Source organism: Rhipicephalus microplus, unplaced genomic scaffold (assembly GCF_043290135.1).
Source record: "Rhipicephalus microplus isolate Deutch F79 unplaced genomic scaffold, USDA_Rmic scaffold_28, whole genome shotgun sequence".
In the NCBI taxonomy this organism is placed as follows: domain Eukaryota; kingdom Metazoa; phylum Arthropoda; class Arachnida; order Ixodida; family Ixodidae; genus Rhipicephalus; species Rhipicephalus microplus.
In genome coordinates, this window is record NW_027464601.1 from 4,370,720 (window position 1) to 4,514,898 (window position 144,179).

A 144,179-nucleotide genomic window follows, 5' to 3' on the forward strand; every position below is an offset into this window, starting at 1 on the left:
ACACTTGTATCTTTTTTGTATCTTTGTCGTCGTTCTGTTCTCGCACAATATAATTATCGCCGAGAGAGAGCACTTTTTTTTTGCTTGAATCACGATTGACGTCGAACACGAACGGCACAGAATGAACAAAAATGAAGTGAAGGAGAACCCTCACACAGCATTGGGTCGGCGACCGGCCCTGTCGCTCCCTTGCACTCTTGAAACCACTACTGGAAATGGCACAGCGCCTTTGGGGAGGGAGCGTAAAGAGAAAAGGTGGACGAAAGAACAAAAAGAAGGTTGTGAGCGGGAGGTCCCTCCGTCGATCTGCTTGCTTAACGTGGAAGCAAAAAAAAATTCTCTAGATGTTGACTTTTCCCTTTACCCCTAACTACAACGAGAATTTCCTAGATCTAGACAAATTTCCCTAGAGCTGGCAGCAGTACCCTTGTGGCACCAAATGACCAAACGATACCTCAAACGGCCAACCCCATCATCAGCACCCACCAGTATTGCTCAAGTTTCAGCATTCATACTTTTTCGATTGTCAATTAAAATCAATTATTGCGCATATCTGAGGCACCATAACAATACCCTGATGTTTTGTATGTGTGCCACTATACTATAGAAGGCACACACAAGTAATTCTAAAGACCGTAGCGTTTATCACGCGGCGGTGACATTGCAACGGGATGCTCAAAAAGGCAAGTGTTTTCAACGCTTTGCTAAGACGACACAATGGTGGCACCTGCCCGTCGCTTTGCGTTCTACTCCTTCTCGCTTCCGAGACAGGCACACACCTTTCTCCGCAGGCACGCATGCCTTTCTTCGTTTTCGAAGATAACTGCCAGAGGGCGCTCTTGTCTAACGTGTCTCGATGCGCTCGTTAGCCTTCGCTGCACGGATCGAGACTTTCTAACGAGGCGCTTCCAGAATACAATTCACCGAATTTCTCGCAGAGAACATCATATAAACGTTTTGTTTACTCTCTGCACGCGCATCATATAAATGTTTTGTTCACTCTCTGCACGTGTTACTTACAGTTCAGTGATACTAACAAAAATCTTTCAACAGTCCTTAGATATATCAACCATTCCTACACAATGGAAAGTCGGGAGGGTGGTCCCAATCGGTAAGTCTGGTAATAAACACTCTCCGGAAAATTATCGCCCTATTTCGTTAACAAACACTTCCTCTAAATTATTAGAACATGTCATTTTCACCAACCTCATTAACTTCCTTGAATCGAATTTGTTTTTTACACCAGCACTACATGGTTTTCGCAAACATTTTTCATGCGAAACACAGCTAATATATTTCACTCATAAACTGCATCAGATTTTAGACCGTTCATCATGTGCTGATTGCATTTTTTAGACTTCAGTAAGGCTTTCGATAAAGTCTGTCACCAACTACTACTCTTCAAACTGAGCCTACTAAATATTGACAATAGTTTACTCAAGTGGATTGAGTGTTTCTTGTTTAACCGTGTTCAATGCGTTACGGCTAACAATCACAATTCGTCATCGGCTGCGGTCCACTCAGGTGTACTGCAAGGGTCTGTTCTTGGTCCACTTTTGTTTCTAATTTAGATTAATGACCTCACGTCTTCACTTTCTTCTAACATTAATCTTTTTGCAGATGACTGCGTCATTTTTTTGTGAAATAACCTGTAATAATGACAGTTTGAGCCTCCAATCTGACCTTAACACAGTAGCAGCTTGGTGCAGCACATGGCGAATGGACTTAAATATCGCTAAATGTAAGGTAATGCGCGTAACTAGATCTGCTAACAACCCACCAAAATACTACTTAAGCAACGTCCCGCTTGATCGAGTCTCCTCGTGTAAATACTTGGGCGTTATTATCACATCTAACTTATCTTGGGCACCCCACATTGCATACATTACTAATAATGCTAATCGCAGGTTAGTCTACATACGTCGTAACTTTTCAAAAACACCTTCTGCACTAAAACTTCTGTTGTACAAAACATTAATACGTTCCAAATTTGAATATGCATCATCAGTGTGAGATCCTTACCACGATAACCTGGTTACTTCACTTGAGCGTGTACAGAATAACTCCACCCGTTTCATACTTTCTAACTACAGTCGCATTGCCAGTATCAGTTCAATGAAATCCAGCCTAGGCCTTCCTTCCCTTGCATCCCATCTTAAAATATCTCGTTTGAGTATATTTCACAAATTATTCCATCATCCCACCCTACATAACCAATTAATCCTCAATCCTCAGTACATATCCCAATGCATCGACCATCGCCATAAGGTGGGAATCGCATTTTTAACTCCCAGTGTTTTTATCGATCATTTATACCTCGTACATCAGTAGATTGGAACCACCTTCTCGAAGACATCGTCACTATTACTAATAACAATATTTTCCGTCAAACATTACTCAGTATTGTATGAGCTAAACGTTACTCAAAATTGTATTATGTTCACCGTCGTTGCACAGCTACTAATGTATAATCAGGAGTTTTTTTTTTTACTTCTTTATTTTCGCTGCATTGTTTATTCTCAGGCTGTATTTTCTCTGCTGTACATTCTGCTGTATAATATGTATTTTCTATGCTGTATATTCTCATGTTGTATTTTCCTTTTCCTTGTAAACTTTATTTACACTTCCCTTTATAATGCCATATGGCCCTGAGGGTAAATAAAATGAATATGCAATGAAAATGAAAGAATATTGTCGTTCGACAACATTTGCAGTGAAACATAAATATACGTGGCCATTTTTTTTTATTAGAGTACTGCTCCGTGGAAAATCGCTTTATGCGTGCTGCTGCTGGTGATCATGGTGGCGGTCCGTCGCATTCGTCGCTACCACTTTCGTCTGTCGAAACAAGCTGCTCTGGCGCTACTTGCTAGGAGCCCAAACTTTACGCTCGCATGCGAGCAAAATTCGCTCCTCTAAATTGCTGAACTTGTCCAGCGATGACGTACCAAAGCTGTCCAACTACGGCCGCACGTGAAATACTATGCGTGGATTGTCGATCACTTGTAATGGCGTTCGATTCATTTTCGAAGACTTGGCTTCGCTCGACTTCACTAAAATTGAAAGGACTACCTGTGCACGACCAAAAGTACTTCCATATGATGCCCCTGGAAAGTGCTGTAGCCCTTGTAAAATAATTTAGCATGCTAGAAAGCAGTGGGGGCGAGACTAGAGGCTTGACAAACACAACATTACGTGTTTGTAGTTAGGTCTTCACTTTTCATCACTACTGGCGTTACACTGGCGTATAATCGCAATGGCGATCACATCTTATATTTACAGCATGTCTCTTTAGGACTGCATAATCCCCACAAATAAAAAAATATTATGAATGTGCTGCGGTGTTTTCCGCGTTACCATTCTGTTGTTGAAAGCTCTTACCGGTAAAGTTTCTATTCCAGACAAGTAAACGGTACCATAAGTATCGGTTGTGAGTCGCTCTACTATATTACTTTAACCAGTGATCCTGGCTATGGGACCATTTCACACATATAACTGTAAGCAGGGAACACGATGAGCTGAAGTTGAGAGTCAGACATTCGGTCGGGAAAACACATGAGGATAATTAAAATGGACACTTCGGGAGGGGGATGCAGACTGTGACGTATGCTTCCTAGGTGAAACAGGTAACTTTTAATAAATACTCAAGCAGCGCATGTATCGTGTGAAAAGAAGGTTCATTCGAACGTGCGGGCCGAAGACGCAACTAGTGGCCGAGAAGTGAATTGGGATAGAGAAAAGACAAGGGAAATAGAAAATAGCCACTGCTCAGCTCTACTTTTGAACATCTGATAATCCAGACAATGAAGCATGTGCTTAAATTTAGTGACGAAATCTTTCTACGCTTGAACGCATATTACTACGTCATATTTTAAAACATAGGCAAAGGGATGGTTCTGATTTCAATTTTCGTTGGGCACAAAGCTATCATACGGGAGGTGAAACGTCTGGCTTTTATGTGAACATGAGTTGTCGATGTTCATTTTAACCCCATGGGATTCAAACATCAACAACAAAAGATTTGCTGTTGACACCAGCATCAAGCACTTGCAAAGCAGGGTAGTGGTAAAAGTGAAATTGAGTAGAGGTAGAGGTAAATGTCTCGTTCCTTCACGTGCGTAGCGCACAATGGCACTGAGAAGAAAAGTGACATGCCACTGATAGCTTTCACTGCACTTTTCAGGATTGTGTAACCTTCAGGGGGCCGTGCCTTTACGGGGCAAAACAACGCTGTTAAAAAGTTAAATGCCAGAAAACCACCGATACGAAAAATGCATTCAACCATCCTCTTTCCTTCACCACAGCGAGCAGAGATCGCGTGTCCAACCCTGCACACCACATCGATTGTTATAACAGGCAGCGGTGGGTCTCGCTCAAAGTGTTGAATTGGAGTAGTACTTGAAACGATGTTTCTAACAAAAAACAATGACGACGACGCGTTAAGCACGAGCCTGTGTCTGTTGGAGACTGTAAACAACTTCTGAGGAAATACATAGTTTGTGGACTCCCGGCATCGACGTATGTCTCCATGTTTCTCTATATATGATTGAAACTTATTATTGCAATTTTTCAGCAACTGACTGGTGAAAAATGCCCTTTTTTATCCTGAAAAAGCTGAAGATAAGAAAAAGAGACATCTTTGAGAGGGTTTTGTAGTACTCAAAAACTATAATTGTTAGAAAATTAGAATGAAAGAACGGATACGAAATTACGGGAGACACTGCACAGCACACCATAGTGGTGCGTTGTTTGATATCATTACCTGATCCATGGGCTTAAAATGAAATGAGCTCTCACGAGATAATTTTTTTTCAAAGATTATCGGAGAGGGTTTTGTGCAGGAGTGGGTGAAATAGTGTCACTTGCTATGGACTGAATAAAAGAACTCTGTCAATGAACGCATATAAAGCTAGTACCTGTGCACCAGGATGCTTTATTTTCAATTCCACATAGAAGGTCTTCTAAATATATCAACTTTAGAAAAGAGACATGCACTTAACTACATTACACACATAAGACCACCAACGTTGTGGCCTTGTTAGAGAGCACTAAAGGGAACGTACGTATGTTTCCTTCCCCTAACTTACATTTTGTGAACGATTGAATGACACCTCGCACTTATTCATCTCTTGCATGTGAGAAAAATCACACAAAAGTTACAAACGGAGTTTCTCGTCGCGCTTTTATTCTGGCGTCTACTGAGAAGGCACAAATTTCTGCAAGAGGCACGGTAATTTTGTGCGCTAAATCGCATGAATACACAGCATGTAGTGGGACTCTTGCGATTTGACGTTTCTTTTGAGAAGATTGAAAACAGACACTAACAAGCCATGTACGAAAATTGAATATAATTGCCTGGCTCCAAACATTTCATCACACCCAATTATCATCCTGTTCCATTCATGCACCAAGTGTGACGCATACTGGACAACTAACCAAGAAGCCTGCATCTAGCCCTTCATTCAGAATAGCCTGCTAGCAACAAAAAGCTTCACTAGCGTCACTGTGGTGTGAACGTCATATGCACTGTCAGTTAGGGGAACATTATTACAGATAAGCGCACTGGCCGACGTAAAAATGTGTTTAGCAAAGACTAGTGCTTCGGTTTTTTCTACGTAACTGTGCTCAAGAAAGAACAAAAAATCAAAATAATTGTTCCTATCTGATGTGCACAGTCTTCCGAAACAGTCGAAAATTAATTTTTGTGTTCTTGGGGATGCAGAAAGCAAAGAAATAAGTCGAAACTGTTTTCAGACTTGCAGCATTTTTCAGGTTAGAGATGCCGTTCTTTCTTGTCGCACACACCGAGCATACGCAACAACCGCGGCAACTGCTCCTTCTTTTTGTGAACCCTTCCGAAGTCAGCAGGCTTGGTCAGAAAAGAGAGATATGTTGTCGGGGAAAGATACATTGTCTTTTGTGACAAGGTGGAGTGCTTGTTTATGTGTGTAAGCAAGTCAACTCCGCATTCTGCACGCCTATATAAAGCCACTGATATCAGATGGCTGTAGTTATGGACGTCACACGGTGGGGTCTGGCTTTGTTCATCATCTCTGGAGGTAAGAAAATATTAAACTAGCTTATGCAGAAATGTATGAAGCCCGGAGTGTGTTTGGCTTCTTTTTGGGTACAACAAGTAACAATATATTGGAATTTTCGCTCGAAGGAAGCCACAGGAAAGCTATATTGTTGCACAATAAGGGCAGAGCAGCATATGTCATGTAGGGTGGCGTGATAAGATCAGTGCATTTCTTGTCAAACTTTTCATAGCAAACGTCATCACCATGAATGTCAGGAGCTAGCTAGCCCGTAGGATGCGATACCTTTACAATAGCGGTCCCTGTCCTGCATAAAAAGACGCCACAGAACCCCCCAGGTCTTTTTGCCACATAACCTCTTAAGCTGTGTAGACCACGAAAAACATTCTCTGGGCCAGTGATCAATGCAAGCAAACTATACCACTCCAGAGACTTTAGTATAAAGCTCGAAAATGTTTTCAGCTTTTATCTGTGTCTCTTCTGTCTTCTTTTCTCTTCTTTGCTCTCACACTGCACCCAAAAAAACTACCCCAAGTGCTAATGTTATTACTTCAAATAGCCCAGGAAAAACCTTCTCCTAATTTAGGGCCCCAGAAAGTAAAAGCAATATGAAGTAGGCTAGCCTTCAAAGATTAGCACCAGCACTTTTTTCACTAGCAGTTAGAAAATTAAAATATTGCCAACGAATGGTTTTAACGATCCAAAAACGCTATGACAGTGCTTCGCTCTTGACACTCTGGAATGTAGTGTTAAAGCATTTTGGTGTTAATAATAAGGCTATATACTTTGTCTGGCTTGCTTTTAAATAGGTACCGTAGTTTATGAATTTAAATACGTGGAGCTTTGCTTAAGGCGTCAAGCTTATTAATGCCCCGACAAAACACAAATGGATAAGGATAGAAAATCTGGCGACCTGAGTTGCGTCCATGCTTAGCAGAGCAAAAGTGTTCGGAGAAATGTAGATGGGACGACAGAATCGCTTTTTTATTCGATGAACATTCATTTGAAGGATGGTAACTGAGTCGTCTGGACTTGTATTGTTGTACTATTCCACTGCAAACCACTCAAAACATAAATTAGCATGATGGGTGGAATGACTACATATTTCCAAAGGTCCCGTCCCTAATATCTATGAAAAGTTGTGGTGATATTCTCAGATTTAAATACATATTGAGCGAGTCCAGCGAAAGACGTTAAGAGCCCAGCTGTTTAAGTCGAGCATCCGTCTGTATTTTCTGAACAAAAGGTATCATTGGTATGGAGCAGCGCGCACTCTTCTCTTTCTATTCCTGTTCTGCCTCTCTCTCTCTCTCTCTCTCTCTCTCTCTCACACACACACACACACACACACACACACACACACACACACACACACACACACACATTTATTTGTCGAGTGCACGACTTTGATTAGTCTGATAAGTGAAAGAACTAATACCGAGAGAAGAAAAAGAAGGGGGGAGAGTTATATTTCCAGCAAAAAAGCACTTCACAGTGTGGGATTCAAACACGTGCTCCCATGATACGAAGGCAAGATTTATAACTACTAGGAAATCCTAATGCACTAAACCATAACATAGCCTTGGACAAACAATAAATCAGTTTTGCGAAACCAGGCAAGGTCGTGGAAGAGTAAAAAAAAAAGAAAAACTGGAAGCCGCCCGGTGTAGTGCGAAACCACGTGGGAACCCATACGAATATCTCAGAGTCAAATCTTTGAAGTCACCAAAAATATATTCCAGGTCCGGGGTGCAAATCCTGGACCAACGGATTTTCAGATCAGTATATCATTTACCTAACGAAGAAGTCGGCAACTGGCCCCGCAAGAATTACCCACTGACAACTCTAAGCGCGTAGACGCAGATCATTCGCAATGGATGGATGGATTGATGGACGTATTGACATAGCTGCACCCCTTAGATCGGGCGGCGGCTAACGCCACCCAGCCGTAATATTTAGTGAACCAAGAACTAGATTTATCTTTTTTTTTCGCTTTGAATAGTGAAGTACAGGACTGGTAGTTTGCAGTAAAGGGTTTAATTTTCACTCGTGCCTTGACTTTAGCCACCAATCAGTAACCTCCATCTAGTTATTTCTACCAGCTAAAAGTCTATTTTGCCCTCCCTGTCCCTAAACCCCAGTGCTTCGAAGAACTCGGCGCCATCAGGCCTCTGAGATTTGGCTTGCACTGCCTGCACTAGTTTTGAAAAGTTTCTCTGCGGTGCCAGTGGTGCTGTGGGCGCGCAGATCCGGTTGAGCAAGTGCAGGTGCAGCCGGGACACTACTTCGTGACGGCAACTGCTAAAACGAAAACGCAAGTGCTGGTAGAGTTCGTCGAATCGACAAGGCGGCGTGTATCGATGGTGTTGTTTACCAAAACAATACCGCGATGGCTGTATTCATTCCGTATGAAGAAAACTGCTTGACAGCGTCCATGATTCTGACAACGGCGATCTGTACAGTAACATAGGTGGTGTTGACGGGGTTTGTGTTGGTCCTTTGCTCGTTGTATGTGAAAATGTCTGTCATGCTCTCAGGTGAAGAAACGCTGTCGGACGGTTCCATCAGTATTATTTTAGGTGACTGTTGATACTGGCTAGAACGACAATTTAGCAGTTTAGAATTCAATCCTGTATTGTCAGCTTTCTATTCAAGTGCGTGCGAGGCCATAGAACAAGAAAAAAAAGAAAGACAAAAAAACGGTGGTTCTTTGACTAACAGAGCCACTTCACACTATATCAATATAAGACAATTCAGCAAGCTCTCTTGAATACATATTTTAAAACAGCCTTTTTGAAGGCTTCCCACCGCATCGGTTTCACGCCTTCGTAAAGACGAAGTGAGCTTGCGTCTCGAGCAGCATCTTTTTAACATTGACCCTTTTTTCCTGCGATTCCTAATTACGGCACTACAACGATGAATTTTTCTGCTCATGAACCGCACATGTAAAAAAAAAATCATTTTGATAGCTGTCGATAAGACAGAGCAAGATTACCTGTCGGTAGCATGAGCTTGACTGAACTGTTTGCACGCTCGAAACGAACAACACGCAGCGTCGTCTGCTCCAAGCTTGGGAAGAGGAAAGGGCGCACGCCATGGTGCACCTCTCTGCACCTCCTTTCGAGAAAATGCAGGCCAGTAGAGAACTCGTGCAGCACTACGCTTGTACCATGACAAAACGAGGAAGCCAGTGCAGAGTGCGTGCGCAGCACTTGTAAATCGAGGACTAAGGTGCTGCACCCATTGAACTGGTGCCGCCGGTGCAGCTAAATCGAAGAGACCTGGCATCCTGAACTATACGGGGATGCCCATTGACAGCCGCGCCATCAAGGGGGTGTTGTGAGAACCCCTTAGAGCTGGCTTAGTAGACGGCGATCTGACAACCGCTCCCTTGTTCTGCTCGGTTAATCTGATCGATAGCTCATTGACTGGACAAGAACACTATAGAACTTCATGATGAGCTTTGAGTGGGTGTAGGCACCACAATAAAACGGCAGCCTTCCTGCATATGTGAAGTGCGATGAAAGCACTGCGCAGTTCTGAGCTACAGTTGCGCTGAACGCTGAGTGGGGCCTAAAAATTCAAAGCATCAAAAAAAAAAAGAAACAGTCGTCGCATATAGCCCTGAAAGAGGCCACACTTTTCTTCCTGCACGAGAAGCACAACGGACGCCTTCAAACTTACACGGATGACTCTGTTTCTTCAGTAACCTCAGCAGGGGCGGTAACCTCAGCAGGGGCAAGATAATCCTGCAGTTGGCTATTTAAGACCCTATAGGATTGTAATTTGGGCCTAGAGGGAAAAACTTGGATGCTGATCTCAAGCTTCGTCTTCCCTCATGAACACCTCGAGCTAAGGTAACTCTGCTTTGCCGCCTGTGGCTTGGCGGGGCATTTATGAACGCATACTCTTTTCTTTTGAAATGGCCAGCACCTCTACACGCAACTACTGCAGCTACGTACAAAGAATCGCCCATCATTAGCACGAGTGCACCCAATTCAATGCGCCAGGACGTAATCTTACCGAAGCTCTCGATAAACTAGATGATCGGCCTTTGTCAAAACAAAGAATTTCGTGTCATTGGCCGAGTCCATCACCATGCCAGAAGGCTGTGAAAGCTTCATTGCGCTTTTTTGCGGACAATTGGCCTTAGAGACAGACTTTGGTGTCGTATTACCTTTCATTTTGCTTTTCCTTTTTCTCTATCTTTGGTGTTTTCACTCTCTCTCCTTGTAACGCCTCATTTCTGTCATCTTTATTCCCCTTTCTTTTTTCTCCAGCACATGATGGCCAGCCGGTCGAAGAACTTGCTAACCTCTCTGTTCTTCCACTCATTTTTCAATTCTCCTCATTCTCCTAGAACTTCATGTGTTTCTCAAACCAGTGGACAAACGGGGCCATATGTAACACCATAAATCTGGTTTGTTCTTGTGAGAGGCGAAGTCACCGTGAAAGTATCTGGTTAAGCACTGTGGGCATGTCAAGCGACCAATAATTGTACTCAACGTAGGAATTTGAGCTCCACGCAGTTTTGTTGTAGCCATGAAGGTTAGTGAAATGTTTGTGTCACTCACACTGTTTCGCTAGTGCGTAACGTTCATCGGTATTTTAGTAGTGCATCAAATCAATGACTTCGACGCGGAGAGTTGCGTGAAATTGCCATGTCCTCTTCTATAACTGCAGAGTATCAGGATTGTCGTAATAAGGTGACGCACTTATATCACAACTAATGTTATGTCAGAGAAGAGCTCCATGAATCATGCAACCATGTGAGCAACTATTTAATAAATTGGCGCTGCGCTCGATTCACAAATATTTTGGACTTCGATGAACTACAGGCCGCGTTGCGGCCTTTTGATTGTGCTTGACAGACGCATTCTATTAGAGAATAAACCTGATTGATTCATCAGATATGGGCACTCGCTCGTATTTATTTTTTTATTTATTCAATACCGTGGGCCTTTTCAGGCCTACACAGGAGAGGGCGTACAGAGCAAATAACACTTCATATCGTAAAGATGAAAAGGAAAGAAAAATAACGATATAACAGTATAAAGCAATAAACGAACAATGCACACGTGTTTCTTTAAAAAACCTACTTAGCATGATAACATCAACGGTAACATTCCGGCTGCGGCGGCTGCATTTCCTATGTAGGCGGAAATGTTGTAGGCCCGTGTACTCAGATTCGGGTGCACGTTAAAGAACCCCAGGTGGTTGAACTTTCCGGAGCCCTCCACTACGGCGTCTCTCATAATCAAATGGTGGTTTTGGGACGTTAAACCCCACATATCAATAAACATCAACGGCAACATTGATATACAGATGCAGGCGGTTAGGCGCATGTAGCAATGTGCGAGCACGTGCGCGATACACTGATTCAACCTTTATTACGGCGAGCATAGCACAGGATTTATTGCAATGCCTCTAAATGAATTTCCAACAGCGATGAAAATGATTCAGGTGATTGTGCACAGACATTTTCGTTCGGCAAGTCATTCCACATCTCTATAGCTGCGCCAAAAAAGAATACTTCAACGTGTTACAACGTGACAGGAATGAGCGCATGGATTTGTCATTGTTAGTTCTACTGGAGTGACGGTGCGGAGCTTTAAGGTAATCATCCTTATTTAAGTTTATTATGTTGTTCGAAAGAAGAAAAAGAAATTTCAGGCTGGCAAGTTGTTGACGGTTAGCAAGAGTTGCGACACGTGCTTGCAAACGCAGCGCGGAAACACTCTCTCGCCTGGCATACTTTGAAAAAATAAACCTAAGAGCCCTTTTTTTAATCTTTTCCAATGCATCAATCATGTTCTTTTGGTGCGGGTTCCAAACTATTGCTGCATATTCCAGGACGGGTCTAATGAGCGTCTTGTACGCTGTTAGTTTAACTTGAAGGGAAGTTCTGGTTAGTTTACGCCTTAAAAACCTAGTTGTTTAAATGAACGTGCAGAAATTTTATTAATGTGGACATCCCACTTTAACGATAATATTATTGTGACCTTCAGGTACTTTACGGTATTTACGTGCTTGATGTCTGCCCCAGATAAGTTGTACTGAAAGTGAAGTGGTGTCTTTCTATGGGAAATTGTAATGCGCATGGTTTTGTCTGTAATATTTTGCATACCATGTTTTTCACACTATTACTCAATATTTTCTAAAGATTTGTCAAGTTTCGCATGGTCTTCTGTTGTGCTAGTGGGAGAGTATACGATGCAGTCATCTGCAAAAAGCCTCATTGTAATACCTGGTTCCATAGCAGTGTAGATGTCATTGATGTATTTGAGAAAGAGTGTTGGTCTTTGTACGGACCTTTGGGGAACACCAGAGAAAACGTCGGCATGGTCGGACTCGCCATTATTAAATGAAACATACTGAGTGCGGTTGGAAAGATATACGGCAATCCAATGGACTATTTTCGTGTTAACCCCAAATGATTCAAGTTTTTGTATGAGCAATGAGTGCAGAACGCGGTCGAATGCCTTAGAAAAATCAATAAATATTGCATCTATTTGCAGTCTAGAATTAATAGCTCAAGCAAAGTCATGAGTAATCTCTAAAAGTTGTGTAGTGGTCGAAAACTTTCTTTAAAACCATGTTGGTTCGGATAAAGCAGATTATTTTCCTTTAAATAGTTCATAAGTTTTTTGTTTATTATACGCTCCATCAGCTTGCAGCATCTACTTGTCAGTAATATTGGCCTGTATAGGTTTATCGATTGTTTGTTTCCACTTTTATGCATAGGAATTACTTTTGCACACAACCAATCATCAGGAAACACAGCTGTTTCTAATGATAAAAAAAATATCTTTTGCAGAAAAGGGGTTGGCTGAGCGGCATAGGGCTTAAGAAAAGCATTAGAAATTTCATCCGGGCCTTATGATTTTTTGACATCGAGTTGAAGAAGCAGGTTAAGTATGCCAGACTCTGTTATTGTTAACTCTGGCAAGTGATTTTCACTGTTAGACGATGGTAAAAATGAAGGCTTCATACGCGGGAAAACTGATTGGAAGTAATTGTTGAAAGCATCTGCAACTGCAATAATCCGTGCATCTTACACAAGACTACCCGATATATCCATTTTAGTTACTGTGCTATTTTGCTTCGATGAGTACTTCCGAAATTTACGTGATTGATTTGTCATAAACTTAGTCAGAGTGCTTGAGAAAAAGTGGTCTCTTGCCATCTTTATTTCCGTTTTAAAGTGGCGTGAAAGCTCAATGAGCTAAGCGGATTTCTTTTTATGTTTGCGGAGTCGTTGTACTTTTCTCTTTAGGTGAATTATGTTTCTCGTAATCCACGGCCTTTTACGCTTAGTTTTCTTTAGCTTAGTAGGTATGAAGGTTGATTCACAATGCTTGATTCCAGATTTTAGTTTGTTCCATAGATTCATGACACCTTATGACGTATTGAAGAAATCGTCTTGTGATGCTTCAAGAAAATCTATAACACTTTCGTCATTTGCTCTGTAGAAATCTTCAACTGATGTGCACGTCGTTGCATGTGATACGCGGCCGCCCATGCCATGAAATGTCAACAGAATCAGCTTGTGATCAGAGATTCCCTCTTCAATAGTTATTTGTGGTGTTAATGAGCCAGACACAAATGCAAGATCAAGCACTGAACATGCCAACCCGTGGATGCGAGTCGGTTCGATCACCAGCGGTGTCAACAAGTGACTAAACATAATGTCAAAAAGTATATCTGAACCTTTAGCAGCAGTATTTCCGATGGCAAAAGTGTCCCAGTTTATTCCCGGTATGTTAAAATCACCTGTATTAGTTTCGTTCGCTCACCTACAAAGCCGTAGAGAAAGTTCTGCAGCTTTACAAGGTATTAATCAGGGGCACCCGCAAACCGGTATACACCCCCAATCAACACAGGGGCGTTATTAATAAGCATTGAACACCACACACTTCCGTGACCAGCAAAGCTACTTTCTTTATGAAAAAGCGTATTCTGTTTAATGGCGATGGCTACGCCCCCGCCACGGTCATCCCGATCTGTACGAAGCAGTGCGTATGCTGGTGGCACTATCTCTGAATCGTGAATATCAGGGTTTAGCCACGTTTCCGTAATGACCACTACATCAGGTCCGTACAAAAGCAACAGTTCTTCCAACTGCTGTGTTTTGTTTACGATACTTCTTGCATTAAATCAAAGCAGCGTAAGTGGCTCTTTTGTTTTCGGTCACGTTTGAGAAGTGCTTGATTTATGTTATTAGATACCAAATGGCTAATTTATATTGGCAGTCCTGCTGTAAACGTCATCCTTCACCTGTGAGTTGCTCTCATAGCCAGCGCTACGCCGGGGTCATTTTCTCCAATATTGGTAGGTGGTAGCACAGTGCAAGCAAAAATCTATTGGGCGAAAAGGTGGAGTAGGCCTTGCAGCTTTCAACACACAACTTTTTTTCATAGTTCTTGATGGTTATACGGAGAACACCTTGACGACTAATATTTTTTGTTGTGCATGAAATGTTGTGGAAGCACTGATACTGACAGTGTCGATAAAGATGGAGGTGATAAATTATTACAAGAACCATCTCCACAATGCTAGCAGACGAGTTGACTCTCCTCTGGGCACCATCTTGACTCTTATATAGTCTGGTACCAAAGGTTAAGGTTATTGCAAATTGCAAATCACTCTGTGGTATCCTGCATTTTAAATCACTCGGAGATGCTACCAGTTGTAGATGAATCAACATCCTTTGTTTTCGTTTGCTACCCTTATTCGTCTTGGCAGAATTGGTTAGTGGCCGCGAAAACACCTACTGCCAGAAGCTTAACGTCTGACATGAAGAGACATTCAACGGCGTTTCCACTTGGATAATAGACGAATGTGACGGAGAATAATCGAAAAGGCGAATGATCTCTCCCGCTGCCACATTCTAGCGTCCTGGTTTTCTCAATCGGCGGAGCTAATGTCCTGCAAAATTATTTTTGCGGTTTCAATCCCCCACAAAACTACAAACTTTTCGGCAGGCGATAAGCTTGGTTTCTCAGAAATCAGCGTAGAAGTCATTGCGGTTTCTTGCTATTAACCGGTGGTTTTAGATAAATTCTGGGGTCTTTTAGAGTAAAAAAAGGGCGGGTGAGTAATTTGAGGCCAAGGAGGAGGAAAAACAAAAAACAGGAAAGTAAAAGATACAGCCGCGCGCACACCTGTGTTGATTTTCCTGAAGTGCACTCGTTCCACGTGTAAACAAAGTCCCACGTGCACCGATGCAAATTGAACCATGCGGATGATTTAAGATTGTTGTCAGAAAGTCTAGCACGCAACACCAACAGTACACTTTATTCTGGCCCAATAAGCAACGACAAGGCTCCAATCCTCGATTCCACATGTACAAATTTCAACTCGCCGTTTTGCAGTTTTCATCCTCAAAATCCGTCAACTGTTCTCGCCGCCATCAGCGTTCTACAATTATTGCTAGTACCTTGGCTTTCCTGTTTCTGAACGCAACTTTGCCAATAAAGTAATCCGTATGGCGCTGCTTTGCTGCAGCCTCCTTCTTCGTCAAAACCACGCAAAAATATTCTTTAATAATAATAATAATAATAATAATAATAATAATAATAATAATAATAATATTGTAAGATGGCGTCGAGTACACTCAAGACTCTCCTTTATTGACTCGAGTATGTGCCCCACAACCTAAACTTGACTGGTGATGATGAGTATGTGAAGATGAAAAGATGGGACGCATAAATAATGCTCACACTTATTTTCCCCGCGCACTTGAGCGGCTGGCCCGGCCGAGACTTAGGCGGGAAAGGTACGGCGCACAAAGGGTTTAAGACGTGAAAGGTGGACTATCTCGGAGGCACGGTAACGACGGTCCGAGGAACCCTCGACGGGAGTGATAAGGTAATTGACAGGAGATGTTTGTTCACAAACAACGTAAGGTCCTAGAAAGTGAGACTGAAACTTTTGACACAATCCGGGTGTTCGAACGAGCGTCCAAAGTAGTACTTCATCTCCAGGACGGAAGGTGACGTCTCGACGAAAGCTGTCATAGCGTTGCTTGCGGTCTTGTTGACTGGCCTCCGTGTTGAGTTGAGCACGTTGCCGTGCCTCAGCAAGCCTGGAGACGAAATGTTCTGGCGTAGTCCTGGACGTTTTTGTCATTTCATTGAAGAAAGAGGCGTCAATGGTGAATGTCGGCGCACGACCATAGACGAGGAAGAAAGGTGAATACCCGGTGGTTCGGTGAACAGTGGTGTTGTGTGCAAATGTTACGAACGGCAAGATTTTGTCCGAATTATTGTGGTTTGCTCCGATGTACATGAATATCATGTCAATTAGAGTCCGGTGGAATCGCTCTGTGAGCCTATTTGTCTGCGGGTGGTAAGCGGATGTGGTCTTATGAACTGTGCCACAAGTTTTTAGGATTTTGTCGAGAATTGTTGACAGGAAGGCCTTGCCTCGGTCACTCAACAACGCGCGAGGTGCACCATGACGCAACACAATGGCTTCTAAAAATAAGGCGGAAACGTCTAAGGCAGAGCTAGTACGTAGAGGAGCGGTCTCCGCGTATCGTGTGAGGTGGTCGACGGCTGTGACGATCCAGCGGTGACCCGCTGGCGTTACGGGAAGTGGCCCGACGAGGTCTATTCCGACAACGACAAGAGGTGTGTCGGGACAGGGAATGGGTTGTAATAAGCCAGCAGGAGCTCAAGTTGATCATTTCCGGCGTTGACAAAGTGCGCAAGAAGCGACATAATTAGCCACAAAGGTAGAAAGACCAGGCAAGAAGAAACGGCTCCTAACGCGGTTGTAGGTCTTTTGAAATCCTAAGTGTCCAGCTGATGGGTCGTCGTGCAGTGCTTCGAGAACTTGTTTTCGCAGCGAACGGGGAAGTACTGGCACCCACCAATGCCCATCCGCATTGTAAGTATAGTGCTGCAGGACATTGCTCTCTAGCTTGAACAGCCGAAGCTGACGACGTAGTCTGGCATTAGGTGGAGAAGGCGAGCCATTCAAGTATCCGATGATGCGGTTACAGTAGGGGTCGTCACGTTGGTACGCGGCAAACTGGGCGCTGCTGTTTAAAGGCAGTGACCCAGCGACCGGCAGGGGTGATAACGTGAGTGAAGAGGAAGCCGCTTGATCACCTGAGGGGCATTGAGGATGCGTGGTTGGAGATGAAAGTGGCAGAGGGCAGCGAGAGAGAGCGTCAGCATCCTGATGCTGTTTGCCGGACCTGTACACAAGGTCAAAAGTGTACTCTTGCAAACGCAGTATCCAGCGACCGAGGCGCCCAGACAAATTCTTCAGTGAGGACAACCAACATAGGGCATGGTGGTCGGTAACCACAGTGAAGTGGCGTCCATACAGATAGGGTCGAAATTTCTGGATGGCCCAAACGACAGCGAGACATTCCTTCCTGTTATCGAGTAGTTCTGCTCCGCAGGTGTTAGTGCGCGGCTGGCGTACGCAACTACTCTCTCACGTGAAGTGTCATCGCGCTGGAGGAGGACAGCACCGATTCCGTGGCCGCTGGCATCTGTGTGCAGGAAAGTGGGTGCACTCTCATCGAAGTGACGGAGGACGGGGTCTGATGTCAAAGCACGCTTAAGGGCTTGGAAAGCACACTCGCACTTGTCAGTCCACGTGAAATCCGTTCCTGACGTCAGAAGCTTGTGTAACGGCCCCGCAATGGCAGCAAAGTGATGGATGAAGCAGCGGAAGTAAGACGCCAGGCCCACGAAACTTCGCAATTGTTTTTGATTGCGCGGACGTAGAAAACTAATTACGGCAGCAACCTTGTCGGGGTCGGGTCGAACGCCGTCTTTGCTGACAAGGTGACCCAATACTTTGATGCTTGTGCTAGCGAAGTGGCACTTTTTCGTATTGAGCTGTAGGCCAGCGTTCGAAATGCACGTTAGAACGTCGTCCAAACGCTTAAGGTGCTGAAGAAAAGTAGAAGAATAAATGACGATGTCGTCTAAATAACATAAACAGGTTTTCCATTTGAGACCACGTAAGACAGTATCTATCATGCGCTCGAATGTTGCTGGAGCGTTGCATAAGCCAAAACGCATGATGTTAAATTCGTAAAGCCCGTCAGGCGTCGCAAACGCTGTTTTCTCCTTGTCTGCTTCGCGCAAAGGTATTTGCTAATACCCGCATCAGAGTTCGAGGCTGGAGAAGTATTCTGCGCCTTGTAGAGAGTCCAGGGCATCATCTATGCGTGGCAACGGATATACGTCTTTTTTCGTGATCTTATTGAGCGCTCTGTAATCAACACAAAAGCAGACAGAGCCATCCTTTTTCCGGACCAACACCACAGGAGACGGCCAGGAGCTGGATGAAGGTGAATAATATCCCGTTTAAGCATGTCGGTGACGTTTTCCTCAATGATTTGCCGTTCCGCCGAAGAGAGACAGTATGGGCGGCGGCGTACAATGGAGCTGCCTTCGGTTTCGATGCTGTGCTCTGCAACGGAGGTGCGGCCCAGAACCTTGCAATGTACATCAAACGAAAGGCTGTGCTTTTGGAGAAGGTCTAAGAGGTCTCTCTTTTGCTCGGCAGTGAGGTGAGGACTTATGGTGTCAATTAGGTAACAGTGGTAGCCTTGATATCAGTAGTAGCAGACAAAGGTGGTGATTCTGCGTGAAGAGGAACCAGCGAAAAGGGCTCACTGTCAGCGAAGCAGCTCACAGCAGTGCCCTGGGGCAGCATCACTGGCGAAGAAGTTGGATTCAAGGCGGTGACCAATGCTTTACCGTCGTTAAACCGCACAAGGTCGGGTGTTATGGTAAGCCCCGCAGATTTGGAGCAAACAGATGGAGCTATGAACACGTCACCGTTAACTATAGTATCCGAAGTGATCGTCAGAAGTTGTTCATCTCCTGGCGAAGTGAAACAATCAGTGGCAGCAACAAAACGGAAGCTGTATGGATCGACATCGGATGAACTCTCAGTAGCTGACATTTGAATGGCTCGCTGACGACACGATATGAAAGCTGATGCCGAAGAAAGGAAGTCCCATCCTAAAATTACTGTGTGAGTGCACAAAAGAAGTACAAGAAACTCCATGTGGTGAAGGATGCCATATATGAAAACGCGGACTGTGCAAACACTTGAAGGCTGAATAGGGACTCCATCTGCGTAACGAAGGGGAGGACCATCGTAGGGCGTCTTAACTTTTTTCAAGCGGGCACAAAAGTCTGCACGAATTACCGAAAGTGATGCGCCTGTGTCCACCAGTGCCTCTGTCTGTATACCTTCAACATACGCCAATAAAACAATCGATGGGTGGTCCGGAGGAGTTTGACGCAGTTCGAAAGATGCAGCTTTCCCTCTAGAAGCTGCACTGTTCAGTTTTCCAGTTGGCGGTCGGGAATTGAAGTAGAAGGTCGGAGAGGAGAAGAGGAACGCCGCATCGGTGAAGGTGAGCGACGACGTGGGAACCGGGAACTGCCAACTGGGTCAAAGTTCTGCGGAGACGGTGACCGACGTGTGCTGTTCAGATACGGCTGACGATAGGGTGGTACAGTGGCGTAGAAGTCGTCCCGTTCAAGGTTATCGTAGCTTCGTCGTTCGTCTTGCTGACGGCGTCGGCAAAGCCTTGAAATATGACCACGGATGCCACAATAGAAGCAAGTCGGCCGTGAACTGCGCCGGGCGTTGTAAGGCTAGGAAGATGGTCGCGGTGCGAGTGAGTTGAGCGAACCATGCACTTCGGGCGCTGGTAGCTGCATTGGGCTTTGCTAGGGTGCAGGTGTCCTAGCATCAACCTGAGCATACGTTGGCATGGCCACAGGGTATGAGCTCGGGACAGGTGTGACAGTCATCGAGGCCAGGTTTTGGTGGGGCGTAGGTGTCGTTGCAGCAACGTGAGCGTAACTGGCCATGGGATGTGAACTCGGAACTGGTGTACCAGTCATCAAGGCCAGTTCCTCTCTCACGACGTCGCGTAAACTAGTAGCGGGTGGCGTCGTTCGGATATCGAGTTGGCGAGGTGAAGCCTGTGCATGAAGTTCCTCGCGGATGATAGAGCGGATCAATGCACGCAGCTGTGTTGTATCATGTCTTCAACTCAGATCAGACATATCAGGTTGTACCCGAGTGGTCTGAAGCTCCTCAAGGCGCTGACAGGTAGGGACAACATCGGCTACGGTTCGGGGATTTTCCACCACAAGCGCATTAAAAGCGACAGTCGCAATTCCTTTTAGCAGGTGGCGCACACGGTCGTTTTCCACCATATGGTTGTCGATGCGGCGGCAAAGGGCGAGAACATCTTCGATGTAAGAAGTGTAAGACTCGTCAGGGCGTTTAACACGTGCACCAAGCCTCTTTTTGGCGATATCCGAGCGAACTGACGGGTTGGCAAAAATCTGGCGGAGCTGACGTGTAAAGGCGGGCCATGTCGGAAAATCTGTGGCATGGTTGGAAAACCATGTATTTGCGACGCCGCTCAAGTAGAATGCAACGTGGGTGAGTTTCGCAGGCTCATCCCAGTTGTTGATAACAGTCACGCGGTCATACTCCTTGAGCCAGTCTTCAACGTCTTCACCCGGAAGCCCTGCGAACAGCGGAGGATCCTTTTGAGGGCACCTCCACCACTTGTAAGATGGCGTCGAGTACACTCAAGACTCTCCTTTATTGAGTATGTACCCCACAACCTAAACTTAACTGGTGATGATGAGTATGTCCAGATGAAAAGATGGGACGCATAAATAATGCTCACAATATTAATAATAATCTCACATTTAACGTCCGAAAACTTCAATATGATTATGAGAGACGCCGTAGTCAAGGAGTCCGGAAATTTCGACCACTTGAGGTTCTTTAGAGTGCACCTAAATCTAGGTTCGTGGTCTTCAGTCATTTTCGCCTCCATCGAGAAGGTACCCGAAGCTGCCACAGTTTGATCACGCGAAATAGCAGTTGGTCAGCAGCTGAGTGCCATAACCCTTAGACTACCGCGGCGAGGCCATATGAATAAATGAAAGAGAAAAATAGGCGGAAAACAAAAGATGAAAAAGAGGCAAAAAAGAGAGAGAGAAATGAACGAAAAATATTTACCGACATTGAGACAGCAAGTAAGGCATAAAGAGTGAAAAAAGAAAGAGAAAACAACAACAAAAAGAAGATATTAGGAGCGAGGAAGAGAGCAAAATAGGCAAAAAACAGGATTAATATGTAAGACGGAATAGAAATAGAAAAAGAGAAAGAAAACCAACGTTGATTTGAGAATCACCGGTTTAGTCTCTGCCCACGGCAAAATATTTTTTCGTCCACTTTTCTTGCTTCATAATTACACTACAATCACATCTATTACCTTAATCTATGCATTCTTTGGTATGATTGTCTGTTATTACAAATATTATTGTGTCGAACAAAAAAAGCGAGCTCCTAATTGTACACTTCTTTCCTTCTGGAGCACAAGAATGAACACAGATAGACATAGAAAGCACACACTAACAATTGATTAACGAGAAATGCATCGTATTCCACTGCCATGTAACCGCGTGTGCATTGGTGAAACCGGTCAAACGATCACTTTCATAAGGATGCTTATAAGGCAAGAAATAAAACTCAGAATCGCTGGCCCTTCACTGCAAGATATTCAATTGCGAAGTTCAATTTCAATGCTGCACTGTAATTGTGAAGAACAAACGTGAAACAACACGCCTAATCACTGAAGCTCAAAATGTCCGATGCTTTTAGGGCAAATTCATCAACATGTCGTGTATACCTTTATCAGACGAAGAAGTGGCATATCTCACTAGTACGACACGTATACCTCTTTGTCTGGCTTCGTAATACGCAATGAGTGTTAGACACTGCTTGGTAGAAATCAGGTTACATTCCTCGCCGATGAACTGTTGTTAGTGGACGTTTTGTCTGTCTACCTGTACGTGGTCTTTCATGTGTCTTTTTTTTCGTGCATCAGTGCTCATCAAGATGAATCACCAACAAGCTATAGCTGGAACTCTCCTAGAGCAAAATACAAAAATAAAAATTGGCACATCCCATTTAGAGTAGGTATAGTTGATATGTGAAGCACGAATGAGAAATGTTGATATGTCACTTTAAGATCAGCACAACTACGAGGTGGAGGTAGATGATGCCGTACATGACTTTCGTGCCATGATTATCACGTTTGGATGTGTTGTTTACCTTCGTCATCTGTTCACGCCACGTCATACCAAATTTAGTACATGTAGAGCTAGCGAAATGGCCGCGAGCACACTGTGAGCATAATATGTTGTCATGTGATTACATGACACGCGTGTCAGGATTATCATGTTTGCACTAGTCATATTTCGTCACCTATTGACTTCACGTAACATCAAATTTGGTGTATGTGGAGCTAGCAAAACGACCGTGAGCGCATCATGAATGGCCCAAAATACCCCAACGTACCATAAACGCACGCACCTGCTGGGCGCTACGTTAGCAAAACGTTAGCAAAACGCGAGCACTCTATAGTCTCATGCCAGGCGTGACCAGCGTCCGTCCGCGCGGCCAGATGGAAACCGGCGCGAAATGCGACATGCTGTTTTTGTCGCGAAGGCGTTACCCAGACAACACTGTGTCTTCCTCTTTACATGATGTAGGGACGCTGGACGCGCTGAAACGCGCATTCGTCAAAGGAATGCAGTGCGGCACGTGGCTGCCAGTATATGGCAGGACCGGCGCCTCGCGTGACCCGACGGAATGAACGCCAGCGAGCACGCGCACCGCGTCACGTCGAAATGTATTGGCGCCTTGACTGTGCCATGTAGTCTTTTCCTCATATGACACGCATCTCATGATTATCATGTTTCCTCCAGTCACATGCCTTCGTCATTCATTGGCGTCACGTAACACCAAATTTGGCATATGAGAACCTAGCGAAACGGCCGCGAGTGCACCATCAGTGTGGCATGTAGTCATGTTATTACATGACACGCATATCTTGCTTATTATGTTTTGATGTGTAATTTGCCTATGTCGTCCGTTCGCGTCATGTAATACCAAGTTTGGTATATGGCAAGCTAGCAAAACGGCGGCGATCATGCATCATCAGTGTGGTATGTATTGGCAGGTTGTTACAGGACACGCATGTCTTGATTATCATGTTTGCATGTGTCATTTGCCTATGTTGGGCGTTCGCGTCGCGTAAAACCGAGTTTGGTACTTGTAAAGTTAGGGAAATGGCCGAGAGCGCATCATGAGCATAGCAAGTAGTCATGTTGTTACATGACATCCATGTCATGTGAAGCGGTATGAGCCTTGGGACAGGAGAAGAAGCAGCACGAGAGCCGGGGCAGGAAAGAAGAGAAGGATGATGTTAGAAAAAAAGCAGATTTAGATGAGCGCCAGTTTAACACTCAGGCTATAATGCTGTTCGGTTCTTTTAAGTAGGAACACTACATTATTTTGGAAAAGCCAGCCATTGAAGCCGACATGTGTGACGTTCTTCATTGACGAGACCTCCGCGGAGAAGATCATCTTTTCGAAGTACCAAATTCAAGATGAAGCAGTGGTCAACCTACCTCGTGAGCTCTGCTCGGAAGAACTCGTGAACCTGGTTGTGGGAAAGGCAGCCGTGGACACTACCGAACTGCGACGGAAAGGTGCTGTTAAGGTGAACGTGCATGTGGCGACCTTCTACAACGTAGTTATTGAACCAGCGCGTCGACGAGACTCCGGATCAAGGTCTTTAACGGAAGAGGTGAGCCTCATTTTGAAAACTGTTCAGCTGACACATGAACAGATTGTGCAACAGAACCAAACTATGACATGCCTTATAAGCTCTCTAAATGCTCAGAAACCGGTGCCTAAATTCGTAGAGCCTCATGCCTTCGGCGGTATGTGTTCAAGTCCAGAAAGTTGGCTTGAGTACTACAAATATGCCGCCGAAAAAACAGGTGGCTCTCTGATGAGGATAAAATAACTAACATGCGTGTTTACTTGAGGTGTGTTGCTCTCAAGTGGTATAAAATATGTATTCAGGAAGACAGTGGTGACTCTTGAAGTCGGTGGAAGAAGAAACTTTTGACCGCATTCAGCAGCAATCCAGTACATAGATGGAGTACAGCACTTAATTACAAGTTCAAGCAAACTTCCCTTGTCGAGTACTTCTTCGAGAAACGCCGTCTTTTGAAGCTAGCTGAGCCTTTGCTTCCATCTACTGCCATAGTAGCCTTAATATTGCATGGTTTACACACTTAAGTCTTGAAGCAATTGCAAATACGGTCACAAAGCACTGGACATGACATCCTGAAGTGTCTTCAGAACATACCAACAACTTCAGACACAAGCATAACAGATTATTCAAGCAGCTGTTTCAATCGGAGTAAAGCGGACTGGCCAAGCCGCGATTAGCGAGAACTGAGCCACCTCGCAAGTAGCACGGATAACTTGACCTGGCACGCTCCAAGAGGTCGAGTGAATGATGTCGATACTGAAGGTGAGGAGCATTCGACAGAAAAAAACTAATAAATGAGGGGGTCAGTCCCACCCGATGATTCCAAATGAGACTGTTTCTTTAGTTGCTCTAGCCTACTTCACATTCTTCTCAAAGTGGGGAACAAGCCGATGATGGCTCTCGTAGACAGCGGAGCATCTGTGTCCATTAAAAATGCCAAGATGGTAGATGCACGTCGCGTGCATAGTGGGAGAGTCCCACGTGTACAAGGCTATGATGGAAATGTAACGTTACATGATAAGTGGGCCTTTGTAAACATCAAGTTCCAGGGTCAAAAATAGAGAGCAAAGTGTTCGTGGTAGAAGGTGTGACGTACGGCTTTTTGCTATCAAGGCCAGATATGAAGAAATCAAAGATCAACGTATACTGGGATGATGTGGTTCTAGTCGAGATCGTAGCAAGGAACGAGACATATGCAGATGCTGTATCAAGGTTGATGACACGAAGCAACCCGAAACAATCATAAGAAATTAATGAAGTGAAGCTGTGGGAAGGCTCCGAACAACTGGTTTTTACTGATGGTCGGTATCAAGTCCCACCAAGACTTGTTTCCAGAGTCCTTTATTTGTACGACAATAGCCCGGAATCTGGAGGACAAGACGGATTTTGGCGCACCTACAACAAATTGGTCAAGATATTTACATAGCCTCACACGAAGAAAGACGTCAGTCAGTACGTTCGGTCCTGCAATGTGTGTCAAGTACACAAAGTCAAGATTGAGCAGCCTACGGATGCTACGATACTTCCTTGCCGCTCGAACGTGCCTTTCAAAGTAGTTCACCTAGATTTCGTCGAGAGAAACGAGAAACGAGAAGGATCGAGTCAAGAAAACGCGACCTTTTCTTCTGGCCATAGATGAATGCTCGAGGATGGTCATGGCACGAGCAGAAAAAGAAGAGACGAATAGGGTCATAACCCTCCTCAAAAGAGACATGTTTAAGACTATGCGGTCAATCGTATGTGATAACAGCCCTGTGTTTAAGAGCGAAAAGCTAGCAAGATGGGCTCGATCAAGTTCTAAGCCCCGTCCCATCCCGCAGTGAACGGGCTATACGGGACTTGACGTACAGAGATAGGGACGTGAAACAGTACATCAAGATGTACGATAATTTTCCTGGTGGATGGAATTGTTCTTTGGAAACTGCCGTGAAACATCATAGTCGATAGTATACAAGTGACTTGGGTGCAGTCCACAGTATGCTTCTTCAGGAGAAACCCCTATTCTGCCGGCAGACCGTGAGTTGGGACTCTTGGAAAACATCGAGGCGAGGCAAGGAAAATCACAGGAGGAGAGATACCGAAAACAAAAGAAAAAGAATTTCGACAAGAGGCATCGAGCAGACATGCAAGACATTCAAGTCACCGACCTCGTACTAGTGAGGAAAGGAATAAGAGATAACAGTGCCAAATATATCCCAGGAGGGCTAATTAAAAGAAACCGAGAAGGGTGAAGTGGTATGAGCCTTGGGACAGGAGAAGCAGCAGCACGAGAGCCGGGCAGGAAAGAAGAGAAGGATGAAGTTAAAAAAAAGCAGATTAAGATGGACGCCAGCTCCGTAGTCAGGCTATAATGCTATTCTGTTCTTTTAAGTAGGAACACTACATCATGATTATTATGTTTGCACAAGTATCATACCTTCTTCGTCCATTCACGTCCTATATTATGAAATTCGGTACAAGTGAAGCTAGCCAAACGGCCATCAGCGCATCATGAGCGTGGCATGTACTCATGTTATTACATGACACGTATCTCATGATTATCATATTTGCACCATTCACATACCTTCGTCATCCATTCACGTAATGTAATTACAAATTTTGTATAGGTGACGCTAGCAAAATGGCCGTGAGCGCATCATGAGCGTCGCATGTAGTCATGTTGTTAGATGACGTGCATGTCTTTATTTTCATGTTATGACTAGTCAAATATGTTCTTCATACAGTAGTGTTATGCCACGCCATGTTTGGTATTGATATCCATATCTAAACGGCCAGGAGAGCTAAATGTCATAGGCGGCTAGATAGAGAAAAAGATACATCGATGCGCTCAAATTCGCTGAAGTTCGCTAAAAAATGCTTCACATTTAAAAAGAAAGTATGGTGAAGACCAAACAGAAAGAAAAAAAAATTATTCAGATTTGTCGTCTCGTTCAGGTACTTTCGGCCGGTTTGACTAGTTTTCGGTGGTGGCAAAAACAGTAATAAAATCACTAAAATCACCGCTCGACTATTCTGTGTGAAGCTAAACCATCGAAAGCCTAAACGTGTGGCCCTGGCGATAAGCAGTGGGTTCAACCACACGTGGCACTGAAGCCTGTCACAATTGATGGTACAAGGTCATGCTTCTTTATCAGGTTTGGCTTGGGTTTTACCACAGTGTTTATTGCACAAGCCGCACATTATCCTTCGCATGATCACGGTCATAGAGGAGTGTAATGAGTGGTAAATGCGTTTCGCAATGGGTTATTCACAGTGGTTGTTCTCGAAGCACCGGCGGCCATAGACGTCGCAGCCGAAGCCAAAGTGCCACTGATGAAACTCCCACCACAAGCAGGCTTTTAACCCCGCGAACGCGCTTCCCAAATCATAAAATTGACGACGCAACTCCCCTTGTTCGGCGTACGCACGGCGATGTGTCGCTTATAGGCAGAAAGAAATTAGGTGCCTTTTTTCCATTTTCAAGAACCATGCATTTATTGTTTGTTGTGGCGTTGTTGGAAGAGTTGTACATCACGAGCTGACTAGGCGGCGTGCTTTGCAGGATGCGCCAGCCACCGGGGCTTGCGTTCCCGTTCGCAAATTAGTGCGGCTTGGAAGGCTGCCGGATTATCCGTACGCAGATGCTGATGACACTCGGTCTCCTTGGCCTGATTTTTCACCAGGACTGCACAATCAACCCGGCGAATGCGAGCTTTGCCACATTTGCACTGTCGGCGCTCTTCTACAGTTGTCCGCAGCATATATATTTATGTAGAAGGTTTCAGGAGAAACACTCATGTGCGTGGCCACGGTGCGCGGCCGCGACGAGATGGATGACACGACTCACGACGTATCGAATAGCACACGGGCTCAGGCACGACGCTCAGAGGAATGTAACTAATAGGACAGTCAATGGAGACCACTCCTGACACCGCTGTCGGACTATTGTTCGTTTCTCCTAGCCATATACAACTTTCGCTGTTAAAAAAGCCTTTTGGTTAGCTATTTACAGTGCTACTTTCTAATTCCGTTCATTGGAACCAAATTGTCACTTGTTCAGGAGTCATCAGCCGCAGGTTGTGTAAAAACATGGTGACCAAGGCATGTTTTGTGCTCGTGAGCTTGCCGCTCGCAATTCACTAACACACACAGAGAGACAAAGATACGTGGCTATGGCTGCGAGAGAAAACTGTGGTTTGCGGCCTAATCTAGGAGGCCACGATAGTTGTTAGGGTGCTTGGCTGCCGACCCGAAGGTCGCGCCTTCAGTCCTGGCCGAGGGAGCCAAATTTCAATGGTGGTGCAACGGTGGAGGCCTGTGTGCTCTGCAATCTCAGTTGGGTTCAAAGGACCTGAATAGTCAAAATTTCAGAAGTCTTCATCACGTCATTCTCATATTGATATCGTGGTATTCGGATGTAAAGCCCAAGATGTCAAAATTATTAGAAGACTATCAACGCCGAAGGTGACATTTACCTTTAACATTAAGTGTACAAGATAATCAAAAGTTCGTTAGTAATGTCGATGAAGGCGGATAGTCTACATTCATCGCCAGAGAAATCAAATATCCGAGGAGCTGTGAGGAGTGCAACTCGCAATATTTCGGTGCTTTGACTTCATCATCATGCAGAAAACCTTTGATAAATTGTACAAATCAAACTTTAATTCCAGCAACTGTGGTGGCTAAGGTACTCGGTATCTGACGGGCAGGTCGCGGGATCGAATCCCGCCAGCAGTGGCTGCATTTCTGACGGAGGCGGGAATGATATAGTCCCGTGTACTCAGATTTGGGCGGACATTAAAAAAACCCAGTTGGTCAAAATTTCTAAAGCTCTCCGATATGGCGTCTTTCATAATCATATAGTGGTTTTGGGATGTTAAACCTGACATATTATGATTAGTACTCTCATGCAGTGCTCACTCTTCGTGTAATGAAAAACAGCGAAAGAAGAAAGATGCGAAAAGGAATACACATGTGAAGTCAAAATGTAACTTATGTGTTTTTCCTTCAGTCCTGGTGTGTGTGCGCTTTTCCGTCGCTGACCACTTGCGCGTTGACACTCAGCTAAAAACTTGGCCGCGATAGTCGAATGCAGCTAATACCCGTTTTGAGAAGATGAATGTTACTATTAAAAGCATCGCAATTTCAGTATAGTGAGACGTCAAACACATGGCCTTGTTTCTTCAAGGCTCTTAAGCTGATGCAAAATGATTAACGTCGCCAAGTTTCTTATTGATTGGATTTCTGATTTTGTCCAACATCTTAAAAAAGCGCATGTTGCATCTCCTTATTGAGCACCCTCTCTTTCAGTGCTGTTTCTAGAGGTCTGGACGTTCTCTTCAAGACCACTTTTCTGCCACCGATTGATGCCAAGGAGCGTAAGTGAAACATTGCTTCAGTCACACTCTAAATAAAACTCAATGCTCCTTGACATACTTTTCACGACATATTTTTCCTGCTAGAAGATTGTGATATTCTCAGATTGAAATAATTCTTGTTTTCATATTTTCCCGTCTAAATTTTGTCGTCAATAATTGGTCCACGTCTAGGACGAAGAGTTCGTATTTCATAGCAAAAGCTCTCATGAGATCACAGTGGCAACTCATGTTGGTAGCGCAATTGTTCACCGTCGTCGTCGTCGCTGCTGTCTGTGTCTGTTCTCGCTAACACAAAAAAAAAAATAGGATAGGGTGATTTTCAATCCAGATCCTCTGCAAGCCGTTCGAGTAATATACATCAGAGCTACGCCAGTGCTTTAAATTCTTTCGTGAAAACAAAACAGAATACAAGGCAACTCGTCGGCAACACGTAGGCTAAAAAACCACGTTAACCTAAGCATATCGTGTGGTACAAGAGGAAAGTAGCAGCCAGGCGTGCCACAATGCGAGGCGATAACTGGTTGATTGTTTAACGAATCGAACCAGTTGAAAAGAGCTCCAGCATCATTCTTCATCGTCACCAGTCGCAGCTTCATTAAAGCTCACATGATGCATCGCAGATGTGTAGTGTGCACCTATATTCTTCGCAGAATAGCGAATATCGGCAGAGTGGTTTTTTTATTACTTCACAAAAGTTATGATTGTTTATGACTTAGCAGTTACCTTGCAAGTGCACTTGTAGTAGTTCACCGAAGACAGTTTACAGTGAGTTCTAAAACGTTTACTCTTTCAGCTTTCGCTAAGTTTGTTTCTGACATTGGATTTGCTATTCCACATTTAGTTATTATTGCGTGAAGTTTTTGTGGTGCTTAAAGTGGTAGATTACAGTCGCTCATATTGTACGTATACTAGTCGTGTATAATACGTGGATTGGCAGCAGCCTTGAGACAGCTAATACATAAGTAATACAACTGACATTTTACCACAAATACAAAATAATACTGTTTTAGTAACCAAAAGCAAATGAAAAGCTTTGACAGTTACTATAGATATAAATGTTCTTTTTTTCGTGTGAAGGTAGGTTTTATTTAGCGAACTTGCCAACTTTTCATCCCTGCAACTCCTTTAATGTAGCAAGAAGACTTGCTAACTTGTTTTCTGTCTGTTTTAAAATTGTTTTTACTGATGCTCTTCTTCCGATTCCCGCATCATGTTTTGCTAGAGTTGGGACATAGCAGATTAGAAAAACCACAACGTTGTGATAGAACACTAGGTGGTATGTGCAAGACAACCGGCACATTTTATTGTAACGGTATTTGTTTTATTTCTGACTCAACGAACACATCAAGAGGTACTCGTAGTCTTTGATAACACGCTACCTTCTCACACGTTCGATGGCAGAACATCATAAATATTTTGCTATAGCGAGCAGTAAGAAGGAAGGCATGCACAAAAAAGAAACGCCGTGATGGTCATTGATTCAAAAAAGGCTTCTGTCATTCTAACTTGGTCAAAAGACACAGGAAAACTTCTCTACATGTCATATTTCTCATACCTGCTGTAAAGCAAGCACAACGTTGACTTGGAGCTTGTAATATTTTAAATCAATAACTTTCACTCATATGATCTTCGATTCGGATTTGCCTAGAAGTAATTGCCTTAGGCTACTCTACCCTATAGAAAACCTTTGTTATATAGATGTTTCATTGTAAATAACCCAATTATGTCGCAAGGACAAAAATATGAATGCAACAGCCGCAAACCAGAATTCCATGCTCTAAAAGCAAGCAGCTTGACTGTTAGAGCTCGATGCTAGAACACAAAGAAGGGCGCACGAAAAGAACACGCAGCTATACAAGAAAAAGTGTCAAGTAACAGTTGTGACAGCCGTTACTTCGTGCTCGCACTGGATGCGCAAACCTGCCATGCAGCCTTTCTAATGTTTGGGTACGGACGATAAATATCAATTATGCAAAACCTACTAGTTACAATAGTGCTTTTATATCCAAAAAACACCAAGCCGCAAAATGGAAGAAAGGAAAAAGCGCTACTCTCAACTGACAATATGTATTGCGTCACTCCACTTTTTTTACCAACTAGATAAGGGAAGGACAGGCGTAGTGTAAACCATGCACAGCAGTCACCGCAACTTGACTAACCAAGAGAACTCATAATAGCGCCCCCCCCCCCCCAAAAAAAAATTATTCTGTGACAAACACGGTTGAGGAAGGAAAACTAGTGTGCTGTGATCCTCATGATCATATGTAAAGTACTTTTGATAATTCTTGGGTAGTGATGTCAACACTCTTCTTCGAGATAGTTGTCAGCTGAAACAAAGCTTACCGCTTACACTTTTGGAAATACTGAGCCTAATGGGAGCTTGCATCAGTCGGCAGCGGTCGCTCATGTTGTAAAAGGAGCCCCGCAACACTTTTTTGAAGTTACCATGCAATTAATACACTGAAAAATCTTATCACCTCCCGAACTCAACGCCGCAAAAATTTTAAGAGTCCGTCCAGTTTCAGCGGAGTAACAAAGAATTGTCGCGCGCAGAAATCGCATTCTCTTTTTTTCGTCCCGACGAAACCGCTGGAAGCTAACCAGAAAGGGATGCCAGAGGCAAAGAAAATATATCACGTGCACAATGATGCGTCTTGACCTTCAGAACGTTTTTTAAATACGCGGCTTTTCAGTATGATCGCGCACGTACTATGTAGGTCGTCCTTGTAAAGACCGAGCGTGCCATGTTCAAATTAGCCAATGGCTGATAGAAGGCCTTCCACAAGTGATTTTTGAGTTTCTTGCGTGTTTTGTTGCGAGATAAGAAAGCAATTTTTGGCTACTTTGATAATTTATTGTGCGTTGCAGGCTGCGTACCGCGCTCTAATACTTAGTTCGCGTGTTTTTCGGAACCTTCAATACCGATCGACAGCGTTTTCTCACCGTGCTCAAAAAGTGTTGCATGGCCCCTTTACGTCGCTCATTGACGCAGGCGCACGATTGACCACATACACTTTGTCACATGTGAGTCGAATTTTGTAGTCCACACGTATACCACAGTTTGCAAACTTCAGGTGGTTTTTCACATTGCGGGGTCCTTATTCTATTTACAAACACTCTTCCATAACATCTGAAAGTTTCTTTGTGGAAGAACACACTACTGGTATTGGGTACATAATGGCCACATTCTTAAGATTGTTGGTCTTTTTTGGTGATAGGGCATAATTACAGGCTTCTTCTTCTGTATATGACTTTTGAATCACTGGCGCATGCATTTCAGCTTGAAAACAAAATAATGAGGGACCAATGTCACCACCACACTTCGGTAACACGCATCTTGCTACTTTTTTGCTGCGCGCTAAAGCTCGCTTCCCCCTGTGATGGTACGACTTGTTTACAGAAGAGTTTAAATCCATCATAATAATGGGGAATTTCACAGTCAAACGAGTTCCATGATTTTGACCTGTTTCACAATTTCACGAGTGCGCAGACTGGTAAGGCAAATGAGCTTTACGTGCACGCGCCTAGTACATCCAGCAGATGTGAGCTGTTTCTGAGGCAAGTTGTAAATAAAAAAGGCTGCAGTTTACCTACATCACTTATTTATCAGTTTCTGTGACAGAGCTTTCGTTGTTGGTTTTTGCTCTAAAAAACTCTATGAATTCCTCGACTAGCCTACCAACGTTTGTTAGACTGGCCATAACTTAAGCTCTTTTAACTAGCAGCTCACTAGTTTTGCAAACACAGCCAACGCAAGTGAACGAGGGGACTTGCCTTGGCGTGTTCTGTGACATCAGCGCGACCTTTGCGAAGGGCGCACAACACCCTGAAACTTCCCCGTAAAGAGATAAGTGCGCGAGTGGAGGCGACCACACCCGGTGGTGAAGAAAGTACAGGATGAAAGCGCGCATCCTAACTCTGGCGAAAGGTGCGTGGGGAGACGAAGCTTAAAACGCGTTGTTAGTGCCATATTTTAGTCTGTGCGTCGACGAAGCACCCCAAAGGGGTTCAACGTGTTCGCTTTGTGGAACAAGGTTTGTTTTGCACGTTCGAATCCACTAGTACCTGATTGAGAACTATGTCGTTTTCCCAACTTTTTTGGACTATATATATATATATATATATATATATATATATATATATATATGTGTGTGTGTGTGTGTGTGTGTGTGTGTTGAAAAATTTTGTGGGTCTGCGGAAAATATAATTAGGAAGAAAAGAGCACACTTACGAAAATTTGATAGTTGTTTACTCAACGTTTCAGCCGTGGCACGGCCTTCGTCAGGATTCTTCACGGAGGCCGTACCACGGCCGAAACGGAGAGTAAACAACTATCAAATTTTCGTAATTGTGCTTCTTTATTCATAATTATATATATATATATATATATATATATATATATATATATATATATATATATATAAATATATATATATATATATATATATATATATTGTCACGGTGTCGTGACGTGGCCGAAGAGAGGAGACTTCGTTTTGGGATTTAACTGTTTATTTGGGCGAACCTGTGCCCGGTAAACGGAAAGTCCATTTACAGCAGTAGTCATGCACAGATAGCAGTCTCGGACTGACAGCGGCGAACGGAGCGTCGGCCTTCGATCAACAACTGACAAGCGGTGAAGCGCGTCGGCATTTACACTCTTGCTGTCGAATGTTCTAGCGTTATCGCAGGTGGTGGCGTAGGTTCCAGAACAATCTGTACCGTTCGCACAGTGGACGTGATCTTATCGAAATGATCTACTACAGTCCGGAACCTTCTCGAAAACTGCAGGCGCGGTTTGCGCTGAGAATCGTGTGGTGTTTTGGGACGATAACATAAACTTGGGAAATGGAACGTGGCACTGCTCCCCTTTGAAAAAAGGCATCGTCCCGATGCATTAACTAAAGATGAAGGTACAATAATAATGCAAGAAAGTACAATGAACAAATTACGATACAACAATAATACAAAAAACACTGTTTCAGTTTGTTAACGTGCATAAAACGGCTTGAGGCGCGCGACATGTACGACTTCAGGTCGCGATCGACGTCGTTGAGAGTTCGTGATGGCGTCGGGGACAACCTCGTAATCAAGAGGGCCAAGACGTCGAACCACCCTGTACGGTCCGAAGTACCGTCGCAGAAGCTTTTCACTTAGTCCACGTCGGCGTATCGGCGTCCACACCCAAACACGTTCACCGGGCTGGTATTCCACGAAGCGTCGTCGAATGTTGTAACGGTGGTTGTCGGTCGTCTGTTGATTCTTGATACGGATACGCGCAAGTTGTTGGGCTTCTTCGGCGCGTTGAAGGTACTCGCTCACATCGAGGTTTTCTTCGTCGGTGACGTTGGGTAACATGGCATCGAGCGTCGTTGCCGGGCTCCTTCCGTAAACCAATTTGTATGGAGATATCTGCGTCGTCTCCTGCACCGCTGTGTTGTATGCGAAGGTCACATACGGCGGAAGAATGGCGTCCCACGTCTTGTGTTCGACATCGACGTACATTGAAAGCATGTCGGCGATCGTCTTGTTGCCGCTCGGTGAGGCCGTTGGTCTGTGGGTGGTACGCTGTCGTCCGGCGGTGGTTTGTTTGGCTGTATGCAAAGATCGCTTGAGTTAAGTCGGCAGTGAATGCCATTCCTCTGTCGGTCATAAGGACCTCCGGGGCGCCGTGACGTAGGACGATATTTTCGACGAAGAACTTAGCTACCTCGGATGCACTGCCTTTTGGCAGGGCTTTTGTCTCGGCGTAGCGGGTGAGGTAGTCGGTAGCTACCACGATCCACTTGTTTCCGAAAGCCGACGTAAGGAACGGCCCCAGTAGGTCCATACCAATCTGCTGGAAAGGTCGGCAAGGTGGATCAATTGGCTGCAGAAGTCCCGCTGGCCTTGTCGGCGGTGTCTTGCGCCGCTGACAGTCCCGGCATGTCCTCACATAACGAGTGACGTCGGCGGTAAGACGTGGCCAGTAGTACTTTTCTTGTATCCTCGCGAGCGTGCGAGAAACACCGAGGTGCCCTGCCGTCGGATCGTCGTGCAGGGCCTGCAGGAGTTCTGGTCGCAGAGCTGAAGGCACCACAAGAAGGTACTTAGCTCGAAGCGGTGAAAAGTTTTTGTTTTGTAGAAGATCGTTTCGTAGAAAGAACGACGCAAGTGTGCGCTTGAATACCTTCGGGACTTCGGCGGTCCTGCCTTCGAGGTATTCTATTAGGGCCTTAAGTTCCGGGTCGGCCCGCTGTCGTTCAGCGAAGTCGTCGGTAGTTATCCTTCCCAAGAAGTACTCGTCATCCGGGTCGTCGGGTAGCGGTTGGTCGACAGGCGCACGAGAGAGACAGTCGGCGTCGGAGTGTTTTTTGCCGGACTTGTAAATGACAGTAATGTCACACTCTTGAAGTCTCAGGCTCCATCGTGCGAGGCGACCTGAAAGGTCCTTCAAGGTGGCTAGCCAACACAAGGCGTGGTGGTCGCTCACAACTTTCAAGGGCCTGCCGTAGAGGTAGGGGCGAAATTTCGACGTAGCCCAGATGATGGCGAGGCACTCCTTTTCTGTTGTGGAATAATTTGCTTCTGCTTTGGATAGCGATCGGCTGGCGTAACTAATAACCCTTTCAAGTCCGTCAGCCCTCTGCACAAGAACGGCGCCAAGACCTACGCTGCTTGCGTCAGTATGTATTTCTGTCTCGGCGAATTCGTCGAAATGGGCAAGTAACGGAGGCGTCTGGAGGCGATGTTTAAGCTCCTGGAAAGCGTGTTTTTGTGACGTTTCCCACTTGAACTCCACGTCGGACTTGGTAAGGTTAGTGAGAGGATCAGCGATGCGGGCGAAGTTTTTCACGAACCGCCTGTAATAGGCGCACAGGCCCAGAAATCGGCGCACAGCCTTCTTGTCAGTGGGCGGCAGTAAGTCGGCGATGGCGGCTGTTTTCCGTGGATCGGGACGAACTCCAGACTTGCTGATAACGTGTCCCAGAAACAAGAGCTCCTCATACGTGAATCTGCACTTTTCTGGCTTCAGTGTGAGTCCGGCCGTCTCGATGGCTTGAAGAACAGCTTCAAGGCGCCGAAGATGCTCGTCGAAACTCGAGGAAAACACGACGACGTCGTCCAAGTACACAAGGCAAGTCTGCCACTTCAATCCTGCCAGTACTGTATCCATAACGCGTTGAAAAGTTGCAGGCGCTGAGCAAAGGCCGAAGCGCATCACCTTAAACTCGAAGAGGCCGTCCGATGTTATAAACGCCGTCTTCCCTCGGTCTCTTTCCTCGACTTCGATTTGCCAATAGCCAGTCTTGAGGTCCATTGACGAAAAGTACTTGGCGTTATGGAGCCGATCAAGTGCGTCGTCTACTCGTGGGAGAGGATACACGTCCTTTCTCGTGATTTTGTTCAGGCGGTGATAATCGACGCAGAAACGTAGGGTACCATCCTTTTTCTTGACTAACACCACGGTGGATGCCCATGGGCTCTTAGACAGCTGAATAATGTCATCCCGCAGCATTTCATCAACTTGTCTCTTCATGGCTTCACGTTCTCGCGTCGAAACCCTGTACGGACTCTGACGGAGTGGTCTGGCATTTTCTTCGGTTATGATGCGATGTTTCATGATTGGGGTCTGCCGAATTTTCGATGACGACGAAAAGCAATCTTCGTATTGCAGGAGCAGGGCCTTGAGCTGTTCTTGCTTAGCGTTCGGAAGTCTGGGATTGACGTCGAAAGCTATGGGAGGGGCTTGGTTCCACTGAGCAGGTTCCGCAGAATCGGCGAGGGCGAAAGCACAGGTGGCTTCGACAATTTCTTCGATGTATGCGACCATTGTTCTTTTGTTCACATGTTTGTACTCATTGCTGAAGTTCATGACCATAATCGTTGCTGTGCCTCCTCGCAGCTCTGCAATTCCTCTTGCGACGCAAATATTTCGGGTGACCAACAGATGCTGACTGCCTTCAACGACGCCTTCCAAGTCAGGTGACTTAAGAGCCCCGAGTGAAATAATGACGCTTGAGCGAGGCGGAATGGTGACTTGTTCTTCCAGCACATTCAAGGCATGGTGTCCTGACGGCGTGCGCGGTGGTAGTGCTTCTTCTGTGGATAACGTTATTGACATTGTTCTTAGGTTGATGACAGCACCATGGAGGCATAAGAAGTCCATGCCAAGGATGACATCTCTCGAGCAACGCTGTAGGACTACGAAGTCTGTAGGATAAATACGACCGTTAATGGTGACTCTCGCTGTGCAGATTCATGCAGGCGTTACGAGATGACCTCCGCCTGTGCGGATTTCAGGGCCTATCCAAGCTGTCCTCACTTTCTTCAACTTCGCGGCGAACGACCCACTGATGACAGAATAGTCGGCTCCAGTATCGACGAGAGCGGCCACACTGTGGCCGTCGATAAGAACGTCGGTGTCGCTAGTTCGCCGTCTCGCATTACAGTTAGGGCGTGGCGTCGGGTAACGGCTGCGTCGGCTTGTTCCGCTGCTTTCATGTTGCGTCGTCAGACCACCTCCGGTAAGTGAGCTTTCGCCGCCAGGGCTTTGCCTGGTTGGCATTGTGTTCGGAAAGCTCCATCGCGGCGTCGTCGTCGTCGGAGGATCTTCGGTAGTTCGTCGCACAGCAGCCGCACGTCCACCGGTTGCTGCCCTTAGTTTCCCGGATACGGGCTAGGAGACCGGCCCCGCGTTGGGCCGGAGTACTGCCGGGGGGGCGGTGACATGCGGCGGCTGGGCGACGGCGAACGGTAAGGACTTCGGGGTGTCCATTGAGTTCCTGTCAGGTAGTCGGCGATGTCACGTGGCCGTTCCCCTGGCTGCGGACGTGGTGCATCGACGGCGAAGCCACGCAGTCCCATCTGTCGGTACTGGCAACGGCGGTAAGTGTGCCCGGCCTCGCCGCAGTGGTAGCACAGTGGGAGGTGGTCAGGGGTGCGCCAAACGTCGGTTTTCCTCGGCGCACTGCGCTGGCCCGCTGGTGAACGGTAGGTCGTCGGTGCGGGTGGTGGCGGCGGTGGTGTCTGGCGACGGAAGTGCGACGTAGCAGCGTTTTGGCGTGGACGGGGAGGAGCGTTGTGGTGCACTGCAGCGGCTTAGCTCAAAGTTTCTGGCTCGGGCAGCGGTGTTTGGGGAATTCGAAGTGATTGCCGAACTTCTTCTCGCACAATGTCGGCGATCAAATCCACTTGAGGTGTGCCGAAAGCAACAGTTTGCGCAGCTCTTCCCGCACGATCGCTCGGATCGTTTCACGCAGGTTTTCGGAGTCAATGGTTTGAGCAGCAGCGCATTCTGGAGTCAGGCGACGATTACACTGTCTGGTGCGCATGTCAAGGGTTTTTTCGATGGTGGTCGCCTCGGATACAAATTCTTGGACGGTGTTCGGTGGATTCCTCATTAGTCCCGCAAAGAGCTCCTGTTTGACCCCTCGCATGAAGAAACGAACTTTCTTCTCCTCAGGCATGTCTGGGTCAGCGTGACGAAATAGGCGGGTCATCTCCTCTGTGAAAATTCCAACCTTCTCATTTGGTAGCTGAACCCGGGTCTCTAGTAGAGCAGCGGCCCTCTCTTTGCGAGTGACGCTCGCGAAGGTTTGCAGAAATGCGCCGCAGAAGACATTCCACGTTCGGAGCGTGGACTCACGATTCTCTAGCCAGGTCCTTGCGGTGTCTTCCAGGTAGAAATACACACGACGGAGCTTTTTTTCGTTGTCCCAGTGGTTGAGGGCGGCCACACAGTCGTATGTTTCTAGCCAGGTTTCCGGGTCTTCAAACGATGACCCATGAAACGTTGGTGGTTCCCTGGGTTGATGAATGACGATCGCGGACTGGGACGCTCCGGTTGTCATTGTCGCTGCAGTAGAGGTCATGGCCTTGGCCTTCCGCGCCTTGTCTTGTAGAAGCCCGTACTCCGCTGGGAGACCTTGCTGTCGGCGGCTTGTTCGCTGCTCTTGGTTGGCGTCGGTGTCTTCTCCGCGACGTGGGCTGGGTTCACGGCTTGACGGGGGCGTCCGGTACATGAATGAAGCAGCAACTCCACCAGATGTCACGGGGTCGTGACGTGGCCGAAGACAGGAGACTTCGTTTTGGGATTTAACTGTTTATTTGGGCGAACCTGTGCCCGGTAAACGGAAAGTCCACTTAGAGCAGTAGTCTTGCACAGATAGCAGTCTCGGACTGATAGCGGCGAATGGAGCGTCGGCCTTCGATCAACAACTGACAACCGGCGAAGCGCGTCGGCTCTTATACTCTTGCTGTCGAATGTTCTAGCGTTATCGCTGGTGGTGGCGTAGGTTCCAGAACAATCTGTACCGTTCGCACAATAGGCGTGATCTTATCGAAATGATCTACTACAGTCTGGAACCTTCTCGAAAACTGCAGGCACGGTTTGCGCTGAGAATCGTGTGGTGTGTTGGGACGATAAAAAAAACTCGGGAAATGGAACGTGGCAATATATTTGAAGGTTGTTGGTTCGATTCCTCCTAACGGCAAGTTTATTTTCACCCACTTTTCTTTCTTATTCACAATATAAATGTCTAATACCTTACCTATGCATTTCTTGGCATTATTGTCTGTTAGATCTCATATATATATATATATATATATATATTGAAACGGGTTGTTGAACAAGCAGGAGTTGACTCGGCGAAGGGGAGCTTTATTTAGCGCAAGGGCTAACTGAACGCAAGCCTGCGATCACAGCAAGTCTTCTTCCTTTTCTATCCTCGAGCTCCATGCCCACTGCCCTCGTTACAATCACCCCCGGCCGATGAGGGAGCCATCCTGGCGACCTAAGGACAGGTGTACACAGAAGGGTCATGGTATGGCTTAAGCCGAGAGATGTGTACGATTTCTTTTCCCCGACGGCGCTTGTCCGGAGATGCATCCAGCGGCTCGACAAGGTAGTTGACAGGGGATGTTTGGCGTACAACTCGATAAAGGCCATGGTACCTGGACGAAAGCTTTAGGGAGAGTCCTGGAGGAGTAGAAGGAATCCATAACCACACCAGTGAGTTCGGAGCAAAGCTCATATGCGTGGTTAACGCGTCATGGCGATGTTTTTGGCGCGTCTGGTCATGTGACGTGAACGCACGAGCAAGCTTCCGACATTCTTCAGCGTGTGCTGCTGCTCGAGAAACGGTAGTAATCTCTGAAGGGTCCGGTCGATAAGGAAGAATGGTATCCATTGTTGATGATGGCTCGCGTCCATAAAGAAGGAAGAAAGGCGAAAATCCAGTGGTGCTTTGCGTTGCAGTGTTGTAAGCATAAGTCACAAAAGGGAGTATGCTATCCCAATTTGACTGGTCGGATGAAGCGTACTTGGCCAGCATATCCCCAAGTGTACGATTAAAACGCTCTGTCGTCCCATTAGTTTGCGGGTGATAGGCTGTGGTAGTGCGGTGTATGATGCGACACTCGTTTAACAACGCTTTGATGGCATCGGAGAGAAAAACGCGGCCGCTGTCGCTTAGTAACTCCCGAGGTGCTCCATGCCTTAAAACCAGGTTTTGCAGTATAAAACACGCAACGTCTTTTGCGGTAGCAGAAGGTAACGCAGCTGATTCAGCGTACCGCGTTAGGTGGTCGATAGCGACAATGACCCAGCGGTTGCTACTTGAAGTATAGGGAAGCGGACCGTAAAGGTCGATTCCGACACGATCGAAAGCTCGTGCTGGACATGGCAACGGCTGCAAGGAACCTGTGGCATGTTGAGTGGGCATTTTGCGTCGCTGGCACGTAAGGCAAGACCTTACGTAACGGCGAACGAAACGGTACATACCGCGCCAGTAGTACCACAGCTGCAAGCGGGTGTATGTTTTCAACACACCAGCGTGGCCACATTGCGGATCATCGTGGAACGTGGCACAGATGTCAGAGCGCAGATGTCGGGGGATGACGAGCAACCACTTACGGCCGATCGAGCTGTAGTTTCGGCGGTAAAGCAGGTTATCCCGAATAGCGAAGTGTCCTGCTTGGCGGCGAAGCGTCCTGGAAACTGGAGCGGGCGTCCGGTTTGAGAGAAAGTCCAAAAGAGAAGAAATCCAAGCATCTTTGCGTTGCTCGGAAGGCATGTCCGAAATGCTGATGGCCAAGGCAGCGCTAGTGGAGATAGGCGAGCCGACAGGCTCTGAAGCCAATGGCGAACGTGACAGCGCATCGGCGTCGGAATGCTTCCGGCCAGAACGGTAGATAACACGGATATCGAACTCCTGTAACCGCAATGCCCAACGAGTGAGCCGACCATTAGGATCTTTTAGTGAAGATAACCAGCAAAGCGCATGGTGGTCTGTTACAATATCAAACGGACGTCCATATAAATAAGGCCGAAATTTTCCGATTGCCCAAATAATGGTCAGGCACTCCTTTTCAGTTACACTGTAATTCTTTTCGGCTTTACTGAGGGTGCGGCTGGCATAGGCAACGACGTACTCGTCAAAGCCCTCCTTGCGTTGGGCCAGTATGGCCCCTAGCCCGACACCACTAGCGTCCGTATGAAGCTCCGTTGGAGCAGACGGATCGAAATGTCGGAGTATGGGAGGCGTGGTGAGGAGCCGTCGGAGTTCCTGAAATTCATCATCACACGCCTGCGACCACGCTGACAAATCAGAACTTCCGGCAAGAAGATTGGTCAAGGGGGCGATAATGGAGGCGAAATTGCGGACGTAGCACCGGAAGTAAGAACATAGGCCGATGAAGCTTCGAAGCTCTTTGATGGTGGTTGGCTTTGGGAACGCCGCGACTGCATTAAGTTTCGTAGGGTCCGGGAGAATGCCGTCCTTAGAAACCACATGGCCGAGAATTACAAGCTTGCGAGCGCCGAAGTGGCATTTCTTCAAGTCAAGTTGAAGTCTCGCCGTGGAAAGGCACGTAAGAACTTGCTCGAGGCGGCTGAAGTGGGTCGCAAAGTCGCTTGAAAATACCACAATGTCATCCAAATAACAGAGGCACGTTTTCCATTTCAGACCTCGCAAGACGGTATCCATCATCCTTTCGAAAGTGGCAGGCGCATTGCAGAGGCCAAAGGGCATAACGGTGAATTCATATAGTCCATCCGGTGTTACAAAGGCTGTCTTCGGGCGGTCACCCTCTGCCATGGGCACCTGCCAGTAGCCGGAGCGTAAATCTAACGAAGAAAAGAACTCTGCTCCTTCTAGGCAGTCCAAGGCATCATCGATGCGCGGCAGAGGGTATATGTCTTTGCGCGTTATCTTGTTGAGTCGGCGGTAGTCAACGCAGAACCGGATGGATCCGTCTTTTTTCTTGACGAGAACAACCGGTGAAGCCCAGGGACTGTTGGAGGGCTCAATGATGCCACGTTTCAACATGTCGTCTACTTGTTCGTCGATGACACGGCGTTCAGCAGATGACACACGGTACGGACGCTGCCTTAGCGGGGCTTGTTGACCGGTGTCAATACGGTGAACGACAGCAGAGGTTCGGCTTAAGCCTGACTGGTCACGATCGAATGAAGAACGAAATCGGAGAAGAAGATTTATGATCTCTTCGCGCTGAGTTGGTGCGAGCTCAGAGTCGATGGCATCCGAGAATACGTCCAGCGCATCAATAGGCGTGTTGGTAGGAGTGACAGCACAAATTGGGAGCGAAACCGTTGAATCGGGTATAGTAGCCGGAAGAATGCACTCGCAAGGTTCGTAGCTTCCCAGGCATTCTCCACGTAGTAAGGATGACGGGCTGTCCGAGGGATTACACACCTAAATGGCAGCGTGACCATTGCGAAAAATGACGACGGCAAACGGAAGCATGATATTTCGACGGCACGCAGATGGGACCGATGGCATAAACAACACAGGCGATTTCGGAGGGGAGGCACACGACACCGAGACAACAACAGCTGAGAAATGCGCAATGTCAACGTCAGAAGCAGCAAACACTCTACACGAAGCACCATCGTCGGGGTCATAGCACGGCACAGACAACGCGAGTTCAGAATGAGCACAGTCGACCAAAGCAGAATTCGACGAAAGAAAGTCCCACCCAAAGATAACGTGATGTGAAGAACGGAATAAAACTACAAATGTGACGACGTACATCGCACCTTGAATGACGACTCGTGCAGTGCACAAAGATGAAGGCTGAATATGATGGGACGTAGCTGTCTGCAAAGATAGGTCGGTAAGTTGTGTGGTCACTTTCTTCAAGTTTCGGCACAGTTTCTCGCTAATTACAGATACGGCAGCTCCAGTGTCGACAAGTCCGTGCACCTTAATGCCATCAATATAGAGTTCGATTTCGTTCGGGGGACAGCAGTTAGGTCTTGAAATTTTCGCTGCCAACGCAGTTCTTGCCTCCGGAACTGCGCCCGTCAGTTTTCCCCTCGTGGTGGGCTGTTGCGACGTAACATCGGAGAAATAGATCGACGACGAGGAGAAGGTAAACGACTTGAGCCGGATGGTCGGCGACCGGGACGTACGTCTCGAGGTGGATCGGCAGGAACGGGATATCGCGGCTGAGTGGGCATGTAATGTGAGGCCCCTGCAATGTCGTGAGAAGGGAAGCTGCGACGTCGGCAGTGACGAGCTACGTGGCCTGGGATGCCACATGAAAAACATATCGGCCGATTATCCGGAGTGCGCCATTGGCTGACGATAGGGGCATTGTTCGCTGAATAAGGTACCGTAAATGGTCGTGCAGGCGGCGGCGTCATTTAAACGTTCTGACCTGTTTCATATACAGCCGGAGACGGGACGGTCAGCGAGCGGGAAGGTGGCGTCGACGAATAAACGTGGCGAGTAGCTTCGTAGATGGTAGGAGACGCTGGCGCACGTGGCCGAGCAACTGCGGCTGCATACGTTAGTGGTGCGGTAACAGTCGGTGGAGCCTGAGCTGGCGGCAATGCTTCGGCAACTTGCGATTGAATGACCTGGCGAAGCGAAGGCGACAAGGGTGGCATCGTCTCGGTAGTTCTTGTGACTATAGATAGCTGCCGGGCGACCTCCTCGCGTATGAATTGCTTTATGACTGGCATCAACGCAGAGTGGTCGGCGGTGTCATGGCGATAGTCGAGGGATGAGATGTCCGCGGTGTCTTGAGCAGCGCAACGTGTAGAAGCGCGCTGCCTACGCAGCTCATCATAGCTTTGGCAGAGCTGAATCACCTCGGCGACCGTCTGGGGACTCTTCGCAGCCAGCATTTGGAATGCACCGTCGTCGATTCCTTTCATGATGTTCTTGATCTTGCCTGCCTCGTCCAGAGTCGAATCGACGAGCTTGCAGAGAAATAGCACATCTTCGATGTAGCTCGTGAAAGTTTCATCTGCTGTCTGTACTCTGCCCCGCAAGCGCTGTTCAGCACGAAGGCGGCGGACAGCAGGACGGCCAAACACGTCCGCGAGGGTTTTCGCCAATTCTGACCAGGTACTGAAATCACTTTGGTGATTTCTGTACCATAGTTTTGCCACGTCGGTCAGGTAAAAACTCACATTTGTGAGCTTATCGGCTGCGTTCCACTTATTGACGGCACTCACCAGTTCATACTCGGCAATCCAGTTGTCCACATCTTGGTCCTCTGTGCCACCAAATATGGGGGGGTCGCGCTGCCGGAGAGCCCCAGCGCAGAAGACAGGCACAGGTGCGAGATCTGGAGTAGCAGCATGAGATGGCCCCGGATCAGTCATTGTAGGAGGTCGTTGGAGTGTGCGGCTGCGAAGTTCCAGGGTGAGGACCAGATGTACCCAGCACCTCCACCACTTGAAACGGGTTGTTGAACAAGCAGGAGTTGACTCGGCGAAGGGGAGCTTTATTTAGCGCAAGGGCTAACTGAACGCAAGCCTGCGATCACAGCAAGTCTTCTTCCTTTTCTATCCTCGAGCTCCATGCCCACTGCCCTCGTTACAATATATATATATATATATATATATATATATATATATATATATATATATATATATATATATATATGAACAAGCGTGTTCTTCGGAGGAGTTTCAGCAAGAATCTCGCCAGGGCAAGCAAGACAGCTGCAGCACAGAAAACAGGAGGCCGAGAGCGTGACACACGAGCTTCGTCGTCTTTTCTCTCACTGGCACAGAGCTAGCGCCGATGTGCACCGGTACGATTTCCTCCCCGCAAAAAGCGGAGCGATCCTGGCGACGGCGACTTAAGGAAAAGACGCTATAAGTAGGTCGAAGCAGTGTTTAAGTCACGTGACTTGAACTGTTTCGTGGCCTCGGCAGCGATGATCGGGCGATGGGTCGAGCGGCTCGACGACGCAGTCTACGGGAAATGTCTGCTCCAGTATGCGGTAAGGACCGTGGTACCTTTACAAAAGCTTGGTGGAGAGTCCGGTTGTTCTGGACGGGACCCAAAACCAAACCACCTTTCCCGGAGAGTAATGGGCATCAGACGCAGAGGTGTCATGACAGAAATTCCGGCGCGACTGATCTTGCGTGGTGTATGAGCGAGCCAGTTAACGGCATTCTTGAGCGTAAGCAGTAGCATGAGAGATGGGTTCACCCTCAGAAACGCCCGGTTAGTACCGTAGAATGGCGTCCATACAACATGAAGATTCTCGTCCATACAGGAGAAAGGGAGAGAAGCCAGTGGTAGTTTGAAACGCAGAGTTGTCAGCGTAGGTGACAAAAGGGAGTACGGGGTCCCAGTTTGTGTGGTCTTCCAACACCTACATCGCCAGCATGTCAAAAGGGCACGATTGAAGTGTTCCGTCATGCCGTTAGTCTGATGATGGTATGCAGAAGTGGTGCGGTGCTTAATGCGGCATTCTTTGAGCAATACTTCGATGGCATTTGAGAGAAAGACGCCGCCACGGTCACTAAGTAATTCACGTGGAGCTCCATGGCGCAGAATGAGATGACGAAGAAAGAACCATGCGACTTCTTTCGCGGTGGCAACTGGTAGCGCAGATGTTTCTGTGTACCGCATGAGGTAGTCGATGGCAACTATTACCCAGCGGTTGCCGTCAATAGTGGTCGGGAGTGGACCGAAGAGATCGACTCCGACGCGGTCGAATGGTCGCGCATGGCAAGGAAATGACTGTAGAGGACCAGTGGCTCTGTGAGTAGGAGCCTTGCCACGTTGGCACGCAGGGCACGACTGGGAACGTACGAGTACATTCCATGCCAGAAAAATCGCTTGGAAAGCCGGTCGTATGTTTTTAAAACGTCAGCGTGTGCGTTTTGAGGGTCTGCGTGGAAGTACGCGTAGATGTTGGAGCGCAAATAGCGGGGTATAACAAGAAGCCATTTTCTACCGTCCGGCTAGTAATTGCGACGGTTAACATGGCATCCCGTATCGCATAATGGGGAATTTGCCATCGTAGTGCACGAGGTAAACGCTGGCGTGGTGTCATCGAAGACGAGGAGAGAACGTTGATGAGCGAGGTTATCCAAGGGTCCTTGCGTTGTTCCGAAGGCGTGTCAGCGGTATCTATGCTGTCGATGCTTCGGCAAAAAAAAAAACAGGTGCAACGGCTGAAGGAAGGGGCGAACGAGAAAGAGCATCTGCGTCGGTATGGTTGCGGCCTGAGCGGTAAATGACGCGAATATCAAATTCGTGTAAATGTAGCGCCCAACGTCCAAGCCGGCCCGAAGGATCCTGCAATGAAGTGAGCCAATAGAGTGAATGGTGATGTGTAACTACATCAAATTGGCGTCCATATAAGTAAGGACGAAATTTTTGTAATGCCCAAACAATGGCCAAACACTCCTTTTCAAAAACCGAGCATTTGTGCTGTACCTTGGTTAGGGTGCGACTGGCATACGCAACTTTATACTCCGAGAAGCCATGCTTGCGTTGATCAAATACAGCGTCAAGTCGTATGCCACTGGTATCCGTGTGCACCTCGGTTGGAGCAGTAGGGTTGAAGTGGCGTAAAATAGGTGGTGAAGTAAGAAGATGGCGTAATGTTGCAAAAGCATCATCGCATGCTGGCGACCAATTAGAGAGGTAACCATCGCCAGTGATCAGCTGTGTCAGTGGTGCGAGTATCGAAGCAAAATAAGGGTACGGTAACCATCCACAAAAACGTCGATGAGGTTTGTCGGAGAAATGCGAGGACTTGATTATTTCGACGACGATGCAGTTCGGGCCTCCGGAACTGCGGCATATGGTTTTCCGCGTCTGAAGGGCAGGGTCGACGGCACATAGGTGAGAGAGAGCGACGTCGGGGAGATGGATATCGGTGACTGACTGAGGAAAGGCGGTCGGGTGAAGAAGATCCTTGTTGACGAGCCGTGTTTTTAAAGCACCGAGAGTCGTGCGACGATCTTTGCATGGTGTAGCTCTGAACGAGAGGGCGGCGGTGGCACAAGCGAGCTACATGTCCTGCGTAACCGCATGAATAGCGAATAGGGCGGTTGTCTGCGGTGCGCCATGGATTCGGAAACGCTGCAATCGGCCGGCTGAACGGAACTGGTGATGACCGAACAGGGATCAATGAGGTAGCATAAGTGGGCTTTCGAGGTGCTCTGTCTGCAAGGACTTGCGCATACGTCAAGGGTGTGGCCTCCAAAGGTGGTGAACGAGCGAAAAGCAAAGCGTCAGCTACCTCATCTTGTATGACGTTTCTTATGGCCGGGGCCAGATGATGTGGGGCCAGAGGATGTGTTTGTGGTGGCTCGGGCGTGCTCCATCAAATTAGAGAGGTGCCGAGTGACCTCCTCACGCACGAACTGCTTTATGCGAGCCAGCATGTCGTCTGGTCTCCGAGAGTTAAGGCCATGATGGAGTCACGTTGTTCCACAGAGCGACGTGTTTGGGTGCGTTGCTTGCACAATTAGTCAAAACTCAGACACAAGCTGACGAGATCAGCCATGATTTGTGGGTCCTTGGCTAACAACATTCAAAATGCGTCATTGCATATGCCCTTGAAGATGTGTTTGATTTTGTCGGCTTCGAGCATCGCTGGGTTTACCCGCTTGCACAAGTCAACAACGTCTTCAATGTAGCTGGTAAAGGTCTCTCGTGGCTGTTGAGCGTGCTCACGAAGTCTTTGTTCTGCGCCGAGTTTTCGCACAGCAGGGTGGTCGAAGACTTGCGAAAAGGAGGCCTTGAATGAATCCCAGCTGGCAATGCTGGCTTCGTGATTGCGCAACCAGAAACTAGTGAACCGGACAAGTAAAAGCTTACATAGGTCAGCTGAGTCCTGTCGTCCCACTTGTTCGCTGCGCTCAGCTTGTGGTAAGTAGCCAGCCTCTCCTCAACGTCTTGGCCGACAGTGAGTGCCACCGAAGATCGACTGGTGACGCAGTGGCCACACGCTGGGCCGTGTAGAGGCGGAAAATCGCGAGGTACCTTTGGTAGAGCGTTCTTCTGGCATTGCCGGCACTGCAGGTAAGGTGCGACGTCGTAGTTTCAGCTTTGTAGACTACCAAGCACCTCAACCAAATTATAAGAGGGTTTATTGGCTATAACCAACTGCCTGGTTCAAGGGGCGTCAGTCACTGTCTTGAGCTCAGCTCTTCGTCGTAGTCGTCTTTCAGGTGCTCCGACTAGAGACTGTCTCTCTCCCTTTTTCGCACTACAATATATATATATATATATATATATATATATATATATATATATATATATATATGCAGGGCTATTGATGATGAAAACCGCCTAAAGAATCTACCCATAATAAATTTCCTACTAGAAACACGTTTAAGCAAGGGACATGACTGTAAGGATTAGCGCAAGTGTAGAAAATGGAAGAACGAAAAAAGCCCAGCCTGTGCGGAAGGAGCAGATAGGAGAGCGGCCTTTCAGAGCCTTTTCTAAATACTCATTAGGTAACTGCTGTCGGCGCACTTGCTCGGTACCATCTAAGGCATTATTAATCATAATTTATGGGTAGTGGGCAAGTGTTCGCTGTGATATCCTTCGTCCATTTTTTATAACCATTGTATCAGCTAAAGGCTTGCACTGACGGAAAAGCATATTTCATTACGTAATATTTCATGTCGTTCTGGCCTGCAACGGTACGCCAACTATATAAAAAGATTGTCTAATAAAAAAGTGACTCTATCGCCTTGCAAAAAATTCGTCATTGAGAACCCGGTGAAATAACTACGAAGCAGCAAACGTTGCCTACGTAGCGGCCCTCAAACAAGCGAAAGCTAACTTCCAGCAACATATTTTACCATCCATGTTAACCGAAAACCCAGCAAAGTTTTGGCGCGTCATTAATCTTAATGATAACAGCATGTTGCATCTAAATGTTAATAATTACATGCTTATTGCCGATTGTGATTGCGCCGAAATATCAAACAATGCCTTCTGCAACAACTTCACAGGGTATACTGACGTGACACCTACTTATCAACCCGGTTACAACTACTAAACTATAGATCCTAGTATCATTTCACCCTTTGGTATCTCTAATCTTAATGATTCACTAAAGACATCATCAATCCCTGGCTCAGACCAAGTTACTCCTAAATTTTTAAAAAGCACCAGTGCCATTTCGTCATTGTTTCTTGCACAGATATTTTGCAATACATCGATACAGGTGCTGTCCCGCAGGACTTGCAGGTCGGGAAGGTGGTTCCAATACACATTCAGGTAGTAAAGGTTCACCCTTAAACTACCGCTCCGTATCATTAAGCAGTATTCCTTGCAAAATGTTAGCGCACAATATTTAGACTAACGTCGCCTCATTTTTGAAAACACTTTCTTTTTTTTTGAGATGCGCAGCATGGTTTCCTCGAAACTCAATCTTGCGAAACACAACTGGCAACCTTCATGTTACTTTAGATCATAGCTCACTAACTGCTTCTATTTTTCTCGACTTATCTAAGGCTTTCGACAAAGTAAATCAAAAGTCACCACTCTTAAAGCTCAAACAACTAAACCTTGATAATAACGTCCTCAGAAAGATAGACCATTTCCTACTTAAGTGCACACAGTTTGTACCTGCCAACGGGTGTTGTTCTTCTTCTCGTGCTGTTCACTCAGGAGTACCTCAAGGTTCCGTCTTAGGATTCCTTTTATTTCTAGTTTACAATAATGATTTGCCTTTATGTGTTTCTTCTAACATAAAACTGTTTGCAGATGACTGCGTTGTGTTTCGCCAAACTAACAGCCTAAATGCCATCACTGCCCTTCAAAATGACATTGACTATATTTTTAACTGGTGCACGACTTGGCGAATAAAACTAAATATTTCCAAATGGAAGGTATTGCGCATTTCCAGAATATCATCTTCTCCTGATACTAACTCACTTAAAAGCATCCCACTCGAATCAGTCACTTCTTACCGCTATCTAGGCGTACACATCACTACTTGTTTAAGCTGGTCACTCCATATCCACCTTATTATTAATAATGCAAACCGCATGGTTGGATACATTAATCTCTTCCGCGCCTGTCTCACACAAACTACTAATGTACAAGACGCTGATTCGTAGCAAGATAGAATGCGCCGCTGCAGCATGGGATCCGTGTTCAATAATTTAATCAATGCTCTTGAACTAATCCAAAACATTTGTGTTCGCTTCATTCTTCAGAACTACAGTGGTCGATCTAGCATTTCCGCCATGAAAAATTTATTCGAACTGCTGTCTCTTTCCTCTAGTCGTATGCTCTGTCTACTTCACAAAATTTATTATAAGATTCCAACTCTTCGCGAGGCACTTATTTTCAACCTTCTTACGTATCATCTAGAATTCATCATCCTAATAAACTTGGCGTTATGTCAAGTCTAACCAAACGATGCAGCGATCAATTTGTTCCCAGAACATCAATAAGCTGGAACTGACTTAACGAATCTGTGTTCGTTATTACCGATCATACCTTGTTTCGTTCTGTGCTAACTATCACTGTATAAACGCCCACACTTGCTTGTTTTGTCTGTACACAATGCTGATTTTTGCTCTTATTTGTTTGTTTTTATTTATTTTTGATGTTAGCTAACATTTTATGAGTAAAAATTGTATTTCACCTCCTTCTATAATGCCTTTGGCCCTGAGGGTATTACGAAATAAAAAAAATAAATCAAAGGGATTTTGTGCCCATTGTTCATGCAGTGGCTGACGACGATGAGAAATTATGCCTGAAGTGGGTATGCGCCGCAGTTATTAGGCTATCAAGAACAAGCTTTTGTAATGGGTTGGAGTATTCGACGAACCACCAGCCTGCCTAAGGCAACTTTGCGAACAAGTCCTAAGTACCGGCGTGACTCAGTGATGAAGTACTGGGCTGGCACGCAGCGTATCCAGGCTCAAGCTCCACTGTGTTCTTAGCACTTATGATTTACTCTCTTTTTTTCTTTCGGCACTGCTTACAGACACCGGTGGTGGTGGCGGTAGCGGTGATGGTGACGGTGGTGGCGGCGGAAAACTACGGCACCACTCGTTACCCATGTTCTGATCGCATAAGAGATTTTGCTGTAAAAGGCTGTAATGCGCTATCGTTTTCCTCTGATTGTCTCCGAAAACGCTCGTGTGGTAGAAATCGCATATAATAAAAATTATATGGGAAAGTTCAGTGTAGACTCTGCAGTTTAGAGAGTGGAGATATTTTGTCATGACAAAATGCTAGTGGTGTCTGATAGAGAGTGATATCACAAGTGATTCAGTAAAATTGAGTTTAAAAAGGATTTTTTTTTCTTTTGCAGCCATATCATGAAACAGAGTGCTCTTACCCGTGCGTTTTATCCCATGGTGATCCCAGTACCACTTATGGAACTCTTTTTCTAGCGGAGAAAGACTGGACACCTTGCAGTGTGGGTGATGCTTTTCTGTTTCAAAAACAATTTTTCACGTTTTCTATGGTGTATAGCCTATTTGTGGTCGCACGTCGTTAACGAAAGCTTCAGGCACGCATGCTTATTGAAAATGTTAGATGAAGGCTTCATAAAATGAAACTGGCAGACCTGAATTTATTCATTCCTTGGGTCATAATTATTTTACGCTTTTCGAGGAAGCAGGACACTCTAGGCTTTTTCTTGTTTATAATTAATAAATCTTAGTGCTGGCATGTTTTATATGCGAGTTCGGTATTACGCACCGGCTTGGTGCTTTCACTGAAGGGAGCCAGGTAACGCTTGTTTATTGCTCCGTTTTGTTATATTCGATTTTGATCCGAAAAGAATGGTAACAACGCTCGACGAAGACTACTCCACAGTGTTTCGAAAGATTTGTGATTGTTTAGGTCATTATTTTAGGATTACGTGCGGAACACCAATAGCCAAGTCACCAATACCGCGAGCAGTAGCAATAACGGTGCGAGATTTTACGACTGATTTACGGAACACATCGTGTTAGATCGATGGTCAATGAACTGTCAACGAATGTTTTCACAGTTGTCAGATACAAGTGGTTATCGCTTCTATTTTGAGTCTATAATTTCCGGGCACAGCTTCCGACACATAAAAAAAGTTGACAATTTCCCACTCTTGCGAACGTCAGAACCACGCGACATTAGGAATCAAGCAAGAAATGCTCCTTTTATTTTCTTTGTTCGTCATTGAATAAAATAGGCTTCTTGGCCTTTGGGTGTTTGTTTATTTATTATAGTTTAATTTTGTAGCTTCATTGACCCGACTAGAAGCTAGGACAGGCCTTCTGCTTGGACAAATGAATTTAGCTATTTCAGTTTTTAACTGTCATCCGGGACTACCAGTCTCGAGTCTGAGGTTCGGTTAGAAGACGGACACCTTAATACCCACTGAAAATTGGTGTTACAGTCAAAAGTTTTTGACATTGTCCTGAACCGAAGATACTACTCGGAACACAAGTGCTATGACCACGACAGTTCTCTATGGGCCCCTAACAGTAATAACAAATATGTATGGTGTCTCAGAACAGGAGCCTTAAGAATTTTACTTCAAAGCGACTCTAGGTCTCATTCAAGAGGCTTGAGGCGCCCCTAGAAAAAAAAGTATTACTGCTATGCAGACGACAAAACAGATTACTGTGAATACCCTTTTAGGGGCGAAGCTCCTCAATGCGTGGGTCATGCGCCTCTTGTATGTAGTGGCCACCTCTCGTTTTATTCCTTGGTATGTCCGCTAGATGGCGGTACTTGTATATGATGAATACATAATGAAAACATGCGAGATGACGGTACTTGGAGTGTTCACTCGATGGATGGGCGGGCGGACGCATGGACAGAAAGACATACAGATAGACGGACTGTGGACAGACCGACGGACAGACTACCAGGCGGATAGACGGACGCACTTACAAAGAGACAGGCGCACACATTGATGGACGGATGGACAGGTGGACGGACATAGAGACGCCGTGTTGATCAAGAAACTTTATCCTCAAGTGTTTTCCTAACTCGCCACGATGACATAGGGGTTATGGTTGCTGACCTCCAGATCAAGAGATCCAATCCCGGTTATGGCAGCCGCATTACAGGTGAAAGCAGGCATATTCGATACCCGAGTAGTTTGATAAAAACTCCAGGCATGGTTAAACGCTCTGGAGCTTTTCACTGCGTTGAGCATAATCAGATTGCTCTTGTGTTATGTTGAACCCAAACATTTCTTATTATTGAGTGTTTACCAACATCCTTTTAACCTAATAGCATGGCTTTTCATTGCATATCACCTTTAATCAAAATTTCACCGCTGTTGACTTAAGTCGCATCGTTTCAGTACTGGTGATATACCACAGCAAGTAACAAGTTGGACCTTTTGCGTGCCTGCTGAATACGTGACGGGACGCCGGCACACCAGCGGCGACACGAGTCACATCGCAAAAAATTGAACGACTCTACATGTCCAGTAGCGGAAGGTAGCAGATGAAACCCAGCAAGCACCGTCTTTGCCCTTCTATGCGCATGCGTGCCACGTTTACAAATCCCACCACCAACTGCCCCTAAAAGTGGGCCGTATATACACAGTAAACGCACACAGACAATTATATATATATATATATATATATATATATATATATATATATATATATATATATATATATATATATATATATATATATATATATATATATATATATATATATATTTTGTTGCCACATGTGCAATTTAGGTATGTGCACCTGTGTAGCGGGGAACATGGTGGTGGCAGAAGAAGAGGACGTTCGGTTGGTGGCAAGAGCTCGCTGCTCTTGCCACCAACTTGCTCTTGCTTCTTTGCCAATCCCCCTTAGTGGGTGAGAGCCACAAAAGGAAGGAACAAGCAAGCAAGCAAGCTCGCTGCTGTGCGTTCACTGCTGTATACCGTAGAGTCGACCGTGACGTCGGCTCTGAATAAACCTCTCTCGTAGACGTAACACAGTGGTGGATGCAGAATAGTTTTGTCAACTCTACCACATTCTCGCTGCAGCTCTTCACGCACGATTGCCCGAATAGTAGCGGCAAGGTCGGCGGACGGGCTCACGTCGACGCTGGCGACCGTTGTTACATTTGCCAGCCTACCAAATTTTGGAGCGATGCGACGAGTCTTCAATTTTTCAAACGTGCGGCAGTGATGTTGGACGTCGGAGGCTGAGGTGAGGTCATCCCTGCCTATCAGAAAATTGTAGACGTCTTCCGCTATGCCTTTCAAGAGGTGTCCGACCCTGTATTCTTCAGACATTTGCGGGTTTATAATCTTGGAAAGCTTAAGAACGTCCTCTATATAAGCAGTGCGGGTTTCTCCAGGAGTCTGGGCTCTTCCAGCAAGAGTCCGCTCCGCGGTTTTCTTTTTTGAGTCGGAATCACCAAAACACTTCTTCAGTTCTTGAACAAAAAGAGACCATGTTGTCAAGGACTCTTCCTGGTTTTTATACCAGATCAAGGCAGTGTCCGTGAGAAACAGCGCGACGTTTTCCAGGTGATCGATAGAGTTCCAGTGGTTGTACCGGCTCACCCTTTTGTAGTGCGCTAGCCACGCGTCCATATCTTCTCCTGCCATTCCCGCGAACGGGCGGGGTTCCATGTAGTGATGCCTAGGTGTAGCCAGCGTAGACCTGTGTGATCTCGAGGCGGTTGATTCCTGACCTTCGCACTGGGCCATGACAACTGTTGTCGGCGGCAGACCGGCAAGACGACGGCTCCGGCGAACTACGAACAGCTGTGGCTCCATAGTACGTCGACGTGCCGTACCCAGCACCTCCACCACTTTGTTACGTCCACGAGAAGGGTCTATTCAGAGCCGATGTAACGGTCGACTCGACGGTATACAGCAGTGAACGCACAACAGCGAGTTGTTGTTGTTGTTGTTGTTTTCCTGTGCAAATGGCTCGTACCCAAAGAAGGGGATTGGCCGATTATAAGGTGAATTTGCCCTAAACTTTCAGCATTGCGTCATTCCTACAATTTTTTTTCTAACTTAATTTTGATTTGAAATACCGATATCAAATTTGCAGAAAAAAAATAAGAAAAATAGTGAGACAACAATTTAGCAAGAAAATCGTTTAGTCGCAGTGATGTATTCTTGAACGGCGAATAAAACATCCCTGTGGCTGAAACCCAGTGTAGAGGCTCCAAATGAAAGAAGATCAGGTTGTGGTAGTTGCAAGCCCAGTCTTTTAAGAGGTGGTGCTAGTATGCTTTGCCTGAATAAATCGAAACGGCGAGAATGTAATAAAAAATGACTGATCGTTTCCTCTTGATTACAGTAAATGCACATAGGGGAATTCAATATGCCTGATCTATGCAAGTAAAAATTAAGGGAGGTAACGCGGCAACGAAATTTCGTGATGACAACTTCCATCATCCTTAATTTAGTCAGTTCACTGCGCCAGTCAGTTCACAGCGAGTTCCTCTTGCCACCAACCGAACGTCCTCTTCTTCTGCCACCACCATGTTCCCCACTACACAGGTGCACATACCTAAATTACACATGTGGTAACATTATATATATATATATATATATATATATATATATATATATATATATATATATATATATATATATATATATATATATATATATATATATATATATATATATATATATATATATATATATATATATATATATATATATATATATATATATATATATATATAACGCGCGTCACCCGCCAAATTAACAGTATCCATCATGCAATGTTTCCTAAAGCTGCAGCTATTTTTGCGCAGTACATTTCTCGTACGACTACGTTAGACCTAAACTAGTTTGAGACCTCATACTGTCGAACACGTGCAATATACAGTGCGCATTTGTACAGAGACATGCTATATTTACCTTGGCCAACTGTAAACATTTGACGCAGGGTTGCGAAAAAAATTTTTTTTTGAGGGGAGAAGGGGGCTGTGCAGCAGAGGGACTAACTTTGGCAATTGGTGGTCACTGTTAACGCGTGTCAACATATTAGTATACCCAGGAAAGTTAAAGTATGAAAACATTTCGTTGTGTAGGTGGTTCCGATTCCCTTTCTCTCCTCTCTATACTTACAGCCTCCTGGTTCTGCGTGCGCTTGACATGTTTTTTTTTCATTTCCCAGCTTTCTGAGCACAGCTAACTTGCCATTGAGAAAGTATTCAAGTTTGTTGCCGGAAAATCATAGGGCTCCTGCGTGCACTCTATGCTGCAGCTTTATGCAGCCATTTTTTTCGCACTTCTGCAGTACAGCCATCCTGCCCAGTCCAACACGTGCAAGACTAACATCCGTGCACTACAAAGCGTACAAGCCCAAGCAATTCGGACATGTCTTGGCCTTCAAATATGCTCATCGACAGTGGCAACTAGTGTTATCGCGCAAAAACAGCCAGTTACAACGTATATCGTTGTCGAGATTTTGAGAGCGCACATTTGGTAGTAATGACAGCTGCTGTCACATCATTAGGCGTGTTTGACAATGCGGATGCCTCATGCTTCGTTCTGCAGTATTGTAACGAAAAAACAGGGCACATTACCACCTGGCTTCAAACTTGCGATGCGTCCAGCATGTGCAATATGGTGTCTGCGTCAACCTTACGTGCGTTTATCGGTTCCTGGAGTCGTTAAAAAGGCACGCATGTCACCGCTAGCCCCATAACAATTGACTTTCCATCTGTTGGACGAAACGTACTTTGACCGCATACATGTTTATACCGATGGCTTCACTAATTCCAACAGCTCTACAGGAGCAGCGGTTGTTCCATCTGATAATGTGTTGCTTCAATACAAGTTCTCTCACACCACGACGTCGACAGCAGCAGAACTTTCAGCGCTTCAAGGTGCAGCCAAGTACATTCTTCGGCAGCAACCTAATCAATGTGCCATCTTTTGCTACTGCAGGTCAGCCTTACAGACACTACGGTTCATTATACAGCGCAAGTTACAAGAACAATCAGACATGGTACGATTACCACAAAGCGCTCGAGAATGGTCAGGATATTTATTATATTTCTATGGTTTGCGAGTCATTGCTGAATTGTCGGCAATGACTTCGCGGATGAAGCTCCTCGATTGCCTCATGAGAAAGACTTGCGTATGCCCATACCACTCTTGAGAACAGACGCTGCAAGGCGACTACAATCACTTTCTCGCCGCATAACTCTCCACAAAGGAATGCGCCGGGTTTCTCCTGTGCACGCCTGTATTCGATTGACCCAAACTTCCGACTTTGTTTGCCATCCTGGTCCCAACGACGCTCTTAAACTTAGCTGTGTCGCACGAGGTTGGGTGTGGCATTAACCAATGCATAATCTTGCCTTGGAATGGCGAGAAGTCTGGCTTGCAACATTAGCTCCTGCGAGGAGACGCTTGAGCACATTCTATGCCACTGCCCAGCATACTAGTCCTAACGACGTGTTATGGAAGCCAAGCTCCGTCAGCTGGATTCACAACCACTTACAGAGAAAAAGATCCTTGGACGTTGGCTGACGGTTTCGAATACGCGCAAAGCCACGAAAATCCTCTTGTGCTTTTCAAAGACCACGGGACTTCAGGAGTAGTTGTGAAAAAACAGCATGTGACCGTGTTGTGTAGTCTAGACCTGACTATTCATTCTTCTCTTTCTTACTCATCTTATTTTCTTTCTTTTTCTTTTCTATTCCTCTCTCCCCCACCCGAGTTTAGAGTAGCACTGAGCCAAGCTTGGTGAGCCTCCCCGCCTTTCGTCTCCATTTCTCTCTCTCTCTCTCTAACTTCCAATAAATTGGCGCAGTTATTGTAAAGTAAACACAGCGCAACAACATACACAGAGACAGAAGAAGAGACGACACCGCGCTGATTGAAGTCAGCGCGTTGTCGTCTCTTCCTCTGTCCTTGTGTATATTTTTGCGCTGTTTTTACTTCCCAAGTATGAACCACAAACTATCCCAACTTTCGCTATTATGTAAGTTATTATGAATAATGCAGACGCCCAACCAACGAAAAAAGAGTCAAGACGGAAGAAATCAGGATACGACATGTCTTTTCTAAATAAGCTACGGTCTTTCACAAGGGCTTTATGTAGCTCAAGTTTAGTAGATTGGTGTGACATACTTCAAGTGTTGTGACATCATGTGTTGGATATGAACTATCATCAGGTACGAAGAAATCTGCATAAAAAATCAGACTTAGGCCCGGCCACCTAAATCTGCGGCTTTCTTATAAAATGTTTATTACTCCTCCTCCTCCATGGAGAGAATGATGACAATGATGACGAGTAGGGCGAAGCGCCTGTGCGTCAGCCAGTCTGTTCTGTCTGTCTGTCTGCCTGCCTGCCTGTCTGTCTGTCTGTCTGTCTGTCTGTCTGTCTGTCTGTCTGTCTGTCTGTCTGTCTGTCTGTCTGTCTGTCTGTCTGTCTGTGCGTTCGTCTATCTCTCTATCTGTCCGTCTGTCTGTTCATCCGTCCATTTAGTGAAAACTTGAAGTACCGCCATTTCGCATCCTTTCCCACACCAAGTACCGCCATCTAGCGGACATTTCAAAGACTAAACAAGAGGTGGCTACTACTACAAACACGGGACGTACGGCCCATGACGTGAGAAGCTTCGCCCCTGAAATGTGCGCCGGGCGAGCCGAACCGCATATCTGTTCCGGCGCGCGGCTCTCTCAGTACTGCTCGACTGCAGCGGCGCCTTGGAGGGCAACGTGGAAGCCATCAGACAGCGAGGCGTGGTTATGCCACTCAACAATCTATACACTGTACTTCAGGTAGCAGAGCTGTGCCAAGGTTCGCCATCTTGAGTTCAAATGTCTTGCAAGAAAGCCACTCACCACCCACATAGGAACAGCGCTTCCACTTAAGTGTACTACTGTTGCTTTATCTATTGTTTCATATTCTTTCTACCGTTTATAAAGGTACGGACAAAACACGGTTGCTCTGGTCACACCTTGAAGCTTTCATATTTTGCTTACGTTCTTGTTATATAATAATTAAACAAAGTGTGTCGGCTAGTTGAACCAGTGACATTTATATTTATAGCTGGTAGATTCGCCTTCTTTATCCCTGTTATAGGGGCGTAGCTCCTTAGCCGTGTGTTGTGCGTCCTCGATGAATGTAGTAGTAGTAGTAGTAGTAGTAGTAGTAGAAGTAGTAGTTGTAGTAGTAGTAGTATTTGTAGCAGTGGTAGCCACCTCTCATTTAGTCCTTGTAATGTCCGCTGGATAGCGGTACTTCTATATGACGAAAATATGATGAAAAGATGCGAGATGGCGGTACTTGAAGTGTTCACTAGATGGACAGACAGACAGACTGACGCACCGATGGACAGACAGGCAAGCAGACGAACGAATGGATGGACGCGCGGGCAGACGGATACATGTACGGGTTAACGCACAGACGCACGTATAGATGGATGCACGAATGAAAGGACAGATGAACGCGTGAACGGACGGATGGACTGATGGACGCGCGGATGCACACATGGACTGACAAACAGATGGGCGGACGAAGGGACGCACTTATGGACGAATGGACGCGCTGATGCATGGACGAACGGACGCACGAACGGCCGCACGAATGAACGGATGGACACTCAGACGGATGGACATACGGATGGACGCATGGACAAATGAAAGAAATGATGAGTGGACAGATGGAAGCACGGATTAACTGGCAGACGTTTCACCCTACTGATTATCACTCATGCCGTGGGATGCTTTGTTTTTTTTTTCGTGCGTTGGGCACAATCGTTAGCTTTTTAAGGAGCCAGCTATAGTTTTAAAGGCGGTTTCGAGGTTGCAAAACTTGTGCCGAAAAAACTTCCGTTCACCTCATTTACCAGCTCCTAACGTCCAAACTGAAAGCATGTTTTCAAGTCTTCTTTTCAAAAAAAGGAAAGTCTCGCATTAGATTTTCACATAAAGGAACGCACGTAAAAGGAGCACTGACATCAAATTTCAAGATCTAGATGTGCCCATCTTTCGATCGCTTGGTATGCATAGGTTTTCTTGGCCAAACTTGAGCGGCATTCATGACGTGGAAGATATTTTATTGTGATGTCAAACAGCGTAGAAAAGTTAAGGAGACAAAACGGAAAATAGACTGCCCTGTGACATCGACACTAGTGCTACGTGTTTGGTGTAATACATTCCAAAAATACCATCATGAGTAATGATGCTCTAGTAGCGATGATTTGTACGATTAGAGTGTTCTTATTGTGGCGCCGGCTGGCGCCGAAGTGCAGAAACGCACTCGCTCGTCCACAGCCGGGCTAGCGCGCGCAGGGGCGGTCTAGCCCGGCGGTAGCTCGTCGTGTATGATCTTCATCGAAACGGTTTGAATTATTTCGTGAAGTTGTCAAGATAAAAAAACACCTTTAAAAGAATGGTAAAAGGAAAGGGCATGATCAAACGTGTGCTTGTCGGTCAGCATGTCGGGGAATTGTTGTAAGTTGCAGGTGAGTTGCAATCGTCTAGTCTGAAGCACGAAAAAAGCGCAATCACTTCACGTCTTTTCATATCACGCATGTGTTACACATCAACACGATCACAAGCTACCTAAGTGGAACAGCGTATAGTCAGATATTATCGCTCACAAGTAACATGCATGTATCGTTAAATTTTAGTTCATGTGTAGACCTTTCGTCCACGTAAAAATGTTAATACCATGGTAACCGGGAGAGGCTGGGCAGGTGGGGCCATCTGGAGGCGCAAAAAAGAAGCTGAGAAGCAGGAAACTTCTTAAATTTCTCCGCTGATGCTCATTCGCGATAGATATATTGCGTTGACCCCTCTGCGTATACCTGAATGCTTTGCATGCCAAAACACACCAATATAGCTGAGACACACCAGTGAACATGGCTGAAGCGTGCATTCTCGGGCACGTCTGCAGTGCTGCTTGGAACGGCGTTCATTTCGGAATCACTGTTATGCAAAAGGTCGATCGAAGCAAAAATAATTCGCAACGTCGAGAATCACGGGGATTCCAAGCTCCAGACTATTGTATTGAACCAGAGTCGACACGTTGTACGGCCACGACAGTAATGCAGGTGACAAGGCATGACTGAATGTGTCCGCCCAGCAAAGAAAATGTTTGCGGAGCAGCTGTAGCTTGACGTCACTCTTTTCTGTGGAGAAGTGGTCAGCTGTGGCGTGACCTGGAGATGACCGCGAAGTAGCGCCACTGCTGGTGCTCCCAGCGTTAAATAAGGCGGGGTTGCCGGCAGTTTTTCAATAGTGCTAGACTCCAGTAATATAAATCAATAAAAGTGACAGTTATTCATCCCTCGGTTGCGTTCTAGGTCGTGAATAGTTGCTTCGCATGAGTAAACTTCTTTGAACGAGTAAATTTGATGTCAGTGCTCCTTTAGGTTCAAGGCTCTTATAAGGCTCTTATAAACTTTATGTAGCTCAAAAACATCTATTCGAATATAATTTGACAAAATAATAGAAGAAAAGTCTAGAAAACGAGTGCACTACTTTCTAAAGCTCTTTTTGTCCACCAATGCTATTTGCGCACATCGGTGGACAAAACTGGATGTCATCAAGGGCGTGTGTTTTTTAACAGTGAAAGGGTCTTAACTGAAGCGAGCAGGTTAGCGATCGAGAGTGGCCGTGCGACGCTCGTATTAACCGCGGCTCTCGCATAAAGATTGCATATAATCGCGGCTCACGACCGCTAATGAGAATCGTTGTTAAACAGCTTTTCGTGCCCAAGATTCCTTTTGCTAAAGATTTGAAAGCTGTAATAAATTCACACGCTAGCTGCAACCCGTTGCTGATCCGAATAGTTCTAGTTTGAACTTCTCCTTTTATGTTTTGTGCTATACCCGCCAGACCAATTCGCACGTATGCATACGACACATGCCGAAAACTCTGCATGTATAACGTATTGACTACATCTGTAGGTAATATAAATACACCAAGTTTGGCCGTGCCGTGGGTAGATGAAAATCACTGAATATCCACAGAGTGAATGATGATGAGTGGTTCATCCGTCCACGCTTCCGTTCATGCGTCTGTGATTGAGTCCGAATGAACATCCGTCTGTGCGTCGGTCCATGCGGACGCACTGACGGACGCTTGGACGGACGGGCGCAAGGATGAACGAATAGAAACAAGAGCCAATGGATGCACCGACGGACTAACTCACAGATGGAAACAACGACGAATGGACGCATGAATCAATGAAAGCACAGACGGAGAGACCTACAGATGAACAGGAGAAGCACGGACGCGTGAACAGATGCAAGGACGGAAGCATGCATGGACAGACAGGTTGACGAACATACGAATGGATGAATAGAAGCACGAACGGACGCATGAACGGATAGACATAGGAATGGTCACCACATTTATCATCATTCACTCCGTGGATATCAGGACAAAAACAACAAGAGAGAAGGCAAGGAGGTTAACCAGGCACATGCTCGGTTTTATACCCTACGCGCGGGGAATGAAAAAGGGGGTTAAAGATGAGAGAGAGAGGAAAGAGAAGAGAAAGGAAAAAAGGATGGTCAGTCAATGGGCTGACGCGTATGCAGCGGTGGCACTACACAAATGTAAAAGGTGTTCACACAGGCCTGTAGTTCTCAAAAAGCACAAGACGGCTTTCTTCGACTGCTTTGTGAGCCGACGAAAGGCGAGGACGGTGTTCCAGTAGAACCTTATAAAGAGTGGCCGATCGTCTAATTGTCGCAAGTGTCCGAAAGATTCTTTCTTTCAGTGGCAAATCGAGGGCAATGGCATATCAGATGGTCGATGTCTTCTTCGGTGCCGCAGACGTCGCATTCCGTATTTTCGGTCCATCCAATGAGGGTTTTGTATGCTTTCGTGAAGGCAACCCCCAACAAAAGGCGACAAAGAAGCAAAGCTTCACCTCGACGAAGTCCGGATGGAGGTTGAAGTTCCAGTCGAGGGTTTATTTAGTAGTCTCGTATGTCTTAAGCTTGGGGTGTTTCACTCAAGCAGACACAGACTACGTGCAAGGTGACGAAGTTGCTTTGCAGCGTCTGCCCTTGACAAAGAAGTCGAAAGGGTGTGCTCTTCTTGGTACGATGTGCGAGCCGCGATGTCTGCGGAATCATTGCCAATGATTCCACAATGGCCAGGTAGCCACTGAAAGTTGACCTCATGGCCTGTTCTTGTGACGTGGTGAAGAAGTTTGACAACCTCGTAAGTTAGGAGTCCATGGCAACCTCGTTGAAGGACTGACTGCATGCTCTCTAGGGCCGGTTTTGAGTCAGAAAACACAGCCCATTTACTCGGTCTCTGGGATTTCATATACGCTAGGGCGTCACGTAAAGACGCAAGTTGTGCCGCCGTAGACGTAGTGGCGTTTGGCAGCTTGATTCGCAGAGGGATTCCTCTAGCTGGAATCACCACCACACCGCCAGAACCAGACGGTGTGGTCGAGCCATCGGTGTATATGTGCACGTGCTTATTGTACATTTCATGCAGGAGGTGCAAGCTCAATCGATTTAGGGCTGACGAAGGCGAATTTGATTTTTCCGTATTCCTGGAATGGAAAGACGTACTTGCGGAAGTATCAGGCACCGCGGAGGATACACTAGTTTATCAGCAGGCACAAAACGTGACGTAAACAACGCACTATGTGCACAGATAATTGCACGAAAGTTCATGCGGGGTTTCTCAGTAGCGAGGGTTGCCAAGTGGTGGGAAGGATTCCTAGTATGTTGCCTGAGGTACGTACGCATCGTTTCAATGGTGTTGTGCGTCATGATCAAATAGTCCTGTGCAATGGCAATTGTTTCAGCTGTCGATGCGCAGCGGGGTAAACTAAGGCATATCCTAAGCGCCTGGGCTTGATTATTTCGGATTGTGCGCAGGTTTGTTTTGCACGTGTTAAATATAACAGGTACGCTGCAACGCAACAATTCAATAAATAATACGTTTTACAGCGGTACATAGACTTGACAGACATTCCCCAACTTTTCCCGACAAGAAACTTGAACAAGTGACAACTGGTGGTCCGCCACTTTTTCGCGTAGTTTACGTGTGAAACCAAGACAGGTTTCGGTCGATTATGACTCCGAAGAACCTGTGGCTCCGGCTGCATGACACGAACTGCCTGGGATATGCCATCAGCAGACATTGGCTTTCTGGTGAAAGCCACGGCTGCACACTTTCCACTTGTGATTTCGAGCCCTTGTTTGCGTAGGTGGTGCGATGTCACTGATGCTGCCTTCTGAAGTTGAGCGCGAAGTTGAAGTTGAGTGACACCTGATGTCCACACACAGATGTCATCAGCATCAATGGAAAGTTGTACACTGCTTGGTTGCTTGCCAACTAGTCCAATAAGTGTTACGTTGAACAGCGTCGGGCTTAGCCCTCCGCCTTGTGGGACTTTTTGGCTACAGTAAAACTTGGGTGTCGAGCCATTCTCTGTCTGCACGTGAAATGATCTATTCTTTAGGTAGATCTGAACCCACATATAAACCTTGGAACCGAGTCGCGCTTATGTCGATCAATTTCACGCTTATGTTGGGGCAAATCGACGCACTTCTGTATCAGGCTGTGTTCTTGGAAGGGATGGGCACTCCTCACGAGGTGGGAGTGTTGACCCTGCTGTTGTTTTCGGTGTATTCGTCTTGGCGAAATTTGATGATGGGGGCCAGTCGCTTTTGCTTGAGATGACGTGTCTTTATTGGCAGATGTCACATTTCGTGATGATCTTCTGTGGTCCGTCGACTTCGCCTGACAGTAGCAGAAGCTTCTCTGTGCGTTGAATTGTCGTGCCCCATGCGTTTCAGCACTGCGCGTTCATTTTACACTCGCGGGCAATCTTTAGATGACGCTTTATGAGCACCGTGGCAGTTGGAGCATTTGAACGCAGTTGCACGGCAGGTGTCTTCTGAATGAGGTTCGGCACATCGCGGGCACACAACATTGCTGGTACATACCTCTTTTACATGTCCGATCTTGACACATCTGTAGCATTGTACGGGATTCGGTATGTATGGACGGATTTGGTGGCAAACGTGGCCAACTTTGACGTGTGGTGGAAGACTGTCTCCCTCAAAAACAATCTTCAGGCAACGTGACTGACTGAGCCTTGCGATGTGCTTGATGAGGATGTCGTCTGTAGTTTGCTTTATCAAGACAGGAAAATCGTCAGCCGGAATGGAATTGTCTACGTCATAAATGACGCCAACACTGATTTAAATGTGACTTTGTCGATTTCCAAGAGGTCTTGTAGGCTTTGCAGCGCACTACGCTGTAGAACATCAACTGCCCGAACATTCTTCTGTGAGTTGATACTCACGTCTTTAATTTCTTTTGGGGCGAGTACTTCGAGGTATGCAGAGAGTACTTGCCTGTTAAGCCCCTGTAGGTTGGCTGAAGGGTCCACAGCCATGCAGAGTATAGTGTGCAGCCAACGCTGCGTGGTAGCCTGCACGGTGGATAAACTCGCCGTCGACGATGTTCAGAGCAGTCTTCTTTTTGCATTGCGGCTCATTACCACTGTGTAGTCGTCATACGATGACTCGAAGCCGTCAGAGTAGAGCTCTGTTGCCTCACTGTCGGTGCCGTTTTAGGTGGTCCCACGTTTTCTAGCCGCTGCCGGACGTATCGGTCGTCCAGCTCGAAAATCCTCAGAGGCTTTTTTATCTATTCTCGCAAGGAAGGAGCGGGAGCTCCCAGAATTTGCGGAAAAACAAATAGAAAATTCGAGACAAGAATATAAGCGTTCTCTGAAAATTACACTTTGTCGTCATCCATTTTTCGTGGATATGCTATGCTATAAACTGTAAGTGGCTGCATACGACATATAGAGGACGGTATGGCCACCCGCCATAAGAGTTTTGCCCCTAAACGAAACCAAGCGTTTATTCCTTACTCACGAAACAATAAGTCTTTCTATAGCAACACCCGCTGCACCCGCATCTACTTCAAAGGCCATACGTAGTATAGTTTAACATAGAATGCACTTGCTATCACATTTCTCGTAATCAAGAGGCAACATGGCTAGAGTACGGAAGAAGCGCAGCGAGAATAACAACAACAGCCGATGTCAATCACGCTTGATGTGCCAGAAGTCTGCGAAGCATTGGTGTCGTCTGAGTATTCTCGGCTTCTCCGCAGTGCGAATGAATCACCTATGACCACGTGATGGCCCTCGGCGAATAGGGGCGCTGAATTCCTGCAGGCGGAGCAAGCTGGCGGCGTAACTCTGCTACCCAAAAAAAGCACATTGACACGCGTAAAAGCCAATGGCGAGGACAAAGAGTTCACACAAGAACATTTTCCCAGGACAATGAAGAATATGTGGCTGCCTTTTTACAGAGTCTGATAAAGTGTAAAGATAGTCGGCGAATCTCCTATATTGGTACGAGCCATGTGCAGAGGAAAGCAACAACAATCGTTTTTGTCTCTGGTCCTTCGTTTAATTGTAGATCCCGCGTCGTCACACTGGTGGAGGTGCTGGGTAACCTTCAAGCGTGGCACTTCTTCGCGCAGCCGACCATCGAGCCTGGATTGCCACTATGCATCGAAACACCAGTGAACTCTCTTAGTTGACGTCTACTGAGCCTGGCGGCCGAGCTTAATCCCTTAGCGGAAGGTTTCAGCAATTGTCCTTCAACAACCATGGCTAGTGCAGCCCCATCGAACCACCTGACACTACAAAATTTTACGATTCCCGACTGCTCCCATGGTGAAGTATACGAAGGTGCCCAAGGGTGGCTGGACCAGTTCTAACGGTGTGCCGAATACAACCTGTAAGCCAACCTCGAAGACAAGCTTGTGAATGTCTACAACTATCTTGAGGACAATACCCAGACGGGGTACATAAACCGAGAATGAAGCTTCGCTACGTGAGACGATTCCAGCTCGACACACTTACTAGTGTCGACAGAAAGGAGAACGCGCAACGCCTCCTAGAAGCTCGCATCTATAAAGCGAACGAGAGCGTTGCTATGTTCTCTGAGGACATGGTCCGTCTTTTTCACAAGGCAGATCTCGAGATGTCAGAAGACAGGAAGCTATAGTATCTTATGCAAGGAGTGGAGAAGGAAATGTTTGCTGAGCTGGTGAGAAATCCACTGAATACAGTTGCCGATTTCACCAAAGAGGCCACTACAATTCAATAGACCCTACACCAACGGCACCACCAGCATGTCAACATGATCAACTCCTCTGTCGCGATGACTTCCATTACGGCTGCGGCAAGCCTCTGCACACCCGACAAGCCTCCGCGTGAAGTGATCAGAGAGATGACTTCTGTGATGGCTGCAGCAAGTCTCTGCAGAAGCGACAAGTCTCTACGTGAAATGATCAGAGATTCTATGAAACGAGCTTTGTTAGAAGGGTTTGATTCCACAAGTGGAACCGCAGCCGGTGTTGTCGTTTGTTGCTGACGTGGCCAGGGAAGAGGCGCGTCAAGCTTTTTGTTTCCGGCTATGGCACCGTGACTGCACCTTACTTATGCTGATGCTGTCCGATGTCGCGTCATCACTCCTCTCAAGCGGCTTGCCCCTTCTAACTTTCATAGGCAGTCAATCCTATCACTACCCACTTCATCGCCGCCACCCACACCGGCCTCGCTGACGCATATAATTTTATGTGGTCGACACCCGAACAGCGCACCATGGTTTAACAGAGAACCCCCGCTTAGCTACCAGCGCCAGAAAACTGATTTGTGGCGTACCACTGACCGTTGACTAATGTGCTATCATTGTGGCGAAGCAGGGCACGTATACCGAGTTTACCACTATCGCAATGCTCAACACTGGTAATTTCCTCCTCAGCCGGACTACGCTATGCACGAGAGTCGGAGTAGACTTATCAACAAGGCTACGTATGACGCTCGGCGTATATACAATGACGCTTCTCCGAATGGTCTGCCGCAAGAAAATACCACGCCTCGATCACGGTCTCCATCTCCGGTGCGGTACAGTTCACCAAATTGTTGCAGTTTGGCCGACTTCACTAGGGGCCGCTGCCCTAGCACACAACGGGCGGGTGACTAGGCGCAGCGACCTTCGAGGGTTGCCAATCATCAAAATTACCAACAGTCTCCGTTACACACGAACGACCAAGCGAAGACGCATAAGGCGACGATTACAACGACGATGGTGAGTAACACGACAATCGCGACGAACTTGAAGCCTACCGGTACAAGCAACTGAAGTCATGGGCGCTGACCTCACCATTTAAATTGACGGTCAAATGGCTTATGTTGATACCTGCTCATACTTTTCGATAATAAGCGAGCAACTCGCCGACATGTTAATGAAGGTAAAGACGCCTTGGTACGGATTCAATACAAGAAATAACGGAGGCCAGTTCATGACACCAATTGAAAAGTGCACGGCCCGACTCGTAATCGCTGGTTTACTATTCATTGCCCCCTTCGTCATTTTTCGTGAATGTCGTAAAGAGGCCACGCCATTTCAAGGGCGGGAAGACATCGATGTCGTAGAAGATTTTTGTGCGCAGATCGCCAACCTAGCCACTCGTCCAGATTCTCTAGTGAGAGGTGACATCCCCTGTTCCCGTGACTACCACATGGACCTCCCTTTTACAATGGATAAGCTCGACATGGCCCTAGCTCTCTGCAGGCGTTCAACTTCTCAGGGCCCAGATGGTATGCCATACCGAGCCTCGTGCAACCTTGAGGAAGGTGCAAGGAGAGAAATGTGGAGCATTTAACAACATCTCGTGGCAGGATGGCAATCTTCCTGACGACTGGAATGTACGCCGTATGTTACCCATCTTGAAGCACGGCAAATCTGCACTCAAACTCCCCTCATACCGCCCCATAGCACTGGACAGCTGCGTAGGGAAGATACTGGAACGGATGACACTGACCACCTGGAGTGGTATCATGAATACTACAAGATTGATCTGAATCCCATGGCTGGTTTCTGATGCGACCGCTCTACCATTAACAATGTCTTGATCTAGTTTCGTACATTCAGCACGAAAGATCCCGTAAGCGACTATCTACACCTTTGTTTCTAGACGTAAAAGGCAGGTATGATAATGTACTACATGAAGCCACTTTGGGTGCTCTTGTGGGAGTTGGCCTTGGTGGTCGAGTCCTTTGGTAAATTTTGAGTTACCTGGCTGCGAAATCATTCCTTGTGTTAACAGAAGAGGGCCCAACTGAGCGACGTTATACTTCCAGGGTTGTTTCTCAAGGCAGAGTTCATAGCGTGACGCTATTCAATCCTGCAATAATTCGCCTTGCTAAATACTTGCCAAGTACCATTAAAATCTCAGCATACGCAGACGACATCTCTGTCTGGACTTCGGCAGTCACATGGCCTCAGATACGTCCTGGCTTCAAAATGCAGCGACTGCGATCCAACTACTTGTTAAAACAAGATCTCAGCATATCACTAGAAAAATGCGCGCTGTTTGGCCGCCGCTCACAAAGCAACGACCCCTTATGTCATCTTAATCTTTGGGTGACGCATTTTTTGTCCCAGAACCCACCGGTTCCTGGGCACCATTATTGATAGCGGCCTCTGTTGGAGTCCGCTGTGGCCTATATAAAGAAGTGCCTGACCGCCGTTTCCCAATAGTTCAAGTTCCTGGCAGGAAAGATGTGGGGGATGTCAGTAGACGCAATGATGGAACTCTACAGAGCCCTGTTTCTCAGTTTGCTGAGATATAGCTTGCCTGTGCTTAACAATAATTGAAAGACCAATGTTCGTGTTCTACAGGCAGTACAAGCCCAAGCACTGAGAGTGTGCCTTGATCTGCCCAGATGTACGGCAACAGAGGCAACAATTGCAATTGCTGGTGACTATCCGATACAAACGACATCACTGTAGAAGTCCTGAGAACGCACAGCAGACACTTCGCACGTGCTCCCTGTCATCACCTTGCATTGTTGCCATCAAAGAGGCGCCAAGCATCGTTCGCTAAAATGATTGTGAAGTACAACGAGAAACTTCCCTCGGGCATCCCTCCTGCATCTCAACCAGCGGTAACCTCTTGGTGTCTTATTCGACCCCCATGGCATCTTAGTTTCTTTGTACACGCTTTAACTTTTTATTATGGGTTCACCGAAACCGGTACTTTAATGTTTTTGTCATTTCATTCAAGTATTGTTAAACGAGGCACTGTGACGTCATAATATGAACGGCATAGGGAAAAACTTGCTCACATAACATGAGCAGTAGTTTCCAGCTGCAAATCGATTGCCTAAAGGCGCGTTCACACTGAGCATTCCGGCCATCGAAAGTTCACTGATTCGGCGGTCGCCTAGATCCATTCTCCTAGAACCATCGAGAGGGCCCTCTCTGCGCTGATTGCTCAACGACCGATTTTTGCGGCGTCTGCCACCAAATCAGTCACCGAGGACCAATAGGAGTGGTAGTCAAGTAATTTCGAAAATGGTGGCCACGTCCTACTCACTTGTCATGTCGCAGTGCACGTAACTGAATGTTGTAACCTATGGGAGTTAAACCATCTGCGCCTACTTGGCATTTCTATTTCGTTAAAGAGGTGACCGAGCTTGTCGTGGACGTGACCGAGCTTCTAGCGGTCTCGCAGTGCAAAATGAACGTACCAGCACCGCTGGCGTTGGTGGTTTTCTCGGCTCTTCATTTACTACAATGCAGCCACCTGCCAGCAAAGTAAGCAGTACTGCTTCTTCTTGCTTCCTGTGTACAAAAATCATCAAGGCCACCGGATAGCGTAGTAGCGTTTGCGAGCCGTGACAACAACCGGCTGACAGCGCTTAAATTCCGCGTTCGCCCAATTTTTGGATGGTATGTTCGGTGGCGCGGCGGGCGCGTCCAGTGCGAATGACGCCGTGTTTCGCCGGCAGGAGAACTTAGCTCACTGTGTAGGAAGGCAAAGCAACGCATGGTGGCACTGCGACTCTGGATAGCAGCGTTATGTTTCGTAGAAAAGTAAAATTTGGAGATGTATATCGCGTGTTTTCTCTTTTCGCCAATGCGCTGCCGCTCGCTCGTGCTGAGAGTGCGCGCTGTGTTAGAGTGAGCTCACAATGTACCGCCTGCGGTGCTGCTTCATAAAGATATCTGAGCTGGAGAAGCATTTCCGAAAATCGAAGCTAACAAAAGGAGTATAGCTCGTTATAGTCAAGTTTATGATGTGGAGCAGACGACAGAAGACGAGGACGCCCAAGTCGCCGCGAAATGCATTTCTAATGTCATCCGTGATAACACCGTGTACGATGTATGCCTTGAGGTAATCTCATTCTGCCGACATGAAGCCGCGTACTCTATTAATGTGCTGTGCTGACGTTTATGGAAATGTTGTAATTGTTGTTTTGATGTAATGTCTAGCAGTAGCAGCCGTGTACTGTATAGTGCAAACGTTTGCGGCATGCTAAAAGGATAATTAAAAGCAAACGTTATATGGTCACCTCGTTAAAATGTCCAAAAAGTTTTAGAGTCATGTCCTCCATGCCGTGGGAGCATAACCCGCTGACGTCGCCGCGAAACATGTTGCTGAAGTTTAACCACAACAAGTGAAGTCGAAGTGCTCGCCTCGTTTTCTTTTTTTTCTTGCTCTATCATTCGTGAACGCGGCTGTTCTCGCCGGCTGTGACTCGATGGGGAGCTGGCACAGCTTTACACGTGGAAAGCGTCCCTTGGTGTTGTCTGCACTGTTGTGGCAGCCCACAATGTAACAATACTTTGGACCTCACTGACGCTTCTGTGGGGCCGCTTTTTTGATCATGGAAAGGCAACTTCGCACAGAAAGCGTCTTGTTTTAGCGCGCCAAGCCGACGACACAGCTACAGCGCCAAGTTCCCCACACCGACTGCAAAACGCGATGCGCGCGTGTCGCACGCGCTCCCGTTTCGGCGAAACACTTTCTCGCCTACGGCCTCTTCTGCGTCTCTCCTCACGTTTGCCGAGCTCGCCGCCGGAGCCCTCAACTTCGGCGTCTCTCAAGATCATATATTAATTTTGGGACGTCAATTGCCAGATATTCTTAATATATTAGTCTGCAGTGACCACAGAAAATTTCGATCAGCATCAAGTCGCTTGCTTTGTAAGTTGTTGGGTAGCATATAAAGGCAATTTTTTCCTTTGTTGTGGCCACGTGTACATCTGCTAGACAGGTCGATATGTTAACACGCGTGTCCGCAAGTATAGAGCTTGATTTAATAAAGCCATCTCATCATGCCTCGCTAGGCCAGTCATGGTAATGTGATTCAGTATTGAAACCACAGTAGCTTTGTACAATCAACCTAATCAGACAAAGCGTGAAATGGTGGAAACATATCATGTCACAAATAACGCCACACTTTGTGAAAGTGGACCTTCGCGGTTGTTACAAGTAATTCGACTGTATTAATAGACTGCAAAGACGCGTCTTTGTTGTTTGACTTTTCGTGCCTCTTTACGAGACGCACGCTGCACCCTCAGTGTTGTGTATATTGTTTTCCGCACTTGCAAGAAACTTTCAGCTGTGAGTGAGAGATGGTGTGTGTGTATACGCTTCCTTGTTCAGCTTTTTTTTTGCTCTACGTACTATTCCAACTTGTTGCTATGCCAATGAAGGTGAGTAGATGCTTACCGTTTCTTACATATATGTTGCGAGCGACGCACACATTGTCCAGTGAACGTTATTTTATTAAGTTCCCGTCATACTTTCTATAGTACTCTTCGAAATATCAGAACATCACATTCCACTTGTCGAGAGTGTCAATACACACTGGTTGCAAATACATCCGCGAATTTAAGATCGTTCATGTGCTTCATAGGCAACCAAGTTGTATCTTTTTCATTTCTTTTTTTTTGCCGTGAAGCACCGCCATAAACGATAAAAAAAAGAAGGGGAAGGGAGTTGACGCATCTGAATCACTCAACGGATCCTACAGCGGAACCAATGGAAATAGTCGAGAAGCCCTCACAGATAAAGACTGCAAATCGTGATTGACCTTCGCAGTAATATGTTGTACCTTGCCAAATTCACGGTGTCATGGAATGGCGCAAGCGGAAAGGTATAAAGTGTTAGGCCCGCGCCCTCGTCACGGTGGCAGCTTTGCCGTACCAACTCTTCCCGTGAGCGCTTGCGCATGCGTTGGTGGCGCTGGTGTGCTTAAAAATGGTCTATCCATGAGCCATGTCGTCAGCAGCCGAGGTATCCGACCTGACCAGTTGAACTGACTGCCGTGGCGAATATTCCAACCCCGTCGAATGAAAAGTCAGTTCGGTGTTTTTGGGACTATTTGCCTAATAACAACAAGTTATTACCAATTTTTCACGCATTGCATAGCCATTGACTGAGCTCACTAGAGAAGGTCATCGGTTCTCATGTGGGGCAAATACAAAGAACGGGCATTTCACAAGTTTCATAGGCGCATGCAAACGCCTCCTGCCCTTGCTCACTTCGATGAAGACGCGCTGACCATAATGCACACAGAGCTAGTGTTGTGGGTCTCGGAGCATTACAGTGGCAGCATTACAGCGAAAAGGTGATCGCTTATGCCAGAAAAACGCTGTCTTAAAAATAAGCGAAGTACATGACGATCGAGAAAGGATGTCTTGCAAAGACTGAGCAGTCAAAAAATTTTGTCTGTATTTGTACGGTCGCTCGTTCACAGTTTTGAGCGATCACCCTTTATTCTGCTGGGTACTGAACTTGAAAGATCCATCCGGCCGTTTCGCAGGCTGAAGTCTCCGGCTCTAAGAAGAGCACCACTTCACCGTTGCCTACAAATCGCGTAGACAACACGCTGATGCCGGCTGTCTTTTTTCGGTCTCCCGTTGAAGCGACGGAGCACGACGACGACGACATGGTCATTTTCGGCGTTGTGGACACTGCCGCCTTTTCACGCCAGCAGCGGGAGGACGAGGAACTGCTGCCACTGATTTGTTACTTCGAATGACAAACCAATAGCGTGCCAAAATTATTTGCAACAGGGCTAGCGTTATACTGTTTGCGAAATGACGTACTTTAAAGAAAGAACTTCTCACCTGCGGTAGCAGCTACTTACTCGTCAATCCATCATCACTTCGACGTGATATCCTCTACGCCTGCCAAAACGAGGCGACCACTGGTTACATTGGCTACACCAAGATGTTGACAAGGATTAGGCGGAATTACTACTGGCAAAAACTTGGCACGGTCGTGCTAAACTAAGTGCAGACGTGTTTGGACTGAGAGCGGCGCAAACAACCACCCTTCAAGTCAGCCGGCCTGTTGCAGCCTGCTCAGATGCAGACAACCCCATTTGCACAAATCGGTATGGACTTTTTAGGTCCCTTTGCACCATATACCGCCGGAAACAGATGGATAATCGTCGTTAGATTACTTCACCCGATACGCAGAAACAGGCGCTCTTCGACAGGAAACAGCAGCTGAAGTAGCGCGATTTTTTGTCAAAGCCATCGTCCTAATGCACGCTGCTGACGCAGTAATTATCACCGACAGAGGTACTGCGTTCATGGCTGAGCTCTTGGACATTCATTTTGCTACTAAGGGTTACTGTTCGCAGGAAGAAAACGGCATATTCTCTCCAGACCAATGGGCTGACTGAACGTGTCAACAGGACCCTGGCTGATATTATCAGCATGTAGAAAGATGTATAAGTGTATAACACATTAACTGGGACGACATCCTACCCTACGCCATATTTGCGTACAACACGGCTCGTCAGAAGACCAATCAAATGACGCCATTCAGTTTCGTTTATGGCCGCGATGTCACAACTTTAAACAGAATGCTCTCCCATGAAAACAAGGCCTATTTGAAGGAAAATACAGTTTTGTAGCGTTAGCTACACTGGCCTCGCTGAGCCAATTTCGCGTGGCACTGGTCTGCGCATGCGTAATGATACTCCACCACTGCCGCGCGTGGCTCGCCACCAGTGTGCGCGCAATTCGATGCGCCGCGCCGACGATCAGTGGCGTAGCGCACCGGAGCTGGCACCTCCTTCGCACTCGGCCGCGGCCGCACGCGACTGGTCGCCGCCAGTGTGCGCTTTCCAGAGGAGTGCCGTCATAGCCTTGGTAGATGTATGGACGCCAACGTGCGCGCCCTCACTGTGCGGTCGACATCTGACCCTGCGCGGAAGCCGCTTGATAGCGCCTCTGACTGGCGTTTGCCACTGTGGTATAGCCATGGAGAAGGAGAGTGCAAATGCTGCTCAAGGTGCAGTCTAGAGGAGAAGCTTAGCTCATTGGATCCCGAAGTAGTTGCCCGGCAAAATAAATATACATGTGCCACAGAATACGTACGTATACCGTGTGTGTGTCATTGGAACAGCTGTAAGCATGATATCTGGAAAGCTAAGAATAATCAGCTGAACCTTTGATAACGCTACGTATATCCTGGCATAGCTGATTTATCCTGGCATATATATCCTGGTATAGCCACTGCCATTTTTTACGCAGCGAGCAGAAGAGCTCAGCAACTTGCCCGGTTGCGGATAATGGATCAACGGGATAGTGACGCCCGGCACTACAATCTTCGGCACCACAGACACGTCACATATAACGTGGGCAATAAAATCTGGGTCTGAACACTCACTCGTTGCCATGGCCTTTCTGGAAAACTGTTTGGGGATGCGTCGGACCTTACAAAGTTCTGCAAGGCATCAGTGAAGTCAATTACGAGGTTCTTGCCGACAGCACTCAAAGTTCAAAGGGTAAAAGACATTCGCCAGAAATTGATCATGTGCTTCGGAGAAAGTGATACCTTCAATGACCACAGTTTTATTTCTGCTTAAGAGCCTGCATCATCGGGACGATATTTTTTGAAGGACGTGTAATGTCGCACGTAGGCGCCAGTGGCGAAGATACAGAGGCAGCGCGAGATCATTTGGTTAGGATGAGGATGAAAAAGACGTGGCTGCCTTTTTGCAGAATATGATAAAGTCTCTTCGTCAATCGTCCTCCGTTTAATCGTCGATCTCGTGTTCTAAGAATGTACAGTAACTCTGACGACCTTTGTGACGGTGCGCCATTTGTTAAGCATTACTAGAATCGCCGTCTTGAGCGTCGCCTCAAGTATACTCCGGCAACAGTGGCGTACACGCCGGCTGCAGGACATGACCACCTTGAAAAGCGCAAGCATTAGAAGCTTAGCAAGGATGCTCTTGAAAGTAAATATCTGCTTGTGTTCATAGTTGTGCATAATAAATGCGAAGATTCTTATGACCATCTTACTTCGAGCTCAATATGATGTCCGTGCGACTTGACCACCCACTGCATATACGCGTCCATCCCCCTCTCTCGCCTCGCAGCGCTGACACAGGCAGCTTCTGCTAGTGAGCTTCTTCATTGAAATTACCGACTGCTTACACTGCACGACAATTCACTGCCCAGCATGCATATGGAGCATGACCTTACAGGTAATGCCGGTGGCAGATGTCTCTTGTGGCTCGTTGAGCAATAAAAATTCGCAACTTGCGCGTTAACTAAGAGCGCCCTTTAGGCCTATGTTCCCAATCGGAGTGTTCTGTCTCTCATTACCCATAAGCAGCGATTGGCATGCTACAGTAGGAAGCAGTGGTCCATAACTGCGTGCTTTGCGCCTCCCCCGTTTTTTCTCGTGCACAACTCTGTGATGACCGCCAGTTTCAACGCCGCCTCCAGCGTGAGGGTAAGTGTCTGCTGCTTCGCATCTACACATGGTTCTCTTCAGCGAGAGATGCTTATGAAATCTCAATAAAAAGCAAACGCACCCTATAGCTAGTAATGTAAACTTTAACTTATTATTTAAGAGAACGCGCACAGCTAAACTTATCCCTCCTGATAGTACACTCGCTACACCATCTGCATTCCGTCCCGCGGTTTTCGGCGGGCGCATTTTATGGTTTTTCTAAACTAAGCGAAGAGGGACACTTTTTTTACTTCGATTCTTGTAGTATGCAGCTGCCGCGATCAACTTCAAAAATGCCGCACGGCTCGATCTAGGCCGGAACTTATAAAAAAACAGTCTAGAGTTTCTCAATTGACACAGAAAACAAGTAGAATATAACGTCGCAGCGAGCACTGACTGTACAACAGCTGTTACTCTTGGCGTTTAGGTCCTTGCACGCCAAGCTGCTTAACATTATTAGGCTGAGCCAGTTCGAGAACCTCTCAAAAATATTGAACGTCACTATATTACGGCTAGTGTTACTCTTCAGGTACTGCCAAAATAAGGGTGGTTTAGCATTTTTGGGGAGAACTAATGTCAATCGCTTGCAGCTATGCAACGTTTCTGAGCTCACCAAGTGTTATCTAATAATGAGACCGGATAATAGGCATATGCCTTTTTCGTTTCTTGCGTTCCTATCATGCCATTTTGACATAGGAGCACAAATAAGAGGGTAATAAGAGCTTTAATAGTGGTTTTATAGTGCCTATAAATGCCTATTTTGTACGTTGGTGCGTAATTTTCTATAACTGCCTATAAATTCCTGTTTTCAAAATCAGTGCGCATACAAACGCTATTTAACCTCATGTTTTGGTTTCATGTACCGCCGGTGTTCAGTATTCATGTTTCGTGGCAAAGTTGAGCTTTCAAAAGACTGTGGGGTGCAGCTTTTGCACCATCTCATAAGTTATTTTCAGCACTGTCAAGCCTATAATGCCTTTTAGCCAATAGAAAAATCAATTAGCCTACACATGTATTCATTCGCGTCGCGTCATCTGCTCGGCATCTCTCCGCCGTTTCCTCGCTTGCGTAGGGAGATGTAGGTGCTTCTGTGCAGCAGTGGGACGATGAAGAACGAATGCGAAACCGTGAAGTGTCATCAGAAAAAAGTAAAGTGTAGATGATAGAATGATATTCTTCATGAGGTTTTGTTTTATTTGTCATTTACTCTGAAATGAAGCTACACTAAGTCGCCTAAGAATTTTAGCTTAGACTGTGGAAGTTGTTGGGTGCCATACGAAAGGCTCATTACAGTTTAGTTCATTACAAGCTGCGAAAGCATGATGTGAGTCGGTGATCTTGAAAGCTTGGCCACCTACTCGATGTATACTTCGCAAGCCCTATTCCTTCCCTGCCCTAGTCGGTATAGGAGCGACTCCGAGTTGGAAGATCACATGACGGGGATGCATCAGCACGTCACACGCGCGTAAAGTACATTCGCATGACATGACCATCCCAGGCCGTGCACGCAAGTGGCGTTCTGTATAACCTTTCCGTCCTTCCTAATTTATTCCTCTCGCTCATGTTGTTCCGATGTTCTCTGTATTGTACTGCCGGTTTCTATGAAGTGAATCCCCCTATGCACGCACGTTTGGAGGGGCTGGCGTAGATCACGTATCCTTACCACCATACACCACATCGCACCGTTGCAACCCTTCTAAGGAACGATGCACCAAAAACACGCCAAGCGTTGTTGAACCTGGAACCGGCACGATGTGAGAACGGTGAGAACACTGATGCAAATGAAATGGAGGCAGCTTATTCTCACATGTCACTCGATGGGAAGTTAAAAAAAACAACAACGTGCATATATCCCGTCTGTGTGTTTTAATATTTCTGTCAACCTTCATACTTCTAATCAGGCAACAGATCCACAAATTACGGACGTCTTCTTGAATAGTTCTCGTGTCTGACGTACTGCTTTGGCGCACACAGGACCATTTCGTCACCTCCACCATGTTGGAGCGCACGCCCGCGAGGTGAATGTCAAAAGGTTTTCAGCTTGGCATTTCACCTCTTTATAGCTCGCGTAGCACTGCAAATCTTGACAGATGCGATTGCGAGTGCCCAGTGCATTACTCTTCGCTTCTCAAACTTTTGAAGCCTGCTTAAGGGCACTTTTAGGTGTTCACAGCCAGAAGAAAAATTGAGCCTGTGCAGTTAGACCAAGTTGATACGAGGCAAGAAGATGTGGCTGGCCTATTGCACTCCGGTCATTTCTACCTGTGTAGTCATTCTCAACCATACTGAAATGAGAGGGACCCAGAAACATGTTTATTCGACGGTGGACACAACTCACCATGCTGGACTAGAATGATAGCGACCATATTCTGCAAACCCCGTGAGAAAAATACATTTCTGTGGTACACCATTGCGCCTTTGTGCCATCATAAACTGGCGCATTGCTGTGTGCTTTCTTGTCGTAGACACTGATCCCACACGTATTTATCCGAAAGTTTTAATTTCGTGAAAGCTTATTGTGCTTATACTTACAATTTAGGGAGCCTAAACAGTATTTTGCCCTCCTACTTATGGCGCCTGAAACCCGTTTTTTTTTTGCCGATATATCCGGTCTCTTGATAACTTTTGCAGTAGCTATCAAAGTGGCGTACTTTCTTTAACAAGCCTATTTTTTATTTTGGTATATACTAAAGTACTGTTCGATTTAGGTTGATGTTACCATCATTATATATGAATTGAGATCGAAAATTGAAGGTAGCAGGTGCTCCGACGGGTATGCGTCTAAGAAAAAAGACTGTGCCTTAGGTGTGCCTTAAGTGCGACCTGAGTGTCCGTATTTGTGATGCATTTTCAATAAGTGTTAGCAACAGCTATATCGAAATACAGACTGACGAAATTAAAAAAAAGAAACTAGTGTCATAGGCCTCCTTTTAAAGTTTATTCTGAATTACTAACAAGGAAGAATAACGTGATTAATGGTAAGAAGGAGGAGATATCAGCCTGGAAAGCGGGTTTGCATTCTGCTACTACTTACGGGGGTAAAGTTCACGCACAAATTCTCTCCGGTTCATTTACCAATAAAAACAGTCGTTCTTATAGATGCTTCGCAAAATGAAGTATGTGAAATTGGGATCTTCGCTTCCAATCTGGATAGGTCATTTTCTCTATGCATTCCAAATTTTGTACCAATATTTGTACCAGAAGTTTTCGCGACAATTTTAGGTCTCCGCAAATTAATAGCATCAACTAGTGCTGAGTACTTTCGTATCCTTAAATCCCTTACTTATATATATATATATATATATATATATATATATATACTTTTATTGAAAGTGGTTTACGTATGAGGGCATAAAAAATTTTTCTCGATGAAATGGTGGTTGCGCTAGCTGAGTCACCGATAAATGGTCTGGTTATTAACAAATTTCCAGCATCGAAATTTACTGTATGTGCTAGATTTAGGAGAAAAATGATGTTGGAAGCATTTTACTTGCCGTCGATAGTGAACACATTAAAATTTACACACCTAAGTCTTCATTGGAATAGTGGAATATGTCACACGCGTGCAGTCGAAGTCGTAATCACTAAGCTGCGGTGTCAAACTTTTTACCTTAATTTTAATTTACAAAGAGTGGGTCTGGCTGCTTCCATATATTATTGGTTTTCTGGAGTTCCTGAGCAACAGATCAATATTGTCACGGGGTCGTGGCGTGGCCGAAGACAGGAGACTTCGTGTTGGGATTTAACTGTTTATTTGGGCGTACCTGTGCCCGGTAAACGGAAAGTCCAAATACAGTAGTAGTCTTGCACAGATAGCAGTCTCGGACTGATAGCGGCGAACGGAGCGTCGGCCTTTGATCAACAACTCACAAGCGGCGAAGCGCGTCGGCATTTATACTCTTGCTGTCGAATGTTCTAGCATTATCGCTGGCGGTGGCGTAGGTTCCAGAACAATCTGTACCGTTCGAAAAGTGGGAGTGACCTTATCGAAATGATCTACTACAGTCCTGAGCCTTCTCGAAAACTGCAGGCGCGGTTTGCGCTGAGAATCGTGTGGTGTTTTGGGACGATAACAAAAACTTGGGAAATGGAACGTGGCATTGCCCCTCTCTGAAAAAAGGCATCGTCCCGATGCTTTAACTAAAGATGAAGGTACAATAATCATGCAAGGAAGTACAATGAATAGATTACGATACAACAATAATACAAGAAACACTGTTTCAGTTTGTTAACGTGCATGAAACGGCTTGAGGCGCGTGACATGTACGACTTCAGGTCGCGATAGTCGTCGTTGAGAGTTCGTGATGCCGTCGGGGACAACCTCGTAATCAAGTGGGCCGAGACGTCGAACCACCCTGTACGGTCCGAAGTACCGTCGCAGAAGCTTTTCCCTTAGTCCACGTCGGCGTATCGGCGTCTACACCCAAACACATTCACCAGCTGGTATTCCACGAAGCATCGTCGAAGGTTGTAACGGTGGCTTTCGGTCGTCTGTTGATAATTTATACGGAGACGCGCAAGTAGTCGGGCTTCTTCAGCGCGTTGAAGGTACTCGCTCACATTGAGGTTTTCTTCGTCGGTGACGTTGGGTAACATGGCATCGAGCGTCGTTGCCGGGCTCCTTTCGTAGACCAATTTGTATGGAGATATCTGCGTCGTCTCCTGCACCGCCATGTTGTATGCGAAGGTCACATACGGAAGAATGGCGTCCCACGTCTTGTGTTCGACATCGACATACATTGACAGCATGTCGGCGATCGTCTTGTTAAGCCGCTCGGTGAGGCCGTTGGTCTGTGGGTGGTACGCTGTCGTCCGGCGGTGGTTTGTTTGGCTGTATGCCAAGATCGCTTGAGTTAAGTCGGCAGTGAATGCCGTTCCTCTGTCGGTGATAAGGACCTCCGGGGCGCCGTGACGTAGGACGATATAACTTAGCTACCTCAGATGCACTGCCTTTTGGCAGGGCTTTTGTCTCGGCGTAGTGGGTGAGGTAGTCGGTAGCTACCACGATCCACTTGTTTCCGAAAGCCGACGTCGGGAACGGCCCCAGTAGGTCTATACCAATCTGCTGGAAAGGTCGGAAAGGTGGATCAATTGGCTGCAGAAGTCCTGCTGGCCTTGTCGGCGGTGTCTTGCGTCACTGAGAGTCCCGGCATGTCCTCACATAACGAGTGACGTCGGCGGTAAGACGTGGCCAGTAGTATCTTTCTTGTATCCTCGCGAGCATGCGAGAAACGCCGAGGTGCCCTGCCGTCGGATCGTCGTGCAGGGCCTGCAGGAGTTCTGGTCGCAGAGCTGAAGGCACCACAAGGAGGTACTTAGCTCAAAGCGGTGAAAAGGTTTTCTTTTGTAGAAGACCGTTTCGTGGAAAGAACGACGCAAGTGCGCGCTTGAATACCTTCGGGACTTCGTTGGTCCTGCCTTCGAGGTATTCTATAAGGGCCTTAAGTTCCGGGTCGGCCCGCTATCGTTCAGCGAAGTCGTCGGTAGTTATCGTTCCCAAGAAGTACTCGTCATCCGGGTCGTCGGGTAGCAGTTGGTCGACAGGCACACGAGAGAGACAGTCGGCGTCGGGGTGTTTTTTGCCGGACTTGTAAATGACAGTAATGTCATACTCTTGAAGTCTCAGGCTCCATCGTACGAGGCGACCCTAAGGGTCCTTCAAGGTGGCTAGCCAACACAAGGCGTGGTGGTCGCTCACAACTTTCAAGGGCCTGCCGTAGAGGTAGGGGCGAAATTTCGACGTAGCCCAGATGATGGCGAGGCACTCCTTTTCTGTTGTGGAATAATTTGCTTCTGCTTTGTATAGCGATCGGCTGGCGTAACTAATAACCCTTTCAAATCCGTCAGCCTTCTGCACGAGAACGGCGCCAAGACCTACGCTGCTTGCGTCAGTATGTATTTCTGTCTCGGCGAATTCGTCGAAATGGGCAAGTAAAAGAGGCGTCTGGAGGCGATGTTTAAGCTCCTGGAAAGCGTGTTCCTGTGGCATTTCCCACTTGAACTCCACGTCGGCCTTGGTAAGGTTAGTGAGAGGATCGGCGATGCGGGCGAAGTTTTTCACGAACCGCCTATAATAGGCGCACAGGCCCAGAAATTGGCGCACGGTGTTCTTGTCAGTGGGCGGCGGGAAGTCGGCGATGGCGGCTGTTTTCCGTGGATCGGGACGAACTCCAGACTTGCTGATAACGGTTCTCAGAAACAAGAGCTCCTCATACGCAAATCTGCACTTTTCTGGCTTAAGTGTGAGTCCGGACGTCTTGATGTCTTGAAGTACAGCTTCAAGGCGCCGAAGATGCTTGTCGAAACTCGAGGAAAACACTACGACGTCGTCCAAGTACACAAGGCATGTCTGCCACTTCAACCCTGCCAGTACTGTATCCATATCGCGTTGAAAAGTTGCAGACGCTGAGGAAAGGCCGAAGGGCATCACCTTAAACTCGAAGAGGCCGTCCGGTATTATAAACGCCGTCTTCCCTCGGTCTCTTTCGTCGACTTCAATTTGCCAATAGCCAGTCTTGAGGTCCATTGACGAAAAGTACTTGGCGTTATGGAGCCGATCAAATGCGTCATCTATTCGTGGGAGAGGATACACGTCCTTTCTTGTGATTTTGTTCAGGCGGCGATAATCGACGCAGAAACGTAGGGTCTCATCCTTTTTCTTCACTAACACCACGGGGGATGCCCATGGACTCTCAGACGGTTGGATAATGTCATCCCGCAGCATTTCATCAACTTGTCTCTTCATGGCCTCACGTTCTCGCGTCGAAACCCTGTACGGACTCTGACGGAGTGGTCTGGCATTTTCTTCGGTTATGATGCGATGTTTCATGATTGGGGTCTGCCGAATTTTCGATGACGACGAAAAGCAATCTTCGTATTGCAGGAGCAGGGCCATGAGCTGTTCTTGCTTATCGTTCGGAAGTCTGGGATTGACTTTGAAAGCTATGGGAGGGGCTTGGATTCTCTGAGCAGGTTCCGCAGAATCGGCGAGGGCGAAAACACTGGTGGCTTCGACAATTTCTTCGATGTATGCGACCGTTGTTCCTTTGTTCACATGTTTGTACTCATTGCTGAAATTCGTGAGCATAACCGTTGCTTTGCCTCCCCGCAGCTCTGTAATTCCTCTTGCGACGCAAATATTTCGGGTGACCAGCAGATGCTGACTGCCTTCAACGACGCCTTTCAAGTCGTGATTTAGGAGCGCCGACTGAAATAATGACGCTTGAGCGAGGCGGAATGGTGACTTGTTCTTCCAGCACATTCAAGGCATGGTGTCCTGACGGCGTGCGCGGTGGTAGTGCTTCTTCTGTGGATAACGTTATCGACTTTGTTTTTAGGTTGATGACAGCACCATGGAGGCATAAGAAGTCCATGCCAAGGATGACATCTCTCGAGCAACGCTGTAGGACTACGATGTCTGTAGGATAAATACGGCTGTTAATGGTGACTCTCGCTGTGCAGATTCCTGCAGGCGTTACGGGATGACCTCCGGCTGTGCGGATTTCAGGGCCTTTCCAAGCTGTCCTAACTTTCTTTAACTTTGCGGCGAACGACCCACTGATGACAGAATAGTCGGCTCCAGTATCGACGAGAGCACTCACACTGTGGCCGTCGATAAGGACGTCGATGTCGCTAGTTCGCCGTCTCGTATTACAGTTAGGGCGTGGCGTCGTGTCACGGCTGCGTCGGCTTGTTCCGCTGCTTCCATGTTGCGTCGTCAGGCCACCTCCGGTAAGTGAGCTTTCGCCCCCAGGGCTTTGCCTGGTTGGCATTGTGTTCCGAAAGCTCCGTCGCGGCGTCGTCGTCGTCGGAGGATCTTCGGTAGTTCGTCGCACAGCAACCGCACCTCCACCGGTTGCTGCCCTTAGTTTCCCGGATACGGGCTAGGAGACCGGCCGCGCGTTAGGCCGGAGTACTGCCGGGGGTGCGGTGACATGCGGCGGCTGGGCGACGGCGAACGGGAAGGACTTCGGGGTGTCCATTGAGTTCCTGTCAGGTAGTCGGCGATGTCACGTGGCCGTTCCCCTGGCTGCGGACGTGGTGCATCGACGGCGAAGCCACGCAGTCCCATCTGTCGGTACTGGCAACGGCGGTAAGTGTGCCCGGCTTCGTCGCAGTGGTAGCACAGTGGGCGGTGGTCAGGGGTGCGCCAAACGTCGGTTTTCCGCGGCGCACTGCGCTGGCCCGCTGGTGAACGGTAGGTCGTCGGTGGGGGTGGTGGTGGCGGTGGTGTCTGGCGACGAAAGTGCGACGGGGCGGCGTTTTAGCGTGGACGGGCAGGAGCGTTGTGGCGCACTGCAGCGGCGTAGCTCATAGTTTCTGGCTCGGGCAGTGGTGTTTGGGGAATTCGAAGTGATTGCCAAACTTCTTATCGCACAATGTCGGCGATCGAATCCACTTGAGGGTGCGCCGAAGGCAACAGTTTGCGCAGCTCTTCCCGCACGATCGCTCGGATCATTTCACGCATGTTTTCGGAGTCACTGGTTTGAGCAGCAGCGCATTCTGGAGTCAGGCGACGATTATACTGTCTGGTGCGCATGTCAAGGGTTTTTTCGATGGTGGTCGCCTCGGATACAAATTCTTGGACGGTGTTCGGTGGATTCCTCATTAGTCCCGCGAAGAGCTCCTGTTTGACCTCTCACATGAGGAAACGAACTTTCTTTTCCTCAGGCATGTCTGGGTCAGCGTGACGAAATAGGCAGGTCATCTCCTCTGTGAAAATTCCAACCTTCTCATTTGGTAGCTGAACCCGGGTCTCTAGTAGAGCAGCGGCCCTCTCTTTGCGAGCGACGCTCGCGAACGTTTGCAGAAATGTGCCACAGAAGACATCCCACGTTCGGAGCGTGGACTGACGATTCTCTAGCCAGGTCGTTGCGGTGTCTTCCAGGTAGAAATACACACGACAGAGCTTTTCTTCGTTGTCCCAGTGGTTGTGGGCGGCCACACGGTCGTATGCTTCTAGCTAAGTTTCCGGGTCTTCAAACGATGACCCATGAAACGTTGGTGGTTCCCTGGGTTGATGAATGACGATCGCGGGCTGGGACGCTCCGGTTGTCATTGTCGCTGCAGTAAACGTCATGGCCTTGGCCTTCCGCGCCTTGTCTTGTAGAAGCCCGTACTCCGGTGGGAGACCTTGCTGTCGGCGGCTTGTTCGCTGCTCTTGGTTGGCGTCGGTGTCTTCCCCGCAACGTGGGCTGGGTTCACGGCTTGACGGGGGCGTCCGGTACATGAACGAAGCAGCACCTCCACCAGATGTCACGGGGTCGTCGCGTGGCCGAAGACAGGATACTTCGGGTTGGGATTTAACTGTTTATTTGGGTGTACCTGTGCCCGGTAAACGGAAAGTCCAATTACAGCAGTAGTCTTGCACAGATAGCAGTCTCGTACTGATAGCGGCGAACGGAGCGTCGGCCTTCGATCAACAACTCACAAGCGGCGAAGCGCGTCGGCATTTATACTCTTGCTGTCGAATGTTCTAGCGTTATCGCTGCCAGTGGCGTAGGTTCCAGAAGAATCTGTACCGTTCGCAAAGTGGGAGTGACCTTATCGAAATGATCTACCACAGTCCTGTACTTTCTCGAAAACTGCAGGCGCGGTTTGCGCTGAGAATCGTGTGGTGTTTTGGGACGATAACAAAAACTTGGGAAATGGAACGTGGCAATATGTAATATATTGTAAAATATATCCTGCCTTGCACAAAATTAGAATAGATACCGTCTTCCGTTTAGTAAAATGGCAGGTAAGCACTCCAAGTGTACTTTCTTTCGGGGATTTGTTCCTAAGATTCAGTAGCGGAAAGTTGGTGATGCCTCGGAGGACTTTAATAAAGCTTCAAAGAGATTCAGACTGTAGAAGGCTTTATTACTTACAAGTTACTTGTTTCAAGATTGCTTTCTTCATTGAAATATTTATTGTTATTCAGGTATTTATTTATTTATTTATTTATACAAACAATATTTCGTAGCCTTAAAATAGCACTTTGCAAGACAAAGACGACTTACTGTTATTGCCTAATAAACATGCCATCGGCCTGATTGCAACTCCATTTATTTACAATTTTAACCTTTTCCTTACGACATCTACTTTACCTATTCAAATGCAAGTTTCAAAGGTGATCCCAGTTTTGTTTGAAAAAGTGATAAGCTTACTATTGTTAACTTGAGGTCAATATCACTGCTCCTTCTTTACTCTAAGAGATTATAAAAAGCTATTTTGACGCGTTTGTCTACTTTCATTGAGTGACATAACGTTATGACTCCATTACAACACAGATTCAGCAAAAATAGGTCAACTAAAACTGCTGGTGGCACAGAAAGCAACATATACCACGAAACTTTAAAAAAAAAGGCACCTAGTATTTGCTCTCTTTATTGACTTTGAAAAGCCTTCGACTGCTTGAATTATAAAATACTGCTTGCTAAGCTAGAAAGCTATGAGATTTGAGGAAGGCCTCCTGAACTCATAAACTTTCATTTGTCGCATCGATTTTAGTACGTTAGCTTTAACGGGCTCTCGTAAGAAATGCTGGGTCTTAACTCAAGTGTGCCGTAGAGAAGTATATTGGGGCCGTTCTTGTTTTATCTATACAATAATGGCATGGTCAACATTCATGATAACTCATTCTACGTTATATATGCCGATGACACCAACGTTTTCTTGAGCGGTGAAACCCTGACGAGTTGATAAAAAGGGCAAATAAATTCTAATTTCCTTAGAAGGCTCGTTGAAATATATATGCACCAGAAATGAACGCGGTCAAGAAAAAAGCGTCCATTTTCTGTTCTAGGGGTAGAGCTGTACCGTCTTGGAGTCTTTGACTTATGGTTCCGAAAACATAGAAATTGTACCAGCATATAAAACTCTTTGTGTTTGGTTCACAGATAAGCTTCTATGGAAGGCGCATAATAATCACGTGTGTTCATTTATCCCACGTTTTGTTGGTCTTTTGTACCGCAATAGTTACTTTCATCCAACTGATGGCAAGTTGTTGCTCTTCAAATCGTCCTTTATGTGACAAGTAAACTATTGTCAACTTGCATGGGGCACTGGCACGCATACACTCTCAAACAGCACAATATTCTGCAGAAAAGGGCTTTACGCATCGTGTACAGCTTAGCCAAAGGTCGTCCTTTCGCACAAATTTTCCAAGCTGCTGGTATACCAACGGTTTCAAAATCTTGGAACTGGCGCCTTGTTCTTCGCTATCAGTATGAAATAAAGAGCAATATTTCAGTGCGGGCCGATTTAGCAGACTTCGCTGAAATCTCTTTTTGTATCACTTACGGTTCATGAAAAAGTTTGAAACAAGAACACCACGCACATACTACGGGGCCTAGACGCTACAAATAACTCTGTCTTCTGTGTAAACATTGTAACACAAAGTTTTTTTGTATTCCATCTTCCAGGCCTGCGCTGCGTGCTTTCTTCGTGAGATAACTGAAATGTCAGTTTTGTGCTTTGTTTTTTTTAAGTTGTACTTCTTTTTTCTGAATGGGATGTAGGTGTAGTGTTCTTTCGTTGACTATGCATCAAAATAACGTATGTCTTTTTTGTGATTTTGTTTTCGTATGCCAGTTTTGGTACACTATCACTGCTTCCTCGGCTGTAACTGGCTGGGAAGCCTAGCCAAGTTTGCAGGAGCTTTTTCTTCTCATGGGCTCTACTTTCTGAAGTGGAAAATAAAATGATTGATTGATTGATTGATTGATGGATTGATTGATTGAATGTTGCGGCAAAAATCTGCTTCATGCTTTACATTCATTATTTCTAATTGTCGATTTCTCATATTTTCCCATTGATTCCTCTCATTACGTGAGAGACGTGAGCCAACAAATTGAAAGTATTTCGTTAGAACTGCCCGGTTCTTAGCTAGCCCCCCAATCGGGTGTGTGCAACAGATTCCAGGCTGTTCCTTTCTGCCCTGCTTCCTGAGCTGCCTCTGCGAGCCTTGCTTATTGTTACCGTATGGTCCTCCTTCTTCACGACCTCATGACATATAAACATCATCACAAAAAGAAACATGGCGAGATTATAAGCTAACTGTTATTGTAGTTTTATCAAATGAATTTCAGCACGCATGAATTCTGGCACTGACGCGCCAGGAATTCCTAGTGTAAAAATGCCCACAAATTTAATTAAGATGTTGTGCACCTAGTTCGAATGTATTTCGCTGGTCACAGCAAGACGCTGCATGATGGTCTGCGGTTGCATCAGAAACTGTTGCAAATTTCTTCCCGCTATACTGTAAAGGGCAGTAGTACGAAGATCGGCCTTGCTAGCAAATAGTGTGAACTCCCAAAGCTTGATGAATCAGTTTTACGATGATAACTGTTCTTGGATAATTGAACAATTGTTGCTCAATTACTTTGTTGCTAGGTTCAGGAATTTCACATTCAGAAAAATGCTTAAAGTATTTTAGTAGGCGTCTAGTAGGCTGTACATTATTATTGTATTCGGCTGCTTATGGTGAACTTTTTTTTTTCTATGGGCTACGACAGGTTGGCCATTGCAGAAGTGGCGCATGCGTGCCTGCACATCTTGAGACGAAACGACAGAAGCGATCCATCCTCCTTACAATGGGCGGCCTTGAAGTTCTAAAAAAGCTTCTGCAACGTATGAAAAACCGCAATGAGAAAAAAATACAAAATGAATAAACGCTTTATTATAAAAAAAATATGTGGCAATGTATGCATGACTCACTAAATACTTTTCAGCTAAAAGACAACGTTTGGAAAACAGCAAAGTGGCGTTAACATTTACGGCCGTTGGTAAGGCGTACTCCTAATCTAAAGTACCTTGTCGCTTGAAAAATTCACGCGACGAAAATGTCTTGTAAAGTAGAAGATTCACTCGCACTTTTCCCGTAAAATAAGCATTGATGGCAACGAAAGTGATCTTGAGAGCTGACAACAGTAGCATAGCAACCACACCATAATAACTGATTGCCGAAAATTTAGCGAGTGCAATATAGTGAGTAAGAACAAGGTTGGACCCTTCGTCATAAGAATAGGTGTAACACGAAAGAAAATCGTGTCTTAAAAATAGTTGACTTGTTTCTGTGCAATGATATAAGAATACTTACACAATGTGGCTGTTTTAACGCGGTGCACCCGCGCTGACGCTCGATCGTACATCTCCATATCAATGAATAACAGCCATCTGTGCTGTTATAATGTACATCTGTGCGTCCGTCCCTGCTTTCGTCTATGCATCTGCTCCTGCGTCCGTCCATGTGTTCATTCGCCCGTGTAGCCATACGTGCGTTCGTCCATGCATCTGTATGTGTGTCAGCTCGTCCACCTATTCAACACTCCAAGAACCACCATCGTGCATCTTTTCATCATATCATCATCATCATCATCATCGTCATCATCATCATCAGCCTGACTACGTCCACTGCAGGAAAAAGGCCTCTGCCTAGTTCCGCCAGTTAACCCGGTCCTGTGCTTGCTGCTGCCAATTTATACCCGCAAACTTCTTAATCGCATCTGCCCACCTAACCTTTTGTCTCCCCCTAACCCGCTTGCCTTCTCTGGGAATCCAGTTAGTTACCCTTAATGACCAGCGGTTATCCTGTCTACGCGCTACATGCCCGGCCCATGTCCATTTCCTCTTATTTATTTCAACTATGATATCCTTAACCCCCGTTTGTCCCCTAATCCACTCTGCTCCCTTCTTGTCTCTTAAGGTTTCACCTACCATTTTTCTTTCCATTGCTCGCTGCGTCATCCTCAATTTAAGCTGAACCCTCTTTGTAAGTCTCCAGGTTACTGCTCCGTAGCTAAGTACCGGCAAGATACAGCTGTTATATACCTTCCTCTTGAGGGATAGTGGCAATATACCTGTCATAAGTTGAGAGTGCTTGCCGAATGTGCTCCACCCCATTCTTATTCTTCTAGTTACTTCAATCTCGTGGTTAGGCTCTGCGGTCATTACCTGCCCTAAGTAGACATAGTCTTTTACAACTTCAAGTGCACTATTACCTATCTTGAAGCGCTGCTCCTTTCCGAGGTAGTTGTACATTACTTTCGTTTTCTGCAGATTAATTTTAAGACCCTCCTTTCTGCTCTCCTTGTCTAGCTCTGTAATCATGAGTTGCAATTCGTCCCCTGAGTTACTCAGCAATGCAATGTCATCGGCGAAGCGCAAGTTACTAAGGTATTCTCCATTAACTCTTATCCCTAACTGTTCCCATTCTAGGCTTCTGAAAACCTCCTACAAGCACGCGGTAAATAGCATTGGGGAGATTGTGTCCCCCTGCCGTGCACCCTTCTTGATTGGTATTCTGTTGCTTTCTATATGAAGCACTATGGTAGCAGTTGATCCCCTGTATATTTCTTCCAGAATGTTTATATATACTTCATCTACGCCCTGATTCCGCAGTGTCTGCATGACGCCTGATATTTCTACTGAATCAAATGCCTTCTCGTAATCTATGAAGGCTATGTATAGTGGTTGGTTATACTCTGAGCATTTCTCTATTACCTGATTGATAGTATGAATGTGGTCAATTGTTGAGTAGCCTGTTCGAAATCCTGCTCGTTCCTTTGGTTGATTGAATTCTAATGTTTTCTTTACTCTGTTAGCAATTACCTTTGTAAATAGCTTGTATACTACAGAGAGCAAGCTGATCGACCTGTAATTCTTCAAGTCCTTGTCATCTCCTTTCTTATGTATTAAGATGATGTTAGCGTTCTTCCAAGACTCTGGTGCCCTTCCCGTCAGGAGAAACCTCGTAAACAGGGTGGCTAGTTTTTCTAACACAATCTGTCCTCCATCTTTCAGCAGATCTGATGTTACCTGATCCTCACCAGCAGTTTTGCCTCTTTGCATGCTCTCCAAAGCTTTTCTGACTTCTTCTATTATTACTGGTGGGGTGTCATCTGGGTTACTGCTAGTTCTTATAGTATTAAGGTCGTGGTTGTCTCGGCTATTGTACAGATCTCTGTAAAAATCCTCCGCTATTTTATCATCATATATTCCTCACATAAAAACACCACCATCCAGCGGACATTCCAAGGACTGAATAAGAGGAGGCACACGCACACTTTCCTACATATTGCGCTTCGTGTCTACTCCCACCTTTAACCCCCTCAAGTTCATGGTATATACTAGATCACTGTATTCATGGCACTGCGGCCTAACGCTCACTAAACCTTTCAAAACCTAGGAGGTTACGCCCAGCGAGTATAACGTAGCACCCCTTTCTTGTCTTCTGTGCGTTGTTGAGAGAGAGAGAGAGGAAACTTTATTAGAACTTGGCCGGCAGCTTGGTCTTGGTGGCCTCAGATGGCGGCGCTGAGTCCCTGAACTCGGGCGGCATCTTCGGCCTGCCGGACAGCCCAGAGCTGGTCGTTGAGCTCCGAGCTTCTGAGCGCCGCCTCCCAGCGGCGGCGTCGCCGACGGAGAAGGTCCCCCGCGGCTCCCGCAGACGGGACGGCGGCGGGAACGAGTGAGCTCGAGGCTTCCTGTTGCCTGGTATTGGCAGCCGCCATAGGCGCATCGCGAACGGCGGCCGTTTCTCGACCATTGTTATCGGCGCATTCCCAGAGCATGTGGCGCAGCGTTGCTCTGTGCCCGCATGCTTTACATAGATCGGTAATGTGTAAGTGCGGGTAGCAGTGGCGTAAGACGACCGGGCTGGGGTAAGAGTGGGTTTGTAGTAAGCGATAGCTTACGGCATCGTGTCTGTTTAATTTGTCATGCGGTGGCGGGAACTTTCGCCTTTCCAGTCTGTAGTGTTGCGTAATATCTCGGAACGTGATGAGACGATCACCCCACGACCATTGTGGTCTGTGTTGTCGCTGCGTGTCTGTCAAAGTGTCTCGATCCGGCAGATCAGAAGCCCCGTTCTCGGGAGCGGAGGCGGCGGCCACGGAATGTGCCGCGGCTCGGCGAGTGAGACCTCGAGCCGCGGCGTGGGCCGCCTCGTTGCCCGGAAGCGGGACATCGGTGTGTGCCGGGGTCCAAAGGTGGAAGACTGTTAAATTTTGTTGTGGCGATCGCGACGCTGAGTCACCATCACCGCACATCTTAAGGATGCGGGCCGCTTCCCGCGAGACGCGGCCGCGCGCGAAGCCGCGGATTGCTGCCTGCGAGTCGCTGATTACGATCGTAGCGTTCGGCACCGTGGCGATTGCTAGGGCTATCGCGGCTTCTTCGGCCGCCTCCGTATGTCCCGTGGTCACCGTGGCGCTCGCGAGGCATTTGCCCGCACGGTCAACGACCACAGCGGCGTGTGCGTGTCTCCCGTCCCCATATCTCGCGGCATCTACGTACACAACTTCGTCGCTAGTGCCGTACTTCTTTTGAAGGTCACTAGCTCGCTGGTTACGGCGCCCGACGTGGTGCGTCGGGTGCATATTCTTAGGAAGCGGCGGAACAATTAGGCGGTCGCGAACCGAGGCAGGAACATCCGCTTTTTCTCCCTGCTGAGTGTGGTACCGGATGCCAAGTGACTCGAGGATGTGTCGACCCGTCTTAGACCCCGACAAGCGTTCGTTTTGCGAAACGACATGGGCCTCAATTAACTCGTCGAGTGAGTTGTGCAGTCCAAGTTCTAGTAACTTTTCAGTGCTCGCATTCAGTGGAACTCCAATTTCTCTCTTGAAAGCCTTTCGTATTATACATTCGATCTTGTTATTTTCTGAGCCTAGCAATTTGAGGTAGGGGGCAACGTATGTTATACGGCTTATTGCGTACGCCTGCACTAGACGGATCGCGCAGTGTTCGCGCATACCAGTACGTCTGTTCGTGATACGACGTAGGAGTCGGATCGTGTCGTCTACCGAAGGACGTAGTCTTCGCACCGTCTCACCATTATGGCCGTTTGCCTTCAGGTGTAACCTCAGAATTCTAATTTTGTCTACGTGTGGAATGGGAGTGCCATCTGCCAATAGAACGCTTATTTTGTAGCACTCCCTTTCCTCGTCGCGCGGGGTTTTGCGACCTCTACTTGTAGGTTTGTAGATTAGAAGTTCCGACTTGGTTGCCGAGCATTCGAGGCCCGTTCCTCGCAAGTACTCCTGAACTTCGTCTACACCTGCCTGGAGCGTACGCTCGACGTGACCATCACAACCTCCGCCGGGAACCCAGAGGGTGATGTCATCCGCGTAGATACTGTGATACAATCCTTGTATGCCTAATAATTTCTCGGGTAGCCCCAATAGAACTAAATTAAAGAGTAATGGCGAAATTACGGAGCCTTGTGGCGTGCCCCTCGAGCCCATCTCAAATTCTTGCAGTTCCACATCTCCAACGACGACGCGTACGCGCCTGCCGGCAAGGAAGTCACGTATGTAATTATATGTTTTTTGTCCTAGTCCTAATGTTTGAACTCTGTTTAAAATTGCTTCGTGTTTAAAGCTGTCGAAGTCCCTTTTAATATCTAGGCCAAGGATCGCCTTGGTTGAGCTGGTAATGTCATCAACAATGTGGTGCTTCAGCGGAAGCAACGCGTCTTGTGCGGAGAGATTGCGGCGGAATCCTAGCATGGTGTGCGGAAATACATCGCGGACTTCGAGAAAGTCAGTCACGCGTTTGAGAACTGCGTGCTCCAGAACTTTTCCTACACAAGACGTGAGCGAAATTGGCCTTAGATTATCAAGCGCAACCTGCTTGCCCGGTTTAGGAATCATGATAACTCGAGCTCTTTTCCACGCTTCAGGAAGGGAACCGCGTTGCCAGCACTCGATGATATAAGTCACAAATCGGGAGATTGACTCGTCATCTAAGTTGCGGAGAGCCTTGTTCGAAACCCGGTCCAGGCCGGGCGCCGATCGGGTGTTTAGTTCAAAAAGGACTGCCCGAATTTCCGCTTCGCTAAATTCAGCGTCTAGTTGCTCATTAGCAACGCCGTCATAATCTGGGTGTTGGACGCTCTCTGCCGACCTAAAGTAACGGTCACGTATTGCACCGAGCAGGTCATCGCCTTTATGATCGTTCACAAGTCTCCGAGTTTTATGGCCTTGTGCGGCACGAGTATCTTCCGGATCCAATAGGTGCCGGAAAAGGCGCCAAGCACTCGCCCTGCGCATCTGTCGCTCGAGGCCGTTGCACAGGTCTTCCCATTGTGACCTACAGACTTGGAACGCATGTTCCTCAATTTCTCTGTCTAACCGTGCTATGCGTTTCCTCAACGCCCGGTTATGTCTTTGGCGTTTCCACCTCTTGAGTAGGGCTTGCTTTGCTTCCCACATGTGTAAGAGCCTGCTGTCGATTACTTCGAGCTTCGCTTCGGGCGGGATGTGGCACGTTACCGCGTCTACGTCCCGATTGAGCGTCGCGGTCCACTTGTCTATATCCGTGATCGGCTCGTCGCCCCGCCCGCCTTCTGCTCTCTTTTTGCGGAACGCGTCCCACTGCACTAATTTGAGTTTACGGCCTGTGCTTTCAGAGTATGTTCTACGAACGCTCGGGCCCGTGTCTACCGTAATCTCTATCAGAGAGTGGTCACTCCCTAAGTCCTCCTGCGTGTTTTGCCAAGACGCCGCTGTGACATTCGACACGAACGCGAGGTCCGGTAGCGTGTCTGCGCTCACGCTGTTACCCCGGCGCGTCGGATCGGCGGGGTTCGCGATCAGTTCAAGCCGTTGGTCTTGCGAGTCTTCCCAAAGGTGTTTGCCCTTGAGCGTTTCACGCGTGTATCCCCAGGCCCCATGGGGCGCATTAAAATCACCCGCAACTAGCAGAGGTGCGCCGTTGGCGGCCGTGCTTGCTCTCCGGAGCATCTCCCCAAATCGGTGCTGTAGCGTGGGTTTACTGTAGACGTTAAGTACAAACAGGCCTCGGCCGCACTTAGGAATTAATTCTACAAAAACATGCGGTATTCTTACGCACTCAAGTTCGCGCTGCGCCACCGTGATGTTACGTCTAACTATCACGGCGGCGACCGGCGCCGGACGCGGCGGGGGCGACGGCAGTGACCGCGGTCGCGCCGACGACGAGAGCGGATCGCCCTGCCCTCGGCGACCCGCGGCCGCCCCCGGCGCCCCACCACGCGCCGAGCGCTGTGTAGCACGTTTTTCTTTCCGCCTGTTGTCCGCCGCGGCCGCATTTATGGCTTTGTAACCAGCTAGTTTTGCCGGATAATTTGTTTCCTGCAAAAGGATAATGTCCGCTTTCGTCTCACGGCTTCGAATAAATTGCTCGAGATTTCCCCGCTTCCTCCTATATCCCCGGCAGTTCCACTTCCAGATCGTGTACTGTTGTTTGTGTGTGTTAGTGTGAGTGTGCGCGTGTCTAGCCATGGTGATGCTTGTGTTTAATTTAGCCCATCGCCGTCGAGGCGACTGGGGTGCGGCTGAATCTGCAGCTCGGCGTCTGGCAGCGCGTTCTGCTGCTGCTGACTCTGTTGCTGTCTAGCGTAGGGCTTACTCACCGTTCTAATCGGTCTGCCCGCAGATGGCGGGAGTCGCGCTTCAATGTTTTCTATGCGCGCCGTGTGCGCGGTGAGCATTTGTGTCATTTGTTCAGAGAGCTTAGCTATCGCACTATTGAACATGTCATTCATCTGTGCCACCTGTTTAGCAAAACGTTCATCGAGGCTGGTCTCGATAGTATCGATTTGTTTCTGTAGCTTATCATAACGGCCAAATCGCTGTGTGGATTCATGCCTGGCAGGATCTAGTGCTATCCTTCTCGCGATACACGGGCGGTCTTCACGTCCGCCTGCCCCCTCTCCCGAACTGCTCTCGTCATCCGTGTCCATCCCCGCCGCCTCGGGTCTCGACGGAGTCGAAGACCGAGGCGTCGGTGGTGGCGGCGCCGTCGACTGTTGCTGCGGTTGTTGCATTCGTGGAGCCTCTCCTTTCAATTTGGAATTTTCCGCTCTAAGGGCGGCGTTCTCGCGTTTTAGCTCTGAAATTATCGATTGTAATGGTCCTAGGCGTTGTTCTAGCGCTCGCTCCACCGCTAGCTTGAGCTCGCTCCCACCGCCGCCACCGACGGCGGGACCGCCAGGACGTCCCGCCGAAACAACGCCGCCGGCGCGAAAGGCGGCTACATCCGCCCATCTCACCTGCTGCCATGTGCCCATGGGTCCTTGTTGTTGCGGCTGCCGCCACGTCTGATGCTGCTGACTTTGTTGGGTGCCTTGGTTGACAGCTGCGGCGCCCGGAACGGCGCAACCGCGCGTCTTCGACATGCTTCTCGGCCTTGGTGTCCGGCTGTGAGAGCGGGACCGGGATTTACCGCCGCCGCCTCTCGCGTCTCGGTTTGTCGAGCGTCCTCTTCGGGTGGCGTTGGATGAATGACTGTCAAACGCCGGATAATGATTGTAGTAACCTCCGTTGCCTTCGGTGCTAATGCCGCTGTTGTAGATGCTGTCGGACGCTGCGGCCGCTTGCTCTTCTTCACGCCGCTTTCGCTCTAGGCGGCGACGCTTGACTATGTAAGGAGTCTTGTATCTCGCCTTGCAGACGCGGTCACCCGTGAGATGATCCTTGCCACACAGTTGACACCGCGGCTCGCAGCGATGGTCAGACGGTGGGTTACTGCTTCCACAGCCACGGCAAATCTTGTCGGCAGGGTTGGGACACACGTCGGAGCGATGGCCCAGCCTCCCGCACGCGTAGCACACGTCGATGTGCTTTCTGTAGAGGGAGCATCTCACAAGCATAGGTCCATAGTATACGTGTCTGGGAACATGGAAACCGTCGAACAATACGATGATGTTGTCCGTGGTGCCTATTCGCTTGGCATGCAGCACGCCGGGGTTGCGCTGCGTCACTAGGTTGCTAACGATGTCCTCCGGGCTCTCGTCTTTGGAAATGTTCCTAATCAGGCCCTTGGAAGTGTTCTCCGGGGCGGCCTGATAGGCGTTCGCCTCGAACTCTCGGTTCCCGATGCAAAGCTTGCTGATGGCTCCGTAGCGTTTGGCTCTGTCCGCGGACGGAGTGCTGAGCACCACGACGTTCTGTTTAACGTTGAGGCAGATGCTATCCTCTCTAGCCGCTTCTCTACCGATACCTGCCGCGTTACGAAGGCAGCAGTAAATGCGATCTATCTTGTATTCAGCCCCGTTGAATCCGCCGCGGGGGCGCACAATGATCCTGTAGTCATCTGGCGGTAGCTCTGGCATTCGGCTCGCCTTAGCGAGGTGCTGCAAGTAACGAGCACACTTCTTTTTATTCTGCGCCGCTGTGGCAGTATCCGGGGCAATCCCTGTAGTCTCCGCGGCAGCCGCCTGTTGCTGCGTCTCCGTCTTCTGGTCTTGCGCTGACTCGGACGCGCCGTCGGCCTGTTTCGTTCTCTTTACGCTGCACCATCCTGCTCCCTCGCCGAAATCTTCCGGCCGAATGTCCTCTCCTTCTACCTCTACGACATCCATTTAGCCCTGGCAAAGGCCTTGTACGCTGCCGTCGGGGATCGGGAGCTCCGAGGAGGTCCGGCGACACGTTAGGCTTGCAGGCCCCACCGCCGCAGCGGCCGGCCTATGGCGTCGTGCGCAGAGACGCTGGACTTGGCGTTCTTGCTTTCGTGGTGGAATAAACGGCGCCAATAAGTGGCTAAAAAGTGGTCCCACCTGGCGAAACTTGGTGTCAGGGAAGTCCTTGAAACTGCCGCCGATCGATGGTGAGAAGCGTTTTCCACGATAAATTCGACAATCCACCAAAAACATAGGAAAGTTGCGGAGCCGACGCGCAACACGTCCGCACTCCGTGGCCCCCTAGCGGTGTCCCTGCGTTGTTGAACAATAAAAAACTCGCTGCGTGCGCGTTAACTAAAGTGGAATTCTCCTGTCTGTCATTCTCCCTTAGCAGCCATTCGCATGTAGATTGAGCACTATCTTTTATTGTTCAACAACGCACAAAAGAATTCTCTCACCAGCAACACCTTCGAGGTCAAATTGTAATACTGGTTACACACTACTACTACGGCCACGAGAGACGATCGGGTGCCGCTATAAAGAGCTTCGGCGTTCCAGTTTTCAACGCGGTCAGCGTTCCGGCGGCGTTGCTGCCGGGTGTCCACTTGCGACTTTGCCAGCCAGCTTTTTTGAGGCCTGATCCCATCGCCATCGGCCCCTGCAGGGACTAGGGAGGATGGCGTCAAGGCATGCGACGCTCCCCCTCAAAGAGCTCTGCTTCAACTTCGCCGTCCTGGAGTGGACGGCGTCCGTCATCGAGATCATCGATGGCCACGAAGACGTCACGGGGAGCGGAGGGGTGCTGTTCCTGCAACACCTCGGAGCTTTGAAGTTCCTCGTTGCGGCTCGGTCAGTTGCACAATCAACAAAGTTGATGGTAAACCAAGGATACAAGTTACAAGGTCACCAAGTACAAGTTGAAGCAGTCGGGGCGCCAAGCGTACAGGTCAGTGTGTTCCGCCTCCCGCCGTACGTGCCAGATGACGCAGTTATTTCAGCTCTTCAGCCATACAGAAAAGTGAAGGGTATCACATTTGTTACCTTGGAAAGGCATCAATCAACGTACACTGGTACCCGCATCGTCAGAATCGAGATGGCCAAGCCCGCCCCAAACTTCCTATCAATTCAAGGTCACCGCGTGATGCTCGAGTATCGTGGTATGCGCAGAGTGTGCGCACACTGCAGCAGAGAAGGTCCTGTTGCGGCTACTTGCACAACGCCCTTCAGTCAACGATGTGGCACCTTGGGCCATAGATCTCAGGATTGTGTGTCCAAGTGTAAGCGCTGTAATGGGGACCACGCAACGAAAGATTGCTTCCGTACCAAGTCATACGCAGACGCAGCGCAGATCACCTGATAGTCACTGAGAGAATTCCCAAAACTAGGAGAGTCTGCTTCGAAGAGAACAACCAAAATTGGAACCTTCAGGCACATGGACGTTATTCAACGCAAAACCAAGCCACGGCAACAGAAGATTCCAGATTATTAGGATGAAGACAGCGCAACCAACACAGAATTTCATGACGCCAAGACCGAAGACGCCAGCGGCGTTGATGCCGCATTGCCATGCACAACGAGTGACAACGATGTTTATGCGCTGACTGGGGACACCGCAGCGTTGGCATCTCCCACAACGTCGTCAAAGGAGCCCAGCAACGCTGTGGAGACGCCGAGTGCGTCTGCCACAAACTCTCAGCGTCGAGAGCCACAAACTCTCAGCGTCGCACCAAGCCTGGTAGCTCAAGCAGTGAAAGTGATGTCACCACCTCCGGAACATCCAAAAAGCCCCGAGTGGATTCGCCCAACCGCGATCCATCACCTGATGCGGTTGAGGACTCTGTTTTTTTTTAAATTGGGCTGCCCACATCTATTCTTTCCGCTTCCTGTTGCCTGTACCATTGCAATGCTTGCTTCCCAGTCATACAACCACTATGCATTGGTTGTCTCTGATGCATGCAAACTGTTTAGTATTCTATATGTTACTGTCATACGCGATGGAACCTTCATGTGCTAATTTGTGAGTTCTATGGTCGTGAGTCTTATGCCCTGTTATAGTAATTACATCATGTGAGTTCCGTTGCATGCTGCATGTACTATTTCTGTTATTAATCGGTGTTGCTTACTGGGTCCGTTCTATCTGTGTGTGTGAGTAAATCTCAGCGCAAGTCCTTCGAGTATCATCACGTTGACTTCATCTACGGCCACTTCATTCAGGAGAAGCTGTGTCATCCCCTTACTCATTGCAGTTTAAAAAATGATTGTTTCGTTTTCCTCTAAATTTATTTTAATTGAATAGGCGATCTTTCATGACTATCAATGTTCGTGGTTTCAAAGATCTTGTAAAACAACAGGAGATAATGAGCCTTGTGCGCTCGCTCGGGGTTGGCGTGCTTTTTCTGCAAGAGACCAGCTTTCGAACGTGGCACGACGTCATGACCTTCCATACTAGATTTTTGGTTGAAGCCTTCTTCTCCTTAATGCATGTGAAGTCGCGTGGCACCGGTGTCGTGTTTCTCAATCCGGGGTTCAGGCGGGGTGCGCATTTCCTCTTCGATGCAGAAGGCCGTGTAATTGCGGTGGACATGTGGATAAACTACCAGAAAATACGATTCAACAACTTTTACGCGCCCGTTGATAGGTCTCTTGCCAATAACTTTTTTAGAGGTGCCAGATCTTTCCTGCTCACCTAACACCTAACAACAGCACCGCGCGTGTTGTTAGGTGATTTCAACTGTGTTTTTGATTCAATACGAGAGGTCCGAGGCCCTAGTCAAGGACAAAGTACATTCCATTCGAAAGAGTTGCAGAAAATATGTAGAGAGTTGAAGCTGGTCGATGCATGAACAATGCTTCACGGCAACACTTTTGGAGCCATGTGCGTTCAGGGTACGTCTCAGAGCAGAATTGACAGTCTATATCCCTAACGCACTTGTTGCAAGTTTAGAGACATGCGATGTCATTTCTTTAGCACCTTGGCAACGCAAGCTCAGCGACCACATGCCAGTGCTGTTCACCTTGAAGGCCCAGCAGGGAAGGCATTGCTCCAAGTTGTGGCGAGTGGATTCATCAATTTTAAATGACGAAGTTTCGGTATCTGAAAGCGCATGAATATCTATGCGTCTTTGGAAGACACGCCGCATATTACGCCGACAGCATGGGATCTATTGAAGACCAGATGGCGTGTGATTGCGCAGGAGGCTGGGAAAACGTTCCGTGCACGTCTAACATCACAAATTAATGAAACATTGCGGAATATTTAAATCTTTGAGCGCGCAGGTAATCTAACCGGCGCAATTCAAGAGTACATTGGGGCGAAAAAGGCTAAATACGACCTCTTGTTGAGGGCAAGGTCTGGGGCTTTTAAACGCGCAGAGGAACTGAATCTGCCTATGGATGAACAAGGTAACTTGTCATACGCACAGCGAGTACGGGTAAGAAAACACCAGCCCAGTATTATCGGTGCAGCACGGACAGAGTGTGAGAACACCATCACAGATAGCATATGAATCGAAGAGGCTTTAGGGCGCATTTTGAAAGGCTCTGCTCTGCAGATCATCGCTACAAAGACAGCAACCAGCATCAAAGAATCGCAGACTTTTGTATAGGCTCGCCCACGCTGTGTCCTGAAGCGTCTGATATGCTCTGCGCTGAGGTGACGAAGGATGAAGTTTGGCAAGCCTTGAGGAAAATGAACACTATCACGGCTCCAGGTCGAGACGAAATACTGACGGAGTTTTATATAACTTTCTCCGACGTCCTACGCGACGCACTTACTGACATGCTTAACGGGTTCATTGTTGATGGGCAAAAGCCGAGGTGTTTCAGGGAGGGCCGTGTGGTCTTCCTGCCAAAAGAGAGCTTTGATCCTGACGATCCATGGTCATGGATGCCGATTACCCTCCTTAACACGGACTTGTAGCTACGATCCTTGGCTTGAGGCTAAAACCTTTTCTGCCCGATATAGTGTCACCCACGTAAACATGTGCAGTGCCGGGTAAGTCAATTTTTCAAACACTTACACTGAGAAGAGATTTGTTCTACTATATCAACGCCAAAAACGTTACCGGTGCTTTCGTCTCATTGGATCAAGCTAAGGCCTTCGGCAGGGTCGAACATGACTACCTATACTGCATACTTAGAATGTTTAGTTTGCCTGAGTAGTACGTTCGCTGTATAAAGCTTCTATACACCAACATGACCAGCAACAGACTTCTCATCAACGGCGTGGAGACAGCCAGCTTTCCAGTGACAAGAGGTGTTCGCCAGGGATGCCCAATCGCACCGGTGCTCTTTGTTCTTTCCATGAATCGTCTCCTTAGAAAAGTGGCAAGAGAGAGAGAGAGGGAAGGAATGTAGGAAAGGTAGGGAGGTTAATTAGACTATGCGTCCAGTTTGCTACCCTACACATGGGGAGGGGGAGTAAAAAGAGAGAGAAGGATAGACACATGTCACATTACACACACAATGCCGAGTTTCACAGGACGTTCCTCAATGAAGCTGCTGTCAAGTATCTCAGGAGGGCTCGTGTGGCTTTCTGTGCTGATGTGCTGCGCGACCAGGCTCCTAAGATCTTCGCTTCAATAAAGGGCCGGTCATCGAGTCTATTCAAAGCACACTGGAGAGTCCGGCAATCGTCATCAAGTTGGAGACAGTGGCACAAGAGATGTTCAATAGTGTCTATACAATTGCTGCTTTCACACATAAATGAATCCACCATGCCAATGCGATGGCTGAATGACTTAGTAAACGCTACCCCAGTCCACAGCCGGCACAGCATTGTAGCGTCACGTCGAGAAATCTTGGATGGGAGTTGTTTCTGGAGCAATGACTTCAGATTCTTAGAGCGTTGATTGCAGTTAAGTGGAGAATACCAGTGCGCAAGCGTGACATTATGCGCGATGAGACGAAGTTCTCTAGCTGCGTCTTCTCTTGACAAGGGTATTAACAGTGTGAGCGCTCCATCGTGGGCACATCGGGCAGCGTCGTCGGTGAGGTGGTTACCACTGATGCCACAGTGACCCGGCAACCATTGTAAAACAATTTCGTGTCCTTGATCAGCAGCGCCATGACAAATTTCAATAATACGATACACCATCTGGTGGTAGTTTCCACGTCGTAGACTTCGCACGTATTGAAGGGCTGCCTTGGAGTCGCAGAAAATGGCCCATCTACTAGGGGATTCTTGCGTAACAAACTCTACAGCGGCTCTATGAGCGGTGAGCTCGGATTCCGTAGATGTCGTGACGTGCGATGTCTTGAATTTGAAGGTGATTGATCGAGATGGTATGACAAAGGCGCCTGTCGAACTTCCAGAGACCGAACCGTCCGTGTAAACATGAATTCGGTTAGCATACGACAAATGCAAAATGTCCAGTAAGATCTGCTTGAGGGCTGCAGATGACAGGCTTGCCTTTTTAGATATCCCCGGCACTTCAAGGTGCACAGTTGGTCTTTTCATGCACCCCTCTGGAGATAGTGGTATGGTTGCATGCGGGAATTTCCACAAGATGGAGTTCTGGTTAGCCGCAACAACTTTGGAAAACGCTCCTTTGGTCTTTCTAGTGGCAAGCTAGCAAGGTGGTGGTTAGGCACTCTGGATATGTGACGGATATGTGTCCGGAGTGTGTCGACAGTTATATTTGTTGTGATGGGTAGTCTTTAGCTATACCAATTGTTGCTAACGTATTAGCGCACAGAGGTAGCCCCAAGCATGGGCGGAGACTTGGCCTTGAATTCTTTGCAGGACCCTGATGTTAGTTTTTCCGGCGTTGGAAAGCACGGGTGTGCTATACCGCAAATGTCTCAAGAAGAGCGCCCTGTACAGCTGAAGCATAGATGACACTGATGTGCCCCACCTTTTACCAGCGAGAAATCTTATCACGCGTGTGATAGAGCTGAGCCTCTTCTTCAAGTGCGAGATGTGAGCACTCCGCGAGAGATCTTTGTCGATAATGACGCCCAGAAATTGGTGACGTATCGTATATGAAAGGTTCACGTTGTCGATGGAAACAGGATAATAGATCATGGGCTTGCGGGTAAAAGGCACTAAGGCACACTTCTCGGTGGAAATAGTGAGACCTCGAGCATGGAGGTACGTCGACGTTATTCTCGCTGCTTTTTGGAGCCATGCGCGTACCTGAAGTCGTGTCACTGCTGAAGCCCAGATACATATTTCATCAGCGTATGCAGAGATATTGACTGATTGAGGTAGAGTTTGTACAAGGCCAACGATCGTGAGGTTAAACAGCGTAGGGCTGAGAACCCTGCCTTGCGGAACGCCACGAGCGGTGTAATGATCAACGGTGCGGCCTTCCGAAGTAGGCGCGAAGAAGAATCTCCTCTGTAGGTAGCTCCGAATTCATCGAAACAATTCTACACCGATTCAAATGTTGGACAAGACATCTAGGACGACATCGTGCGTTACGTTGTTGTATGTGACACCCTTGCAGATACTGCACCACAAAAATGAAGGCAAGGAAGGCTTCATAATTGTGACCTGAAAGTCAAGAGACATTGATGCGAGTTTACAACTTACCAAACTTGTTGAGCAGGGCATCTGTGAGACTTCTTGATCACTCCCTCTCTTGCTCTAAGAGCACAGCAAGCTGACAGTTCTTTTCATCTATTTTTTCTACCTCCTCCTTCAGATTCCTGATTTAGTTCTCCGTATCCTTAATTTTGTCCTCATATTGCGTCTCTCATAATCAAATGGTGGTTTTGGGACGTTAAACCCCACAAATCAATCAATTTTGTCCTCATATGCCCTAAGCTTTTCCTCATTTGGAGGAACTCCAGCACCTGTTTTTTGCCGACTCTCCAAGTCGCTGTCGTCAAACTGAAACGACACAGGACGCGATTGAAAAGCCAAGGTAATAGGTGAAGAACAACCTATAAATATTTGACTTTTAAGAGCGAGCAACTCAGCTGGCATTATTACATACTAGCGTGTGACGTAATTGAAAAAAAAAGATATTGACAAACACACAACTTAAGGTTATATGAAATTGGCAACGTTAAAAGGAGATGCATTTCTCAAAGAAAACTTGAAGTTTCAAGGCTAACGCATCATCCACAATAAAAAAAACTGCATTTACTTTTTTGATTGATTGATTTGTGGGGTTTAACGTTCCAAAACCACTATTTGATTTGGAGAGACGGGCATTTACTTTTTTTTCACACTAAGAAATCTTAGTGACTGTTGTAAACATTTTGCGTCCTATCAAGACCAGACAACAGTTTGCAGCTAAGCACTGATAGTTAGTTACATCAAATATTGCAGAGAGTATTTTAAGCCCCCTCAAAATGAACAAAAAATAAACAATGAAAACAAGTTCCCAGAATCAGTGCAATGTAGAGTGAATTGCACATAAAAAAACAGAATAATAGTGCCCAAGAATTGATGGCAGACATTCTAAAATCATATCCGGTCAGTACTAAAATATGGGGCACAAAATAGTAGTCCAGAAAAGAAATTCCCAATAAAGTAAAGACTATGCAGCGTACTTTGAAAGGAAAAGATAATGGGTGTAACTATAAGAGATGCATAATTAACTATGCCAAACCCCAAGCAGTGGTTGGGGCATGCAGCCAAAGCTAACCCGCTATGTTGTAAAGGTACAGAAATGCAAATTCTTGCCCGAGACAGCCCGTAGATTGATTTCTGTGAACATGCATTGATCATCTGCCAAATGTCAACACCAAATACAGCTTGTTAGAAATCATATATGAATTTGAAAGCTTTCATGCATGGTCTAACACTATCCACAGCACATTGCAACACTGACATGATACAAAGTGACCTGAAGGTGGCCCCTAACGTCCAATAAATCATACCTGAGGCCGAGGTTTAAGATGCCCAACTAAATCATTACGCCCCAGTTGCCGCTGCACTTCTGCTGCTCTATAACAACAAGCTACTATTCCATTGTTGCTCAACACACAAGCTAGTGGAAAATGTGTCGAAGCCTCGAGAAAGTTTTTGCCACCGTACAGTGTTGACAATAATGACGACGGTCATAACGACATCGCAACCCACATGCAGATACAAAAGAATGCAAGCAGATGATGCCGGCAGCATGAGAGTGAGTATCAGTTGTGTGCCACAAGCTAGATGGCGTTGGCTGCACTCAGTGGCTTACCATTCTTGGAACTCTTGCAAGATAAAATTGAGGCTGGTTGGTAACAGACAGAGTGCAACTTATCTTCTGTCATGCGATGTAGCAAGCAATGGGCTGCAATATAATAGGCTCCTAGCAACGTATTACACCAAAAAAGCACCAGGCAAAAGTTTTTGTCTCAGTTCCCTTTCAACTTTTTGTGTGACAGCGGCACCCATACATCCCCTTTTCTCTCTGTGGAAAGCGTTTCTTCCCACATCACGCATCGCAAATAGTTCAATACGAAGCCACCCAAATCTTACCCAAGTCTACGTAATATCGAAGAAAACTCTTTCAACACACTTTTGAAGTGTGCTTGCAGTGTTACAATATAACTGAATTTTGGTCAATTTTTTGTTACACCTTTAAATTTTCCTCCCCTTTAAATAGAGAAAGCCTACCAATGAAAATGCTGGACATTTTTTCTCGTTTTTCAAAGGTGATATTAGCTTCTAGTTATCACATGTTTTTGGAAATTTGCACAATAACTTTTTGAAAACACTCCCGAGAGTCAATGCGGCATATTTCTTTGAAGAGAACTAGTAGCTTTATTTTATGACACTTTCTTCACACAATTTATTTGTAGTTTGCATCAATATGCCACAGCCAGGTTTTATATGATGGTGTTAAAGATATATGCAAACCTTCAGAGCGTTAAAAACACGGTGTAAGATGCAGTACCCTAGTTTGTTTTCAACTGTGAATAAACTGCTACACACATGTCCAAGGGCTTGAATAAACACTTCTGTGCGATGAAGCAAGTCATTTGCTTTGTTTTGTGTAAAACTAGAGTGATGTAAACTAAAATACACAAGCAGTAGGCGCTGGCAAATAGGCCTGAAGCTTGCTTACTCGGATGCTGCTAGAACACTAAGCACAAGTTGAGCAGCAGGTCAACAAAATATTGCTTATCAATGTTGAAGATGAGATTGTGGCATTGTTTTCTATGGCACAAGTGTGCCATGAAAGATCAATGTGCACCTAACAAATTTGTCAGCATGAAAAAAATAAGACAATAATTCATTGACGTAGCCTCTGTAGGTATCCAAAACAGGAAAGAAACGGCGCAACAAAATGCATTCCAAAACAAGAAAGCTTGGTAAAAAAAAATTGTGCAACACATTTTGAAGCAATCATTGGAACCTACAACACACTATATGACTTAATCAACAAAAATGCCCAAAAAGCAGAGCTTACCACTCAACAGGTTTTAGGCATTATAACTGCACCTATCACAAAATGACACATAGAATAATGATACAGCAGGTTACTTTATTCGATCAAGTTTCAACTAAAATACATATTTACTGAAAGTTCACCATCATGTTTCAGTATTTCCTTTAACAACACAGTGCATGCATAAATATTGCTTACCAGTTCACGGTGCTGGGAATTCTTGAAAGCTTTCAGTATATGGGCGAGTTCCATCCTATTAGCTTTTCTTTTTCTGTCGCTGCTCCCGATGAGACATACGTTCAAGTGCCTGAACCATTAAAATATATACAAATGAGTTAAATGTTTCGCACTTCCTAAAGAACATTTACAAACGCATTGGGGTCTAATTATGTTATCAGTACCAGCAAGAACTCGACCTACATCCTAGACAGTATGCATAAAATTAACAATTACTGACCAATTCATTGCTGGCACAGAAATATTACTATGGTCTGAGGCCTGTGATTGTAGAATGGTAACGTTAGAAGCAATCGTAGCATGTAATCAAAAGTGAGGTTATTAATGTGTTTCTTCTATTTTTCTGTCCTTTTTCATTGAACCTTGAACAGATGCGGCAGCAACCAGAAAGATCACTGTCTCTGAAAGCACGACAGACACGCTGGCCATTATTTCGCCTCAGGGTTTTTTTTATTGCGCAGGTTGTACGTTTGCGCGCTGCCTCTTTCCCTACATGATGTACGCTCTTAATTGTTGTTAATGGTGTGCAATGCACCCTTTTAGTTCCTCAGGCAGCTCAAAAAACAACTCGCGACGGGTTAACAACATATACTTCACCACCCTCATCCTCCTACACATTCCTTTTTGAGCAAAAGAAGTGAAAGTGGCACAGAATGTTGTAAAAAACAGCAGAAAATACGTCGCATCAACACAGTAGCTCCTGCTCGTGTTCTGGCGAGCCAGGCCTGAGGCACCATATTTGTTAATCTGGCAACAAGGCCAATATTACTTTGCAAAAAACAAGCAACAATGATGTGCGAGCTTCGCCTATGTTGGCGCTTCGAGCTCATTTTATTGGGGCAGCCCTCCAATGTCAAGGGCAAGTGAAATGTGGTCAGGTGACTCCGCAAAAAGTGAATTGAGAGTCGGCTTTTTTTCTTGTATTTTGAGTTTTCTAAGCGAAATAACATCAGACTGCGTGCCGTTTCTATTGCGGTTTTGCCTACATTCGTCTGCTTGTACTTCAGTCTACACAACCCACAAACAAAAAATGGTGAGTTCAATAGTCTTGGAGGGCCTCTTTAAGCTATCAAGTTCAAAAAGATATTTGAAAGAATTCTTACCACGATGCCTTTACCAAGCTTTCCTATAATTACTCGAGGAAGTGTGCTTCAGGATGCTTTCAGCTTCACTACAAGGGTGTCAAGGGAGTCTGAAAAATATTGATAAAAATTTTCTTGAAGGAAGACAACATACGGAAACGTTTTTCACTTGAGTGCTTCAATCATAGTGTCTAGTTATGCACAAAAACACTTGCACTTTTTCCTACATCTAGTATAACAGTAAATGCCTATGAAAAGCTATTCACCACACTATGGCAGAAGAGACCTTACAGGCATCTTCCGCCTGCTTGTGCACCACCATACATAACTGAATATCTTATGCAAGTTGCAAACAACTTTTCCTAATTACACACAAAGTTCTGGCACCCTTATCTGACTAATATTTTGAACAAATAATTGAGCAACTTCAGCTGTTTAGACACAAAGCATCTCTTGCTCGGGTCTATGTTCGACGATGTCGGTGTCTGCACTCACGATATACGTGCATAACTTTTTTTCCTCTCCTCGCTTTTCCCTCTCGCCTCGTAACGCCGACACAGGGAGCGTCTACTAACCTACGCTTGCACCCCCCTCTCCTCTAAGTTTCTTTGAAAAAACTTCCAGCTCAGCTGTATCATTGCTGTAAAAAATGAAACCCTGCCAAGAATTTGTACTTTTTTGTAGGTTAATGTAATTGGTTACAAGAAAAACACATGACCTTGTATTATCACAGACTTATTTTAGGGACATATTAACTGTGCCTTTTTATATAATTTACCAGTATGCTACTTTCCAGTTCGAGTGAAACTATCATGCCACAATCGTTACACAAACATCTTCTGGCAAGACATCTCCTCCTGTACCTGCTTGTGACCACTGTTCAGTGCTGAGCGTTGGCACAAGAAGACTTGGACAAGATGTGCCACCAGTGTCGTTATAGAATTCCACTATCGTACGACAAGAATTATGCCATCCAGATGGGGAGGTACGTGAACCAGTCTGCACGTGAACACAAGCTTCCGCTAAAAGGTTGAGATGGGGCACATTTGCCGACACGCTGTAATTCACATAAGTGTGAGTTGTGCCTGAATAAGATTAAGATTCTCAGTAGAACTAGCGACACCATGGCTAGAAAACAGTTGGAAGAATTTGAAATAACAGCATGAGGCTTCTTATGTATCATTGTTTCTTTCACAGGCACAGAGCAGATTCTTGGATCACAGGTTGTGATTAGGGTTGGTATGCACTCGTGTGTCTAGCATGCTGCGCAAGTATATGCTTATAAATTTCATTGCAGTATTTATTGAACAAACAATAGAAGACTTGCACTACCCTTCGCCACTTCTCTCGTTTTCATGTGCAAAACAGCCATACCTTTGTAGCATGTACAAGAACATATACCAGATTGAACATGTGCATAAATGCACTGATATTGTGCCATAGATAGTGAATAATTTGTCATGACGCGAATGACTTCAATGACCTCAAAGACAAACAAGGTAATGTACACAGATTTTCGTTGGCTACCGCCCATTACATAAATTTCCGTAGTGTTTGGAGTCTGGTGGACCTTTTCAAGGTTTATTACACGTGAAAATACTAATAACGCTGGCTCTAAAGGTACGTCGAACGTACTAAAATACTAAAAGCTCAAGGTACATCAGACAAACGCAAACCCGCGAGTCCAAAGATACATCGGGTGTGCGTGAATCCGAAAAGTTGAAGGTACTGTGCATCAGACGCACTCGTTACCGCGAGCCTTGACGATACATCGGTTGTCGCGATGTAGTGGGACACACCAGTCGCAGAGTAGGTCGTGGCTATTGCGTACCAGTTTGCATAAGACCAACAAAGAAAGAGCCGAGTGAGCACTGCCGATGACAACAGAAAACTTGGAGCATCGCATGGTGGACGAACAGCGTCGCAGTTGGTGGTGCCAGTCGCAGACTTATGTCAGTCGCCGGTGTGAACGCCTTTTAAAAGGAGTAGTGACAAAACTGAAAATGTGATGACTCGTCCGATAGATTTGTCCCGGCTTTTATATCAACGATTTTAAAGTATGTCTCTTGTCGCTTCCCCACCACACGTGAAATATGCCTTCAGTTTTTGTGAAAATACGAATTGCCATCTGCGTCACAAGGTTGTGCTAGCTGCCACAATCCTTGCGAACGTTCTCTCTTAGCTGATATTTTGAATGGGAAGAAGGGGCAGACTCGCACAGAAGTGCGAGTCGGCCCCTTATTGCTCTTTCTGCCCCGTCTGCCTTGAATTTTTTGAAAGGTAATACTTTTCGCTTTTCCTTTTTTTGTAGAACTGTCAGTGCGTGGAATGCTCTTTGGTCGAATATGGCGAAAATTTCATGAAATGGGGATTTTTACTATGCTTTGCGTGTAGAAATAAAGGACAATTTCATCTAGTGAAATATATGTTCCCCCACCCCTGCTGCTATGCCTGCAAAGGCGATGCAGGTAGTCAATAAATAAATGAAGAATGCATCTGCAGTGCTTTTTTGGGGGGGGGGGGGGATGTCACGTTTATAGTTGCAACCTCCGAGAGGAGATCATGCCGACCCCCTAGGGCCTCTTTTGAACGTGGTTTTCTGGGCATACCGTTTTCTGTGTCCATGTTGCCAGTTGAGTTTGCAGAAGCCATTCTGGGTGCCACCTCACTCGATGCTAACCGCAACTGCGACCATCTTTCAAAAACTAACTAGCGCGCGTGAGCCCGCTTTGTTTTTTGTTTGTTTGTTTGTTCAATCAAGTGCTATAACCAAGCTTAATTAGGTGACAAAGCTCAACGACTGACGTATCTTGAGACTCCCTTATCCGCGCTTTCGTGGGTACAGGAGATCAATCGTGTGAACAAACGACGGACGGGCGTGACAATCTGGTCTAATTTGGAGTCACTTGAGTGCAAGCTAGCGAGAAAGTGCAACGTTTGACGTATCTTTAGACACCTGGTTACACGTATACGCGTCCGATGTATCTTTAGACTCTCTGTTTCGTGTACGTCCGATGTACTTTTAGCTTTTAGTATTTGTGTACGTTCGACGTACTACCTTTGGACACATCGTATCATTAATGCAGACGAAATGCAAAAACTTGATGGTCGATGGCGTGCTTGAACCCGCCACTCGACTCAAAGCTTTCGTGAAATGTGAAAGTCGCTCTCTTCGGGCAAGTAAAGTTAACATAGCCTTACATGCTAGAGCAGTGACCGTGGCCGGATAAAAGTTCTCTCCATGACCGTCCTCGTCAGCCCAGTAGGCCAGCACTATTGTGTCTTGGTTGAAATCTTGCGCGTTACGAAGACTAAAATCTTTCATCAACGACACAGGGAGCACAGCCCACTCCTTGTCTTCCGTATATTGCACACAGGCAAACATGCTTACAGTCTGCAGTCTTTACGCACAACAACTGTATAACTCAAAACGCGGCGAACATTTGAGTAAAAGTACTACACACGTTGCGCGTTGCGCAACGTGTGTTACACAAACGTGACAGAGGTTAGCTGACAGTTACGTTTAGAGTTGCCCAACAGCGTTGCAATGTGTGTCCACTGGGGTAGTCCTTAAGTATAACAGTTACACAGACTGTTACCGCTGCATGTGCACGCAAGACGTCACACGTGCGATTAGGGAGTGCTAGAATAGCGCACCGCGAGCCCTTGCGGTGCAGTCGCTGCCACTGCGCATGCGTCATAACGCGAGTCGGCGTCTGCGTTCGCGGACCACACGCAAAAAATCTGAAATTGCGTGTGGGGATGGCGGCCCGCAAATGGTTCGAAAGCGCTGGTTTCGAGGCTACGGTGTCGCTGTGATTGTGCCTTGCGGATCGCAGCAGGGCAACGCTATTTTTAAATTCATATGGAACCCGCAACGCCCGCAGCGCTTGCAAATGGTATTCTAAAACTCCCTATTATTGGTAGTCTCAAGCTGCGTTTGATTCGTCGAAGAAAACAGCGCTCAATACGCGAACAAGGAAAGAAAAGTTGTACGAGCCTTTTTTGTCTTACTGAAACCGTTACTGCGTATGCATGTTATTATATTCAACACACAGTTGAGTTCAGGAGGTTTGGGAATTCGACAGGTGATGACAGAATTTCGATGCTATACGTTCCCTCTAATTTCATATATTTCCATCATCCTGTTGATGCTACGATTTATTGATCGGTGATACGGCAATGCCATTGTCTGTGCTAAACGTGAGGATAACCGAACCATGGGAGCACTTTGTAGATTTTTTTTCGCCACAAAAAAAATCCTAATCAAATTTTGGTGCCATACGCATATGCCCTTTCTGTGTGACACCAAACTGACGTTATAAGAGCGGAAGTGTAACCGAGATAATAAAAAATAATAATAAAATATTGCTTTAACTTGTGCGCACAGTAGTATACTTTGAAAAAGTAATGTGTATAGCATGACGTCCATGATGTTTTCCTGGCTTTTGCAGTTGAATCAGGTGCCTGCAGTGCATACAAAGACATCTCCCCGCAGTTGTTGGAACTTGGCATTTAGTGCATAATAAAGTTTTGTATAAGGACATCACACTCTTTCTGCGTATAGCCTACTTCGCATCAACAATCTCGAGTTCGATTTAACCGAATATAAATTTCCAATATTAAAGTCTCGAAATGCAAGCATTGGAAATTTGCAGTTGTTACTGTCACAAAACTGTCGCTTGCGCGGAATTCGGGATACTCAGCCGTTTGCGGTACCGCTGTCTCGCACATTTGAATAAATAAATAAATAAATAAATAAATAAATAACCAATAAAACCATCAGTGTCTAGTTAATCAAATATTGCAAAAATGTTTACAAAAATATTTGGAGCAATTAGCCTGTGTGGCTAGTTAGTGGTTAATTCTATTACGTGAGTATTTTATTACATGTTAGTAGCAAAGGTGTAGTAATTGTGATTATGAATACAAATGAAATAGCAGGGTAGCTTAGTATATTTCTTGAAGTAAATAAATCACAAAGCACGCAATGGCGTAGTGGTTAGAGCATCCGCCTCGCATGCAAAAAGTTCCGTGGTTCAAATCCCGGCGCGGCGCTGTTCCCAACCACATAAAAAAAATTCGCGTGGTGTTGGAACTGCATTAAGAGGTCTGGGGTGCGGCCTCACCAGTAACCACCGCCGGGAACGCACTCCCTCACCATAGAAGCATTGGCCACCCTGGTGCAGTACCTGGCCACTATCTCCCACATGCATACGTCAAATAACTCACGGCCCTCAGTCCCCAGCAGCTGTGAAGCAACTGACCACGGCGGCGGTCAGATCGGCAACGCAGCAGACGGTGCTAAGAATCTCTGGATCCGGACAGGCCGCTATTGGAACCTGAATTTGGCAACGTTTAACGCTAGAACCTTATCTAGTGAGGGAAGTCTGGCTGTATCAATTGAGGAGATAGAGGGTGGTAAATGGGATATAATAGGGCTCAGTGAGGTTAGGAGGACAGAGGAGGCTTATACGGTGCTACAGAATGGGCACATCCTTTGCTATAGGGGCTTGGCTGACAGAAGAGAACTCGGAGGGGGGTTCCTAATTCGCTGAAACCCAGGTGGCAACATAGAAGAATAATATAGCATTAATGAAAGAGTTGAAGGTATTGTAATTAAACTGAATATAGAATGAAGGTGGTACAAACTTACGCGCATACATCCAGCCATCAGCCAGGATGACGCTTCAGTTGAAAGCTTCTATGAAGACGTTGAATCGGCAATGAGTAAGGTAAAAACACAGTATACTATACTGATGAGAGACTTTAATGCAAAAGTAGGGAAGAAGAGAGGCTGGAGACCAGGCAGTAGGAGATTATGGCATCAGTACTAGAAACGCCAGAGGAGAGCCACTATTAGAATTCGCAGAATGCAATAATTTACGGATTTCGAATACCTTCTACTGAAAATGAGGAAACGGCAAGTGGAAATGAAGAAGCCCTAACGGCGAAAATAAGAACGAAATAGACTTCATACTGAGTGCACACAACGTGCAGGGTGTGGAAGTGGTTGGCAAGGTACGATGCAGTGACCATAGAATTCGCCTAGACCTCGAACCGCTTGGTTCGACTGACCTCGAATTCGCCTAGATTTAAAGAAGGAACGGCAGAAACTGATAAGCAAGAAGCCAATCAATGAGCTAGCACTGAGAGGGAAAGTACAGGTATTCAGGGTCTCGCTTCAGACCAGGTACTCGGCTCTTAGTGAGGAAACCAACTTTAGCGTAGATACAATGAATGATAATCTGACGAGTATCATTACGGAGTGTAAAGTGGAAGTCGGAGGCACGAAAATTAGACAGGACACTGGCAAGCTTTCCCAGGAAACGAATAATTTCATTAGGAAGCGTCAAATCATGAAAGTCTCCAGTACAACAGACAAAATAGAACTGGCAGAGCTTTCAAAGTTGATTATTAGGCGTAAGGTATGCGGTGTAAGAAGGTATAACATGGAGAGAATTGAACACGCTCTGAAAAACGGAAGAAACGTCAAAGCAGTGAAGGGGAAACTTAGGATAGGCGAAACTGGGATGTATGCACTAAGGGACAAAGAAGGCAAAATAACTACCAATATAGACAGGATAGTTAAAATGCGGAGGAATTTTACAGAGATCTATAGAGTAGCCGGGATGACCACGACTTTATTACTATAAGAACTAGCAGTAACCCAGGTGACACCCCCACCAGTAATAAAACAAGAAGTCAGAAAAGCTTTGGAGAGCATGCAAAGAGGCAAAGCTGCTGGTGAGGATCAGGTAACATCAGATCTGCTGAAAGATGGAGGACAGCTTGTGTTAGAAAAACCAGCCATCCTGTGTTCGAAATGTCTCCTGACGGGAAGAGTACCAGAGTCTTGGAAGAACGCTAACATCATCTTAATGCATAAGAAAGGAGATGACAAGGACTTGAAGAATTACAGGCCGATTAGCTTGCTCTCTGTAGTATACAAGCTATTTACAAAGGTTATTGCTAACAGAACAGAAAACACTAGAATTCAATCAACCAAGGGAACAAGCAGGCTTTTGAACAGGCTATTTAACAATCGACCACATTTGTACTATCAATCAGGTAATAGAGAAATGATCAGAATATAACCAACCACTATTCGGTTGGCGTTTGATTCAGTAGAAATATCAGCCGTCATGCAGACACTGCGGAATCTGTACGTCGATTAAGTATATATAAACATCCTGGAAGAAATCTACGGGGGATCAAGTGCTACCCTAGTGCTTAATTAAAAAAGCAACAAAATATCAATTAAGAAGGGTGTAAAGCAGGGGGACACAATCTCCCCAATCTCTCGTAATCATGATGTGGCTGTGCGAATTCAAACCCCCACAACTATTATTGCAGTACCTCTAAAATGAGTTGAATGATAACGTAAACTTGGTGCCCTAATATACACTTTGGCACAATACGCGCATTTGAACACTTTTGGAGCCACACTTGGCAGATTGCTGAAGTTGTATCAAAAGCTCAGCATTTTTTTCTTTAATGCAAACCTCGGCTTCCAAAGAAAAATACTGGGCTGCAGCCCTCTGTGCTACGTTGTGGCATGATGGAAATTTTTTGAAAGTTTCAAACTTTTCCTCAGCAGCCTTCCTTAAGCTCTCTAATAAGCAAATAAGCAGCTTGAATTCAGTAGCCAAGATTCATTCACTCGAAAAAGTTCCTCACATTCATGCAGCAATTTTACAAGCAAGTCAGACGTAACTTTCAGTGGATTTCTGGATTTCGTTCTTCCTTTATGTAGCATTTCAAGGCCACAAGCTCAGGAATGGCCTCGTTACAGTCAACCATGCTTCCCTTGCAAATACAGCAAAGTTTGTACTTGTGAATAACAGCATATGCGATGTATCCAGAAAAATAAATAAAGCTACCTTCTTCCTCCTCACACATTTCTGAAATGCTCTCAAAGCTGGTATCCACCTGTTCGTCTAATTGCTTCACGTACCCACCTTTATCTTTAAGAAAAGCTAAAAGATCTTGCGCGTCATCGACTGCATAGGAGCCATGGCGGTTTGGTTGCGAGAATCATGCCAGCACGATTACCCTGAAAGTTGCCTCAAATTTTCTTGCACGTGGAATCGGTGTTTTCAAACGAATTAAACTAAATAAAGTCTCTAAGGCATCTTGGCTCAGCCTGCTCAACAACAAAAACCTAAATTGCCTTTCTGCAATATACAGCTGCCGCAACTCCACAGCACAAAGTGTGGAGAGACACGCACCTGTTTGAAAAGGATTCAAGGAACGTTTCCCTGTTCTGTCGACAATCACCATGTCTGTCACCGTACCTATGAAAGTAATGAGAAAGCACTTTGGTTCATCTCCTTTCTGAGAGCAGAGCTCACTCAGAGCAGCCTTCATGGTTCGTGACTTCATGATAGCGAACCATTGGAAAACTTGTTCAAGAAAAATTTTGTAGTGAGGGCTTCTCCTGGGAGATGATTTTTGGGAACAAGGTACCGAAGGCCAGCAGCTGTAGCATGGTGAAAAAGAGCATGTGTTGTAGCAACGTTCATTTTTTCATAGTGCGAAGGGCCCAAGTCTCGCAGCTTCAAGTGTGGCAAGAGCTTCAGCTGATGCTTGGCGTCAAGTTCACAGGCCTTCTTTATGTGCTCTTGAGAAACTTGAGAAATATAGGACATAAGTATGCACTTTGACTTAAGTGGTTATCAAGTTGTCACAACATAGAAAGTGCGTTACTAGTTAAGCGACCCCTGCCCACTAAATAATTGTTTTTATTTGCACGATTGAATTAGTGGCTTTCTGTTTAATAACCACCTAACTGAATCCTAAATGGCCTGTGCTATTTAGTGACAAAAAAATTCGTAAATGGGGTTTATGCAGGAGCCACCACATTGAAAAGTGGACTGGCTGACAACTTGTTTCAACAAGCAGACATGCCCACTTGTGGAAACATCAGCTGCAATACAGGCCCTGCTTACGAATTTTTCCTCAAAATCTTCTGTCCTCCCATGGATGCAATCCTCATTGGATTTCCGATGTATTGTGTAATAATGTTGGTGGCGCACAGAAAACCAGTCGTGCCGATTTCCATTATGGTGGATGCTTCTGACATAGCTGTTTGCACTGTTTTGCAACAGCTAGTGTACAAAGCATGGCCGCCTATGTGTTGATTTTCATGAATGCTTGAATTACAAGAACTTGCACTGAGCACACTCGCAAGCGTAGTTTTCAAAAAATGGGAGGCAATTGGTGTACAATATTTACAGTTCACGACAACTTCACTTTTGTTTATTTTCAAATGACAAAAAAATTGATTATTTCATTGACATCTAGAACGCGTGATAGTGTTCTTTATTTGTGACTGACCACAGGGCTCAGTTTCTGTGTGAACTGTCTTCACGGCTTCGCATTCAACATGCTCATGTCGGCTTCGCAAAGAATACGTGCAACGAAAGCATGGATATGGCCGCTATCGTGGACACGTTTGAGCAGCAGTGCCAGAGGCACTCTTGTTAGAATTTGGGCTTAGGTTTATGATAGGCATACTGAAGAATGTTGCACAGCTCGATTCAACGGTATTTAGTTCTTTCGCTAAATACTAAGAAAACTTGATTAAGGTTGAGAATGGCGCAAGAACATGTGACACAAAAATGACGAAAGCACAAGGACGGGCACCGGACTCTGAACTAATTTTTGTTAGTCGACTCACATATAAATCAAAGCACATGGTCAGAAAAAAAAACAGATAAGGCGCTCGTCCTTGTGTTTTCTTCCTTTTGTGTCACGTATTATTGCGCTGTTTCTAACAATTAACCCATACCTACTGTCAGCGCTACTAAACTGCTAGAAACATGCCGTTTACAGCGCAGTGACGATAGCTGTTGCCGCTTGGCCGTAATCGCTACACTAAGGTATGTGGAGTTACTTGCAAATGCAAAAAAAACCCCTTTTGGTTTCCCATATTTTGAAGCTAGTATACCACACAGTCCCACATGGCCATGTTGCCAGGTCCCATGTCAGTCACAACAGCGCTGACTGTTATGCCAACAGCTTTGGAATGCTTAAATACATAGAAGAGGCAGTTCTTTACTTCCCCTGCATCAAAAGATGAAGCTACTAAAGAAGAAAATCAGAAAACGCACATCAGATAACTGTGTAAAAATGATTTTAGCAGAAGTGCGGCCCATATGCACAACTTTCTGAAAAAAAGTGCTAGGGCAACATTCTAAATTGCATTTCATATTGTGAAAAGGTAATAGACATATAACCTCTAGGAAAAACAGGAACCATCCTCAGAGCACAATAGGTGCGGTAAAGAAAATGTGTGCGGCCAGGAAATTCAAATGTTCTAAAGTGGCATAGGTATGAAAAAAAGCTTCACAACTTACATATCAGCTGATTAGCAACGGCTTGTTTCCACCTGCTTGCCAACCCCGCCAGCATAAAAACATATGCATTGTTTGCAAGTTGGTCGTTTGTGAATGGATTTGAAGGGCGTACCTTTGGGTGACCTGAAAGAACAAAAAAAATACAATCATTGAAAATAAATACCGCTCAAATACATGAACATAACCACCTAAATCATTGTCAGTCAATTGATAAACCCAGTTATCTTACCTATAATGTTCCCTGTGGACGCGTCGTCATAAATCCTTGGTGAAGTCTGCATTTCTTCCATTAAAAGTCATGCATGTCTCTCCTCGCTGACATTGTAGCCACCTTCTGTTTCTGGGCTGCAAAAACTTCGTGCAGGATACCTGCGTATAAATGGTTGTTTAGCTTTATTTTATTTCACTTTTTATGAACTCTACAAAATCAACTTGCTCGAAGTTTAGTGGTTCAAGATTCTCAGGGGACGTCTCAAATACTTCAAAAATGACAATGTAGTGGTATTTACCAGGTTTAAACTTTATGTGCTCAATGTGTCTCTGCGAGGTTCTTGTTGCTGGTAAAGGAGCAATGTTTTCTCTAACAAACTCGTATCAGTTGCTGCCACAGGCAACTTTTACATGGAGCGCCTTTTGAAGGGATGCTGGCGACCAAGACCTCCCTCGCATGGTTCCTTTTTCTAGTACATTTATTTGGTCACTAGAAAACACATGGCCAAGTGACTCGCGAAGTCCATCTCTCCCCCTTTCTGCTTTACACCGCCGCTTCTGCTCCAGGTCAAGCCTGCGCTCCAGATCAAGCGTTCTGTCGGACTTGGCAGGTATCAGAGTTGCTGAAAGAATGCATGTAATGCAGAATTAGCCCTAACAGTTCTACCACAGGACAAAATTTTTATGTTCTGCATGTTTTAGAAAATGTGGAAAGAGACGAGTATACACATGGGTCTATGTAAGCCTTACATTGTTTCTGAAGTTGTGTGGGTAGCACCACATGATAGCACCACACAATAAATATGTTATTCAGTTAAATCTCACTTTCACTCACTCAATAAAAGTTTTCTCAAGCAGACTCAAGTTCACCAAAATATTACACACAGACACTTTGACACAGATTCACAACTTGATTTGAGACTGAGCACGTCAGCCCTTGCGTGAGTTAGCCAGCTCATAGTTACAGCTGAATAGGAGCAACAAAATCATAATTCAAACGAAGTTCCATGCCTAAACATATATTTACTATCCTGCTTATATGGAGGCTTACTTTCCCGTGCGGAGTTAAAAAAGGCAAACTAACAGCAAGCAAAAAGAACATACCGTGTACACATGCGATCTTATTTGCTGGGATATAAATTGAAATTACAGCATTATTAGGCTTATTTTGTTTAAACTTTTGTCGATATAAACATGCTTAGAGTAAAGGAGGTAACTAACTAATGCAGATGGCAGAGCTCTAGGCTTTGATTTCATTACTCCGTGACAACGTTTAAATTGCTACTGTGAATGTTCTAGAACATTTATGAGAGTAAATGAAGAGAACAATAACTCTGCCTAACTACAACTAGCTTAAGTTTGTCCAATAAAAAAGCTGGAGTAATGAGCAGACCTTGCGAGGCAGGCAGTGAGTGCTGAGAAGAATCAACGGACTGCTGTGCTCCGGTCACTCCTGCAAAGCAAACACAGCATGAAATTATCAAGAATATCTATGTCAAGAATGACCCAGCAAAGGCTGTTGTACTAGAAAAGTGGCACTTTGAGAGTGGCAAAATAGATATACTAAGCATATGTAGTGTGCCTATGAGCGACCTGGCAGACTGGCAAAGTCTCGGTTTTAACAGACGGAGGGTGAACCCAACAGCCCGCTGGGTTCAGAAGTATTTTATTGACTGCTACCGAACGCTAGTGTTCACTAACACCACATTCTTCATGCAAGTGTCCTGGTAGTCTGAATGCAATGCTGATGCTGTGGCTGTTACAGTATAAATGAAAATAGAAGCAAAAATGCTTACACGAGCATGAAACTGAAAATTATTTATAAAGCCATTTTTCAAAGTGTACCCTATTTACTCGCCTCTCGACAGTGGAATCAATGAATGTTCCAGGATCGTCGCACCAGGGGTATCAGGTGTACCTGTTACTTCTGGTATCTCACCTGCAACATAAGATTGCATAAAACACGCTAAACATTGCAGACATCTGTCATGTCATTTGACATGTAATTTGTCATTTGAAGATCAATACAAGCCTTTAGCACCAGTAGATAATGTGGGTGCAGTTTTTTTCTGTTGCACCTCCATGCCTGCCTTCAAGACGGATACACGTAAAGACAATACGAAGGTCCAAGGCAGGTAATCATTAATAACAGTAATCTTGATAAATTGTGAACTTCATTAGATACTTACCTAGCTTTGATGGTGATAACCCTGCTTCTTCACTCTTTTCAGGAGCCAATGATGATCTGCCATTGTAAGATGCTATGGCGCACTGGTGAGCTATAAAAAATTAGAATGTTAGCAAAATGCACTGGGAGTTATTTCAATTTACCCTCCCCACAGAAAATGCTGGGAACTGCAGCGGGCTATAGTCGCTTTTTTCCTGCTAGACTATATTCTTCAAACTGGTCAAGAGTGAAGTGGTCCTCTAGATATACAAAGTAATAAATACAATTAGTGCAAGAGACAATGCATCAAAGACATAAGCACTGTTGGGCTAAGGTAGTAATAAAATTGCAGCACGGTAAGCCCATGCTTGCCACTGTAAATTAGAATTTTTTCACAACTTGATAGCTAGCTTATTAGTGTTATCCTTGCTGTTCAAAGTACTTCTTATCAAGGTAACAAAAGCGTTTTGATATGAGCACGCGAAACGCAGATTCGCAACGAAGCTACAGTCATATGCCAAGGCTGAGGTATATGTGACACTGCAGTTCTTTTCTAATGACTCTTAAACACATGCTAAGATAGCAGCTCATTGGGCGATTTTAAATAGCCACCAATTTTCGTCGATGCAGCGCCGATGTCATAAACTACTCCGAGGCAAGCAACTACATGCAATTTATTGCAATTTCTGATTCGAAACACAGTAACGTCCACTAAAAACAAAACGAAAACAAAGAAGACGACGCAACTAAAATACACCAAAACAAATAGCTCATAAGCACAGAAACGACAACCATGCTCATTGAGAAGGCGGGCGAGTTCGACACAACGGCTACACGATCGTATGACGCTGCTAACTCTTACCATGGCCCTGCAAGAACTTTAATAAACTTGCAGTCAGCGATAGTACATAAGGAAAATTAAACACAGCCCGTAAATGGTCACAATACAACAACTCTACCTAGACACGCACACAGAGTGAATGCTCATGTGCGCTGTTAATGAATACAGTAACGACTTTCACAAAGACCGAATGCAATTTACGTCGCATAGCCTAGCTCTTTTCGGAGTCAGATTCTCACGGCCCATCCGCAGAAACCACGGGAGTTGGTGGCGTACTTGCGCAGCACATTTTGCTCGTGGCACCGCGAAAAACGCTTTGCCATTTCCGCTGCGGTTGTGACAGTGCGGCGACAACACACTGTCAATGCGAAGCACCTTTCAATGCGTCTAACCCATTGGCTTTACGTAGTACAAATCAACATAGAAAGCCCTTCCTACCACAGTTTTTGCGACCAACAGGCACCATTGCTACAGTACCGATTCGTTCAGAAGCGTGGCAAAAACACGAGAATGCGGAAAAATAACACCACCACCCGATGTTAACAGAGCTTGGGCTGCTTGGAATCTGTGGAGCAATGGCGTTGTCGGCGTCGTCTGCATAGAGTTAGGTTCTCCGCAGTGCATTTGAACCACCTATAACCACGTGATGGCGCGCGACCAATAGCGTTGCTGAAATCGTCAGGAGCTGGGTGAGCAGCGCCCAGAAAACAGTGGCGCAACTCTGCTGCCTAAAGTAGCATATAGAGTAACTCTACACTTTCTCTTTTTTTTTGTCACGTGTGTGTTTGCGTTACCTTTTAATTAAAAGAACAATGTGCAGTGCAATTTATTTTTTGTAGCTAGTTGGATGAACTATATGTTCTTGTTACATAATAAGTTTGTAGACTAGTTGATCATAACTTCGGTTTTATTCACGTAAAATCAACAACGCAGCCATCAGGTTTTTTTTTCTCTATTTTCATCGGCGCATTTGTTCCGAATATGTAAGTGCGACCAACGTATGCATGGTGATTTGAACTGCAGCATTAAGAAAAGAAAAATTCTTCGCAATCAATTCTCAATGATCGTGAATGGCATTTCTCGACCGTATCATCTGCATCTAGTGTCAATGGTCCATGCACCATCAATAAACCTGATACAAGAAAAACGAGCCTTTAAAATTCCCATTCTTCCCTTCGATCACACACAATCAAACTGCTGTTGAAATGACACCGCGTGGCACCCGTTTGACAGCTTGGAGGACAGGGCAACGGGTGAACATAATTGACAATGCTGCAGGGTCACCTATACATTTTAATCGAACATAAATATCTTACGTTCGTGGATCTCCTAGTCCGTCTTCAGAGTGCAAAAAAGAGAGACACAAATTAGGAGAGGGAGCTATGGGAATTGAACAAAGCGCAGGATGAGGATGTTTCATGAGTCGCTGGATCCATGGTGACTGCTGAGACAATTATAAAGGTCATTGATGGCTTACTTAAGATATGGTGGCAATGCAATCACTTGGACGACGTTAAAGCGCCAACCTTCAACAAGACTTGATTATTATTACTCAATACTTACGTCGTCGATCGTGTTTTCAATTAAGAGCTCTACATCGGTCATCACTTCTCGTTTCGCATGTTTTTGTACATAGTTTCACCAGCTGGTTGGCCAGAATCAAATATTACTAGAAAAAAAATCGATACGTACCAGTACACTATGCACAACATTACGAATGCTACAACAATTAAATATATAATTCATTGGTCTAGGATATATATTTAGCTCTAAAGCAAGTGCATCTTCACTGCAGTGCCACCCAATTCATCTTTATTGAAATACATACTAATTGAGCCACAAGTTAAAAAATTCTATGATGAGATTCAAATTGTTTTTTATTATTATGTCGATCGTTTACAAAATTACCATATAGTATAAATTTAACTGCATGCAGCCATGGTGTGAGTTCCTTGCAGCACTATAGGCATGCCTGAATACGTGTGCTGGAATTATCGTCAGCGTTCGCCAGAGTTAGTGTATAAACTTACTGCGCCAAAAGTGCACTAATGCAAGCCTAAATTAGCGCGATCGTTCATACATATGATCGATTATTATACCGCTGTCTTAAGCGACGAAAAATCTTTGTTCGATTCTGCTGCTCGTAGATGCTTCTTCTGCTATTATGCACTTATTTTTATCAGTTGTTTGAAAAGCTTGTTATTCTACCGAACATATGAAACATTGCGTAAGGGATAATTGCAGTGTCCTTCACGCAATCCGTCCATTTCACTTTGCTAAAAGATGGTGTGCGATGTATTTTTATTGAATGTCATTCAAAACGCCTGAAAGTAAAACGACGAATTTTCGGAATACCGAACTTGATAACACCAAAAATTCTGATAGCTGGATATGCTAAAAGCCGAACTCATGTACCCAGGAATACGGAGATAACAGCAGTAATTTTAACGCGAGAGTGTTAAGAAAAAGCGTACATCGGTTGCGTTGACCCAACAAATGCAAGCAATAAACGTCAATGTCCCGGCAGATATTGATGGAACCTAAGCTTTTTGCGTGGTATTCAAATATTCTAGCACAGAGCCACGCTAGTTCTCGGAACAGCTCAACGTCAATTGTGGTTGCAGTACGTGCAGCCTAGTTTTATAAACAAATACTTCTATGATACAGCCAAGGAGTTAACATCAAGTGTATAGTTAGGCGCAAACCACTTAAAGTTGACTGATGTTGCACCGGTGTACACCAATACCACTTTCACTGTCGATGTCTACCATCCTCTTTTGCACTATAGCTACACATCAGCATACCACTCCTGTTGTTAATATACCCTACTGAAACGTTCCGTATGAAATCTTACGAAAAATGTATGAACTCCGTAACATTTCCTTATGCTACATACGGAAAAAATATGGAGTTTTATAGAAATATACGGAAGTTGTATGGCATATACGGAACGCTTCTTGTGGAGTATATGAAAAGATAAGGAAAATGTATGGCATATATGGAAGGCTTTTTATGGAGTATATGGAAGGATAAGGAAGTTTTATGGCGTGGATGGAGTGAGTTTTATGGAAAATATGGAAGGATAAGAAAATTTATGGAGCATACAGAAAGTTCCTTATAGAAGATATGGAAGGATAAGGAAAGTGTATAGAGTGTACAGAAGCTTTCATAAGGAAAATGCGGAACGTAAGGTCTTACGGAAATATACATATTTTGTAAGGTGCTTACGACAATGTGCAATAGTTGATGAAAGGCATTTGGATTGTTGCAAAAATGTGGAAAATCTACATTTGTTGTCACATTTTCAGCAGGAAATCCGAGCTCTATATAGTTATAAATGAATGCACAGTGACATATATAGTACAAAAGAATAACACAGGCTAGTCTGTGTTGCCAGTCACCGCTGTTTGCCCCTTTCCAGAATGAATACAACTACTGCAGAGGACCAGGTGCTAAAGTCTGTCACACGGAAAATGTGGCATTCACAAGGAATGACAATAACTGTCATTTTACTTGCATGCTGTCACACGAGAACAAATCAAGCAAAAGAAGCATAACTTCAAGGGCTCGTTTCTTTGGTAGAAACAATATTAATGAGAACTAAATTCAATGCGAATGAACTTGTCAATAATAATGAAACTGTTCTCATTAACATTGGCAAAGAGAAATGTTATTTTAAAATATCGACCATGAGCTTAGCTCTTCTGAGCACCCACAAAAGAAATGAAAATCTATAAAAACTAATTCCATGTAGCCTAAAACTAATTTTTTATTGATAGAATGTGCTCCTACAATATAAATACAGCTATACACAACTTGCCACAGCTTCACGACAGAAATGAGGTAGGGGTAGAGGGAGTGGTCAGAAAAATATTTAAGTATGAGAGCACAACTAATATATGCGGACACATAATGGTGCTTATCATTGATGCTCGGTAGGTCGTGTATAGAGCTGGATAGTTTTGAGATTTTCAAAAGCATTGTTTCAGACCACCATGCAGATTACGCTTCAATTGTAGTGCTACATAAGACACAACTTATGGGCCAGCTTTAATGAATAAGAAGATTATAGGTGAAACAAATGCTTTAAAATATATCATGGCTGCATGGACGCATACAAGCTATGTAAAGCGCAATAAAGTGAGGACGCATGAGCTTCTCTTGATGCTTCAGTTCTACATAGATGCTTCAACATTGCTGCAAAGAAATTTAACCAATGTCTGTGTGTGCCACATTGTCCATTTTAAACTATCTATATGTATATATAAAATTTCTACTGCGAGTTAAGCTACGTAGCACTCCATAACTCTTCCCTTTATTAAGGGCAATTTTTCAAACAATGAACATTATTCATTTTCTGTCTCATGACTTCGTGCCCGCAATTCTTGGTTTGGCTCGATCACAACTGTGCAGCCCCTATTTTGGAGGAATCAAAAAACATCAAACAATATATATTTCGGAACTGCTTCTCGGTGATATTGCCTTCCCTCAACTGCCACAGCTTGAGATGAGTCATATAGCAAGTCTCGCGCATACCTAGGGCCTACCCTTGAAGAAGCTGGTCCAGCTGTGAAATGCTCAGTTTTTTCTCAAATAAACTTTTTGGTTTGAGTTTTAACACTTTTCGAGTCTCTTCACTATCATGCCGACCCAATGTTCCCCTTAGTCCTTAATTTTGCTATATTAGGAAATAAATAAAAAAATGTAATAATGAAAATAAAAATTATAATAACTGTTGCGCAAAAAACACAGTCCCACATACGCACTTGAACGCAATATAGCTTTTATTTTGTTTTAGTACCTAACGCATTAGAAAAGATAGCAGAACATAAAAAAACTACATTGAAAAAAAAACTAAAAAAATTGAGACTTTACGGGAATTGAACCTGTGCCACTCAGTTGGGGTCGCGTACGTGAAGTGAGTGCGTTAGCTTGCTAAGCTATTCGCGCAGGAGGGTATGAAAGCGTTTAGGTTATATATATATAAATTTGCTGTTTACACGCTATGTGTTGGCATATTCATGTACGATATGCGATCGTATCTATTGTTGTGTGCATATGTTTTGTGATTGTATATACATCACATGCTTTTCGCATGTCTTTCAACTATAGATTGCCGCCCCGTCGCGGATGAAAACAAGTATTTTTACACCCACACACAAGCTTGAGCAGTTGAAGGTTGTTTCCCGGGGCTCTCTTGTGATTGAGTCGGCCACCACAGAAAATTAGAGTGATACGCCATTAATCTCTGCATCTAGCTGTATTCCACTTAGTAGCTCTATCGCTTGATGACAAATCGAGCGCGGGGCGCGACGCTATTGCGCACGACCATGCCTCACGTAGTGGCGACATCAGCTGATTGCGCCGGCCGGCTTGCTTCGATTTGCTTCAGAGCAAAGAAATGTCATACCTTGAAAGAGTGCGTACTGCACTATGTCAAAATTTCACTGCTTTGTAGTCATCCTATGATTCATTGAGAATTGATAACTCTGATATGACTACTATAGAGCTTTGCGTCGGCGACACGCACCGAACGTAAAACCGCACTACGTCTGTCGTAGAAGCAGTAGGAGGCTGTCGTCTGCTAGAACAAAAACAAAACAAAGACCTGCGAAAATATTCATATGTTGTAACTTGTTTTTTGAATAACCGTTTATCACTTTGAAAGTAATTTTGCCAGATAACATACATTTTCTTTTTCAGTTTATAGCAGCGACAGGTGTTTTTTTTCCTCACACAGATATCCAAGTCAAATCCATTCACAGCTAAAGCCACATGTTGTTTGTCTTCTTTGTTTCCGTGGGCATGCCGTTTTGGTGCGTCTCTCATGTGTTCGCGCTGCTACACACGAGAGCACGAAATGTTAAATTTACGCTAGGAAGTGCCATTCCTCGTTCGTGTGATGTGCTAAGATGTGCCCTATTCCCGCGGTTGTTCGAGTGTGGTCAAGTGCGAGTCGTCCAAGGAATCGGCGGGTTGTGCGGGCGCTCGAAGGACTCCGAGGTGACGGCTGACGCCTGTGGTCGCTTCCGTCTGGACAGTGTGAAAGAAACTAAACGTAAGGGGGACACTTTTATGTAGACTAAGTATGCCACTCAGTGCAAGTGTGTGTTGCCGCACTTGAACGAGGCGTCGTGAAACGGCAACCTTACTCGCCTTCGCGAGTGCGGTTGCCGATTCGCTTTGACAACGCTAACCCCAGCAGAGCCATGGCGCATCGGCGCGGCCTTACTGGAGCTAATTCGCGACAACTGCGGCAACATGCATGTGTATGGTGATCGATTTTTTCATAAGTGCAATGTAGTGAGGAGGACGCACACGGCGCTTGCTACGTTGTTGATTAACCGAAGCATGCGGTGCCATTTGATGCAAAGCAGCATCTTCTTCACGTTGGCGGGCGATACAATTTGTAACTCTGCTCTATTCACCTAGCCAACCGCCTAAGTGGGTTGATAAGCATACGTTCACAGTAGAGCGTTATTATACCCCTAATTATTGGCATATGCTTGTTAAAAGATATAATGTGTGTGCCTAGTGTAGAGAGAGAGGTGTTCGTGCAATCTGTATGTGTACCTGCAAGACGCCTTTGCTTGTAACTAATAATGTACCGGCCAGCACCTACATTGTACGCCTGCCTGTCTTTGAAGAAAACTCGCATGCACAATGTGAGATTTTGTAATCTGCCAGAGTTGCTTTTTATAAAATAATACATTGCCAGCATGTTCAAAATATGTTTCGCTGCTGTGTGGCAGGGGTGCGGTTATCACGCTGTTCTGTTGTTGCTGATGCAAGGACTTATAGTTTTCATGCGTTAATATTTCTCATCTAACTCATCAGGTGTTTGGCTGTTTCAGCACAAACAAGGCAAAGAGAGAAGGAAGAGGGGTAATGACAGGACCAGTGCCGACTTTTGTTTGCAGGAGAATACACGTGTTGGTGTATTTGTTGTGACGGCCTTTCTGTGTTGCTTTTTTGCCCAATTTATGCAACGACACAGTTGTCAGCAATATGAGAGAGAACACTGAAATTAGCTTTTAAATATCATGATGACTAAATGCCTAGTAATTCACAGCACAAGGTAAGAACAAAAGACATCAGTATGATCAATGTGGGACGAGTACAGTCTTGCATATAGAAATGTATTGTGCAAAATGTTGCCTAAGTAAAAAACCTCTCTATATTTGCAAACAGCGTGACGTCACTTCGAGCACCGCGCCAGCCATTCCCTCCCTCTGTGCAAGGGCTGGTTGGCAAGGAAGCTGTTGGTGGCGTTCCTGATAAACCACTGATATGTATGCGATTCTAAACCTGTAGCCTAATATATACGTAATTTTTTGTGCAGTTACATCTCTGTATCTGACACCTACAACTTATTTGCATATTTACATTGCTCCCTTAGGATATAACACAAAAACTTGTAGTGTGCATTGTCACTTCATGAATATCGAGCGGTAAAGGTACTGAGTATATGTTAAACAGGAATCTCTGCTTATTACATGAAGACATATGAGGCCTTCGATAAAACGAGGTATACCTTTATTGGGCTTGTGTACTCAACGGGGCGATTCATACATGCAGCTTCAGCAAATGGTATCTTCCAGTCCGGTGACCATGCAATTTTTTTCTGCACACAGCGCAAACACTGAGCTGTACCCACTCGCAGATGGTCGCGTCAAGTGCATATTTACCTTGACTAAAATGTCCAATCAAGTTTTTTTCAATGACCGGTCCCTGCCACGAGTGCTAACGTCTTCGCAAACAAGACACATTTTTATTGACACTGCACACACCACACACAATATTCTCAGTTGAACCGATATTCTCAATACCTTTCAATGCACTCTACATGCCGCAATCAACAGTGCACAATTTCGAAAACTGTGTCGCTGTTCCTCACACAGTTCACCACGTGTGTTCACTTTTTCAAGATAAACAGACAGCGTGGCAAATATTTTACCACACAGCTAGATATTTGCTGACACATACTACAGCTAGTGTCGACATTGTAACATGAAGTGTAAGCTTTGAAAAATTAAAACTTGCCCCAAACACCGCACGTCTGTACCTGGCTGAGCCACCAGTGGGAGTGTTTTTCCTGCCACACATTTTACGTGTGCCATTGACATCATGCTTTGACGTACCTCGGTAGGAGCCTATCGCTGCATCCTTGATGTGAATGAGGCTCCTGTTAGAGAAAGCAGGCATTGTTGATTTCGTAACTTGTTCATTTCCAACTGGACCTTCATTTACACGAGTTGTCTGACTAATATTCAAGCGAACTTTTGTGCAATAAATCATACAGTTGGCAGTCTATGCTTGCCTCATGCTGTTGTTACTCGTGTTTCTCGTTGTTACTTTGCACTGTTCATTACTTCTCACCAGCAGAAAGTAGCCTAGCTTGCCGCTGTTTTGGACAAGATGCAGCTGGCAAGTGCGATAGTGTTCATAACTCGAAATGCTCAAGCAAAAATTATCGTTTCATATTCAGTTAGTTGCATTCGTATCAGTACATTATGAGTAATCATTGATTAAACATGAATTCGTGTTCTTTCACATAATGCTCACAACTTTTATATGAAATGGAATGGTGTTTATAAAAAACATGGGTTTTAGCTAAACTTCATGCTGTTTTCTTGAACAGCTGACAAAGCGCTATTGCATGCTTACTTGCCATGAATTGGACTGTGTTCTAAATACATTGCAATTCTTCACCGGACTGCCAGTACACTTCGCATTGGGGGAACATTTAATAACCATGGATTGATTAATTAAGAACGGAAAGAAAGAAGCGGCAGGCCGGGATACTTGATATTGGCATCCGTTTTGCTACCCAGCGCATTATCATGCAAACTTCCTATAGAGTGGTTATGCGTCTTGCATGTGTGTCTGTAAACCAAGAACTTTGGGTAGAACTATATTTGTCTTACAAATGGTTGCAGGACTGTGGAGGCTGTATGGCTGCTTAACCAATATGCACGGTGGAGTCCCTGGACATGTGTTCAATCATGCTGCATCAGCTGCTTGGTGTTTTCATGGCATCTTTACAGATGTGTTGGGTGAGTAAAGCAAGCAGGTTTCAACACAGGGAAAAGTATGATATGGCAGCACCTCTTGTGCGTGCCTTACATCCCATGTATATCAAATATTTATCTTGCACCTTGTGGCCTGTAATTTATTTTTTTTTAAAGAGACGCTTGGCCCATGTGCTCAGATTTGGGCGCACGTTAAAGAACCCCAGGTGGTCGAAATTTCCGGAGCCCTCCACTACGGCGTCTCTCATAAGCATATGGTAGTTTTGGGACGTTAAACCTTACAAATCAATCAATCAATCAATTAAATCAAAACTTCTTTGCTTTATATTTGAGTCTTGATGCTTTGACAGCAATGTATTTGTGTTTGACAGCAAGTGTTTTTGAACAAATAACTGATCTCAATAATGACAAAACACCCTTCATACTTGGTCCTTAGCATAAGCTTGCACATATCTATAGCAGATTCAATTGTTCATTTTTTGCTGTGATGATAATGGGCAAGTAGCAAAGGCAAGTTCAGATTGGTGTGGTCGGTGACGTCTGTTTAGACTGTGCCATATTGCTTTGCAACCAGAGTTACTTGTGGCTACATATACAATGAAGCCATATGACGTGCATTCTAAATGGGATTATCATATCACAATTCACTGCATCTTATTATGTGTCGAACAACTGCAGATATCTTTAGCTTGCCACTATAAAGGAATCCTAAACCAACACAGGGTTGAAATTTAGTCGTGGTGTTGCAGCTGTGTATGACTCTGCAATGGATGCATAGCCGTGATAATTTTTCTATATTGTGAGGAACTGGTTTATTCGGCCAGGCTCGAGCTAAATCACGCTGGTGATGATATTTTTAGATGGAAAAGATGTACAGGTGATGATGATTACAAAGACAATAAAGAGGCATTCGCTTGTCGCGCTCAGACGAATTCCCTCGCGCGGTGAAAGCGGCCGCCTGGTCGCTTGACAGTATTATGAAATGCGTCACGCATATGGCTTTAAACGAGATACGTTCACTATCTCTCTTCCTCGGCAACGATGATCAGGACTAGCGCTAAGAGGAGAAACGTGGTAATTGACAGGAGATGTCTGTTCGACCACCGTGTATGGCCGAACAGACATCGACCACCGGTGATGATATTTTTAGATGAAAAAGATGTACAGATGATGATGATTATAAAGAGAATAAAGAGTCATTCGCTTTTCGTGCTCACAATATGTTGTCGCAATAGTAATGTCACACACATTGGATGATACAAAGAGGTCCTCGCTTATTTCGCTTTTTTTCGCTATGCTTCCTTCTTGTCTCTTCTTGCCATGTGCTCTTCCTCACTGTGCAAGGAGCAAGAACAGTGGCCACACAAACACGTATTTAAAAAAGTGTTGTAAGGTGAGCACTGAGAGGCTGAACACTTCCAAAAGGCTCAAAGAGTAAAGGTATTGTTTCTAGCTACTTTTTGGGCACCCATAGCTAGTTCTGCTGCTGCAGTTGTCATTGTTGATCACGACACTATTCTGAAGTCGTTGCACACATTTGCTTGAAATGTTAAAAAATAATTGGAGGTGGTTTGGCACCCTTTATTGCAGTTACATACAGAAGTATTTTTCAATGCGTAAGCATAATATTTTCAGTGTAAATCAATCCTAATGATATCCTAAATTCAGGAAATATTCACAGAAAAGCTCAGGAAAAGGCTACGTGGTTGCCCCTTGAACATGAAGGAGATACCCTTCTTCTAAAAGGCCAATAGACAGTCTAGTAGTCTCGATATTACATGCACTATAAATATTCTTTATGCGTGTTATAATGAGAGGGTTTTTTAATAGAACTGTTGTCACTTTGCCCTGCATTGCTGAAATTGTTCACATACTTATAATACATGAATCACTTTAAGCCTTTTGATTTTATGCAAATGGTTTGCTTACCCAGTCGGTGTAAGTTGATTTGGATAAAATCATAAATTCTCTAAAATTTTTTTTTACTATACAGCAGGTTTATTTTTAAAATACGCGACCATAGATGTGAACGCAGTTGGTGGTGTGCTTGATTATTGCTTAACTATCACCACTCTAAGTACACCTGCTACAGTGCATAGTGTGACAAAAGTAGTGGTACTTAACATTACTGGCAGCATACACTTTTATGTCTCAAAATGTGTTAGAAAGCCTGGTTAAAATGTGTGTACGTTTTTTTTCGCTCCAACTAAATAGTCTGGTCTACTCAAAGCAGCTTTCGCTCTTTTAAGGTTCTCAAACTATTAGGTGTTCAAAATAAGTGTCAATGCCATATCCTTTCTTTGTCAGCCTATTCACCACTCTAATAATAAGAATTACCCGACAGCATTACCCAAGAAAATATAGGGATGTTATAAAAAGTAATATCAATTCAATTGTCAGAAAATGTCAACCCATCAGTAACTTGCCGCCAAGTTACGTTTTCGTTCACTTTTCTTTTCACAATTTTGTTAAAGTTATTTTTGATAACATCACCTATAGTTTGTTTGGCATCATTGTCTGCTAGTTCTCATTATAATGTGTTCAACAAAGACAAAGAACCCTTCAATTTTTAGTTCTTTCCTTCACTCATGAATCTGAAACAGTGAATCTCAGTAATCTTAGCGCTGTGTCACTTGTTTTTTTGATCAGTTGTGCGTGTGTTCAAGTACATGTATTTAGGTGGGAGAGTGAACCATTGCCACCTACTGTGACTAGCAGATTTTCTCAGAACTAACAGATGCAAAAGAAAGATGCCAAAGAAGTATAGGGATATTGGAAGTAATCGTAATGCGATTGCAAGTAGGCAAAAAAAGGTGTCCCACACTCGCCATAATGGTAACAGGCAGCGCTGACTGACTCTTCCATGATTAAATACACATATATATAGTACAAAATGGAAGGGGGATAGCCGCCATGGTAGCTCAGTTGATCGAGCATCGGACATGTTATTCGAAGTTCACAGGCTCGGTCCCTGTCCAGGGTAGGTTATCTTTTTTCCTTCTACTTTTCTTTCTTCACAATTACAACACTTTTATTCTTCTTGCAGATTTTCTGGTGTAAAAAAAGATACCTTATAATCTGAATAGACAAACAGAATGTGCCAGTGTATGAGCTAGCTCTTGTAGTGGTTACAGTAAGATATGTTTTGAAGAATAAATCAATCTGCCACTTGCCTAAAAAATGGCTACAGGACATGATGCTGGATGCACTTTGTTATTTTTGAATCGAGCTATCTTGAATTCTATTTTTATAAATTACATGGGCTACTCATGACGGTATCACACACTTTAATGCCACAAAAATATGCAGCAAACAATGTTATAAATGCGAAATTGCATAAGGATAAAATGAAAACTGCACCCTCAACGAGAATGTACAGGCAGCACAAGGTGCAGGCGTCATTCCTTCTGCCCGTGCTTTTCAAGTGCGAGCTGTTTTCACCTCGTTCTGATTAACTAACTAGATTGAGATGTGTTGTTATAGTGCATAAGGATGCTCCATGGGAAACTAGGTTTGTCTCAAACTCAGTGTGTCTTTCAACCTATATGGTGCCAGGTTCAAGAGTTCATGCAGACCAGATGGTGTAAAGCAGGACACCCGTTCAACATAATAACATGGCTTAAAGCATAAAGCAGTAATGGGACCGAATATCAATTTTCATAGTAGCAGTTTTTTTTCTGCAATAGAAAGCTTACTGGTCTGATCGTATAAACATGCAGTGAAAGAAGAGAATTTTCGGGGCTTGTTTCTTTTTGTTTGACATGGCTTTCATGAGTACATCTAGTGGTAACACAGAAAGTGCTGGGAACATTTTAAGAACTTTTTGGTCTCTGACTGCTATGAAGTGTCACACAACACAGGCAGCAAACAATGGGAGGTCAGCATAACAGCTTTATATGTTTGTGCATTGCAGTTTGCTGCAAAAGCATGCATTTCATGTGCGTGTGAAATGCACATATTTCGCACTGTTTGCCACGATGACAGTGCTGCTTTTTGAGGGTTGACTCCTCTGCGTAGGCAGCACACAATAATGTTGGCACAGGTAATATGGATATATGCTGTAACTTTGACCACTAATCTTTTTGCATGTCAAAGCATCAAATAATTTGCAGTAAACAAACAGGCTGCATGACATACTGATATTTAGGCTTTTTAAGTGCAATTTTAAAAAGAAATGCCACTCAAGTTGCCAAAAGAATGCAATTCAATTCACATTTTTTGATTTCCACCTCCAATCACAAATTCTGGTGACTTGTCAGTCTCTTTAATGAAGAAATCCTGATCAAAATTTTTAGCTGAATGGGTTGGTACTGATGTTGAATTTTTTCCACTGCTCATGACTAGAACGATAGATTCGTGCCCTACCCTTCAGTACTGCCTGAAATTGATCAGGCAATCTTTGCATATTTTTAGTATCGTTGGACGATCAGTGTCAGCTTAAGCTATGCCATGAAAGTGGCCCACAGCGACCAGCTAATGTTGTTTTCGTGTGCAATTGTAGTTGTGGTTGTGCTGAATGACCTTTCTTTATATACACTACATAGCAAACTTACTATTTTAGAGTCAAGTGCATCTTCAGATCGATTGTAAATGTTTTCATATGCGAGGCCTAAAGTTTTATAAGAAGTTCCTCAGTGTGCCACGAGGAAATGTGTGTTCAGCATTAATTTGTATATCATTATATACAACTCTTAAAGGCTCGTCTACAACTTTGTGCAGGTTGACCTTGAACAGAAAAGGAGGAGCGGCAGCAGCCCCAAGAAAAGAGCAAGCACCCTCCAAGCTCCCGAAGCTCTCTTCGACAGGAACAGCAAGGTCACTGTGTGGCATTAAAAACCATTGCAAGGAATGCCTTATCAGGACACTGTGCTGCTCTTTCATCGCAGAACACGAAGTTGACCACTCCAGAGGAACTTCAAACTGTGTATTTTGAGTGCGTCAGTGGTTTTGTTTTGTCCAGCCAGCAGTTAGGAAATCATGTGTCAGAATCAGCCGGGATGGCTAGAGGTAGTCGGGCAGGCATGTTTGGACATTTGTCTAGCCAAGTAGTGCCAATTTTCGCGCTGGTCCTGTTGGAGTTACTGCCACAAATGACAGAAGCTTCGTCACCTCTCTAAATGTACAGTTGTGTCGGGGAAGATTAGCTGCATTATTTTTTTATAACTGATAGCAGCCAACATTCTTCATTGTACAGGAGTTTTGTTCCTCACTTATGGGTGTAAAGCCCTTGACAGAAAAAATGCTACACGTCTACTTACAGAAGGCCCCAAGGCCCTACTTGTAGGTTTTTTTGGCTTGTATGATAAGCACCTCATTTGGGTGTACCTGAACATTTTATAAACATCTACAGCAAGAAATTTGGGCGGCTGGTCATTTTGTCGCTATCATGTTTCTCGCAATATTTTTGAGCATGTTGTGCATTACGTTGTCATTCTGGTTCATATGCATAGAAGACATTACGCAGTTTCAGGCTACTTCAAGCACTGTTAGTATAAAAAGCCAGAAAGCAAGCTATCAATAATTTTTTTGACACAGTTGCTCAATGTGATGAATGATACATCACTAAACTTTCGTGCGTATTCATCAATGTAAGCTCCTCTTAGTGTTATCCAAAATGAAGATGCGAGTCGACAGATAGAAGCATCCAGTCGGGTAATCAAGGTGAACAGTGGAAGTGCCTCAGACAGGCTGGCCGATGTTGCGATAGGAGGACCTATTTTTTAGAAGTCACCATGTCATCCTTGGCGTGTTAGCTTATATGGGGTTTGTAATGACATCATCTTTTGGTGTAGGTGTGTGTGCCTGTTGGAAATGTTTGTCTGAAAAAAACCTATAACGCAGAAGAGTGCAGCCCTTGCTTCCTTTCAAGTTAGGTTGCGATGATACAAAGTGTTCTCCTGTCGGAAGAGGGGGGTAAGAGAAGCAAAAAAAGGTAAAAAAAAGAAAAGAAGGAAAAAGAAGAAAAAAAAGAGAGATGCAAACTAAAAGTAGTGTGCTACACTGCTCCTACTTTGCATCCCCCCTTTTCTTCTTTTTTTCCTTTGTTTTCTTTTTTCATCTTTTTGTTACATTTGCATTCCCCCTCTACTGCGTGAATCAATGACACATGGCTTTGTTGTAGCAAAGATGCCTATGTGGTGTTGGATTGAACAGTGCATTGTACTTCATTCAGTTAATTACAGGCTGATCTGTCTTGCAATAAGCACTTCCTGTCTATCACCACACATGAATAAATGAAAACTTTGCGCTTGGCTCTTAGTATACTGCTATATAGCTTTTGTCTTGGACTACTCAAAATGAATGTTATTTTGCTGCTGTTTATGGTAATGAATTTATCCAACATGAAAATATCTTGCCTTGTGAACCTTGCCAGACCTGCCTTTCTTTTTTTTCCTATGCAGGGATTGTATGCAAGGAAAGCAGTAACAGAGAGGTGATAGCTTGAGCTTCGAAGAATAAATGCTGGCAGTGAGGCAATTCCACAACAAACATCCCAGCCATTTTGCCAACCATCCTAAATGTGTTTTGAAAAAAAAAAATGTGCTCGTTTACTGTATTGAAAACAGCAAAATGCTAAAATCTATCGCAGAGAACAAGATATTAGGCCATCTTGGTGCCTTCTGGACTGCCCAGAATGTCGTCCGGTTGTTGTTTGTAAAAAGTAAAAAGAAGTATTTGAAAAATACTGCCTCTTCTACACCAAATTTGGTCTAGGCATTAAGTAAAGGTGATTGTGTGTACTGCATGAAGCTCAGTAATATTAGTGCAATATTTTAGCCACATCAAAAGCAAGGAAGTAGTTCTCTTTATATGGCAAGTTATATGATTACACTTTCTTTTAAAGAATGAATTAATTTTTTAAGTTTCCTAATGATGGCTGTTTTCTGCATTTGATATACGACAGCTTCCGTTCCGAAGTTCGACATGGTCCTCAATAGGAGACTTCAAAAATCATTTCCCTCATTGAAACAAAAATTGTAATAATAACACTTGCCATATAACAAGAACTGTTTATTTGCTTTCAACTTACACATAAAAGTAATTTTCCATTAGACAAACACATTGTTCAAATTGCATTTCAATGTCGACAAAAACGATTATATAGTGATATTTGTAATCTGGACCTAACATTATTTCTTTTCCGTGAAATATAACTTCTGTGGAGTGAGTATTTGTGGCTCAAATATTCATACAAAGTGCAGTATTGCCATACAAGAAATGCAAACGATAAATAGTTTGGCTGAATTCTTCGAAGCCTATGTAGCGGATAAATTGCACTAATGTTACTCGACTTCAAATACTTTAAAGAAGCACCTTCACTTAATATGTCAAATTTGATATGACAAGAAAAAGCGGTACTTTTAAATTTATCTCACAAATAACACCCGCACGACATTCTGCGAAATTCTGAAGCTGCCCACGAGACCACTACGTTTTTCTCTTCAAAATAATTCTGTAAATGACTATTTTCAAAAGTGTAAATTACCATCATTTTTAAAACTATATATCTGTGATGGTCGCCAGGCAATGTGGTTTGAATATTTGGTGTAGAATATTCCAGTGGGAAAAACAACAAATGTCTGAGCATCCTTTGACGTTCGGGCAACATCGAAAGCATTTGTTTGTTAGCAGCAATTCAATTAAGCCCTTGTCTTCATGCTTAGGCCCAGAAACAAAACACAAGTAACCAAAGTAGTCATAAGAGTCATGCACTCTCGCTATTCCAAGGCTTGTGGAGCGTAATTTAGTGCAAGCTTCACCATTTTTTAAAAATTCAGATTCAACCAACAGGTTTTAGAGGCACAGTGCATTTTCAGCTAAATTGTTTCACACCAGTTACTTAGATAAAAAGCGGCAAGTAAAGGTAAAAATGCCATTTTAAAAGCATTCTAGGTAATAAGAAAAAGGTCTGCTGTCTTTTTTTGTATGGTGCTTTGCCTGAACGCGGTGCTTTTTGTGGTATAGTTCATTGTCTAGTGAACATAGGCCTTAGAAACTAACGTTAGCCATGTTGAGGTCGATTTATTGGTTATAGTCATAGTAGCCATATTAAAAATTAAGACTTTAAACTTGATGGTTCTTTTGAAGATTTTTTCTTGCATAATGATATTTCAGAGTCTTAGTCAATTTTGTTATAAGAAAATGTGATGTCATAATAGGGTCACTTTTTATAGAGTCATTCAGTTTTACGTTACCTTTTACATTCCTAGTAGAGCAGTTATTTTTAATATCGCTATTCAAAATGGAATGAGCATGCTGTATGTAGTAAGGTGTAAGCACTTACAGATAGCACATGCACCCAACTTTTCTGTAGGCAGTTTATTTCTGTTAATCTTGATTGATATGTGGGGTTTCACGTCCCAAAACCACTATATGATTATGAGAGATGCCGTAGTGGAGGGCTCTGGAAATTTCGACTACTTGGGGTTCTTTAACGTGCACCCAAATCTGAGCACACGTGCCTACAGCATTTTTGCCTCCATCGGAAATGCAGCTGGGATTCGATACCTCGACCTGCGGGTCAGCAGCCGAATTTCTGTTACTCTTGCTCCCCTATTTCTGTGCAGTTTGGTTATAGTTGTCTGGCTTGCACAGATTTTTATTGGCACCTGCCTGATCCTGCTTGCTTTCATGGTGATTTTAACCTTCATAATTTGCATAGGTTTACCTCTCAAAATTGTTCAAGATGCCAATTTTGTGCACAAACTGTATAATATAAAGGCAATAGATGTACAGGCACACACTATTAAATGTACATTGAAAGCTTTCACTGGTAGTTCCTAAAGTTTTACTGTGCAGGAAGCATTTAAATCATAATTCTATAAGGATTATTCAATAGATTATCTCTACCATTGAAAATCGTGACAACCTAGTTATTTTCACTGTGATAAGCATGTTTTTTTCTTTAATGTGGCAGAACTAATTTATACACCTATTTCTTCTATTATTCACATATGCATAACATGAAGGATTGTGCGGCTTACATTTTCAGTTTCATTATGTGTGTTATATTTCTTGTGCATGTGAACTAAGGTGCTAACATGTGTCTCTGACATTATTTGTGCCAATTATTTACCTTTCCAGGTGTCTACGAAGGCCACATAAGTTCTGTGGCAGTGACCTCCCAAATCTACAGTGGGGCCGGAGCCTCAAGCAGCATTTTGCCGATCTCCACAAGGCGTTCATGAGATAAACACAGCGCCACACTTTCACAGTGCTATGATTATTATGTTCAAAGATTTCATTCCAAAATTGCTGTTACATTGTGTTTTGTGCCACCATCCTGTGGCTTAGGTGGAGCTTGTGAAATTTCAGTGTAGTCACCTCATTTGTGTACCATCAACACTGCAATGTCGCTATTCACAGCTGAAGCATACAGACAAATAAAAAAATATATTGATTGTAGCAGGGCTGATGTGTATAATAATGCTTCTCTATTGCAAATAATAACTTTATTATTTCTTTAAGTCTTGCATAGAACACTGCAATAATGTGCTGCAATGTAAACATCATTTATGATCGCTAGCATGTTAATTGAGTAGCTTTGTAACGTATTTTAGTTAAAAGCTAATTTTGCTTAGGCAACACGACAATTAGAAAGATGCCGATGATTCAATCTCTCATCATGCATATTTAAGAAATATTGTGATTTGTACACAGTATTGCATGTACTCAAGATGTGAGCGTCTATTCAATTTACACATTATATGGCTTTGAACTAGATTCAGACGTAGCATGCACACGTTTCAGTTTTTCTGCATGATACGTCTTTCCATAAAATGCGGAGTCCGCATCATGCGTCTCTCCATAAGATGCGGAGTCCGCATCATGCGTCTTTCCATAAGATGTGGAGTCCGCATCATACGTCTTCCATATTCAAATAATTCTTTACTTGAGGTCTCCGCATCATACAGAACGTTTCAGTAGGGTAATGCCCATGTTGATGTTGCCATGATTACGAAACTGTTAACTGGTTATACAAAACATATGTGACTGTTCAACATGTCTGTGCATACAGCATTTTTGCATATCTTTAGCGTTATTTGGTAACATCTCCCTCTATAAAAAATTACAACACAGTCCTTAGCTATGGCATAGCATCGATTCTCAAGTTTCATGCACGGGATCTACAGAATTTTTTCCAACAGTCGATGATTTCCCCTTGTTTGTTGTATTTCAGAAAGATAAGTGGTGTGCAATTTTTTGTACAATTTAAACTTAAAGCCTCGACATTGCTCCAGTTGCCCAGAGCAATTGCCAAACGATTTCCGCGCGATTTCTGGTTCTTGCTGTGATTGAGCTGCGACCCATTTTTCTTCGACACGAGCGCGATGCAGCCGTTCAGTAATGTTATATTATTTATTTGCCTCTTAAAATAAATGATCAACATTTTGTAAGAACGTAAGTAAAAAATTTTAGTCCTAATTTTGTAAGCGCTCCTGCTTGTGTAATTCGTGCAGCGAAGTCGCAGTGATGCATGTCGTTAGCTGCGCCCAAAGGGTTAATTCAGTTGTTCAGTGCGTTTCGATCTTGGCGAAGACTTGGCGTTTTCTGTAGCAGCACACTTTACGTGTTTGTTAGTCTAGCTCCGCCGATGGTGACGTGTGTTTAGTCCTGATCGGCAAAGCTTAGGCAGCGGTTTTTGTAGCAGCTCTGTGCACTAAACGTGTCCGCTAGCCTAGCCTAGCCTCACCATGGCGACGCCTCCAAGGAAACAAATCGCACAAGAAGTACTTGCACCACTGCCAAGAGTTAGGTGTGCCAAAAACGACGTTTTACAGACACCGAAGAAAAAATGCACAAGGTCTGCAAGAGAGCTTTGACGAAGCAGCGTCGTCCATGTGTGCGGATAACACGCCATTCTCCAGCGCAGGCCAGCGCTCTAGCGCCCATGGGCCGCGTGAACCATCGCCTGCTCTTGATGAAGCAAAGGCATCTACGTGCGCGGATGATGCACCGTGTTCCAGCACTAGTCAGTGCTCAAGCGACCATGTGACACGTGAACCGTCACCTACCCTCGAGGAAGCACAGTTCTCGGATGAAGCAGAAGATCCGGACTCCACAGCGTCTGACGACGGCAGATCGCCACCGCACTACAGCGAAGACGAAATACTGGCCACAGCAATTCGGAAATTAAGCTCGAAAAAGCACCCTAACCTCCGCACATCAAAAGCAGGGGCTGCTGCCAAGGCCATGTCGTTTGCCATCTCGCATGGCTTGACATGGACAGCATTGGACGACCTGGCTAAGCTCGTAAATCACATAGCTGGTGTTAATACATTGCCAAAAAGCAAGTATACTTTTAGAAAACTGTGGGCAACAAAAAAAATGAATTAGTTACATACTGCTGCACTTGTAATAAGTGTCAGGATTTGTTGACTGTGGACGGTGGTGATGCTATGTGCACTGTCTGCTGCACTAAAGAAAGTGCCTCCAAAGTACACGAAAGGGGGTCATTTTTCGTCACGCTCAATATAAGAAGCCTGCTTAAACATCTCATTGACCTGACAAGAGAAAGCCTGAAAGAAGGGTTGTCGAAAAGAAGTAGGCTACACCAAAGTGCACTGACAGATATTACAAGTGATGCCTGTTTTGATGAACTCTGTTTAGACGAAAACGTGAGCGATGAGGACTTGACTTTGACAATAGGTACAGACGGCAGTTCAGTATTCAAATCATCCAAGACTTCTGTGTGGCCTCTCCAAGTGTTAGTGAAGGAACTGCCACCTACCACACGGATGCAAAATCCTGTTTTAATAGGACTTTGGTAATTCTCACGCCAATATGCAGCCCTTTCTGAGCAGGTATTTTGTCCACTTAAATTATATGGAACCAATTATTTAGAAGACACAATCAAAGGTGCATCATTCACGAATATTTGTGGTGTGCTGTGCTGTGGATGCACCGGCACGTGCTGCCGTTTCAAATATTGTGCAATTCAACGGCTAGCATGGCTGCCCACGGTGCCTTAATGTGGCAACACACAAAGATGGTAAGATATGCATGTACTTTAATCATTAATTTCATGAATGTTACAGTAGTATGGCTATTGTGTTTTGGAGGTGTCTACAATTGAAAGTTTTTAATATCAACGAAGTCGATGCTTATTGTCAAGTCGAATACGCTAGAGCAATAACGTGTTGCCTAAAATACCTACAAAGCAGTGACAAATATCAATACAATAATAGCATATATCATGTGTAGTACAAATTTTGTGTCATAAAGTACACTTATGCAGCCTATGTTAGGATATAGTTTATGGACACGTTTCACTTATTTTATCAATCAGGTTCCCCACACCCAGTCTGCTTACGTCGAAATCTGAATATCCAATCAATGTGAGAGTTGCCATGGTGAAACATTTGCTTCATAAACAAACTGTGTGCTGACCAATGAGAACACATACAACTACAGAAAAAAAACATCAGTAGAAGTGGTTAATAACCTGAAAAACAAGACTGTGAATAGCACCAGAATTTTGAGCTAAGAATAAGCTATTTATTGTTGGCAGCCGCCGCCTGATCTTGTCACACTGGGAAGATTGCAGCCAGATTCTGGAGTTTTCTTGCTTCAGTATTTGACACTTGCAATAAAATGACTCGTTTGGCTCCTGATGTCAGTCTGGGTCACGGGCTTATTGGTTTAGCATTGTGTGCACCCGTCTTTAAGGAGGAAATGCCACAGACTTCTAAAAGTACAAAAAACTATTATCAAGCATGCATATTTTGATTGTGTGAACCACACTGCA

At 45.5% G+C, this 144,179-nt stretch overlaps 1 protein-coding gene across 1 annotated transcript; it reads left to right on the plus strand.

The window, feature by feature from the left end:
- The first annotated feature begins 5,954 nt into the window (after positions 1–5,954).
- LOC142786721 (uncharacterized) lies at positions 5,955–89,475 on the plus strand. Its single transcript, XM_075884359.1, has 4 exons — positions 5,955–6,059; positions 28,978–29,045; positions 51,603–51,710; positions 89,300–89,475. Exons 1-4 carry the CDS (start codon positions 6,002–6,004, stop codon positions 89,453–89,455), a joined length of 390 nt encoding a protein of 129 aa, XP_075740474.1. The 5' UTR covers positions 5,955–6,001; the 3' UTR covers positions 89,456–89,475.
- The last annotated feature ends 54,704 nt before the right edge of the window (positions 89,476–144,179 follow it).

What these genes read in the sequence shown, in the direction of transcription:
- LOC142786721 (XM_075884359.1), top strand. Translation starts at nt 6,002, where the DNA reads ATGGCTGTAGTTATGGACGTCACACGGTGGGGTCTGGCTTTGTTCATC. An exon ending in TTTGTTCATCATCTCTGGAG is followed by an intron (nt 6,060 to 28,977) that starts GTAAGAAAATAT and finishes CCTCTCTTTCAG; the next exon opens with TGCTGTTTCTAGAGGTCTGG. An exon ending in AAGACTGGACACCTTGCAGT is followed by an intron (nt 51,711 to 89,299) that starts GTGGGTGATGCT and finishes GGGCTACGACAG; the next exon opens with GTTGGCCATTGCAGAAGTGG.